The sequence below is a fragment of the Physcomitrium patens genome, chromosome 8 (genome assembly GCF_059467195.1).
Source record: "Physcomitrium patens ecotype Gransden chromosome 8, ASM5946719v1, whole genome shotgun sequence".
Taxonomy (NCBI): Eukaryota; Viridiplantae; Streptophyta; class Bryopsida; order Funariales; family Funariaceae; genus Physcomitrium; species Physcomitrium patens.
Window position 1 is genome coordinate 9,620,510 of NC_143417.1, and position 144,179 is coordinate 9,764,688.

The 144,179-nt window shown below is 31.1% G+C and overlaps 7 protein-coding genes and 1 long non-coding RNA gene across 11 annotated transcripts; 6 read left to right on the top strand and 2 right to left on the bottom strand.

Moving 5' to 3' along the window:
* Nucleotides 1-22,094: 22,094 nt before the first annotated feature.
* Nucleotides 22,095-22,919, top strand: LOC112286084 (ubiquitin-ribosomal protein eS31 fusion protein). The gene is made up of 2 exons (XM_024527641.3): nucleotides 22,095-22,165; nucleotides 22,366-22,919. The coding sequence occupies exons 1-2, from the start codon at nucleotides 22,144-22,146 to the stop codon at nucleotides 22,812-22,814; spliced, it is 471 nt and encodes a 156-aa protein (XP_024383409.1). The 5' UTR covers nucleotides 22,095-22,143; the 3' UTR covers nucleotides 22,815-22,919.
* Nucleotides 22,920-25,967: 3,048 nt separating this feature from the next.
* On the top strand, nucleotides 25,968-27,329 carry LOC112285563 (uncharacterized). The gene is made up of 2 exons (XM_024526488.3): nucleotides 25,968-26,523; nucleotides 26,819-27,329. The coding sequence occupies exons 1-2, from the start codon at nucleotides 25,990-25,992 to the stop codon at nucleotides 27,056-27,058; spliced, it is 774 nt and encodes a 257-aa protein (XP_024382256.1). The 5' UTR covers nucleotides 25,968-25,989; the 3' UTR covers nucleotides 27,059-27,329.
* A 14,311-nt stretch (nucleotides 27,330-41,640) lies between these two features.
* Nucleotides 41,641-45,482, bottom strand: LOC149988461 (uncharacterized). The gene is made up of 2 exons (XR_016504471.1): nucleotides 45,352-45,482; nucleotides 41,641-44,837 (listed from the first exon to the last, which is right to left on the bottom strand). It is a non-coding gene; the product is annotated as an uncharacterized LOC149988461 (long non-coding RNA).
* Nucleotides 45,449-48,291, top strand: LOC112285326 (uncharacterized). Its single transcript, XM_024526031.3, has 4 exons — nucleotides 45,449-46,249; nucleotides 46,868-47,013; nucleotides 47,250-47,368; nucleotides 47,501-48,291. The coding sequence occupies exons 1-4, from the start codon at nucleotides 46,035-46,037 to the stop codon at nucleotides 47,600-47,602; spliced, it is 582 nt and encodes a 193-aa protein (XP_024381799.1). The 5' UTR covers nucleotides 45,449-46,034; the 3' UTR covers nucleotides 47,603-48,291.
* Nucleotides 48,292-49,703: 1,412 nt separating this feature from the next.
* LOC112286069 (putative magnesium transporter NIPA4) lies at nucleotides 49,704-53,045 on the top strand. The gene is made up of 9 exons (XM_024527610.3): nucleotides 49,704-50,287; nucleotides 50,626-50,682; nucleotides 50,791-50,881; nucleotides 50,980-51,140; nucleotides 51,319-51,446; nucleotides 51,807-51,944; nucleotides 52,115-52,207; nucleotides 52,386-52,506; nucleotides 52,677-53,045. The coding sequence occupies exons 1-9, from the start codon at nucleotides 50,167-50,169 to the stop codon at nucleotides 52,829-52,831; spliced, it is 1,065 nt and encodes a 354-aa protein (XP_024383378.1). The 5' UTR covers nucleotides 49,704-50,166; the 3' UTR covers nucleotides 52,832-53,045.
* Nucleotides 53,046-53,549: 504 nt separating this feature from the next.
* LOC112286068 (microtubule-associated protein TORTIFOLIA1) lies at nucleotides 53,550-59,129 on the top strand. Of its 3 annotated transcripts, none has more exons than XM_024527608.3 (8): nucleotides 53,554-54,287; nucleotides 54,549-54,974; nucleotides 55,546-55,740; nucleotides 56,044-56,119; nucleotides 56,305-56,781; nucleotides 57,055-57,287; nucleotides 57,524-58,354; nucleotides 58,545-59,129. In XM_024527608.3, exons 1-8 carry the CDS (start codon nucleotides 54,195-54,197, stop codon nucleotides 58,743-58,745), a joined length of 2,532 nt encoding a protein of 843 aa, XP_024383376.1. In that variant the 5' UTR covers nucleotides 53,554-54,194; the 3' UTR covers nucleotides 58,746-59,129. The 3 variants fall into 3 exon arrangements, with proteins under 3 accessions (XP_024383375.1, XP_024383376.1, XP_024383377.1); XM_024527609.3 differs by having other exon boundaries at nucleotides 54,552-54,974; XM_024527607.3 differs by having other exon boundaries at nucleotides 53,550-54,974.
* Nucleotides 59,130-78,653: 19,524 nt separating this feature from the next.
* LOC112286158 (phytolongin Phyl1.2) lies at nucleotides 78,654-81,520 on the top strand. Of its 2 annotated transcripts, none has more exons than XM_024527801.3 (3): nucleotides 78,654-78,919; nucleotides 79,565-80,406; nucleotides 80,748-81,520. In XM_024527801.3, the coding sequence occupies exons 2-3, from the start codon at nucleotides 79,798-79,800 to the stop codon at nucleotides 80,961-80,963; spliced, it is 825 nt and encodes a 274-aa protein (XP_024383569.1). In that variant the 5' UTR covers nucleotides 78,654-78,919; nucleotides 79,565-79,797; the 3' UTR covers nucleotides 80,964-81,520. The 2 variants fall into 2 exon arrangements, with proteins under 2 accessions (XP_024383569.1, XP_024383567.1); XM_024527799.3 differs by having other exon boundaries at nucleotides 78,781-78,919; nucleotides 80,739-81,520.
* Nucleotides 81,521-82,147: 627 nt separating this feature from the next.
* Nucleotides 82,148-85,565, bottom strand: LOC112285415 (uncharacterized). The gene is made up of 2 exons (XM_024526232.2): nucleotides 84,799-85,565; nucleotides 82,148-84,263 (listed from the first exon to the last, which is right to left on the bottom strand). Exon 2 carries the CDS (start codon nucleotides 84,247-84,249, stop codon nucleotides 82,846-82,848), a length of 1,404 nt encoding a protein of 467 aa, XP_024382000.1. The 5' UTR covers nucleotides 84,250-84,263; nucleotides 84,799-85,565; the 3' UTR covers nucleotides 82,148-82,845.
* Nucleotides 85,566-144,179: the final 58,614 nt, after the last annotated feature.

Below are 144,179 nucleotides of genomic sequence, written 5' to 3' on the forward strand. Positions count from 1 at the left end.
AATTGGACCCAATTATGGAGACATCCAATCCAAGTCCTAACATGGGCCCTTATTCAATATAAGACCTGAATCGGTTATGTACCCTAATGAGGTACCGATTATAGAGGCTTCGGTTCCATGTTAAGCTGTTCCATTCTCTACACAATTTCAGGAAACATACTTTCTGTTGAAAGATCTTCTCAGAGGCGTGAATTCCAAAGAACTAATATCAGCCCAATTGGGAGAACAATCTTATCCATTGAAAGAACCAATTTTACAGGCTCTTTCAAATTTAGTTCTAGTAGTTTTACCAATTTCCAATATAGAGAAAATCAATTTATCTACGTCGGTGTGTAGGACTGGGAAGAAGAAACAGATATTAAAAATTATCACTAATACAGAACCATATGATATTCTAAAAGATTTGGGCACCATACACTCCACGATCTCTATGAAGCAACTATTGGCGGTAGCACCTCAGTGCTGAATTATCTTGAATTCCTCATTAATTCATCGCAAATCTCAAAATAAAGAAATCTGAGAAATAAGTTTGAATCTCGATCCAGGTGCACCAACTATTGATGTCTCAATTGATGGAGTGTTATTATTGAGAGTGCAAGTAGAGAGAGGATCTAATGTAAATCTTATGAATGTCGTTACAATGGAGGAGTTGGATTTGGATCACTTATTGCCTACTATAGTAGTTTTGAGAATGACTGACTCCAATCGAGTTAAACCTATGGGTATTTTATGAAGTATTGATACAGTAATTGGGGGGATTACCTACAAAATTGATTATATTGTTTTTCGATTGCGAAGCTCTATATTGTCATACTTAATTTTATTGGGGCAATTGTGGTTGTATCAAGCTAAAGCTCAAAATGATTGGGACCATGGTACATTGATAATTAGAAAAGGTAATGATAAAATTGTGTTTCAAATGTACCGTGTCCAACATCATGGAAAAACTCAAGTTGCCAGTTCAGAATTCACGTTGGATTGTGAAGATGAGTCTACAGAAGAAGAAATTGGTACATCTGACCCAATTTATGCTGATACAAGGTAAGTTGTCAAGCATACTAGAATGAAATACCAGTGCAAGGGACCGGAAGAGTACTTAGTTCTTCCAAATATTATTGACAATTCTGATCATATGATTGCATATTTGATGAATAGACAGGATGTTAATCATATTAATATTGTGGAACTAGAGTTGGAAAGTTCTAATGTATCGGATTTTATAAAAGATTCTATAATTGAATAAAATATTATTCAAGAGACTCCTGAAATTCCATGATGTCAACCAATTAATTTAGGTACAAGAAAGGCTCTCCAAATCATTCAAATTTACGACGGTATAAAAGGCAAGGAAAAAGAAATTTGGAATGATTACTTTTTAATGCATAAAACTACTTTTGTATGGTTGTATGCAGATTTGAAAGGAATTCCAGCTGAAGTTTGTAAACATCGAATTATATTGGAGGAGAACACTACACCAGTATGCCAAAGACAACATTGACTTAATCCAAAATACTTACTTATGGTAAAAGAAGAGTTGGATAAACTCTTGGAGGTTGGATTTATCTATCTGGTTCCTTTCAGTGAATGGATTTCACTAATTGTTATAGTACCAAAAAAAAATAGAAAAGTTTACATCTGTCAAGATTTTTGAAAATTAAATGCGGCTACGAAGAAGGATTATTTTCCATTACCATTCACGGATAGTATATTGGATGCTATCACTGGACATGAATGTTATTCGTTTCTTAATGGATTCTCCGATTATAATCAAATTAAGATTGCAAAAGAAGACTAGTTAAATACTACTTTTATTACGGATTGAGGGACCTTTTACTACGGATAAAGTTATGCCGTTTGAGCTTTGTAATACACCAGCCACATTTCAAAGGGTGATAACGCAAGCATTCCAAGATTATCTATAAATTTCAATGGAAATATTTCTAAATGATTTCTGTACATTTAGTACGATAGCCAGGTATTTAAAATATCTCGGTCAATGTTTGAATGAATGTGCCAAATATGGAATTTCTTTAAATTTGAAAAAGTACCAATTTGGTGTACTTTTTGGTAAATTATTGGGTCATATAGTTTCAATGGCAAGCATTGCTACAGATCCGGATAAAATCAGATACTATTACGGGTGTTCGAGCATTTGTCAACCATATCAATTATTATCAGTGATTTATCTATCTATTCGCAGTTATATGCCTTTCTTTGACAAATCTCTTAGAAAAACCACCAACCGATGGAATCAGTCTATTTTGGATAAAGGAATGTACAATTACATTCGAAATATTAAAACAGAAATTGGTTTCAGCACCAATATTGGTGGCACCTTGTTGGACAAAACCATTCTAAGTTTATAAGGATGCATCTAATATCGCGATTGATTCTATGCTAAGCCAGAAAGTTGATCGGGGTTTTGATCATCCTATCTATTATACAAGTCGTCAATTGGTAGTAGTTGAAAGAAATTATACAACAACTGAATGAGAAGTATTGAGGATAATTTATTCTGTACAAAAGTTTTGATATTATCTTCTTGATTATAAATTTGTTTTCCATGTCGACCATGATGCTTTAAAATATATGATTAATAAGCCTCAATTGAGTGGTTGTATTGCACAATGGATTTTACTCTTGCAGGAATTTGACTTTACTATTCATGTAAGACTAAGAAAATCACATTCCAATGCGGACCATTTATCTCAGTTATCTAATATATTGGATAATGAACCCATTAACGATGCACTACCCGATGCGGAACTGTTTGTGATAGATGTACTATTCCAGAGTATAGTGAAATAATTCAATACTTGACATTTCAAACCTTTCCATCGAATTTTAATGAAAAGCTTAAACGATGCTTAATATTAAAATATGCACGTTATACGATGATTACTCAAGCTTTATATAAACAAGGCAAGGATGGAGTTTTACAATGCTGTATTTATCAGATTGGAGTGAGTACTATATTGGAAAGTTGCCACTTGGATAATTGTGGTGGACATTTTGCGGAGGAGAGTACGGCTTGTAAAGCTTTACAAGCTAGTTATTGGTGGCCAACAATGTTTGTAGATGTCCACCAATTCGTCTGTCATTGTGACCTATGTCAAAGAATGGAATCGGAGTAGAGAGAGTTTGCCTCAAGAAAACGCTGGGCTTTTGGCTATCACTAATTATTCAATCAAGCTTGAAAATAAGGGAAGCCCTAGTTTTATATATAATTTTTCTCTTTTGAGTAATTACACCAAATACACAATCTTCAAGTAACCCACAACTTCCAAAATATGATAAAATCTTCTAAAACCATGTTTATTCTTATGTGGAGATTTTTCCGAACTTCAACACCTCATATCTCCTAATCCGACTGTGCAAACAAACTCAAATTTTACATGAGGTACTGATATATTCTTATTAACTTCTACAACAAATTTCAACCACAAATTCGTTGCAAATCTTGAGATATCTTGAAAACTCTAATAGTCACTTCAAATCCTTGTCTTTATACATCTGCATGCAATTTTCTTCATATCTCACAAAATATAAGCTCAAATACCACGAAATTTATATGTATAGCTTCTTAACACAAAAATTTACATTTTCCAAAAGTTTGAGGTAAAAATTCATCCGAATACTTAAGTTATGTCTCCAACCATTACTACAAACAAAACCGCTTACTTACTGCCTTTGATTTGGAAGCGCCGCCTTCAACTCCTTACAACTCCTTCATATGAACTCCAAAAGCAATAATTCTTTCATGAAAGATGTAAGCCTTGAAATCGCAATTCCAATCGCACCCTTCAATCTTCAAAAGCTGATGTAAAACTCCTCGTACTCTCTAAAGAGTAACAATATGTCTTAAATAAACACCTTAACTTCAAACGGCTATAACTTTTTCACCTTAATTCCAAATCCACTAATTTTTGCACACAAATTGTATCCAAAACCCTAAACTTTACAATCCTAGCTTGTAATCTCCGAATGCCCTCTTTGAAGTCGCCAAAACCCCTCTTAAGGTCGCGGGCAGCCTCCTCAAAGCCCATTGGGCATGGTATTCGACCAATAGGGATGACGTTCTCCATTCCTTGCCTTCATCCGACCATGCCTTGCTTTCATCTCTTTCAATTAGCCTCCTACTAGTTTAGATTTTCATCCTTAGGTTTCCACCTTCTTCCAAGGCTTCATACTAAACATTTAGGTCATATATATATATATATATATATATATATATATATACATTTTAATGTCAAAATCAAAAGAAGTAAAGAAACAAAGTAAAGTTTCTTATACCAACTTCTTTTAATTTAATCTACTAGCCACTCTAACACACATCTAGATTTATCAACATATAATATGTTTTAGCTAATTTTTACATACTGTAAGCATTTACAGTACGACAATGGATCAACCTACTGGAACTTTAGGAATGCTATTAGTACCAATTCTAGCTCAAGCACCTTTTGAAAAATGAGGAATTGATTTTGTGGAACCAATTGCACCAGCCTCAAGAAATGGAAAAAAAGTATATACTAGTAGCAACGGATTACGTAACAAAATGGACTGAAGCCATAGCTACAAAAACTGATAGTGCACATATAGTAGCAACTTTTTGTATGAAAATATTATTACACGGTTTAGTTGTCTACGAGAATTGGTTAGTGATCAAGGAACTTATTTTATACATAGTACAATCAAAGCACTTACGGCTAAATACGAGATAAAATATCGAACTGGGTACACTGTATCACCCTAGAGCCAATGGACAAACAAAAAAGACTAATGGAATTTTATATAAAATCTTAACAAAAACAGTTTCAGGAGCGAAAACAGATTGGGACACTAAGCTGTTTGCAGCTTTATGGGCATACTGTATTGCATATAAAGTTACTACTAATGCTACCCCTTTTCAATTAGTTTATGGCCGAGAAGTAATATTACCTATTGAATTGGAAGTCCAAATTTTACGAATTGCTATAGATAATAGATTGGGAGATCATGATTCATTACGGCAACGTTTAGAAGAATTGGAAAAATTGGATGAAACTAGAGCCAATGCATTGATGATAATAGAAACTATACATAAATGAAGAAAGACTTATTATGATATTAAGCTTAGACCAAAGGCTTTTATGCCAAATGATTTGATACTTCTTTATGATAGTCGATTTAAAAAATTTCTAAGAAAATTTCAAGTTCGATGGCATGGGCCATATCGTGTTATTGACGGATTTCCAAATGGTTCAGTATAATTGGAAGATTTTATGGGTAGTAACTTTACGACACGGATTAATGGCAATCGGCTTAAACTTTATTATACATAAATCCGGGACGGGTTTTCTATTACAAAAGGAGAGAGTTGACTCAATTGATTGGACCATAGTAAGAAGTAGGAAGGGGGTTCTTGACAAACATCACGTTTTCTTTTATGATTAAGGAGAAGATGGCAAATATGGTATCTAACAAAGCAAGGATGGAGATCGATTGGAAGGAATGGCAAGAGCGGCTGTAAGTAGAGGTTGCGATGTTGTAGACTAAACTAGCCGCATTAGAGAAGGAGGCCAATAATTGAGTGCAGACCAATACGTCAATTTTATCGATAACTCCTTCGAAGATATACGCTACTATATCTTTATAAGTTGAGGCTAAATAATGTTTGTGAGGATGCCTTACAATTAGGAGTGGGGCTATGTAGAATACATAAATAAATTTTGTGATAAGTTCCTAGTTGGTTATTGACAACCTTGAGAATTAGACTTATGATTAGGAAGTTTAGTTGGTAACAGTAGGATGTTAGTAGAATAAATGGTTAAGAATTCAAAGGGTCATAACCTTTAGAGTCCACTGGCCAACGGATCATCTTTTTGGTAGGATAAAGAGACTAAGAGTCATAAGTCGAGAGCCAGACTGTGAGAGTTGTAAGCCAAGATATTGAATTCTATGTGATGAATTGAGAAACTGAATACAATAGATAAGTTGGAGATCAATAATTGAATATATATATATATATATATAAACTACAAAGAGAGTAAGTGGGAGATGAACAGATAAGAATATGGAAGTATTGTTGAATTGATAGTCGTAGAATGGATTATGGATTGAATTAAGATGGAAGTAGTAAGCCTTGGTATTTTATAGTTGATAATTGATTTCAGATAGTCAGAGTACAGTCAATTGTGACACTAATAGATCCAATTCATATAACCAGTCTTTTCCCGTGTTCGAACCCACCTTTGTTAGTTCAATTGCTTTGGTATCTTGAAGCTTGAACGCAATGAGAAAAATAATGCTCAAAAAAACCTTATGAGGTCTTCTTTCAATTTCTACTCTTTGATTTACCAAAGAACCTTAGAGTTGCCATAAATGTGGAGCTTTGTACGTTACAATCTTATTTCAATCCTAATTAATAATCAATCTTTTTTGAATATCAATTCTTATTTTTTTGAAATAATTTTTATTAAAATGAATTCTTTACTCTCTCGTATATATGCCTACATCTTTTATTTTTCTAATCTACTTTATTTTGCATTATTTATGGCCCTACAAAATAAATAGAAGTCCACTTTGTAAAAAAAGCAACATTTATATTTTTAGTTTTACTACCTTTTGGCTATTATTTATATTTCTAAGATAATTTTTTATGATATTTTGAAATAAGATCTTCTATAATATAATATTTTTTCACTCTTTTACCTATTAGCCATGTTACATCACAACATCCATCTCTCTTAAACTTGTATATCTTTCGATATACACCAAGTTTTTTTCTTCACATTGGTGTAGAATGTTCTTTATCTTGGTCAAATTCTTGATCTTTAATTTTTTCATGTATTTCTATCTCAATTTCTTATAATAGATTTTTTTCTTTATTAAAATAAGCATCTTTATTTCTTTATTTAAATAACTTGATTTGCTTGTTTGCTATAAATATCTTTAGTTCTATACCATCAAATTCTTGTAATGAGTATATTTTATTGTCATACATTTATTTGAAAATATAAAGTCTAAACCATCTCTTTGCAAACTTCTTTGTTGTTCTATGTTGTTTATTCAAGTTATATAACTTGTTACTAAATTATAAGTTGTGCAATTTGTTTATAGTACAAATGATAATAATCTAAATCATTCATATACTTTTTCATTGCATGCCTTTACTAATGTCTTAATAATAAGTGAATGTCCATACTCATTCTTAATATTATTTTCTAGATTATAATCTATTTTTTAAAAAAGTTCAATTTTTATTCTATTAAAGAATTCTCATGCTTTCTTTACATCCAATTCATCTTTTTTTGCTATAATCTTCTCAACATATCTATAGTGACACATAATATTTTTCAATCAAAATTAGCATATACCTTCAGTACCTTTTATTTTTAATGCTCATCCTTCAACCATATTTGATAAATCTTCTAATACAAGTACCAAATACTTCATTTTTTCAAGTTCTATAGACATTGCTACTAAAACTACTATCTATTTATAATTTAAAGCTAAAAGATATGTTAGATGTAATCCATCTTCATGCCAAATGTTTGAATATACTTGGAAAGTCACATAAGATCTTAAAAATTTTATTATGTCTTTATCCATACTCTTTTATTAATATTTTTCTTTAAATTTAGTAAATGTTATCCAAATATCTAGAAGCCTAGTCTACTAACTCTCATTGAATTCCTTAATGATATTTTCTTGAGTCTTAATTTCATTTATAACTTGTTGTGATATTTTACTTCTTTTCTTTGTATGCTTTTATAAAAAATTATTTTAAAAATATATCTATATAATTTCTTTTAAATCTTTTTAAATTTATTCTCCATCCAATAATCATGCCATATTAATGTAGTTGAGTATTTTTCTATGTACAACCATTTACCATCATATAATTCTTTTGAGATTAATTCAAGTGGTATAGCTAAATCCAATCCATCTCTTCTTATATACAAAGTTGAATAAAAATTGATACTAATATTTTTTTTCATCATCAATCATATCATCTTCATCATCGTATTGTACTTATAACAACATATGCATAATTGTATTTTTTTTCAAAATATGATTAAATTTTAAATTTATGGATTTTATATATATAATCTACCTTAATATTATAGTATCTAGTATAAAATAATTAGTAATTATACTTAATAATGATAAATAATTTTTTTCAACAACTACTATTGTATCAATTAAATATTTTTTAATTTATTATTATAGTTACTATTTTCTAAAATTCTTTTTTTATTTATGCATAAGTCTTTTGAGAAAGATTTAAGAATTTTTCTCCAAATTTAATTACATATCTATTTCTTTCTTCATTATCTTGCCCAAATATCCATTCAATTATTATTGAATTAATAACAATCAATAGTACTACTAGTCTCCTTGAATTATAATTAATTATTTTCAAAGTTGGTGGTGAAGAAAGGAGTTTTTTCAATTTTTTTATTGCCTTGCTTTCTTCAATATTCTATTAAAATCTTTGCCTCTTCTTTAATAAATAATATAACAACTTTATTATATGTACAAAATTAAGGATCCAAATGTGATAAAAAAATGCATGATTTTAAAAATCTTTGAACTTCTAATATAATTGAACATTCTTTCATCCTTTTAATTATGTCTATTTTTCCTATTGATGGCTTGTGCATGTATGGTCTACATATATGACCTACTACCAAAACTTCTTTTATCTCAAATGTTGATTATATCTCCAATAAGATTAAATGAATCTCTTCTATTCTTATCAAAATCTTTTTATAATCATCAATATGATCTGCCACAAATTTTTTACATTGTTTTGAATCCAAATTCTCATCTTTTTTTCCTTCTTTAGATTTCTTAATTGATACATCATCTAATAAAGACATTGTCATACTTGAAATAAATTTTCTTGATATCTTATGCATTCCATTCATCATGTATGCTATAAAATTTGTAGCCTTTTGTGGAAATAAGCATTCTAACCAATTTTAATGGCATCTTCAGAGTTACTAAAATTTTACTTTGTATTGCCAATTAAAATTGATCATATTTCAAATAAATATCTCTCATAGAATAAATTACTTTCTTTATAAATTTCTTTGCAAATTCATCAAGAATTGGACTTAAATCCATGTTTCTAATAGTTATCTTAGTTATTGGTTGTATATCTTGAATAAACCTCAATGTCTTATTTTTCTAAGGTACTGTGAATCATTGATTGAAATATGGTACAATAGATGGTTTTAAAACTTCCATCTTAATCTTTTCATTGAGTTATTTGATTAAATTTGGCAAATGGGCCTTTGAAACTAGAATTGGCCTTAAATTCTATGGTTCATGTAGAGTTTTTTTTTCTTTGATGTAGCCATTGAAGGTTGAATCATAGATATAGGATGGATAGTAGGCAGTTTTATCTTAGATGCTTGTAATAGTCTTTAAATATCTACCTTATCCTTTCTTTTTTCTCTTTTTGCAAGCAATCCTAATACTTCTTCCACTTTCTTTTAATTTGTTGTCAATTCTTCATCTTCTTTTTTATCTTCAAGAAAGATTTCTAAGTCTTCTTGCAACTCTCTATGACTTGCTTAAAGAAAAAACTCTATTTATTTTTGGATCCAATAATTGTTTTTTGTTCTTTGATAAATAAGAATATTATTTTTTAAACTTTTTAAATAATTTCATTACTAGAAGATCCTTCTTAGGCCTTTTAATCTATTCAAAAAATGACTTCTTTGTAACCTTATTACTACCTTCTAAAAAATATTAATTCTTTAATGCTTCAGATAATTTTTTCCATAAACCTCTAAAATATCTTATAATAGATCTTACATAATTTATTATCTCAATTATAGTAGCCAATTCAAATAATTGAACCATCTTCTTTTCTAAAACATGCTTTGATTCTATTTCTTTCACATAGCACCTTAAATACTTTCTAATATTCTTTCTTTCAAATTAATTAATCTTATCTACAACCTCTTGTAATGCTTTGTTTGCTATATACTCTTTGCAATCTTTAACTTATTGCTATTGCATAAATAAAACAAAAGCTTCAAACATGCTTGCAGAGTTAAGATCAAAATACATATCTTATCCTTTATTAGTATCTCTACTTGTAATTCCAATTGAAGCATCTTCCATAGTTCTTCTTTCAAGTATATTTCCTTCCTTCTCCATAATTCAAAAAAATCAAAGAAAACCAAATACCTTCTATCTCAAGTTTTATAAGTAGAATTCACTTAATATGTCATATTATGTGAAGTTTTGCTTGAGAATGCACCAAACATTTGGCTGTAGGTCAAAAAAGAAAATTGCAAAAATAAGTTCTAATAGCTCTAATAAAATTATATATAAATTGCAATCAAAGCTTAACAAATATAATCAAATATTGATGAAGTTCAATTAAATTTTTAAATAAAATATTAAAGAAATATAAAGAAATTTTAATTAATTTTTAATAAAATTATAAATAAATCTTAATAAAACCTTAATAAAATCCTAAAATTTTTTTAATAAAATTCTATACAAATTTAATCAAATCCTAAAAAAAATTTAATCAAAGCTTAGACAAATCTTAAAAAAATCCTAAAAAAATCCTAGACAAATCTTAAATAAATCTTAATCAAAACTTAAATAAATTTTAATTAAATTCTAAAAAAATTCTAGATAAATTCTAATCAAATCTTTTAAAAAATCTAAACAAATCTTAAACAAATCTTAAATAAATCCTAAAAAAATTCTAAATAAATCCTAATCAAATCGTATACAAATATTAAACAAAGTCTTGTCAAACTTTAATCAAATCTTAGACAAATCCTAATCAAATCTTAGAAAAATATTAATAAAATCTTACATAATTCTAGTCAAATTCCAAATAAATTCTAATCAAATTCTAAACAAATTCTAATCAAATCTTAGTCAAATCCTAAAAAAATTTTATTATCTTAAATTCTAAATTCTAAACCAATAATAAATCTTAAATAAATTCTTATTAAATCCTATGGCAAATTAAAACCTCCATAATAAATAATCATGATTGATTTTAATTAAAATTTTACACATTTCTCAAGAATTAAGTTGGCAACAAGCAAAAAAAATTTTAAGAAGATCAAATCTACCAAAAAGAAGATAAACCCTAAAATCTACTTGAGTGTTGGCTGGCCTCATTCTTCAATCTTGATACCAATCTCCTTGAGCCAAAATTTCTTAATTCTATTATTAAATACCTCTCAAAATTCACATATATATTAAAAATCAAGTCTATTATTCACAAATATATATATATATATATATATATATATATATATATTATTTCAATTCAATTGAAAAATTACTAAAGATCTTAGAAATCCTCACTGACCATTAAAACCTCATTTTTGAGAATCCAATCCACTTGAACTTCAATATCCTTTAATTTAATTAGTAGTAAAAACAACTTTTACCACAAATTTACAAATCTACTACCAAATATAAATTATTTACTCAAATATAAATCTTTTTTTATTTTATAAAATTAGATTCACCAAAAATAACCTTAACTTTACAAAGCTCTTATAAATTTATTATAATCTAAAATTCTTCAAAATTAATGCTTAAAAAAATCCTATAAATTCTTCTCTCAATTCCTACTCTTTGATTTATTAAAGAACCTTGAAATCACTATAGGTGCGTAGTTTTGTGCCTTAAAGTTTGATTTTGCCTCTAGTTGGCAATCGATCTTTTTTGAGTATCAATTCTTATTTTCTTCAGGTAATTTTTATTAAAACTAATTTCTAAATTCGTTATATATATATATTTATATATATATATATATGCTTATATTCTTTATTTTTCTAATCTAGCTTGTTTTGCCTTATTTATGGTCCTACAAAATAAATAGAAGTCTACTTTATAAAAAAGAAATATTTACACTTTTAATTTTATTATCTTTTGACTGTCATTTATATTTTAAAGATAATTTTTTATAATATTTTGAAATAAGAAATTTTATAATATAATATTTTTTTCACTCTTTTACCTTTTAGCCATATCATATCATGATAGCATCACTTATTAGAAGGCACTATACATCTTATAATTACATATAGATCACAAAATTTTAAAATATTTCATGTCAGCTTAAATTTTGAATTGTTGCTAAACTTATTAGAATATGTCATTATCTTATTTTGATTTAGTGATTACATATTGACCAAAAAAGTAATAAGAATTATTAGATACTTTATCAATGAAATCATATCTTGTTCCAAAGGTGAAAGCAGTAATATTTTTTGAAATATACTACTCTCTTGAAGCTAGAATAATTTTGTCTTTGTGCTATTTCTATGATTTTACTTATTGATTTAAGTTTTTTTGAAAAAATTTGTATAGCATCAGTTAAAAATTTATTAGTTTGTAATATCAAGAAATGCCTTGACAACCACAAGTTTAAGTTTTTAAAAAATATTTTGAATTTTAAAGATCATTTATATATTCCAAAAAGACCAACATGACTTTGTGTTCTTCAATTTCATTATGATTTCTTAGCTAAAGGGCATTTTAGGTTTAACAAAACATTCAAGCTTATCTCTTGAGATTTTTGATGGCTTAAAATATAGAAGACCATAAAGGACTTTGTCTTCTCATATGATGTCTATTTAAGATGCAAGAATTCTTGACATCATTGATATAGACTTTTACAGCCACTACTAATTTCAAAGCAACCATAGTCTTCAATATCAATGGATTTCATCACCAATCTTCTATTATTTGTTATATTTGATACTATCTATTTTGTTGTGGATTGACTTACAAAGATAGCATATTTTGTCACATGTAAAAAGATAATTTTTAGAAAAGAAACAATAAGGCTCTTTTTTTATGATATATATTGATATCATAGCCTATTTGATATCATTTCTGATCATTGACCTCAATTTATATCAAAGTTTTGAAAATTACTATTTGAGATATTGAAAGTAGATATTAAGCTTTCTTATGCCTTCTACCCTCAAATCAATGGTCAAATAAAATAAATCAATTAAGTTTTGTAGCAGTACGTATGATTTAGAATTAATTATTAAGATGATTGGACCTTAAATTTATCTTTAGCATAAATTATTTATAATAATACTCTTCATACTTTGATTCAATAATTATCATTTTAATCCAATTATAATTACCACCTAAAGCTTAATTTGTTAGATAGATCAAAGGATAAAAATTCAATAGCTGAAGATCTTGCAAAATAATTGTAATATTTTTAGCCAACTTTGAAGCTCCATTTGCAAATCAATGAAGATTCTTACAAAGCATTTTTAGATGAATTTAAAAAAGAATCTTCTATTTTTTAAATTTGAAATAAAATATGACTTCTTTGACAAAATATCAAGACTAATTGGCTTTGCGATAAGTTAGACTATCAAAGATTAGAACCATTTTATATTCAAAAGAAAATCAATCGAATAGCTTATCAATTGGAACTATTCACATCCATCAAGGTACATCCAATCTTTCATGTTTTTTTTTTAGAGGCTTATTCAGAATCAATTATTCTAAGAAGAATACAACTATCACTGCCTTATATTAAAATAAATAACCATAAGAAATATGAAGTAGAAAAGATCCTTCATTCTTAATAAAAAAGTAGTAAGTTAGAATATTTTATTGATTGGCACAACTACAATATCAATGAATATATGTAGGAACTAGTAGAAAATTTAATTAATGTATTGTAAAAGATACAAGAGTTTCATCAATGCTATCTTCAAAAATCAAAATCTATTTTAGAATGACTTTTCTATGAAGTTATTTTTAGGATATTATATATAATGAATAAAGCAGATATAAAACCAATGCTTTTCATGGAACTCGAATTTAGAAAAAGAAGTGATATTATAGACATCCAACAAGAAGATTTTTAGGAATATTTTTAGAATGCTCTATTAAATTTTGAAGAAAAATAAATTTTTTTTGAAGGTCTTTACTTCAAGTATGTCATCTTAAAAGTTAAGATAATTACAATGTCTCATCTTATAAATTAGTAAATAATGGTTTCTAAGTTAAATTTATTATTTGTTGGTTATTCATCTCCTTAGCACTAAAAATATACAAAAACTACAAATAAGAATAAATAATTGAATGCAATCTTTTTTAAACTGTAGTTCTTTTGTAGCAAAAATTTACTATCCTTCATCTTGCTTCTCATGGATGTTGTTGATGAAAAGTATGAACTATCTTCTTTACATTTCTAAGATTCTTTGCTAGCTCACATGTGTGTTCATTAATATTATATTTGTGCTAATGAACAAGATATTTCAATATATTTCGGCACCACCTTGAGTCTAAGACTTCTTTGACCTTAAACTCTTCATTATTATCCATTTCTATAAGAAGAAGTGGCATTTATTGTCTTTTTAGTATATCTATTGTCTTGTATGGCTCAAGAAAAGAAACATAAAATATTTTATAAATCTTCATTGACTTTGGTAGATATAATTGATAAACAATTAAATTGATTTATTTATAAATAAAAAAGATTTAAGAGTATAATAATTTAATTTGTCACAATAACAAATAGTCTTAATATTACAATAAAATAATCATACCTTGTCACCCATGTTGAATTGTGATTGTTTCTTATGATAGGCATCTGCATTGAACTTTTATTGTTATTGAGCTTCCTTTAATTATGTCATTATTGTTGCATGTAGCTCTGACAAATAATTTGTCAAATCTATTGTTACAAGATTATCAACTTTTAAAAAATCAAAAGTATTAAGTTATGAATGATAACCATAATTAGAAAAAAATTAAATAAAAAAATGAATTAAATTATTATATGTAAACTTTGCCAATGGCAAAAGAGTTATTTAATCATCTTAATAATAGTTATTGGTATATCTCAAATATTGCTTTAAATCTTAATTCATCTATTCTATTTATCTATTAGTTTGAGGATAAAAGACCAAAGACAATTTTATATCTATCTTCAACATCTTAAAAAATATTCTTCAAAATCTTGATATAAATTTTATCCTTCTATTAGACATAATATTCTTTGGCAATCCATAGTAGCAGTAATATTGTCAAAGAAAAATTTAGCTATTTTTTCATCTAAAATAAATTTTATATATGATACAAAATATACCATTTTGGTAAAATAGTCTACTATCACAAATATACAATCATATAAATTTGAACTTAGAAGATTTGTAATAAAATCTATGGATACAAAGGAAAATGGTTATTTTAGAATAGGCAACGGTTGGAGAAATTCATAAGATCAATAATAAAGAGTTTATAACTTCAAGAAAATATCACATGATTATATAAAGTCTTTTATAATCTTTCACATTTGGGACAACCAAAAATCTCTAGATATTAGCTCCAAAGTCTTATTGTATTCAAAATACCTTGTTGCTAAAAAGTCATGATATGTTTGAAGAATATATAAACTTACTTCTCCTTTAGAACATATAGGTGAGTTTTAAAATAAAGTAAGTTGTTCTTAAACTTGAACTTGAAAGTATCATGAGACTTAAAAGAAGTATTCTTAATATCATGAACAAGAAGATCAAAGGACATATTTGATTGAATTTATTTGACAAAGATTGAATCAACATTCAATGTTGATTTTATTGCTCAAAGATGAAATTATTTGGACTTTAAGATGATTGTTTTTTATTAATCAAAAGTTGTATCTTCTTCTTTTGGTTTAAGATAAGAACATCTAAAAAGTACGTCTAATAAATCTTATTGTTTATTAAATCAATATACTATCTTAAAATCAAATCTTAATAATAACTTATTCCAAAAATCTTGGCAACAAATCAATATACATATTGATATAAAATACTCAAGGTTCTTGTGATTTATATATACAATGATTAGACTAAAAGCACCTTTTTAATAGTGATGTCTTTTCTAAATAAAATCCATAATTATAAAAAATTCTTTATTATGGATTTTATAGTTAATTTTTATTATTAAAATTTTTTTAAAATAGAAATTTATTAAAAAGAATATATTATTAATATCCATTTATGATAATATTGTACTCAAGGCAAAGTTTGATGTATTTTTTTCATAAAAACCAACTTAAAAATATTGATGGAATAGAAATTTGATGCAAAAATAAATTATTTTTTTAAACCATCAAATGATATTTTGGTTTTTTTTACTCTACTCAAGTTTGTCTTTATAAGTTAAATATGTAAGTAGAGTTATAACTTAAAAAAAGTTCTTGATGAAGATTTGGTAGTAATTAGCAAAGCCAAAAAGTGTTGCACATCTCTTACTATTTTGGAGATCTTTTAATCTATAATAGTTTAGACCTTCTTGGAATCTATTAAAAGGCCTTTATTGAAAATGATATATCCTAAAAAGTCAATTTGAGTAGTATAGAATACATAATTTTCTATCTTAGCATATAATTTTGCATCTCTAAGTTTTTATAATATACAAAAAATATGAAATTCATATTAATTTATGTTCTTAGAATAGATTAGAATTTCATTTGAATAGTAGATAAGAAAATTATCAAGAAACTAACAAAAAATATCATTTAAAAAATATTAAAAAGTGATTGATGTGTTTATTAATCCAACATGTATGATATTATATTTCAAATGTCTATATCTAATTTGAAAAGCATTCTTCCATTCATTTCGTTCTTTAATATGGATCAAATTGTATGTTAATTATAGATCTATTTTTGTATAGATCTTTGCTTGATTTAATTAGTCAAGAAGTTCTAATATCAAAGATAAAGGATATTTATTCTTAATAGTGATCTTATTAAGTTTTCAATAGTCTATGTACATCCATAGAGATATGATAGGAGCTTCTATTGGAGTTTTTAAATAGTATATAAAATTCTTAGACAAGTTCTTATTAATATTTTCTTTTAGTATAGCCTACTTATTCAGCAATAAGCTATAGATTGGTCCAAATGGTAGTTGAGCTCCTTCTTGAAGTTTAATCAAACAATCATAGGATTGATGCTCTAAAAGAATATATGCATTTTTCTTTTCAAAAAAATCTTAAAAATCTTGGTATAAGCTAAAGATATCATTTAATGTCTTTTTACCATCAAAAATAGATATGGCACATATAAAAAAAAAGATAATTTTTTTTTTGCCACATGCATAAAAGCTCTCTCATCTACTAATAAGAATTTAAATGTAATAGACTTATGTATTTCTATTTGATTAACAAAATTTTGGATTAAACTACAAAAAAATTAAGATTATAAGAAATCTAATCAAATTGAGGATTATAATTTTTTAATCAAAATAATCCTAAAATAATCGGATTGAAAGAAGATCTTATCACATTAAATATTATTATATTATTATGATCATTAATTGTTATATCTAAATGAACAATCTTCTAGATAACATCTCTGAAAGACAACAAACAACCATCTATGACTTCTACATATATGGATTTAATTTTTTTGACTAATAATATTTCTTATTTTTAGATAAAGTCTTTAATTATAAAACAAGTTGAGGCTTTTAAATCTAATAAGGCAAAGACCTTATAATTTTTAAGTCCTAAATACATATCTATTATAAAATAAAGTGAAGGATTTGAAGAAAAAATATGATCTTTATAAGTTGTTGCAAATGATTTCAGCCACACAGTCTCTATTATAGCTGAAAAAACTTATTTTTTAACACATTGTCTTCTTTTAGCAACCATGCTTCTCATTTTGTGATTGCATTTTTTTTTGGATAATTTTAAATAATGTGCTTAGCTTTTCCATAATATAGGTATAAATCTTCTTAACATTAATTTTTTTTTTAATAAGAAGTTTAAAACATATCATATCAATTTGAATTAATTCCAATCTTGATGAATAAGTTTTTTAAAACTTAGAAGCTACTGTCATTACTTGATTTACTCATTTCCAATCAAAACTTTGTTCTTGATACCTTTTAAATAATTAATTATCACATCCAATGGCTTGAGTAATAAATTATTAATAAAATAATCTTCTTTTAATATTGTCAACAACAAATCTTTGATGTTATTCTTCAACCCATATCAAAATTGATTGATAAGGGCTTTGTTATTCTAATCCACGTCACAAGCAAGATTTTGGAATTTAGTAGTATATATAGTAGTTAGCCATGACTTGTATTGTAAAGATAAGAGTTTGATCTTTGCTACTCTTTCTTCATCACTTTTTTCAAATGTGGCCATAAATACTTCTAAGAATGAATTCAGATCATAAACAAATCATGAATATTTTTCTTTCAAATGTACAAACCAAAAGAAAGCACTACCACATAGAAGTGTGCCTATAAATCTAACTTGAATAAATCCATTAGGATATTAGAAAAGATATAATCTTAAATAAGACTTAACATGTTACAAAAATCCTCAAAATTTTGATCTTCTTCTATCAAACTTCTTAAGCATACTAATCTTTGGCTCTCTTATACTTATAAAAATAAGTCTATTTACATGTGATTATAAGGTTGATCTATTTGCTTCCTTCAATTGTACAATTTCTTAGTGTAGATTCTAAACATATTCTATAGGATTAGAAATAGTCCTTCTATGGTTGCTATTAGTGATATGTGAAATATTCACTTTAAGAGTGTTAACAAGCTAGTAAAGATCTATAATAGTTGCAAATCTATTTCACTTCTACCAAGTATAGCATCTATATTTTTTCTTTCTATTTCAAATAATTTAGTTAATCCACATATCAAATTAGAGGAAGATAATCTGTAATCTTTAATATCAAATGGAATTTTTTATAAAGAAGAATAATCTACTATCTTGAAAGAAAAAATTAGTGTTAGAAAAATAAATATTAGTTTAAGATAGATAGTTTATAACATTCAAAATATAACAATATAAGTAATATAGTCCACTCACTTCTAAAAATTAGACTTGAATAATTAATTGGCACTTTTATCAATCTATCAAAAATAAGAATACAAAAAATGATACATAAATAAATGAGATAAGTATTATAATAAAATAATAAAATAACATATATATATATATATATATATATATATATATAAGAAGAAATTCGAATGACTATTCCTAAAGATTAGAAATCTAGAGACTCTTTAAACTTAGAGTAGAAGCCAAAACAAAATTGGGAGAAGTGAAGAAGGCTTTACTTTTGCTTCTATATATACTATCTACTTAAGAGCTATATGACAATGTATCAAGAACAAGAACTTGATGAAAGTAAATAAACAAGTATAACAAAATAGAAATAAAGAAGTATGTATATTAAAAAGAAACTGAAATGACTATTACAAAAAAAAAAAAAAAAAAAAAAAAAAAAAAAAAACGAGAGATTCTTAAATCTAGACTAGAAGCAAGAAAAGAGTTGACAAGAGTGAAAAGAGCTTTACTCTTGCCTCTATATATATTATCTAATTAGGAGCTACATGGTGATATTCTATATGACTTCTAATATGTGTCGACTTTGCAAGACACATGCTTTAGTTTACAAGGCAAGTTTTTTATGTGTGTGCTACATAATTAGCTTATTCTTTAAACTACCAACATATGTGACACATGGCTAATTTATTGACCACTTTTCTAACCTTAAAAATCAATTATTGACACTTATAAAGTCAAAACAATGTCTATGAAGCTTCTAGAAAGCTTCTATAGAAGATATTTTGGAATTAATCTACTTTCAACTAATTTTATCTTATCATATAGGTAATTATTGGTTTACATGTATATATTCGTGACACAATATTTAATAAGATCTCCAACATGTGTCCAATTTACAAGACATATGTCTTAATTTTTAAGATAAGTTTCTTATATATGCACCACATTGTTAGGTTGTACCACAAGTTATCAATATGTGTGATATGTGGCCAACTTTTTGGTTAAGTTTCTAACCTATCAATTACCTTTAGACATGTATAAAGGTGAAATTGCATCTATAAAGCTTCTAGGAAGCTTTTCTATAAGATATTATCAAATTAATCTATTTTTATTTATTTCTACCTATTCATATTACTTAAATAATTATTAAAATAAATATGTTTGTGTTACTATATTATGCAGATTTTGGAGATGTTTTTCTAGTATCAAAGAATGGAGTTAGGAAATTCAAATCCTTATGCTCATTAACTTAAGCCCCAATCAAGTAGCAAGTTAGAAAGAGGTAGTTCATAATAATACCATTCTTGTACAAGGCCTTAAGGATCAAACCAAGCTACTGATGATTTTAAAGAATATGTCTAAAAATTGTACTAATTCCATATGTATTTCTTTGTTTTAGAAATAATGTTTATTTATACATCATAGGCACCAAAGGTTCAAGAAAGTAAGCCATATTTGGTTACTACTTCATAATATCATTACTTGGGCCTTGCAGATTGAGACGAATGACTCAACATTTATAAGTGTACATTCTTCGTCAAAGAAATTATATTGCTAGATGTGGCTACAGCTTGTGGACTACAGTAGGAATGTGTGGCTCAAATCACAACACAATATGCAACATACATCCTTACAAGTGGAAGAACACACTCAAAAGTTCCACCAACAGTGGTGTGGAAATGACACTTTGGCACCCTGGCAGCAGCACAAACTTGTGTAAAAACTTGTGGATCCTAGTTGGAGTCTTGTATTTTGTAACTCTTAATTTACCTGGCAGGACCTGATTGAGGCTTGTTGGCCGCACAATCTAATGAATGAACTCTTTACCAAAGGCACACAGCAAGTGGAGGATTGTGTGTTTCTGGTTTTACCTTCACTTGCATTTGTCACCACTGGAAGTATCACAAAGAGTGAGCTGATGAGGGTATATTCTACAACAATCGCCAGCTATTAATTTTTTTTTTTACATGTCCACAACCTCAACGTAGAAACCTCGAACTGACAATCCTCCGATTGATCCACTTCATTGGAGTGGATGTCGGAAATGGTTTGAGATTTTTTCACTATATTTTTCAATTGGGTTAATCCACCATAGTGTTGTGATATTACATGAGTTCATTCTCCCTCGCTTCATTCTACTTGAAGAGAAAGCTAAGACTGTGACGTGTTTGGCTCCTTCTAGACTCCTCGGGAAGACTTCAATTATCATTTATTAAAGCCTCCAAGCTGATTGTAAACCGAGTGTTATTCCACTAATTGAGAAAGAAATCAACACTGCACTCTCAGCTCATCCTCCCCGAACTCAAGCCCGGAAAACAACTAAAAATCAGATTGACCATCTCAGGAGCTTTAAATGATCAATCTCCTTCTTCTTATTTTACCGATTTCTTTAAATATGAGCAGTTTGTATATCCAATACAGTCTTCAACATTTTTGTAGTGCAAAGCTGTAAAATGCATTTGAATTTTCTTACAATTTTTTTCCATGTGATCTTTTTAACTAGTTTTTAATTATTTATTTATTGATGTTACAGCTATTATGTGTTTAACAAAGTAGTATATCAAGTTTGCTATTTTTCTCTTAGCTTTTCCCAAATGAAGTTGCACACTAATACGTATTACTGTTAAATGAAGTTGCATACTAATACGTATTACTGTTAAATGAAGTGGTAGTTATTTTGCAACCGATCTGCATCTTTGATTGATGCTTGTTCTTGTTGTTGGTTCCTCCTAAAGTCATCTATCTATCATCACATGATAACAAGTTGTCATTTTTTGCAGAACAATTTGTCACTAAGATTTCCTAACATTCATGACCATTTCATTTTGGTAATATGTTCCACAAGCAAAAATGTTATATATATATACATATATATCCGATCTATAAAAATCATTTACATGTACATGTTCTTTTCATAGTGTTATAATAACCTCTTTCCATACCATTAGTGCACAACTGCGCAAAATGTCACAATAATTCCTTTCTACAGATCAATCAATGAGGTTTTCATCTCTGGATTAAACAAGTGCATTTAGTAGGTGCCCATGATCCAGCTGGAGACCTCAACGTTTGCGATTGGAAACTAAGACCGACAGATGAAGATGTTCCGAAGACGAATAAAAGACACTGCATTTCATCAATTCGAGCCAGAAACTGAACGAATGAATGAAGAAGACTTGACCTAATTCTTCAGGAGCCTCCGATCGGAGACTTATAAGGCGGCGATCGCCTCCGAGAGAGTCTTCTCAATTAGCACCACGGTGACGACGCAAAGTTTTGCTGAGCCCGAGTGCAGCCTCCAAGATGCAGATCTTCGTAAAGACCTGTAAGTATTTTGTTTCTGTACAGTTTGACAATGATTTGGCGTAAAATTTGGGTTAGTGTGTTGGGTTACTCGTTTCTTTTTTCTTTTTTCTCTCTAGGGTTGTGGCTAGATCGGCTGTGTCTATTGTGTTTTAAGTCGTTGGGGGGAGGAGTTGTTTTGCGTTTCGCTGAGTTGGGTTTGTTGCTGTTGATGATTTGCAGTAACGGGGAAGACTATTACCCTTGAGGTGGAGTCTTCGGATACCATCGACAATGTAAAGACGAAAATTCAGGATAAGGAAGGAATCCCGCCCGACCAGCAGCGGCTCATCTTTGCAGGCAAGCAGCTGGAGGATGGGCGCACCCTTGCTGACTATAACATCCAGAAGGAGTCTACTCTTCATCTGGTGCTCCGCCTGCGCGGTGGTGCCAAGAAGAGGAAGAAAAAAACCTACACCAAGCCCAAGAAGCTGAAACATAAGAAGAAGAAAGTCAAGCTCGCGGTGCTGCAGTTCTACAAGGTGGACGACTCTGGGAAGGTGCAGCGCCTCCGCAAGGAGTGCCCCAACCCGGAATGCGGAGCCGGAACCTTCATGGCCAATCACTTCGACCGTCACTATTGCGGCAAGTGTGGTCTGACTTATGTTTACCAGAAGGCTGGTGCAGAGTAGAGCTCTTTACTATATGTATCAGGCTGGTTGTCCGTAGGTTTGAGCTCGCATGTGCTGGTGTCATTCGAGGCAGTTTATTTCAATCGAATTTTAACGTTTCAGGCAGCGTGATCATCTATCATTTCGAACAATGAATGATTATTGTGTGAGTGGCGTTTCAAGACCCTGTCATATAGTTGTTCATTGCCATCATGCTTCGCATTACCGAGGATTTGGCCTGCTTTGTTCTCTCGTTCCTCACCCGCACAATTGTTTTACATCGTTCCCGGACGGAAAACAATTTCAACATAGTCATATTTAGAGCCTTGACCCACCACAATATTTCTGTACTCAGCTTGGTACGAAATAACTACAATATCCGGTGTTATCAGTTTTACCTTCATTAGTTACTAATTAGGTCAAGTTGAAGGTCATTGTATTGGTAATTTTGTTCCGAGTCTGACAAGCTCTTTACATCGTACAGCAGTGGAGTATGTGTGCACTATGGTTACTTGGCTAACTTGCTGTATATTATGTCTTGATGTGTCCACCTAGTGCCGTATACACCGTGGACTAAACTTCTGTGGCGTGCTCTTCATCATTCCCCAGTATTCAATTTCTGTAGTAACATCTGAAATGCCTTTCATTTCTGATTGGAGAAAGTGATTGATCTAGAAAAATTAAATTGCTCTCGGTAAATCATGCTGGTGCGTTTACTTTGAAATGGTACTGGTGAATGGCTTACTTAGATTGAGGTAGAAACAATATCAGCATTTGCGCTCACAGTTCATCCATGACGACCAAGGCATTTAAATCATGGGCAGTGTTAAATACGCTACTGTGTACGATGAGCTCTAACGACACTATTTCACTGACATTAGAACCGCAATACGCATCAGGATGGTATTTGTGACAATTTCGCTTGGAACAAAGCTGAATGAGACAGAACCGATCTCCAAAGTGAAAGTTTCGGACTGGATATCTATGCATCTTGTCCGTGAGGAAAGCCAACCAGCCTACGAAATAATGAATGAAGCAGTGCCTAGTTACCGTATAGACATGTACTTTGTCGAGAAGGTTCAGGAGTCTACTTAATCATTTTGCTGGGAAATCCGTGATTTGTTCTAAGATAATCTGATGCTAGTTCTAATTGAGTTCGATGTATATAATACGAAAATGTAGTTGTGAATAGAGCAAGGTTGGAGGAGCTGAATTCTTTGGAGATGAAATGTGCCTGGCTTATACATCGTTCGTTGGATAGGAATACCGGTCGTCATTCTTCACGTTGATTATTTCCCCGAAATTCTCTATTTATCGATCACAAGCCAAGTTGAATACGAACAAAGATGAAAGAGAAAGGAAAAAGCACAACAGACAAAGACATACCATCATAAGCATAAGTTTGGAGTACATCAAATTCTACATGACTCACTCTTCTTCCAAAATGAAATCATAGCATCTGTTGCACTAGACATTACTGAGAACTAGGTACTCATTGTTTGTGTTGAAGGTCAGCAAGTACTTGCTTAGTTACAACCACATAGAGATTAAGCATAGTATGTTGCTAATAGTCAAAAGACAGCAAAGAGTTAAAGCAAGTTATTGTGGTGGCACCAAGGGTTTGTAGGTGGTGGCTAGGTTAAGAAAGAACCTAGGATTTAGATAGATGAAATAGAAATGTATGTGATTTCAAAAAGATGGAAGTTGCCTAGTTGGTAAGTAAACCACCATCTATAAGTAAAGAGTGTTGGAAGTAAGAATTATCTTTCTCCACACTTCTCTTAGACTATAATCCTTGCTGATGCTAAATGTTCGTAGCTTTTAGACTTCTTTTCTTCAATAGTTTTCAGCCGCTTTTTCCAAAGTGGGAAAACAACTTGTCTATTTAGTACGGCTCTTTTTCAGTTCAAATCAATGTTCTAAATGCAGTGCCAGCACATGTGCAGTTCTATGAGAAGAGCTGTGTGGTAGGAAGGACCATTTCACATTCTCAAGCGTTGAGGTTGAGCAAACTTGAAGTTAAGAACAGTGAACCCTTCGTATTTCTCAGACTAAGATGATTCACCATTTACACATACCCAAGGAGAATTGATGACGAAATCTCGATGGCTTGGAACGATGTCAGAAGTAGTCTTTGTGGCTTTAAAAATCATTGAGAATATACTGGAATACTTAAACGCCTTTGAGCTAGAAAAAGTCGTGTTAGGTAAAGCGGATAATCGTGAAATCGAGCGCCCATCCTAGACGACAACAAACACACCTAAGATGACTAAGAATTATGATTATCACGCTGTAATCCGTTTATTGTAAAACATCTACTAATCCATCATGTCTTTTCTGGCATGATTGAACTGCCGAAGTTAATCGTGCGAGATTCAGTTCCTACTTCGAAAACCTCATGATCGAGTACTTCCATCTGTACTACCTTTTATCCAATTCCGTGGAATGGATCGGATGAGTCGGATGCTATGGAAATTCTCGAATCGTGGTTTCATCCAACAATAGGGCCAAACCCTGCAATGCGATGTTGTGGTTCTGGAGGAGTCCAAATGGGGACGGATAGATGTCGACTTGTCAAGCCACTACAATGAAATAAAAGAATATATGGAGATTTTTTTTCAATCTCTTGGGCTTTTTTCCGCATAACAATTTGGTTTATTAGCATAGGATCATTATTATTATTTCTTTTCTAGTTTATTCTCTTCTTATTTTTCGACATACCTTGAATTTAAGTAAGTGATGCCTCGGGATAATCGTGGTCAATGGCAGAACGATCGATGAAAGCAGCAGCAGCAGCAGAAGGAGGACCCCACAGTTTTTGATAGGACAGATATTGTCTGCACACCGGCACAAGGTCAATTAATCATCAGTGAATCTAACCGTGGAACCAGTCAGTACTCGGAGTTGTCGAAGTGCAGCGTGACAAATATAATAGTATCCCTAGATGGACTACCACGTCGGTCCTCCACCATGGTATCGTCGGTAAGAAAACACAGGCAAGATTCCAGTCTTTCTTGCACATGCTCGCTATTTTATGCTCCTCTTAGGCCTAGTCGTGAAGATGCTGTTGTAAGGTAGAAAACCGCCTCCGGTATGTGTCTGCACAGGCCGAGAAAGCGTGTTGGAGCGAGCTTGAAAGACTAGTTTGGGCAGGAGGGGTTGTCTAGATTCCTGGCTGGAATTGTCTCTAAGAAAGATGAATAACGTGATACCGTTAGGTCGTCCTCCATCAGGTTTGAGTGAGCACGGTTCACGCAGCGCACGGGTCAGTACTTCGGCAGGAACTAGTTCATCTTCACCTAGTGGGTCGTTAAGTATGACCGAAGTGAGCATTGATATTTCAGATCCGGGCCCGGATCCTCTCCCTTCGGGTTCGAATGAAACCGAAGCAATTAATCTGCAGTACATTCATGGTAACACCCGACTGAGACTAATTTTGCAAGAATGGGAGAGCAAGTTAAGGGATTCGCAAGATATAATTCTGCGGAAGCAGACTCTCAGTCTGAACGTGAAGAACGAAATCTATCACCTTATCGGATTCTTCAGTGTGTTCCAAGGTGTGGTGCTCACGACTGTCTCGCAGGCTAGCTTGCTATCTTGTCACAACTGGTGGGGGCCGTTCGCTTTGTCACTGTTGGCATCGCTCACAACCCTAGTCGGAGTCTGCCACAAGTTCTGGAACTTCATCTCGTGGAAACGTGCGGCCGAGGAGGAAATCGCAAACGCTAAGGTAATCTAACGACACATGCTAGCTTCCCTCATTCTTCCGACCAGTTTCTTCCTTGTTCTACACATGAACGCCTCATCAAACCCATTGACAGTACATTTCGTGCCACGGTAATGCTGCTTTTCGAGCTTCTGTTGCGATTCTTACAGTAACGGAACCGCTCTTGCGGTCAGAGCTCCTGGCAGCTCAAGACGCGCTCTGTGCGTCACTAGAAACCTCCATGTCAACAGCTCATTGAAAGCAACGAAAAAGCTGAGTTTGTAAAATAAAGATGCTGATAATGGTGTGGCAAATTCAGGTGTTGAAGTCGCAGATAGATAACCTGAAGCTACTTGGCAAGCGATTCACGTTCGCGAAGCACGCACCGGACGTGGAGCCCAAGCAGGACGAGGAAAAGACCTGTTCGAACTGGCTGTGTGCAGTCAATTCCTACTACTACTACATCGCACTCTTGGTGGTGGTGTCCATGCTGGGATTCTCGGCGATCATTCTCATCTCTTGTAGGAAAATTCTTTGTGATTCTGGATCCACTGCCTAGACGCCGAAGCCGAGTTCGCCTTGACAATGAATGTCTGGCACAGTTAGGCACTGCTCCGGAAGAATGTGATTGAATCCTTTTCTGTCTAGACAAGGAAACTGTTTCCTCTGCTTCATTGTCATCTTGTGTGTTCCGCTTCTACCCATTTTTTTGTACTTCGGAAACTAGCTAGCACAGCATTGAGAAGTATTTGAGAAGCGGAGCTACATGATTATTATCATTACTACCACGATTTTTACTTTTAATCGTATCTTTATTGAGTGATTAGGTATATACGTTGCGCTTCTGAAGAATTCCTTTGCTATCTGTTGTAATGTGTTGTTTGTTTGTTCTTGTTTGTTTACCTGGCAGAATGTTTCAGGAATGTGGGTGAAATGTGTGGTGCAGTGTAGGTCTCTATGTGGTATCGATTCTGTTTCCGTTGTTGTGTATTAAGCAAGTGTGTGTTGATGCAGGAACTTGGCTGTGTGTGTGTGTGTGTTCGTTTGTTCGAAGACAAAAACAAAGTCTCCTGTTTAATTTAAAATAAAAACTATTTGAAAAAGTATTGAGATTTAACAAAAAAATTGAATGATGAAGTAGTTAATTGTAATGGTAACTCAAAGAGCTATTCATATGTTGCTTGTAATTTATCATACAAAGAACTTAATCACATGTTTGTTGGTGTTACGAAAGTGTAATAAAAAATAGTTTAACTCCGGTTCTCATTATGACTTCATAAAAACTAGAGGAAAGAAAATCTATTGTTTCATACATCCAAGTATATACAATCCAATAGCCACAAAAATTTCATCTACTATCCACATAATTAAAATGTGTTATGCAAACTATGACACAGTAATCAAAACAATATCATTGGCTGACCATACTCCTTAGAAACTATTTTCTAACTCAAGATAGAACAAACAAAGCTCAAAATATTATTTTTTAAAAAAATAGATATTTGAATGCATAATTTTTTTCCAAAAATCAAAACAATCCTTCACAACTTGGAAACAGGTGTAAAAAACATTTACTTCTTGTGAAATCTAAAGCAAATCTGAGAATCAAACCATGAAGTATTAAAAAAAAAATAGTTCAAAAGCATCCTCAATTGCAACTCTTATAAGATGAGAAACAACTAGATATTGAATTAGTGAGAAAAAGACAAAAGAAATTAAAAACTAATCAACAAAAATATCTAAGAAATAATCAACAAATCACATATAATTTTCTTCTTATTTTAGCAATCTCAAAACATTGTTGCAAAGCAGACATTGATGCATGCATGGATTCATGAGTTCTTCTACATTGCTACTTTGAGATTTTGTCAATGCATTGATAATAGTTTTTCTTGTACTGATTACAAGCACATAATCTAGGTGCCAATTTTCAAGGCCTAAGATTCATGGTTGTGCCCAAGTGACACCATTCAATTCTCTTAAGATTTGTTATTTATACCACATTTATTTTTTATGAAATAAAGTTGATTTTTTATAGAAACAAATGCATTAGACTTTGCTATAGATGTAGTATAAAACATAGTTGGAAGTAGATAACAAACTTCATTTAATAGTTTTTTGTTTAAAAATAATTTTATCAATCAAGATTAATTACAAGATCCACAACAAAATACTTCTTGCAATTCTGAACTCTTTTCAAGAATAGCACCATTATCTAGTATCATGAACATATATATTTATCTGAATAAGAAGTGATAGGTAGAAGATAAATGTAGATAGATTTAATAATATCTTTTGGCAAAGTTTCTTAAAAACTTCATAACTACAGCTTTAACTTCATATGTGATTGTAGTTGATTGGTAGCTTAGAAACTTAGCCAACAAATTAGCCATATATTGCACATATTGGTAGCTTGTAGTACAGGCTTAGAATGTAACATTATCGTATTGTAACATGACTATATGGTGAAAATATGAACAAAAATGATATTATGATTTATACTCTATCATCTTGGTTCAATAATAATTCTAGACATTTAAATAAGACTTTTATGAAAGCCTTTTAGTTTATTTTTTGGTTTTAATTGCTAGTAGTTTAAAGTTGGTTAATAAATTTACCATTTAGGTTGTAAAAAATTCTTCTAGTGCCTTAGAAAGGTAATAAATTAGTAAAAATAAAGTAGATTAGATAAATATTTTATATAATCAACTCTAAAATGAAGTTAAGAATAGGATCATGCTAAAAAATTCCTAAAAAAGGTTAAATTGATATCTTGGAGATGACCATTTGTGGATCAGGGTCAAAATCAAACCTCTAGTTACTAAAACAATTGCTTAGGACAAATTAGGAGAGATTTTGGAGATTAAGAGTTAAATCAAAGAATTGACTTTAGACTCATTTTAGAATTATAAAGCTTGTTTTTATAGGTTTTGAGGTGGCTTCACAATTGTTGTGTAAAGTTAAGGTTTGTATTGGTGATTTTGAATTTATGCAATAAAATTAGGGTTAATACTATCAGTTGGTTTGTGAGATGCATATGACATATGTAGTTCAAATTTTGTTATTGGATAGTTGAATGGATGTGCTAATTATGTGTAAAAATTTGTATTATTCTAATGATGCAATTGAAAGATATTTATTTATTAATGAAAGGAGGTATCAAAAGTTGGCAATTTAGAATTGTGTAGGATTTTTGCAATATCTAAAGATCTTCTTATTGGAATAAGGAGAAATTTGGCATGGTTTTAGTTAACTAACATATTAAGCTGCACACCAATTTGGAGCTGAAGTTAATTGTTGGAGACAGAGAAATTATTGCTCAAATTTCATCATCAATCTTCAAATAGGCAATTGAAGGATACTAGAGTGGTTCTTTTGCATTTTTCTCATAATTTATAAGTTGAATTGGATTGAATTTTTTTGAGGATACAGAAGATGTATTTTTCACTAGTGTGCAAAATTTTGTACCAATTGGATGATTAAATGAAGAATTACGACTAATTGAAGTTCACTGCTTAAGATTAGGATTTGGAGAAAAAATGAGAAGTTACAAAAAAAAAGACAAATAATAAGACAATTAGGATTTGTATTTGCTTGAGGTAATTAAGAAGAGTGGTTTTGAGTACTTTTGGCTTTAAATCCTTTTGAATTCAAATTTCTTTGTTCTTAATAGTTGAAACCTATTATGATTTCTTAGGTAATTGCAACATATGACTTTACCTTCTACAATCAAGTGCCTAGTACATTTCCAAATAAGAAGATATGTAATACAATAATATGCATATAAAAAACTTGTCTTATAAGTTAGATACATATTTTATATATCAGACATGTGTCTTGTAAGTTACAACAAAGATCATATTTGGCCACCATATATGCTGTAGAATTTCAAAACCTTGCTTACAACATGGACTAAAATGACAAAGCTCTTGTTAATCAATTTTGATATAGATTGAAAGATAATATCAAAGATATATTATTAACAATACAAAGAACAAACTTATTTATATAATTTATTATTTAAGCCATTGCATGCAAGAATCCACTCTTACAAAGACATCAAGTATAAAGTTTTGATTGGAGAGGTACAAGTCAAGTCATAGCGGTAACTTCTAAGTTTTAAGAAGCTTATTCATCAAAGTTGGAACCTATATAAATTGACACAATATGTTTTGAACCTCTTAGTAATGAAGAAAAGATAACATTATTAAGAAGATTTGTGCTTATATTATGAAAAACCTAAGCATATTTCTCAACATTGTCCAAAGAAGCAATACAACCATAAAATAAGGAGCATGTTTGCCAAAGAAAATGTTGTGTTAGAAAAGAATTTTTTATTTGCTATAATAGAAACCAAGCGATTGAAATCTTGTACAACATCTAATAAAGATCATATTTTCTCCTTAAATCCCTCACTTTGTTTTACAATAGAAATTTGTGTAGGATCAAAAAATCACAAAGTTTTTAACTTATTAGATTTAGAAGCTTCAAATTATTTTAAAAACAAAGCCTTTGTTAAAAAATAAGAAATATTCTTAGTTAAGAAAAATAAATCCATACTTTTAAAAAAAAGTATAATTTCTTGAAGACTTCTTTATTGATTTGATCGCCTTTTGATATATACACCACATCCATTTTCAATGGTAGAAAGACTTTAAGTGCCATTCCAAGCTAGTACCAAGATTATTAAGATATTTTTTTAAAAAAGAATTTAAATATCCTTTCAAAAAATCATCAATATAATTATTGAATTGATCTTCTAGAAAGAATTCAACTACCATTCAGATCAATCTAGAGCTAATTATAAAATAAATTAGTTGTACTCAAAAGATACATTGAAAACTAAAATTTTAACTTTATAGATAAAAATTCATTTGTAGATGAAAATTTATTTTTAGATGATATATTATACTTGAATGAATATTAATTAATAGATAAAAAATTTTAGATAAAAATTAAATAAAAAATATCAAAAAATTGTTAAAAATTTGAGAACTTAAGATTTATTTATATTTTATGCATGATTGATTGTGAGTTGTTTTAGTAACCTTAAAAATGGTTTAAAGAACTTAAAAAGAGTTTCTTAATAAAAAATTAAAATATTATTTTTATATAATTAAATTATAATATAAGAATTATTATGGATTGAAATAGACTTCCAATTAATGGAAGTTTATTTTAATTCATAATGTGTGCAAACTATTAATGACTTAATAATATTACCATAAAAATAGGTATCTTTTAGCTTTGATTTCAAAACTTCTTGATAAATTCAATCAAGCCAATATCTTTACAAAAATAGATCTATAAAGAGTTTATAATTTGATATGCATCAAAAAAAGAAATGAATTAATTGTCATGCAATGGCTTCAGCATTAAATTATTCTATTAAATTATTTTTTGGCATTCTCAATGATAAGTCTTTGATAATAGTTTTTTATCATATCAAAATTGATTAGTAAGAGGTTATAGAAGATTTTTAAAATATTCTAATAGAAGATTGTAGAAAGAATTTAAAAATATTTTAGAAGATTTTAGAAGATTCTTAAAATATTTTGTAAAATTCTAGAAAGTTCTAAGAAATTTAAGAAATTTATCTAAAAAGCTTCATAGGGTTGCTTTGTCGTCAAGCAATATGGAAACTTCTCAAAAAGCTTCCTAATATCTAATATATATTAGAATTGAGGCTAGAAGGATCTTTAGTCATGATAACACATTTCTTAGAGCTCTAATTCATCTCTTTTTTGTTGATCTTGTACTTATTTGGTTTAATCAAATTCTTGCAAGCTTTTTGATTGAAATTCTTCTATTCAACTTCTTATTAAGTCTTTATATAATGTATCCATGGCAGTTTCTCAAGGCTACTCTCTTATCAATATTGAAGCATGATCATTCTTAATAAAGAATAGATTACTCTTCTTTTTAAAGGCATTTGAGTACTTTAGAAGTTGTAGATTATCCTCTTTTAAATTGATATTGTTTAGAAATTCTCTTTTTTTCTTTCAAGATAGCTAGAGGTAAAGATGTTAATATGGTTGAATCTCTGTTAGGGACATAATCCTTAGAACCTTCTAGAGACAAGTTTCTAGAACCTTCTAGAAGCAAGTCTCTGGAACCTTCTAGAAGCTTCTTAGTTGGTAGAAGATATTAGGGACATAGTCTTTAGAACCTTCTAGAGATAAGTTTCTAGAACCTTCTAGAAGCAAGTCTCTGGAACCTTCTAGAAGCTTCCTAGTTGGTAGAAGTTGCTTGAGAAGCTTCCTAAATAGAAGTATATATTAGAATCGAGGCTGAAGAGTTCTTGAGTTTCGACAACACATCTCTTGGAGCTCTAGCTCACCTCTCTGGTGTTGTTCTCATCTGATTAATCTAGCTCTTGCCAGTTCTTCTCGAACTTCTTCTTAGATCTCGAGTCTGTATTTCTGTGTCCATGATAGTTTGTCGAGACTGCACTCACCTCAGATATCAGAGCTAGTTTCTTCTTTGTTAGAGTGTGGATTACCCCTCTACTTGGAAGTGTACTAGCATTTTAGAGGTTGTGGATTACCCTCCTCTAAACTGATACTTCTTTTGTTACAATATTGGAGTCTTATTCTTCTTGGAGAGAGTAGATTATCCCTTTTCTTGAAGCTCTTAAGGCATTTTAGAGGTTGCGGAGTACCCTCCTCTAAACCAATATTGTCTTCTTGTAGAGTCATTTCTGTCCTTCTCTTAGAATGGCCGGGGGCCAAGACATTAGTATGACGGAAAGTTCACAGTCCAAGTTGGATGCTATCATGAATGCCCTTGCTATGTTATCGCAAAGAACTGTAGAGATTGAAGGAATCGTGGCAAGGCTTCACAATGATGGAGCATCTGGGATGGCACAATCTAGGTTGCACTAGCCTCAAACTTTTGCACTTGGAGAAGCAACTTTACCTCAGGTTCGATAAGCACCACTGGTTCTACAACATAAAGAGCCCCGAGTTAGCCTTCTGGATAAGTTCGATGGTACGTGTTCCAAGTTTCGAGGATTCGTCAACCAAATCATGTTGATAACAATTTTACAGCCCGAATGCTATCCAACGGAGGAGACACGTGTTGAACTTGTTGAAACCTTACTTACAAGACAAGCTCTATCATAGTTTCCTCTTTTATTTGAGAAACGATTGTCATTACTAAACAACTTTGAAACCTTTTTGGAGGCATTTGCGGAAGCATTTGATGAACACGACAAGGTTCGATGGGCTACAACAAAGATCCGGTCACTATGACAAAGGATGCACTCTATATCAGTCTATGCATCGGACTTCAGGCAATTAGCATGCGACATCAATTGGGACAAAGAAGCATTGATGAGTCAATTCTATTGGGGTTTAAGGGACGATGTGAAGGATTTGCCGTTAACTCTTCCTGATCCACAAATGCTCAACGAAGCTATTAGCCAAGCTGTGAAGTGCGATAACCGCCTATTCCAATGCCGCCAAGACCAACGTTCAAGACAACATACGGTTTTCCACATCCCAACTATGTCGGCAAGCAGCATGAATTCATATTTACAGATAGGAGACATGTAAATTGATGCGATACGTATCAAATCCCTTACTCTAGAACAAAAAAAGCGGCGTATGGAGGAAGGTCTATGCTTGTATTGCGGTGAAGAAGGCCTCAAAGTTGGAAACTACCCGAAGAAGTAAAATCAACGTATTGTCAAGACTAGGGGTGTGTTTATTCAAGAAAACGAGGATGCCCAGCCACAATAGGAACCGTACGACTGGACAGTGAAATATCACAACAACAACCAAGTTCCTTTCTTTCTGCTCAACGTGCCCTTTGCTTTACAATCCTTTTGCTTATTAGCCCTCAAAAATTGACAACCTTAGCATTATTAGATTCAAGAGCATCTGCTTGTTTCTTAGACGAAGAATTTGTGAAGCATCATAAGATCCCTTTAGTACAAAAATCCAAACCTGTTCACGTTGAGGTCATAGATGGGCGACCTTTATTGTCTGGTAGTGTCACCCATGAATCAGAACCTATAGAAGTGACGTTTAAGGGCCATAATAGTCATATTATTTTCAATATTATTAGAATTCCATCAAATCTTGTTATTCTTGGTCTTTCTTGGTTGGAAAAGCATAACCCATCCATAGATTGGAGGTTGCGGAAGATGACCTTTCCCACAAAACTACCCAAGAGCAAGCCTAGTAGAAAATCCCGAATAGAGAAATCCTTATTTATTGGAGCAAGAGCGTTTATAAGATCGTCTAAGGAAGGCACACCGTTTGTCATTTATGTGGCTCCAACTACGGGGAGAAGATCTCGACAACAAGTATACCAAAGTAATATAAGGATTTTAAAGACGTGTTTGAAAAGAAAAATACCGACATGCTACCGGAACACAGACCATATGATTGCGCCATAGACTTGCAGGAAGGAGCACAACCGCCTTTTGGTCCAATCTACAATCTATCGCAGACGGAGTTGACGGAGTTGCTGAAGTACATCGACAAGAATCTAGCCAAGAACTTTATCCATCATTCAAAATCGTCAGCTTGAGCACCCATCTTATTTGTGAAGAAGAAAGATGGCTCATTGCGGATGTGCATGGATTATCGAGGCCTCAACAAGGTAACAAAGAAGAATTGTTACCCGTTATCCTTGATTTCTGGTCTCTTAAAACAACTTGGATGTGCAAGGGTTTTTACAAAAATTGATCTAAGGGGAGCTTACAACCTCGTACGAATCAAAGAAGGAGATGAGTGGAAGACAGCGTTCCGTACAAGGTATGGCCATTTTGAGTATAATGTCATGTCCTTTGGTCTTATCAATGCTCCAGCGGTCTTTCAACATTTGATGAATGACATTTTTCGAGAGTACCTTATTGATTTTGTTTTCATCTATTTGGATGATATTTTGATATTCTCCAAAAATGAGGAAGAGCATGAAAAGCACGTTCGTTTGGTCTTGGAGAAACTATGAGAGCGAGGACTATATGCCAAGTTGGAGAAGTGTTTATTTCACCAAATAAAGATGGAGTTTTTGAGGTTCGTTGCGACTACAAAAGGCTTGAAGATGGATCCCAAGAAGGTGGAAGCAATTGTGTCTTGGGAGGTTCCGAAGACGGTGAGAGACATACAATGCTTTCTTGGCTTTGCCAACTTCTATCGGATCTTCATCAATAATTACTCTCAAGTTGCTGCTCCTCTCACTCGGTTGGCATGCAAGGAGAAGCTGGAATGGGGACCTTTAGCGGAGAAGGCATTTCAAGACTTGAAGACCACATTTACTACGGCTCCAATCTTGGTACATCCAGACTTTACAAAGGCCTTTTATTTGAAAATTGATGCTTCGGATTTTCCTTTGGGAGCTGTACTTTCACAAATGGGAGAAGACAAGAAGCTGCATCTGTTTGCATTCTATTCTCGAAAGTTCTCTATTGCTGAAATCAATTATGAGATCCACGATAAGGAACTTCTTGTTATAGTGGATTCTTTCCAAGAATGGCGTCATTTTCTTGAAGGAGCTGCACACCCAGTGACCGTATACACAGATCACAAGAATTTGGAATATTTCATGTCGGCTCGAGTTCTAAATCGACGTCAAGCTCGATGGCATATGTTGCTATCTAGGTTCGATTTTATTATCACTTATCAACCTAGAAAGCAGCAAGGACTATCTGATGCCTTATCGAGGAGATCGTATCTTGTATCAAAGGCTGGAGAAGCAGCGTTTGATCAACGATGTATGACGTTGTTGAAGCCAGAGCAATTTTGGCTTTGCGCTACTATTGTACCAATTGATACTGACTTCTTGAATTAGGTACGTGCCGCGACTATTAAAGATTCAGTAGCCATTGATATCAAGCAGCGTGCCAATGACGACAAATTCAAGGTAGAGGGAGATCTTTTATACTTTGAGGAGCGGTTGTATATCCCAAAAAGACTAGCACGACTTCGAGTTCTTCAATCTCGCCACGATTTTCCAGCTGCGGGACATTTTGGATTCAACAAGACCTTGGAGCTTATTTCTCGAGATTTTTGGTGGCTCCAAATGTGGAAGGATGTGAAAGATTTTGTCCTCTCCTGCGATATTTGTTCAAGATCCAAGAATCCTCGGCATCGCCCTTATGGACTCTTATAGCTATTGTCGATTCCACATCGACCATGCTCTTCAGTTTCCGTGGACTTCATTAAAGACCTGCCATCATCGAACTCATTTGACAGCATCTTTGTCGTTTTAGATCGGCTTACAAAGATGGCGCACTTTGTCCCTTGCAAGAAGACATCATCCAGTGAAGTCTCAGCAAGACTCTTTCTCGATAATGTGTATCGATATCATGGACTACCAGATGATATAGTATTAGATCGAGGAACCCAGTTCGTATCAAAGTTTTGGAGATCTCTCTTTGAGATACTGAAGGTGGATATCAAGCTTTCTTCGGCTTTTCATCCTCAAACTGACAGCCAAATGGAACGGGTGAATCAAGTCTTAGAACAATACTTACGATATAGCATCAACTATTAGCAAGACGATTGGACCACATATCTAGCGCTAGCCGAGTTTGCATATAACAACACCCTCCATGTGTCGACTCAATACACACCATTCTTTTTCAACTATGGGTATCATCCGAAGCTTGATTTATTGAGTCCGTCAATAAATAACAATCCAAGAGCTAAAGGATTTGCGAAACAACAATCAGAGCTTCAAAATATATTGAAGCTTCAATTACAATTCGTTGAAGAATCCTACAAGGCATCTGCAGATAGATTTCAGAATCAAGCACCTACTTTCAAAATTGGTGATAAAGCATGGCTTCTTTGATGGAATATCAAGACCAAGCCACTATATGATAAGTTGGACTATCGAAGATTGGGACCATTTATCATCTAGAACCAAATCAATCCAATGGCGTACCGTTTGGAATTATCGGCTTCTATAAAGGTACATTCAGTCTTTCATGTTTCTCTGTTAGAGCCTTATCGAGAGTCATCTTTTCTTGGAAGAGTACAATGTCCGCCACCTAGTATTGAGATCGAGAACCACGAAGAATACGAGGTTGAAAAGGTGTTGGATTCATGGCGAAAGTGGGACAAGTTGGAGTATCTTGTTCATTGGTGTGGCTACGACATTAATGAGCAAACGTGGGAGCGAGCTGAAAATCTCGCCAATGCGCCACAAAAAGTACAAGAGTTTCATCAACAACATGCTCATAAACTTAAGCCGGTTTGACAATAGCTTCTTTCTGAAGCTTGCTCACCCAAGAATATAAGAAAGGGGGAGAGCACCACCAAAATTTGTAGTTGATGTAGTTATTTTCTCCAAGTTAAAATAGAATTTTTTCAGTAGCCATAGTTTGGTCTTCTGATATGAATAGCCAAGAGATAGATACTATGCCAATCAGATTATCTCATCCGACTAGCTCACGAAGGCGTCCCCGAGATGAAGAACTGCCTACACCATAGCGACGACAGAGGATACCGAGTAATCGATCACTGGTGATTGTATTTGAATCCGAGCCTGCATACGATGGTCAGCCAAAAGGCGTGTTTGCAGGAAAATTTCATAATGAGGACATGGAAGTTCATGCTTGGTCAGAAGTTGAAGGAGTGGGCCACTACCGTTGGCTTCAAGGGCCGATGAACCACTTGCCTCGTGAACAACAGTTGGAGTTCATAGCAGATGTTATGCGACAGATCTTCATTTTTTTGCGTTGGTACTGATCAACAACATTGCTTCTCAGAGACCTCAAAGCTAAAGGAGGGGGTGATGTTAGGGACATAATCTTTAGAACCTTCTAGAGACAAGTTTCTAGAACCTTCTAGAAGCAAGTCTCTGGAACCTTCTAGAAGCTTCCTAGTTGGTAGAAGTTGCTTGAAAAGCTTCCTAAATAGAAGTATATATTGAAATCGAGGCTGAAGAGTTCTTGAGTTTCGACAACACATCTCTTGGAGCTCTAGCTCACCTCTCTGGTGTTGTTCTCATCTGATTAATCTAGTTCTTGCCAGTTCTTCTTGAACTTCTTGTTAGATCTCGAGTCTGTATTTCTGTGTCCGTGACAATCTGTTAAGTTCAAGTTAAATGTTATTATGAAGACATTGAATACTTTATTTATTGGAATTTTTGAAATTCATAGATTTTTTGTAAGATTTCATGGTGATGTAAGACATGAAATAATTGAGCTTGTGATTCAATTACTTTCTTAAGCTTCTACATTTAAGAAAGTAATGTTGTAATATATGTATTCTTTCTTTAAAATGCATTAGGCACCTAACTATGGAAGATAAGTAGAAAGACAAAAATAATCCTATTAAGTTTAATAGACTCTTAAATAATTATTTAAGTAATATTTAATAATTTTAATTAAACTTTAATTAATTCAAATAAATCTAAAAAAATATTATAAAAAAAATACAAAAATTCATAAATTAATCTCAAAAAAATATAATAAAGAAATCTTAAAGAAATATAGAAATAAAACTTTAAAGAAATAATAAAGAAGCCTAAATAAATAATAAGAATAATTTTTAAAAAATATTAAATAAATCCTAATAATTTTATTATTATTTTTAATTAAATTTTTAATTAATTTTTATTAAATCCTAGATTAAATCCTAGATAAAATTTTATTTAAATTTCAATCAAAATCCTAACAAATCTTAACCAATTTTAGGTGAAATTCTAATTATATCCTAATTAAAACTATAATTAAAATTCTAATGAATCTTAATCAAATTCTAAGTTAGATCCTAATGAAATTCTAATAAAATCCTAAATCTCAAGTAAATCCTAATTAAATCCGAAATTCTAACCAAATTCTAATAAAAATTCCAAATAAATCTTAATTAATTACTATAGCTATTTGAAACCTCAATAAATATTAATTGAATCATAGAACTTGACTAAAATTTTATTAAATAATTCAATTAATAAGAAATTAATAAGCACAAAAAATTTAAAAAGAATCGAACTTATCAATTGCAAAAAAAACTTTTAAAATATCTTAGTTGTTGGTTGCCTTCCTTTTCCAACTTGAATGTTGATCTTTCAACAAAGATTGCTCCTTACTAAATCATTCAATGTCTCCAAATTTTTTTATTTTATATAGATATTTAAGTCTTAATTTCTCTTATTAAACTTTTTTTAAAGAAAATTAGCACATATTGCTAGATTTTGAAATCTTTTATTGACCGTAAATCTCAATTATCTAAGACCATAATCCACAAAAACTCTTGTATTCTTTAATCTTATAACTTAATTGATCTCAAATTTCTCATACACATTTCTAATAAGCACAACAAAAAACTTTCAAATTTTCATCCATAGATATGTAAAGAAACTCATAAAATCTTTAGATTTATAAACTTGTTTTTATTTTTTAAAATCTAATCCTACCAACTACATCATTAATTTTTAAAATCTCTCAAAACCTAAATATTAATCCAAATGATATGAAATTAAATAATTTTTTTTTTAAGAGTCTATTCTCAAAATTTATTTTTTATTATGCAAAAAAATCTTTGAAGCAATATTGATACTTGGTTATGTGCCTTGTGATTTGATTTTGATGTTGATTAGTAATTGATCCTCTTGGAATCAATTCTTGTTTTTTTGAGATAATTTTTGCTAAAATCAACTTCTAATTCTCTCCTACATATGTTTATATGCTTTATTCATCTTATCTTTTTATTTTGCCTTATTTATGGCCATACAAAGTAAGTAGAATCTATTTGTATAAAAAACAATTTTAATACTATAAGATATTATTATTTGCATATCTTTTATTTATATTTTTATATTATATCTCTTTAATTAAGGTCTTCTATAATAAAATATTTTCTTTCTTCTTTCACCTAATAGCTATGTTACTACATGATAGTGGTGGTGCTTATATCTCAATAAGGAAATTTATCCATTTAATAATATAAGAAGCCTTGGATTAGTCTTCTAAAAAAGTTTGATGGTACACCTTCCAAGTTTCAAGGATTTATTAACTAAATTTGATTGGTAACTTTTCTAAAACTTGAGTGTTATTCAACAAAGGGATCATAAGTTGGTTTAATAGAAACCTTGCTGATAAGACAAGCCTTATCTTCGATTTTTTCTTTATTTGAAAAGAGATCTTCAATCTTGAGCAACTTTGAAGCTTTCTTGGAAGCATTTGTAGAGGCATTTGGAGAACATGATAAGGCTCGATAGGCAATAAGAAAGATTTGCTAATTATGTCAAGGATCATGGTCTATATTAATTTATACATCTAATTTTAGGTAATTGATTTGTGACATCAATTGAGATGAATAAGCTTTTTTAAGCTAATTCTATTGAAAACTAAAGGATGATGTGAAAGACCTATTATTATTATCACTTGATCTTTAAATATTCAATGAAATTATCAACTGAGTTGTAAAGTATAATAATTGATTATTTCAACACCATCAAGATTAACGCTTGTGGATTTTGACAAAACAATACATTAGAAATTTGTACTTTATTGCTTCAACAAATATATTATTTTTAAATTTTGGAGCTAAGGATATGTAAATTAATATAGTATAATTCAAATATTTTATATCAAAGAAAAAAAGCATTGATTTAAATAACGTTTATGCTTGTATTGTGTTGAAAGAAACTACAAATCTAGAAATTGTCCAAGGAAGCAATATACAACTAAGACTAGGAATACTATTATTCAAGAAAATACAAAAGCCAAGCTATAATAAATACCATGTAGGTGGATATCCTAATACCTCAAATACATTAAGGTCCCTCTTTCTCTCTACTCAACCTACTCATTGTTTTTCTGTAACTTTATTTTTAGGCCTACAAAACTATAGCTCCAGCTCATTTATGCAATTCCAGCTTGTGAAGAAGCAAGTTCTTTAGTAGATATTCCAAAGTAGTATAAAAAAATTCAAGATGTTTTTTTAAAAAAGAATACTAATATATTGCCAAAACATTGGCCATATGATTGTACAATTGATATTCAAGATTATATATCAAATTAAAAAAATGTGCATTCCATCAATCAAAAAGTGGAATTTTTTGGATATATTATATTCAATGAAAGCCTATCGATGGACCCAAAGAAAGTTTAAGCTATAATAGAGTAGGCAACTCAAAAGATAGTACATAATGTACATGTTTTTTTTTATTTGTTAATTTCTATCAAATATTTATGAAGAATTATTTCTAAGTTGCTGCTCTTTTCACTCAATTGATATCCAAAGATAAATTAGACTAGGATCCTCAAGCACAAAAGGCTTTTCAAGATTTAAAGGTAGCTTTTATTACAATTCTAAACTTAGTGCATCCAGATTTTTTAAAGACTTTTTTTTTAGAATTTCATGCCTTTGACTTTGTATTAGGAGCTATACTATCATAAATAGAAAAATATAGAAAGTCATACCAAGTTGCATTCTATTCTAGAAAGTTTTTAGCTGCAAAGATCAATTATGAGATTCACGATAAAAAAACTTCTTATAATTGTAGGTTTTTTTTATGAATGGTATCAATTATTAGAAGGTACTATACATCTTTTGGTTATATATACAAATCACAAAAACTTGAAGTATTTTATATCAACTTGGATTCTAAACACTGTTAAGCTTGTTGAAATATGTCATTATCTCATTTTGATTTTATGATTACATATTGACAAAGAAAGTAGCAAGGAGTATTAGACTTTTTATTAAGGAGATCATATCTTGCTCCAAAGGCCAAAAAAGTAGCATTTGATTAGTAATATACTACTCTCTTAAAGCTAGAATAATTTTATTTTTGTACTATTTTTAGGATTATTTCTATTGATTCATATAGTATCAACTAAAAATTGATTAATTTTTAATATCAAGCAATGTCCTGACAACAACAAGTTCAAGTTTTTGGAAGTTCTTTTGTATTTTGAAGATCATTTATATATTCCACAAGGATCAACATGACTTTGTGTTCTTCAATCTTTTCATGATTTTCCAACTATAAGATATTTTAGATTTAAAAAAATATTTAAGCTTATTTCTAGAGATTTTTTATGGCCTCAAATGTAAAAGACTGTAAAAGCCTTTGTTTTCTTGTATGACATTCATTCAAGATCCAAGACTTTTCAACATTACTCTTATGGACTTCTACAACCATTATCAATTTTAAAGCAACTATAGTCTTCCATATCAATGGATTTCATCATTGATTTGCTACCATTAGCTATATTTGATGTTATCTTTGTTGTTGTGGATTGACTTCTAAAAATGATATATTTTGTCTTATCCAAAAATTCAATTTTTGGAAAAGAAACATTAAGGCTCATTCTTGACAATATATATATCAATATCATGGCCTACTTGATGACATCATTTTTTATCAAGAACTTCAATTTATATCAAAATTTTAGGAGTTTCTATTTAAAATATTAAAGGTGGATATCAAAATTTTCTATGCCTTCAATCTTCAAATCAATGATCAAATAGAATGAGTTAATTAAATTTTGGAGTAATATTTGCAGTATACCATCAACTACTAATAAGATGATTAGACCTTGTATTTATCTTTGGCAAAGTTTGCTTATAATAATAATTTTTATGCTTTAATTCAGCAAACACTACTTTATTCCAATTATGGTTATCATCCAAAGCTTGATTTATTAAATATATTAAAGGATTAAAAACCGAGCAATTGAAGATCTTACAAAATAATTATCAGAGCTTTGAAGATTTATTTTATAAGCAACTAAAGATTCTTACAAAAATTCTTTAGATGAATTTAGAAAAGAATCCATGCTTCTTAAGTTGAGGATAAACTACGGCTTCTTTAACAAAATATCAAGACTAATCGACCTTGTCATAAGTTAGACTACCAAAGATTAGAGCCATTTTATATTTAAAAGTAAATTGATCTAGTGGCTTATTAATAGAAACCATCTACATCCATGAAAGTACATCTACTCTTTTATATTTTTTTTTAGATGCTTATTTAGAATCAACTATTTCAAAAAGAATACAACCATCACCACCTTGCATTGAAATAGATAATTATGTAGAATATGAAGTAGAAAGGATCCTTGATTCTTAGCAAATGAGAGGCATGTTGGAGTATTTTATTCATTGGTATGGTTACAATATGAATGAGTGTATGTAGAAACTAGCAAAAAATATAGTTAATATGCTACAAAAAGTATAGGAGTTTCATTGATGCTATCTTCAAAAATCTAAACCTATTTTAGAATGACTTCTCTATAGAGCTACAACTAGGATATTATATATAACAAAGAAAACAAGTATTGCTTACAACAACCTCAGAGTTTAGTGTATCTAGTTTATGTTCCAATATACTGAATTGAAAAGTATTTAAAGAGTCTTTAAATCATGAATTTCAAAGTAGAACTAGAGTTGGAGCATTCCTTATTACTACTACAAGATCAACCTTTTCAACTCTCACAACTTTTGTAGGATCATCCTTAAGATGAAGCTGGACCTTCTTAAAGAAAGAAACATCTACACTATAGTCAACTCAAAAAAAAATCTTAAAGATAATGCTCGAGCTTTGATCATTCTATTACAAAGATGAAACCAAATCTCGTTGTGAAACTAGGAGTTGAAAGAAGAGGTGATCTAAGATATATTCAAGAAGAAGATTTTTAAAATATTCTTAAAATATTTTATCAAGTTCTAAAAGGTTCTAGAAGATTTTTATAATATTTTTATATAAGGTTTTAAAATATTTTTAAAATATTTTAATAAAAGATTTTAGAAAGATTTTTATTATACTCTAAAAAGTTTTTAGAAGGTTTTTAAAATATTTTAGCAAATTTTAGAAAGTTCTAGGAAGATTAATAAAGTCCAAAAAGCTTCCTAGAGTTTTTTTGACTTTAAATAATATGGAACTTTTTGACAAGATTTTTAAAGTTTTTTCATCTTCAAGCAATCTTATGAATTCAACTTGAGTAAATCCATTGAAGTATTGGGAAGGATACAATTTTAGATAAAGCTTGAAGTGTTGTAGAAGCCTTCAAAATATTGATCTTATTCAATGAAACTTTTGTAACATATTAAACTTTGTCTCTCTTATATTTGTAGTAGTAAGACTTTTTGGATTCAATTATAAAATTAATCTAATTGTTTTTTTTTTTTTTTTTTTTTTTTAACTATACAACTTTTTGGCATAAACATCGGATCTCATTGTTGACTTCATTTATATATGTGATAATTGTACCACCATGATTGATGTTGGAAATAAATGAAATTTTTATACTAATTGTATTAACAAACTTATAAAAATGCATAATAGTTTTAAATCTATTGTCATTTTTGCCAAGTATAGCATCCATATTTTTACTTCCATTTCTATAATAATTGACCTTGAAAAATCTACAAGTTAAATTAGAAGAGAATAATTTGTAACCTTCAATATTAAATGGAATTTATTACCAAGAAGGATAGTCCACTTTGTTTTTAACAATGTTAGAAAATGAAAATTGTTAGTTTATAAGTAGATAGTCTACAATCTTTAAAATAGAATAAATGAAGTGGAATAATTTATTCACTTCAATAACAAAATAAAAATAGTGAATTAGCATTTTTGTCAAATTGTCAAAGATATAAATCACAAACAATCAAAATATCAATACACTCTTGTGCTATTCAAAGATAATAGATATTCATTCAAAGATAATATAATTTTAAACTAGAATGAATATTGTTTAAAAATCATATTATAGAACTTCTAACCACTTTGGCAAAAATACAAGAAACAATATCCAGCCAAAAGTTGAAAATTGTTGGGCCAAAAATGCATGAAATAATGATAATATTGATCATCATCACTGTCATGGAAAAAGAAAGCGTTGAAAATAGACAAGAAATAGGCATAAGAGATTCTTACACAATAGCTGAACCACCGCTAAATGGCCGATTATTCTTTTTGGCATGCTCGGTTGATTGATTGATATAGTGGGATAGATGGATAGATACATAAGAAAGAGGGCTTACTCCTTGCTGAGCATGCTTGCTTGTTTGTTCGCTGGCTTGCGTGCTCATCCAAGCACTGTGTCGGAGTGCGTGCGTGGGTGGCTGCAACTCAATCGAAGCTGAACGCTTGGCATCGGAAGCTGATTAGCTGAGTTTTTTTTTTTTTTTTTTTTTTTTTGTTTGTTTTGTTTTGTTTTATCGTCTCTGCCAGTTCCACGCCCCATTCCATTTCCCTCTATCTGGCTGCCTGGCTCTCACATCAGTCGCACAGGATGTCTCGCCCACTCTAACACAGAACTCATCTTCTTATTTCTTCTTCTGATTCTTCTTCTGTGTCCTCATTCTTGCATTGCGTTATGCGTCTTGCCGCGAGCGTGTTGTGCGTTCAACTCCATTGCCATCTTTGCTAACCAAGAATTTGGGTTGGGTTTCAAATTGGGTAGAGAGTGATGCAGTGGGTGAAGGTTTGAGAGAGTTGAGTATTGTTCTATTTTTGGTGGGGTTGTTTGTTCAGTAAGGAGAGGAGTTGAGGAGGAGGAGGAGGAAGGAGAGGAGGAGTTAGTGGGTTGGTGAAGAGGTTTCTGTGATCGGGGGTTGATGAAGCTGCGCCATGCGATGGTGTGCGCGAGCAACCAGAATCGCAGCATGGAGGCGCATGCTCTGCTGCAGAGGCAGGGGCTGAATGTTAGCTCCTACGGGACTGGGTCGCACGTGAAATTGCCCGGGCCCTCGGCGAGGGAGCCGAATGTGTATTCGTTCGGGACGCCGTACCGGGTCATGCTTGAGGACTTGATGAAGAAAGATCCGGAATTGTATCCTCTGTTGCGTTTGATTTTTGTTTTTCTCTGTTTGGGCTGAATGGGCGCGGTGAGTTGAGGCTGTTGTTCCGAGGGGTTGTCGGGTTGATTTTGCCTGCCGAATCCGCTCAATCGAACATGTCGTGACTCTGATTGTGCCGTTTGAAGATGCGCGTATTCAGAGATACTGCCCGTGTGTGTGTGTGTGTGTATACATATATATATATATATATATATATATTTATTCAGAGTTAAGTAGTATCATCTGAACCTCCGCTTTAATTCACTGCGCATAGCGCACTGTCTGTCTAGGGTTTAGAAACGGGCTCTACAGCTTCCACCAATCGAAATCTTTCAGAATTGAAAACAATTCAGACAGGACTTCAGAATGGCATGCAATTAACTTGTTGCGGATAGGTAGTTATGTTGCAAGCTAGCCTGGCTCCTTTGGGGGAGTTTAGTTTTATTTTGTTTTAATTTATTTTTTCTTTTCATCCTTGGTTTGTCAATCAAATTAATTACTTTACGTAGGCCGCGAAGTTGCATAAGATAAATTATTCAGTAATGGTTCCTCCACGTGTAAATTGGTCTATGTTGTTATTGGAGTTCTGCCTTGACTTTGGTGATGAACAGGTACAAGCGAAATGGTTTACTGCAAATGTTGAAACGCAATTTAGGCGTGAAAGAGGCACCCCAGCGGTGGCAAGACAACGCAGCAGACGGCACTTTCGATGTTGTGTTCACCTTTGAAGAGAGAGTTTTTGACACGGTGATCGACGGTACGTCCGTTTTCATCAGCTTTCAAAACATTTCACCTACAACACATCTGATGTGCCTCAAGTCATACGTTAACATGTGCTAGTAAATGAATGGTTAGTTTGGAGTTTCAAACTCTTTTCTTCTTATATGAACTTGTATCTGTGCTGCAAAATGGTTGCAAATGGTAACAGTCAATATTCCATGTTTTTTCGGAGGTGGGCACTCATTGTGATTTGATTTTCCTATTGGACTACAGATCTTGAGAACAGAGAGACGAATTTGATGAAGTTAGCATTAATAATCAACATGGACGTGAAAGACAATCACGACGAGGCTGCAATTGGCGGCAAACTTGCGCTTGACCTGTGCCAAAGGGTAAGGACTCGGCCTCTACATGGCTCATGAAACGCAAGGTGGGTGTTCAAAGCACATGATTTTCCAAGTAGGTCTTGTCTTATGGAACGTCCCAGTCCCGATTAGTGAAAGATTTCCTCTTGTGCCGTGCAGCTGGAACAAGCAGATGCTTGGGAAGACGAAATCGACGACATCGTCTCTCGGTTTGAAAAGCAACATAGGAGAAGGCTTATGTACACAATCCGCTTTTACTGAAGCCATAATATGCATTTCCAGGAGCTTCTCACATGCTTGCAATTCTTGACACACATCTTGTAGGAGTTTGGGTGTTTAGTTACGCAGTACCAAAACCACGTCCAGCTCTCTTCATCGGTTGAAATCAACTCCTCTTTGGCATATATTTAACTCTATTGCTAAGCCACTTTACCTTAGAGATATGACATAGCGACACTAACACGTGTGGGTCGTGTGAATGCATATGAAGTAAATGGCTACCCTAATCGCAAAAACGATCAAAGCGGCAAGTTTGTGTCGGAAGATGAGGAGATCTCTCCTTGAGGCTGAAGTAGTTAGTATGAGCTGCTAATTTGTTCGTCAATGATGGGAAGAATCCTCTCCCTGGAGCTCTTTGTAGACTGGCTTTCTCTTTACAAGGTCTTATTAACCCAGTTAGAGCAGACCATAAGCATTGTTTAGGGGGCTGAGTGGATTTCTTGTGTTAAGCTTGGGCTATTGAATGCAAAACTGCCAACCCTGAGATGGCTTGTGGTCTGTTTAGAATCCTGAAGCGCAGGGTAGGTTCTTCGTGAGTGAGGATGCCTTTCTATGATAGTTAAATCAGTGTTTGAGAAGAACTGACTAATTTCCCTCTATTTTTACTTTTTTACTTTTTGAGTGAATAGATGTTTCTATTCTACTTCGGTTAGAATGATTCTTTCATTATCTATTTTTTTCCTGAAAATGCAGTGGAACATTTCCTGGAAATTGCATCGGGAGATGGAGCATTACATAAAATATTATAGAAAAACATGAAGTTTTCAAGTAAAAGAATTTAGTGGAAAACTAATACACAGAAAGAATGGAAAATTTATTCAAAATTTTTACTTGAAAAATAAGTGAAAATATAATAACTTTTGAATTGGAAAGAAATGTTTTGTATATGATGAACTTAAGCATAAATGGCTTGCTATTCTTTTCTGACAGCATAAATTATTAGTTTTAGTTTTTTAATATAAAACTAAAATACTTTTGTTTATATTAGTTTCCATTCATCTGAACATCTATCCATGCATCTACTTACATATCCATATATTTAGCCAAAGTGTTGCATTTTAACATGTCTTTGTTATTTACTTCATAATATTATTTTTAGAGAAAATTCATGGTTCTTTGTGCTAATTAGATTCAGATATATAACAACTTCGACTTTTTTTTTTTAAGGTTATGTTTTTTTTTTTGTAAAAAAATAGTATATACAAAATATCAAGATTCATAATTTTATTAAAAAGTCTTGATGAAAAATAAATTTGATAGTTTTTCGAATAAGTGAATTTAAAATTTACTTAAAATATAATATGTTTGCATGTTTCAACTCATGACATGTGTTCACATTCTTTTTAAAAAATTTAATATATAAGACTTAACTTGAAGATTACATACCAAAAGTTAATAAGCATGTAATTATTTATTTTATATATTAATTTAACCTACTAACATCTAATCTTATTGCACTGTAAAATTTTTACAACCATTGTCAAATAACATGGTAATCTAAATATCACTCAGTAATGTGGAACATAAATATACTTTATGTGACTTTAATCACTTTATTCATTTACATGTATCGAAATTGTACACTCATGGCAAAGAGCCCAAAACAATCTTGATAAAGCCCCTTCTGATTTTCAGCTCTTTTGATGAAAGAGACCCAAGTGGTTCAAAAGCTCAATAACTGCAAGTTTTGTGATGGAGAAAGTTGAAGTTAAAATAATAACAGAATTCCTAACGCACACTTATTATTGGTCACATGGGTATCAAAAGCAGTCAATGAAATAGAAAAAAACCCAAGGTTTGACCGGGGGGGGGGGGAGAAACACGCAACAATGCTGGAGAGCTTTGATTCCATGACGGATATCTATTCAATTTCAGCCCCACTGAGGTGCAGTGCAGAAGGATGGAATAAGGGGCCTTCATGACTAATGGCCCCTCAGACAGACAGACAGACTCACTCACTCAGTTAGGCATGCAGTCACTAGTGAGTTCAAGTGGTGAAGGAGAGGGTAGGGCCAGCAGGGTGGGGGGGGGGGGGGGGGAGTCAGAGCTTGGGGGCAGCTGGTGCTCGTGGTGTTACTATTTTCGGATCCCCCTTCTGCAGGAATGCACGCCATCGCCACAGTCTCCGCGTCCATCGCGACTATCGTCACCCTCGTCCCTGCTTTGTCGGCATTCCTTTGCTACCGTCGTTGACCTGCTGGATCCGTTATTGGGCGGAGTCTCGGAGTCGAAGTCACCGGGCGCATTGATGAGGTGGGGGGCTGTTGATTGAGGTTGGGGAGGGATTGCGCGAGGGAGCGAGAGAGAGAGAGAGAGAGAGAGCGATGCAGGTCAAAGGGCAGATGAGAGTGTGGTAGGGTTTGCGTGTGTCGGTGTCGTGGGAATTGCGGGGTGGATGAGGGCGAAGAGACGGGGCAGGTATGAGAGAAGGAAGGGGATGCAGATGGGGATTGCGGCAATTGCTGGCGTAACAGAAGGCAGCGGAGTTGACGCGGGCGTGGTGGTGAACGAGAAGGTGTGGGGCAGTGTGAGAATAACGGTTTCCCATGTCATCCGACAATCAGAGAGGGTTGGCCCTGGCCGTTAGTTCGAGTCTCTTCATTGGGGCTAGCTTCATCATCAAGAAGAAGGGCTTGAAGCGTGCCGGGGCTTCGGGAGTGAGGGCAGGTGAGTTGCTGCTCGCTGTTGTTTGCGCTTGTCTTTGCGTGTTTGTTTGTTTGGTTACTTTTGTGGAAGGGTTTTTAGGCTAATGCTGTGGCCTTGGGAATTATGTTTAGACTGGAGCTGCGGATTTATGGATGGATTTTGCACATGTAGGAAAATTAGGGTTTGGGTTTAGCTCGAATGTGGAAGTGGGATTTTTTGTTTTGTTTTGTTTTGTTTTTTTTTTTTTTTTTGTTTTGTTTTTTTTTGTTTTTTGTTATTTGTTTTTGTTTTGTTTTTTTTTTCATTTTTTTGTTTCTGTTCCCCGTGCCCTGACGTGGTGTCCTACTTATGTGTGATAGGAAGTGGAGGTTACTCGTATCTATACGAGCCGCTATGGTGGGCGGGCATGATCACAAGTAAGGACATTTCAGCTTACAGTCATGAGTTGAGAGTGTTGCAATGTTGAGATTGATTTTATTGAGATGAAGCTCTCAGTATCTAACCTGAAGGAAGTGGAGTGGCAGTGATTGTGGGAGAAGTGGCCAACTTCACTGCGTATGCGTTTGCTCCAGCGGTCTTGGTTACTCCCCTTGGCGCGCTGAGCATCATAGTCAGGTATTTCTTCGAACTCTCAAAGTGGTAGTTTGTTCGATATTAGGTTTGCAAGGATTCGTCTGATTTACTTACTCTGGATGTTGGCACTCTGTATGCAGTGCGGCTCTGGCACATGTGGTTCTCAAGGAGCGATTGCATTTGCTGGGTATAGTAGGTTGCGTGCTTTGTATAGTCGGTTCCACCACCATTGTGCTACATGCTCCACAAGAACGTGCCATAGAATCAGTCAAAGAGGTCTGGCTGCTGGCAACTGAGCCTGGTGAGTCAAAACCACGTCCAAGCAGCTATAAATTATGAGTTTAATTACATGCAGTGATGTACAATTGAAGTATTTCAATGTGAGCCTCAATATGACTGATTGACTTCCGCTCACGAGTTACAGGAAGAAAACTGATGAGGACTTTGTTCGTTGGATTGTATTGATTGTTTTGGTGCAGCCTTTTTGATGTATGCAACTTTCGTGGTTGCCTTGGTGCTGGTACTTATATTTCATTATGTGCCTCAATTTGGGCACACACATGTCCTAGTGTACATCGCCATCTGCTCATTGATGGGCTCCTTATCTGTATTGTCCTTATACCTCACTCTTTCTTTCTTATCAGGTTTCTTAGTCTGTCTGCTTCCAAATTTATCTCCTATTTACACGGATCATTGAAGTCTAGCTCTGCATCTTTTATATTCAGCAGTTTAATCTGTGATATTACTTCTGTGATTTTTGAGCTTGTCTTCGGTGTCGTGCATGGAACGATTCCCAAATCCAGTGGACCGCTGAGTGTAGAGGTTGCTTAGTGGAAGTATTGTCAGATGACTGAACTTGCAGATCGATGTTATGAACACCCTTCCAATTTGCATAAGTTTTCTACTTGAAGAATTTTATATTTATACAGGTGCTTGTCTTAATGAGTTACTGCTCTGTTGTTACCAGGTCATGAGTGTGAAAGCACTGGGCATTGCTATGAAGTTGACGTTGCAAGGGCAAAATCAGTTAATCTATCCCCAGACATCGATATTTGCAATTGTGGTTCTTATTTGCATATTGACCCAAATGAACTACCTTAACAAGGTACCAATTTTGACGTGGTTTGAATCAATTTGCACTTATTAGTGCAGCACAAGCAGTAGCATGAGGTTCTTGACTGGGCTTTAGCTAGTTTTCTAGGAACATCATTTCTATCATCTTCTACGATGCTGTTCAGTGTATGAAGATTTTAATGTGGATGCTCATCTGTGCAGGCCCTCGACACCTTTAATACAGCAATTGTTTCTCCTATATATTACGTCATGTTTACCTCGTTGACCATTCTGGCTAGTTCTATCATGTTCAAGGTTTGTATTGGCACAACCTCTAGTATGCCACAGTTCTCTGTATTGCCAGTTTGCAAGTATCTGTCGGTAAAGAAATTTTTGTATCTTTTTGGAGCAGTGGCTTTTCATGGTTGCGTCCGTATCGGGATTAAATTAGCGGGTGAACCAATCGCTGACAAGTAGGCGGTAATTGATGCAGGATTGGCACAATCAAAGTACACCTCAAATCATAACAGAGCTATGTGGGTTTGTGACCATTTTGGCTGGCACGTTTTTACTCCATGCAACCAAGGATATGGGGGACGCAACGGCTGCATTAAGTGAGTATACCATGAACAATTTTGCACCTAGTTTGTGGTTGCCGAACTGTAGAGGTGTGGCAATGGACGCTTGCAGTGAGTTGAGTCTGGTTGATTTCCATTGTTATGATGGTCCGTGAAGCACATTTGTTGACTGGGGCTTATTATATGTGGGGTTTGGAATGACACAGGTACGAATTGGGGCCCAGGACCGAATATGTCGCATCGCCTATCTATGGGCGGAGGAGCCAATAGTAAGCGTCCAGAGGATCCAGAAAGTGAAGAAATTCCTCTGCGGCGGCAGGATTCTTTGTCAAATAATTTTCATCCATCGAGTCGAGTGTAGTTACCGATTCAAAGAGATTGGTTCAACTAGGATAGCTTGGAACAGACCCAGCGCCGCCATAGGAAAGCGATTCCCTTGATTTTCTGTCTTCACTTCGCTGAATCTTGTAAAGCAGTTAGAAGATTTTCTGGACGCAGTGAGCAATGCGGAACTCCATGTGATTTGGGCACAACTCACTATCATTAATTGAGTCGTTTATGGTTGTCGCCATGTACATCAGCTTCATCAATTGGATAGGATGGATCTCACTGAATAGTCTTTTTGATGATCTACTCAAAACCTGAAGACAGCATGTCCACCTTCTTGTCATGACGTGCATGAATTACGCTTTTCAATGAGCTGCGAAGATGAGACATAAACATGCGCTTTATATATATCTCTTCTCAACAATCAATATTTGCGTTATCTATTACACGTTTTCTTGAGTTTCAGAACCTACAATTCTACATTCGAGTTACTTTACGGAGGTTAACCAGGCACAGGACTACCCGCTAATAACACAGCTTGGCGCTGTCCACCGTCACAACATCCTTCAACGCTTCACACGATCCCTTCCTATATACCCGTGAGCTGACAAGGGAGTTGTCGAGAAACCCGACGAACTGAATTAGCACACAACCACTCAATGGGTTTCGAGTGTTTCTTGAACCCACCACGTACAGCATGAAACCAGTGGGACCTCTGTAAGAAGCCTTGACGCTTTCAACTCGATTCATTTGACGTTGTAAATGACAATACAGAGACAAAAGTAGGATTTTCTTTTTACCTCTTTCCGTGACAAAGACGGCCCCCACAACGCCCCCCAGAAGGTTCGGAGGAGCAAGACGATGATGAAGGTGCAATGAGTGAGGTCGAATCTGAGAATGGATCATCAATAATCCAGCTGGGAGATTAATCGACGAGACTCAGGAGGAATATTTTTCACGACCACGCCGATTCCAAACAAAATGGCAGTGCATCTGACACAGCTTCGGACACGCTCATTTATCACCCTGGACCGCAGTGCCTTTTTGTGTATGAAGTACCAGTGAGGACACTGAGTTTTTCGAACTTTTGGGATATTTTGATTACCATGGCGGTGCATCATATTCTTCGAGGCATCTTCAAGCGTGAAACTGTTCAATCTCTTCGTCATTTTGTGATTGCTGTGGGGCCTCATTAATTGGCGTTAATGATTTCATGATGTTGTAGGCCTTCTTGTTTTTGCTGCTATGATGTCGTTCGCTGTCGTTTCTTTGTTGGTAGTTGATGAGGGGGTTCAGCGGTCCCAAAAGGTTTTCATTTTAATATTTTATGTTGATGTTGATGATTTAGCGATGATTTGAGGGGTATATGTGTGAAGGAGTTGGGCAGGAGTTTCACAATGCGTGATTCGGTGGGAGTTTGGAACAATGTGGGGATGGAGCTCAGGCATGTTGGTTGGGTCGGATTAGACATTTTGATTGCCGCTGTGGAGGTGAGAATTTTTGCGTTTGGTTAGTTTTGTGTCATGGCGATGTGTGGAGGGCCGAGAGGGAGGAAAAGAGGGGGAGGGCCTATCCCAGGGAAGGGCGTGTTGTTGCTGGAGCTTAAGAGTCGCATTTTGGCGACGATAAATAAGCTATCAGATCGAGATACGCAGCAGCTGGCGGTGGAGGAGCTAGAGCGCATTGCCCAGAATTTGACTTTGGATGGAATTTCGCTCTTTCTGGCCTGCTTACACGACACTGATGCGCAGCAGAAGAGCTTGGTGAGACGGAACTGCATCAGGCTGGTTGGGACGCTTGCCAGCCTCCATGGAGACTTAATGGCCTGCCACCTGCCGAAGATGGTGGGAAATATTGTGAAGAGGTTGAAGGATCCAGATTCCAATATTCGTGATGCCTGCGTTGATACCATCGGAATTTTGGCTTCACAAATTGGAGGAAGTGATGGTGGCTTTACCATTAATGTATTCATGAAACCTTTGTTGGAGGCTTTGGCGGAGCAGCACAAGACCTTGCAGACTGGAGCTTCCATGTGTCTGGCGCGCGTCATTGAAAATACCAGGGATCAGGACCTTCACACTCTGCATCGTCTTAGTCCTCGAATTTTGAAAATGCTTGGTAGCCCTAACTTTCTGGCCAAGGCGCCTCTTCTCAACGCTGTGGGAGCCATCTTCCAGGTAATCAACCTTTCATTTGTCACTCATATTCTTCTCCAATCTATTCACCACCCATGAATTGTAACACGTCTTGGATAGTATTTGTGGCGTTTCAGTATGTTGTGTTCATATTTTGTCGTGTTTTCCGCTTCGGTTATTTGAATTCCACCTTCTGGTCAAACGCGCGCCATTTGTAGGCTCACTCGTTTTTTCAAGAAGTCATTTTCATTCCATCATCGGAATTGTGTATTCACATGCATAAAGGGTACTGGCTTGGTAACTGTTGGTCAGATTTCAGGGACTAATCGAACGGATGATTTTTGAAAAACGGCAAAAGTTGCAGATTAACTTAAACGGTGCTAACTGCCAGCTTCATGTTTTGCGTCTTTCCAGTTTTCAATATTTGGCGAATTAGGTCCAAATCAAGTTAACACCTCAGGACTTTGCAAGTTGGTTAAACCTCATCTGTCTTGTCCCATTCTCACCGACTTGATTTGCCACATATGAACTCCAATATAACGTTGCATTTACTGGTACTATCCAACATTCTTGTTATCTCCTTTCCCAGTTTTTGATGTTGGGAATGATGTAGGTTCCTGGAGTGGTTTCCATATCTCAACTACCCCTGTTGCTTGGCTCCGTCCAAGACGAACTTGATAGTAGTGAGTGGATGGTGCGGAAAGCAGCAGCTGATGCACTCTCTAGCATGGCCACGGCAGCGGGAGGCTCATTGGGATCCTACAGGGGAAGTGTGCTCGCTGCTTTAGAGAATAGCCGGTTTGATAAGGTGAATGTCACTCTTCTCTTGGATTGAATAGAATTTTCAGAGGTGTATGTGTCTCCTACTGTGTTCGTTGTATATCTTCATTGAAAGTGCCGCTTTAATGATCCTGTTTAAGTTCATGGGTTTAATGTAAAGAAAGGGAAATTTAAGTTCAGGTTGGCTGATCTGACTTTCTGACAGTATTACACCAGTGGCACTATGGTTTAGATTGTAGGCTTCCTTTGTTGCTGAGACTATTTTTTTCATTCAATAAGATCACTTTTTAAGTATATCGATGTGATGGTAGCCGTTATTTGTGTGTTTCAGGTCAAGCCTGTTCGAGACAGTGTTATTGAAGCATTGCAGCTTTGGAAATCTGTCAATGACCCAAATAAACTACCAAGTTTGTTCCAATTTTCAGATGCTGTTCAATAGTTGAAATTTGTCAAGAGTGCTGAAAAAGATCATCATTGCCGTGGATAAGGGTAGTAAACAAGGAGCTCCAAAAGAATTGTCAGCATGAATGATAATCACAGGAATTTCATCTAAGTTCTCCACTCACTGATAGTCTGTGCTGCACTGTTGCAGGTAACACACCAGCTGGAAGCCATGATTCAGCCTCTTCAACGAGTATTTTCGAAGGAGGTGCTACACCTCCTAATTCAGATCGCAAAAACAGTTTACGGGGCTCAGTAAATTCTTCATCATCTGATATAATCGGAAGACCTAGATCCGTCTGCGACAAACGAGCAGTTGCTGTGAAGAAAAGAACGCCACTTTTAGGCGATAAGAAACCCAATCCTGTTTTTTCGCGGAAGTTGGATAATGCGAAAGATTCGATCGACTCAAATCATGTTGCTTTTCCACGTGACTTACCTCAGGTAGTGAGTCCAAGAGGTGGAGCTGCAAGCAATGAGCAGCTCGTTTATTACGATAATTGCGCGGAGACTGCACCTACTAGTGCATATGGTGCAGATGGTTGGTTCACCCCTGAGGAGGGTAATGGTGTGGATCAAAATTTTGACCAGGAAGAAGGCAGGGAACTCAATCCGCTAACAGAAAATGGTGAATTTCCAACTGAGGATTTGTTTTTCAGCATTTCTCACCTGCATCTCCTTTGTATTGATCCATCATTGATACAAGAGCATGAATTCTTTGTTTGTTCAAAAGCTCTGCTCTCTGAGAAAAACTGCTCCTGAATAAGGCCGTTTTTGAGAACAGCGTCATCTGCCAACAGTCGCATGGTTACCAGGCAGCAGGAGATGTTGTACTTCGACAATGTTGATTGTTGCTTCTGCTACTTCTGGTGCCTTGATTGACTGGTATGATAAATTGCAGGTAACTGTTACGAACATCCCAATCCATCAGTACATCAGGATAGATCGGAGACAGAGAATCATGAGAGATGGAGAAATCCACTTGCGAATGGGAATCAGATTTGTGAGGATGAATCAACTTGTATCGTCTCTTCAACGAATGATGGTTACAAGGCTACCGCCGACACGGGAGCCACTCAGCGCCACTCTCATAGCTTGGAACATCAACATCTGTCTATGATGAAAATGCTGCAGGTAAAATTCTCAACCTTTTGCCTTGTTTTTATTTTTATGTTATTTTTATTTTATGATTCATGATTGATCTTGACATATTAACTTTGAACACGTATTTGGAGTCCAGTGATTGATTTGCATGAGCTGCACGACAGGTTAGTGAAAACTGTGTGCGAGATAGCGGTAGGGCTTGATGATCATGATATTCTCAAAATTCTCATCAGTTCGTGTTCCTACATTGGCACCTTGGGTAGCAGGACTCGATGGCACGTATACATGATAGTATACATGATTTAGAAGGACGAGTAGCTAGGCTGGAGCAGATCGTGGAGGATTTAGCTCAAAGTTCCGTCACTACAGATGGGAGGTCTCAGGTTGCTGAATCACCCAGATTTCAAGGTAGTCATCAACTCGGCAAATACCTCCTTGGTAATGGGTTCTTGAACTCCAAGGGTGGAAAGGGGAACGAGGATACTCTAGTGCCTGTATGTTCGCGGAGTCGAGTTTCCTCAGAGAAGATGGCTGAGTCTCGGTATGGACGTTCAAAAGAGTTTTCTGTGCACTGTGGTCATCAAACCCCATCAGTGGCAGAAATTTTGAGTCGGCCCAATGTCCTGGGATTAAGTTCATTGCATAGAGGCAACAGAGCCGATGGAGAGAGCAAGGAGGGAAATAGGAGGGTAGGCGTCCTCCCACAAGGAGAAGGTCCATCTGCCCGAAGTGTTTGGCATGCATCCAAAGATGAAGCTATAGCGGCCATTCGTGGTGCTTCTGCACCAAGCAAACCGCATGGAAAGCATGCCGGTTGGGATTCTAGCGCTGATCAGAAGCCGATTAGGATGGCGTCTGGACCGTTTTGGATGTTGTGGAGCCAAGCTATGGAGAGTGTTCGGTCAGGCGACCTGGATGTGGCTTACATAGAGATTCTTGGCTGCAGTGATGAGCTGTTATTGGTACGCTTGATGAGCCGAACTGGCCCAGTCTTGCATCAACTCAATGCTGGTACCGTCTCACAGCTTCTGGGTTATATCAAACGATTTCTTCAACAGCAGAGCTTTATGGATTGCATTATTCCCTGGCTTCAGCAGGTACCTGAACGATACTCCTGGAGTATCAACTGCTCGTGGTTTCAAGCTTTGGTTACTTCTTGTGCTCCGACCTAGTACCTTCGAATCTTTCTCCATCCATGGATTTCTCAAGGACAGGATCTTTGCACTTTGTATTAGGTGAAAATATTGTCTTTTTATACTATTCATGGTGTGAGGATGGTTTGTACAGGTATCGGACTTGGTCTCAACTAATGGTCCCGACACGCTTGGGCTTACTGGGGACGCGAAGAAGGACCTTGTTTTTACCATGCAGGAGGCCTCTAGTATGGAATATGCACAGAGCTGGATGGGGACCAAAATTGCTGAACTTGCTGAGACTGTGGGGAATGTCTTGTCATCAAGTGGAAGCAATAGCACTGTGGATAGCTGATGTAAATTACAACCTACAGTTCAGGTGGCTGCAAAGATTGAAAGCCTGAAATTGTGGTTCAGACCCAAGACATCTCAAAGCTTCACCAGAATGGTATGTTGCTATTACAATTCATTGTAGGTATCTGTATTTTTAGAAAATACCAGAAAATTTATTTTCTTGATTGGATGGAGTATAGCCTATTCAAAAATATTTTACTCGAAGGTTTGCGGATCCATGTTCACACAGTGTTTCACTGGTTTTCATTCCTTCATATTACAGTAGCAGTCAATTCTTCAACAAATATGACTCCCTCAGAGTTGGCAAAATATTAAAAGATCATTTTTCCATGTATCTATTTATTTTATTTTTCAAGAATATTAATTCTTCGTTTTTGAATCTGAATTTTATGTGCATAGTTTGAACTATTTCTTATTGAAAAACTAGCAATAAAATACTATTTTATGCTTTTGCCACTAGGGAGGATTAAAATGTATGATCAATACTTTAGTTTAAAACAGAAAGAGAAGTCAATATTGGTGAGTATCAAGATTAATGCGTACATCTCAGAATTTTGACCATAAAATTTAGTTCTCATTTAGAAATTGGATACACGTATAACTATAATAAATTATCAAACTATTACAATCAAATCTTTAAGTAATTTGTTAATTTGGATTGTATTGAGAGTTAGGATCTTAGTACATTAGTTGTCATTTTGGGCCTTGGAACATGTTGCAAGTTTAGCCATTTAGGCATTACCAAATAGAGAGCAATATTTAAACAAACAATATAAGATAATTTAACATTTAAAAAAAAAAATAGATATAGAAATTTTTATATAAAATAAATTCTAAGGATGCATCTTTAAGAATTCTAGTATAATCACCTTAAAATTTTAATTTTGGTTTGTAAAACTTTCAAGCCTAAGATCTAGGTTTTGATCCTTGAGCTATTTGTAACTTGAATTACAATGGAAATATAGAATCTTTAATTTTTTTAAAGTAGTATTACTTTCAAAGGCTTTTTAGAGGGATATTTTAAAAGTTTCATACATGTAGGAGGTCAAATTAGAAATCAAAGAGATGAATTATTTCACAAATTAGAAGAAATTAATATATAGACTATATTAATTTATTAATTAGGTATTGTTTCTAATAAAAAATAAATAATTAAACTAAAAAATATATTTTATTTTATTTAAATCTAAAATATTGCAAAGAAATTTTGGTCTAAAAAGTCAAAATAAATATCACCAAAGACTTAAAAAATACTTAATTAAAGAAAAAATTGAGCTTATGAACCATAGATAGATTAATATTAATATCTACAAATCTAGGAGCATAATCTAATGAGGAGTTTGTCTAAAGTTTTTTATTTTTTATTTTTTATTTTTTTTTAATTAATAATTCAATAATTGCTTAAAAAACTCTTCTATAAAATTTGGTTATTGATACAATAGTATGTCACATTACTTGGATGAGATTTATAAATAAAATAATATTTTTTCTATTATAGATATCTAAATTGTATCTAACTTTTGTTGATATTATATATAAAAATTGTCAGATATTAATTCATGATTTGTAACAATATATAATAAAACATAAGTATAAGATTTTATTAATAAGAAGTTGAAAGATCATGATCACTATTGATTTTAATAAAACACTACAATAAAGATTCAGCTTGGATCAAAAAAAAAAAATTCTTTCTTTTTTGTGTAGTTTTCCTTGTTAACTACAAAAGCTCTGTAAGGTGTGTATTATTGATATTAGATGGTAGTTATGTGCTGCTAATGCAATATTGTTTCAATTGTGGTAAAGTTGCGACATGGTCAAACTTCCCTTCTTTGATTGGGTGGCAAGACATTGTGCCTTCTTCAAGTTTTTTTTTTTTTTTTTTTTTTTTTTCTAATGCAATTGTAATATTTAATGTAACTTTGTTGTTGGTAGCTAGGAGTAGGAGCTTAGCAATGGTGTTTTCTTATTCAAATGATATGCATATTGAAGTGATTTATAAATTAGATATTATTTTAGTTCTTCTAATATTTAGATACTGATAGCGACATTGAATGGCTAATAGCTCTTTATATATATATATATATATATATATATATATTATTTTTGGAAAGCCACTCAATTTATGGAAGTTATACTTCATACAAGTATTAGTATATTAATCTTGATCTTGCAGAAGGATTATTGTAATAAAAAAAGAAGACATCTAGCAAGGTTAGATAGTATTGCAACCTATCATGAATCTTATTTTAATTGAATTTCATGTATTTTGGTACTAAGTAGTCATTAACATGTAACTAGTTTTGATTAAAAAGGCTATTAATTGCTTAATCTGTTGATTAAATTTAATTCTTAAGTTTTTTTTTCTTGTAAAAAGTTACAATAGTGTCTTGTGATATTATGCTTCTAGTCTTAATTTTGCAATAATGGTAGAGCAATGTAATTCAAGTTAGGTAGAGGTCTTCTTGAGTTGGTGAAAAAATGATGTTTTTAGCTAATTGATCAAGATTGTCAATATTTCTTTCTTAAGTTTGTTAAAATAAAAGTAGAAAATGTTATTTTGTATAAGATATTACCTTAGGTAAGTTGCTAGTGGTCAAAGGTTTGACTCTTGGTATATGGTAAGGGCATCCAATGGATATAGGATGAAGTCATGGACCAAGAGTCAAAGTCAAAAGGATAAAGTATTAACAAGAGAATATTCAAAGACTAAGTATGAGTCATTAGTGTGTGTCATAGGATACCCTCATAGTTCGTGAGATGCCAAAGGATCCTAAAAGCATGTGTGTAAGATGTAAGAGTAATTAGTATTGGACATAGGATATTCTTGGGACTCGTGAGATGCCAAAAGGATCCTAGGGCCATGTGTGTAAAAGTCAAAGAGTGGATGTTGTTTTTTAGGGCAACAACTACCACCTATAAGTAATGGATGTTGGAAGTGAGAGACATCTTACTCCATACTCTCTTTGTGTGCAACCTTGCTGATGCTAAGTGTTGTGTCTTCTAAGTATTTGTTTTCTTAATAGGTTATGGGCCCACTCACCTTTACTTGTGAGTTTTGAAGTACTTTGAAGTCTTTCTTATTGTAAGGAATAGATCTTATAGTTATTGTTGAAGTTTGAGTTTGTTATCTTCTAATCCTTCTTATGCATCTAGTTGTTGATGTAATTTTGCTCTTATTTATTGTTAAGTGCACTTATAGTCTTTGTTGATGTTAGATTCCATATAATGATGTTTTAGAAATCTAGTGTTATATTTCTTTGCTGAAATTTATCATTGATGTTCTAACTTTGTGGTTTCATGTACTTAACTTCTTAAATAGATTGTTTTATTTTTTACAAGAAGTATTTTTTGTGAGATTAGAAGTATTTTGTGAGAAAAAAGGGGTGATTGAAGAGTGGCAAAGCTTATACAAGAGGTTCAAATAGAGTGTAAGACTTGTGAGAAGTCTTATATGTGAAGTTGAGAGTGATACAAGAGTGAAATCACTTGTTTACTTACAAAGAGGGCATTCTGGGTTTCTAAGGCAGTAACACCTTCTTGTTGATTTTGAGAGTTCTATATCTTCTTTTCTTGATTTTCTTTCTTACATCCCTTCCTTAGACATGGCTTCAAGTGAGGGTGAAAGCTTGAGAGTAATTGAGAAGTTTAGGGGTGACAACTTTTACCATTGGAAGAAAAAAATGGAACTTTTGTTGGCTTCATTGGACCTTTGGAACATTGTTGATGAAAGTGAAGACCCTCTAAGTGACAATGCTGATATCAAAGTGAAGAAGGAGTACAAACGTCATGAAAGGAAGGCTTTTGGGATGATTGCAATAAACCTTGATGATGCCAACTTTTCACATATTATAGCTTGCAATGGACCAGCGGAAGCATGGAAGACTATTTGCAACATCTATGAGAGTAGAAACCTTGCCAACATCCTTTGGACAAGAAGGAAGTTCTTGACGGTAAAGATGGAAGAAAGAGATGACCTCATGGCTCATGTTAACAAGGTAAAAGCACTTGCTAATCAACTAGCAGTTGTTGACAAACCAGTTGATGATAAGGACATTGTATTGACATTGCTCATGAGCCTTCCCGAATCCTACAACTACCTCATTGTGGCATTGGAGTCTATCAACATGAAGGAGCTTACCATGAACTATGTCACGTCAAGACTTGCCCATGAAGTGACCAAGAGAAAAGAAAAGGAGCTTACAAGTAATGATTTGGCTCTATTTTCAAGACAAGGCAAAGATAGCTATTTTTACCAACGTGATAATTTAAAAAGCAATATGAGGAATTACTATATTTGTAGAAAATCAGGTCATTTTGCTAGAAATTGCTACAAGGCCAAGAAAGGAGATAGGGAGAATGCAAACAATGCTAGTGATAGTTTTGGTGGAGATGAGTATGCTTTCATGGCAAAAGAAGGAGCCTCCATAGCTGCCATATCAAAGTGGATTATAGATTCAGGTACTACTAAGCACATGACACCATATAAGTGTTCATTTGACACTTATGAAGAAATTCCAGCAACAAAAGTGTGGTTGGGAGACAATGGCATGGTACAAGCTATTGGAATTGGCTCCATTGTAGTAGAGATTGTTGTAAAGGACCAAATGAAGAGGATTAGATTGAAAGAAGTCCTACATGTGCCAAAAATGAAGAAGAACCTCCTTTCGGTGAGCAAACTTGTATCACATGGTTGTAAGATTCAATTTGACATGAATGGATGTTTTGTCAAGACATTGGATGGCCAACATGTTGCCAAAGGCCTTAGAGATGGAAATCTCTACTTCATCAATTGCAAAAAGGTGAATGGAGTTGAAGTGGTGGCATTTGTTGATTTTCCACAAGATCAAGACAAGTTTGGAATTTGGCATCAACGACTTCGTCATTTGAATGCCAAATGCATGAAGGAGCTCCAATCCATGGTAAGTTGCTTGGATCTTGGTCAATTCAGCCACAATGCCATGACACTTGCTTGTGAAGGATGTATACAAGGCAAACAACAAAGAACTTCATTTCTAAGTGGAGTTGCAACACGTGCAACAAAATTGTTAGAGATTGTGCACTCAGACGTTTGTGGACCAATGAAGACACCATCAATTGGAGGAGCAAGGTACTTTGTTACATTCATTGATGATTTCTCAAGAAAGGTGTGGATTTACATCATGAAAGCTAAGAGTGAATGTTTCTCAAAGTTTAAGGAGTTTAAGGCTCTTGTAGAGAAACAATGTGAGTGTAAGATCAAAGTGTTGAGAACGGACAATGGAGGTGAATACATGTCAAAGCATTTTGATGACTTCATGAAGATTCAAGGTATTGCAAGACAAACCTCTACTCTTTACACTCCACAACAAAATAGACTTGCTGAAAGAGCAAATTGTACCATTGTGGAGATGGCAAGGAGTATGCTTTATACACAAAACTTTGGGCATGAATATTGGGTGGAAGCTGTGGTAAATGCGGTGTACAAAAAGAATAGGTGCCCTACAAGTGCACTTACATCAATGACTCCACAAGAAGCTTGGAGTGGAAAAAAACCTTGTATTTCACACATGAGGATTTTTGGATGCATTGCTTATGCAAAGGTACCAGATTGTATGAGGTCCAAATTTGATGCAAAAGGTACAAAATGTGTATTTGTTGGATATTGTGAAGGTACCAAAGCATATAAGCTAATGTATTTAGAAACCAGGAAGATCATCAAAAGTCGTGATGTAGAGTTTTTGGAGCATAAGAGTGCTTTTGAGCACTTAGAAGAGTGTCAAAGTGGGAGTAAAGGTGTGTTTGTGGACACATCTTCAAGTTTAGCAAAGAAAGAAGAAAAAAAAGATGATGATGACAATAAGGGTGGAGGAAATAGAAATCAAGATCAAGAGCCAAAGAAGGTAAATGATAGTGTGCCTTTAATTAGTAGAACCAACAATGAAGACAATGAAGATATTGAAGGTGATGATGATGATGAAGAATATCAACCTTTGAGTGAGAAAAGACAAGCATTGAGGAAGAAGAAGGATAGAATGCAAGAAGAAGGGTCTTCTTCAAATGAAAGGAGATATCCTTTGAGAGAAAGAAAACCACGTGGTGAATGGTGGAAGGACCACATCTTTTCTCAAATAAGTGAAGAACATGCCAATATTGCACTTCTTGCTGATCTGTTGAGTTTATATGATGCAATGAAGTCCACAGATGCATTGAAGTGGAAGAATGCTATGGAAGAAGAATACAAATCACTCATGGACAATGGAACATGGAAATTGATTCAACTTCCACCAAATCGATCTTCAATTGGTTGTAAGTGGGTGTTTAGAATCAAAAGGGATGCAATGGATAATATTGTGAGATACAAGTCTAGATTGGTTGCCAAAGGCTACTCACAAGTTGTTGGTGTAGATTTCAATGAGACATTTGCTCCCATGGCCAAATTCACCACTATTAGAACCATTGTGGCAATTGGGGCAGTAATGGATTTGGAAATGCATCAAATGGATGTGAAGACGGCTTTCTTGAATGGAAGTTTGAAAGAAGACATCTACATAGATCAACCTCAAGGATTTGTTGAAGAAGGCAAACAACACCTTGTTTGTAAGTTGAAGAAATCTTTGTATGGGCTAAAGCAATCACCAAGGGCATGGTACCAATGTATTGATACATTCTTTGTGAGTGAAGGATTTAGAAGGAGTGAGGCTGATCATTCCTTGTATGTGATGCAATCAAATGAGTTCATATTGATTGTCATCTTCTATGTTGATGATTTGATCATCTTAACCAATACATTGAAGATGATGGATTGGTTGAAGGCAAAGTTAGAAAAGGAGAATGAAATTAGTGATTTGGAAGAGCTTCACTATTGTTTAGGAGTGGAGTTTGTAAGAGATCGTGCTAAGAAGACCATTACAATGAGCCAAAGCAAGTACATTGAAGAAATATTGAAACGATTCAATATGGAGGAGTATAAGCCTATTGGAACACCATTGGAGGCAAACTTGAAGTTGATGAAGCTCACAGATGAAGAGTTTGCTGAATTTAAAGATCAAATGCAAGGTGTTCCATACAAGGCAGCAGTAGGCTCACTTATGTATGCAATGGTTGGCACAAGGGTGGATCTTGCATATGCGGTGAGTGTTGTGAGTCAACACATGTCAAAGGCTGGACCAATCCATTGGACAACCATCAAAAGGATCATGAGGTACTTAAAAGGTACTTTGAACTTCAAATTATGCCTTGGAGGTGATAACATTAGTTTACATGGTTATTGTGATGCGGATTGGGCTGGAGATGCAAATGATAGAAGGTCAACAATGGGGTATGTATTCTTTGTTGGAATGGGAGTAATTTCATGGAATTGCAAGAGACAACCAACAATTGCAAGGTCAACAATGGAGGCGGAGTATATGACAACAAGCCATGGTGCAATGGAGGCAATATGGTTAAGACAACTTTTGAAGGACATTGGAGATGTGCAAATGGAAGCAACTCCAATGAAGTTTGACAATCAAGGATGTCTTGCATTTGTAAAGAATCCAAAGCATCATTCAAAGACCAAACACATTGATATTCAACATCACTTTATAAGAAAGAAGATTGAAATGGGAGTGATTGATATGAAGTATTGTGCAACGGAGGACATGCTTGCTGATTTGTTGACAAAGGCATTAGTAAAGGATAGACACCACATGTTGACAAAGGCATTAGGCATAAAAGGCATTTGACCAATAGCAAAGTGGGAGTGTTAAAATAAAAGTAGAAAATATTACCTTGTATAGGATATAACCTTAGATAAGTTACTAGTGGTCAAAGGTTTGACTCTTGGTATATGGTAAGGGCATCCAATGGATATAGGACGAAGTCATGGACCAAGAGTCAAAGTCAAAAGGATAAAGTATTAACAAGAGAATATTCAAAGACTAAGTATGAGTCATTAATGTGTGTCATAGGATACCCTCATAGTTCGTGAGATGCCAAAAGATCCTAAGAGCATGTGTGTAAGACGTAAGAGTAATTAGTATTGGACATAGGATACTCTTAGGACTCGTGAGATGCCAAAAGGATCTTAGGGCCATGTGTATAAAAGTCAAAGAGTGGATGTTGTCTTTTAGGGCAACAACTACCACCTATAAGTAATGGATGTTGGAAGTGAGAGACATCTTACTCCATACTCTCTTTGTGTGCAACCTTGCTGATGCTAAGTGTTGTGTCTTCTAAGTATTTGTTTTTCTTAATAGAGTTGATACTGCACTTGAAACCTTATAATTGACCTTAATTATTTTCATTTTTTTTTCTAAAAAATCTATGTCTTAGTAAACTAGAAGTCCGCCAAAATAAAGACTATTGATTGATTGTAGAAATTGTGCAAAGGTAGTAGAAAATCTCTAGCAATCATATTGTACAAGGATTTCTAAATTTTGGAAATTAAAGAAGTATTGATTTTGATCTTTGGTTTCTAGTTTTTTTTCTTTTCTTGTAACTTTATAGTTGATATTTCTAGCATCAATAGTTGTTTGTATTGTATTATTTTATTATGCTCTAGGTTGACTACCAATAATGTTGAATTCTTGACCTACTCAGTCATAGAGAGACAATCAAAGACTATCTTGGTAAAGTGATCAATTAGTAATTTACGGCTCATAATAAAAATTATAGCACAATTAATATAAACTTGTACACATATTAATCAAGCAACAACATTGGATTCAAAGAATGTTACAAATAGGACAAAAATTGATTACTTCTTTGAGGTAATTGAATGGAAGGTATTATATAGGTAGATGTAGTGAGTGGAAGCTAATAGCTTAATTGATTGCTATTTGCAATTTGTTGCAATATCTTTTTTTAAATAATTAAGATCCAATTGTGATTTCTTATGAGTTGGGACCTTTGACAAATTGATTGAGTATAAAGTCAACTTTGGAATTAAAATCAAAGCCAATTGTAAGTTGAAGAGTATATTTGATGCAATGAGAACGAGAAGCAAGCATGCTCACCTTTCAATACATCAATTTTGACACTTATTATTGGATGGCAGTTGGAATAGAGATCCTTAAAGACTTATAGAATCATTTGGATCCTAAAAACCATAATTATTGAGTTAAATCAAAATTTCATTCTCATTATCAAATTATCTTGGCATTTTTCAACACATACATGATGTGAATGAATTTTTCTTAAATTGAACAAACTGGATTAAATTGAATGAATTAAGATTGAAGTAGATGATAAATTATGGTTGAAACTTAATTAAATAGATGATTTTTTAATTATAGATAAAAAATCATTTATAGATAAAATTTTATTTATGGAAGAAAAATTATCATTGAACAAATTTTTAATTTTAGATGATAATTAATATTATATAAAAAAATTAAATAAAAATAATTTAAAAAACTAAATAACCTCATATAAAAAATTCATTGTGTTGTAGAGGTGAGTATATGGATTTTAATTAATTAAAAAAAATAAGTTCTTAATAAGAAGAAAAAAATTATTTAATTGATTTATAAGTTAATTGGTAGTTGTGAACTAGAATAATTCACCTATTAGAGGGCTTTATCTAGCTTAAAATTGGAAAAGTTATTAGACTTGTTGAATAGAAATCTATTACTAATTAAAAATTACTAGAATTATTAAATAATTAAATTATTATAAACTAAGATAGACCTTCAATTAGTGGAGGTTTATTTTAATTCATAATGGCTAAGTCCATTGGATCATGTCTTTGTCAAGATTTAAATTCAAGATCACATACTAGCTAAGAAAATAACAAGATTTGTTAGATGCTCTTCATAGATGATTTGAACTTATATCAAAAGAAGGATATGCAATTTTGATCATCAATGAACAATTTTCTTAAAGATGAAATAATTTTATCTTAAAATAATGAAATCATTACTAACTATTGTTTCAAGTTTTTTTAAACAAGTTCAATTAAGTATGTCCTCTCATACTCTTGTTCATGATATTAACAAAAATTCTTCAAAATTTCATGATATTTTAAAGTTTGAATTCAAGAAGAATCTATTCTATTTTGATGATCACTTATATATTCCAAAAAGTGAAGGATGATTACATATTTTTTAAGTTGATTATAACTTTTTAATTATAAGATATTTTGATTACAACAAGATTTTAGAATTAATATCTAAGGATTTCAAGTGGCCTCAAATGTAGAAAAAAATCAAATATTTTGTATAATTATGTCACATTTATTTAAGATCAAAAATTCTTTATCATTGACCATAAATACTTTTTCAACCATTAACTATTTATAAACAATAATGGTCTTCTATTTCTATAGATTTTATTATAGATCTTCCAATCTCAAGTTCCTATGACTTTATATTTGTGATAGTAGATTATTTCATCAAGATGGCATATTTTGTACCATGTATAAAATCTATCACAAATAAAGAAATAATTAAGTTTTTTCTTAACAACATTTATTACTATCATGGATTGTCCAAGTATATTATATTAGATAAGAGGTCTCAATTTGTATTAATATTTTTTAAAACAACTTTTTAAAATATTAAAAATAGATATAAAAATATTTTTAGATTTAATTTTTAAATTAATAGTCAAATAGAATGTATAAATTAGATTTTGAAGAAATACTTGAAGTATATCATCAATTATCAATAAGATGATTGGACAACTCTTTTATTATTTATAAAACTTACTTATAATAACACAATATATTCTTCTACTTAATAAATTTTTTTTTGCTAATCATGGTTATCATCCATGGCTTAATACTTTTGACTTTTCAAAAATTGATAATCTTACAACAAAAGATTTGACAAATTATTTATCTAAGCTATTATCAAGGACATAAATTTCAAAGAAAGTAAATCTCAATATACTCTTTCATTACCCAAAAAGACCAAAAAATCACTCAAAGATGATAATATATTCAACTAGAATGGCTATTTTGAAAGACAAGAAGACTAGAAAGACTTGAAACAAGACTAAAGACTACAAAGGCATTGACAAGAATGAAGAAGACTACACTCTTGTCTCTATATATACTATCCAATTAAAAGCTATATAACAACATCCCAAAGGACCTCCAGTATATGTCCAATTTGTAAGATATGTATCTTTACTTACAAGGCAAGTTTTTTATATGCATTCTGTATTGTTAGCTTGTATCATAAGCTATTCACACATGTAATACATGTCTAAGTTTTTGCCAAGTTTATATCCTAACAATCAACTATAAATATGTATAAAGTCAAATATTTGTCTATGAAGCTTCTAAAAATATAAATCTATATAGCTTACAAGATAATATCAAATCTACTTATATTTATCTTTAATATAGCACTTTTTATTTAGATAAATATATATATATGTCCATAATAGCTACATACAACAATATAGGTACATTTAAAAGAAGTTCAAGAAGAATAAAAGGTCATCATAGATGCCTATTACAAGGAATAACTTTAATTTCATATTGGCAATAAAATATGATTATTTTATCATGATATCAAGATTATTTGCCTTTTTGATAAATTAAATTATCATAGACTTGAATTATTTCTTATATATAAACAAGTCAATTTAATTGCTTATTGATTATATCCATTGAAGTCTATGAAGATTCATCTCCTATTTTATATGTCTTTTATCAAGCCATGTAAGATACTGAATATCTCAAAAAGAAGATAAATGTCATCGGATCCTGTATAAATAGATAATAATTAAGAATTCAAGGTGGAAAAGTCTTAGATTGAAAGTGGTATCAAAATAGGTTGGAATATTTTATTTATTGGTACTGATATAATATTAATGAATGCACATAGGAGTCAACAAAGAATCTTACAAATATAACAAAGAAGATTTATACTTTTCATCAACGATATCCATCAAAATTAAGATGAAGATTCAAGCAATTTTTTGTTATAAAATAAAGAATATTCAATAAAAATTACATTTTATCTTTTATCTTTTATTATTAATTCTTTATATTTTGTGATGCTAATAAGATGGAAAATTTATAATTGGAAAATTCAATGTAAGATCCAACATTTATTAAATTATCAAATAAGATATTATGATTGTCATAGCTTTAAAGATAACGTAATAAAGATGAAGATCCTCAAGTATAGCAAATTCTTCTTCAAATAGGTGTTAAGATATAAAAATTTTGGTATCACGACCTTAAAAGAGATTCTTGATGTTTGGTGATTTTATTAAAGATAGAAATGTCTTTTGATAGTATAACAAATATTTTATTTGAAAAAAGTTATGAAGGCCTCAACAATGATAAAATATCAAGGTAGTCTTCTTGCCTTAGAATAGGACATTATTGTTAGCTAAGAAGATTTATCAACTATCTTTAAAAGAAACAATGATCAAAATATGTAGCAAATACAATTTGTAGCATTTTAGACTTTATCAATATGTGATTACCACTCCTCATGGATCTTGTCTATAGATGGAGGAGGTAATTTCATATATATATATATATATATATATATATACTCTAATAATTACTTAAATAATAGAAATAGATAAAAGTAAATAAAAATAGATTAATTTAATAATATTTTTAAAAAAGCTTTTTAAAAGCTTTATAGATGAAATTTTATTTTTTTACATGTCTATAGGTGATTGATAGATTAAAAAATTAACCAAAAAGTTAGCCACATGTTGTACATATTAATAGCTTATGGTACAAGCAAACAATGTGGAACATATAAAGAAAACTCACCTTACAAGTTAAGATATGTGTCTCAAAAATTAAACATGTATTGGAGATCCTATAGAATGTTGTCACATAGCTTTTAGATAGATAGTATATATAGAAGCAAGAATGAAGCATTTTTCACTTTTATCAATTCCTTTCTTACTTTTAGTATAGTTTCAAAGATCTTTATTTTTTTATTTTTTAATAATAGCCATTCGATTTTTTTAATATGTATATTTCTTTATTTCTAGTTGTCATCTTTCTTTAAAAAAAGTCTAACTTATTTATATGCCTTCATTGAATTCTTTTCCTTGATATGAGCTAATCTTCTTAATTCAAATGGATGACTAATTTCTTATTGGTGGCAACTTCAATATGGTTGAAAAATAAAAAGTCAACCTTCCAATTACAATCTTTTCTTTGTAGAAAGAAAAAAAATAAATTATATGAGAGCAATTTAAAACAAGCTTCTTTCTTAAAGGTCCTTTTCAATACATCAATTTACTTAAATATTTATAAAATAATAAAAAAAAGATAGGACATAAGTAAAGAAGTATTTAAATAGATTCTAAGCATTTGGCTTATATGGTAGTAGCATATATGATGCAATCCAAAAATATCAAATGCTCATAAGGTAGTAGCCTCTATGATGCAATCCAAAAATATAGGATATGAAGAGATTCCATAATACCCAATCACCTCCTAATATCCATTATATTGATATTGTAGGAACAAAGATCTCAAAAATCTACGTATAAAATGAACATCCATCATTTATAAGACAAAAAAGTTAAAGAAATTATAAAGATGATATGAAAAGGGCCAAAATCTACAACTTCTTTGTTCCTCTCACATCTTTGTAAATTCATAGAATTGTATAAGATGTATTATCAATGAATAACAAATGCTAGAAGGTTGTGTAAAATTTTGATTTTATATTTCTTTGAAATATAATAATAATCATTTTTTTATCAATTTTTTTAAAATAAAATATTATATTTAATATATTCCTTGATTTTAATATTATTTTTTAACTTGAGCTTCTAAAACTTAGATCTATAATTAGATTTAAATTATTTATTTAGATCTAATATAAATTAATATATATAATTATTTCATCTATAATATCTTCAAATTAAATTATCCATACAACACAAAATCTAAAAAAATATGATTATGCCCTTTTAATATCAAAGGTCTCAATACTTATCATATGTTATTATAAAATTATATAAATTTATCCTAAATTAGTCTTTTTAGCCCTCTTTTTAGTCCTTCTAGTCATATCTCTAACCTCCTATATCTTCTTAATACTCTCTAATTATATTTAAAATATAATTTATAATATAATGTAATAAGAGTCATGTTATTAGATTTTAGTTGCTTATAAAATGTGATTAAATTACTACTTTGAAGTAGTTAATTTAAAAAGTCTATTATTGACGTTGATTTTACATTGATAATAGTTTTTACATATTTAGAGCTATCTTTATAAGACATTAGCGAGTCTTGAAATCTTATTATATTTCTTTTATTTAATGATTAAGACACATACTATGTAAAACTTATTAGAAAAATAATTAGAGAAAGTTTCTTGTATAAAAAAGAATAGTTAGGCCAATCATATGGATGAATAGAGATGGATGATGAAAATCTTCATTCTTGTTGGCCAAAATTCATGCCCAATGGACTTTAAATAGATTATTCAAGGCCTTATTAGGGATTAGGATTATTTTTTTAAGGATATTTGAACTTAAGAGGCTAAAGTGAAGAAGTTTAGATTTTTGGCTATGGTTATGGTATAAATTCTGAGTAAATTGGAATTTTTATGAAAGAGTTATAGGTGCTTAAAATTAAGATGTAGATTTTGTACCTATTGTTATTTTTTTGGACATAATGCATGCATCAAGAAAGCAATGAAGGATTGATAATTGAAGTAAAATATATATATATATATATATATATATATATATATATATATTACTATATATTTTACATAGTACTCAATGAATTCTAATTTGAAATGAAGGAGATATACGAAGTTGAAGTCAATGCTTACAATCCAAAAGCAATAAATGACCTGATTTACTAGTGGTTGTATTTTAAACTATATCTTTAGTAATTTGATAAGATTTTGGCTAAATTTTTTGAAGAATGTATATTATCATGTTACTAAATTTTATGTATAAATTTTGTGGCATTTAAAATTTTGATATTTGAGATATAAAAAAAATAGTATTTGGATGCTTATAAATTAGGATTTAGAGCACTTGTTAGGATTTCTACAATATCAAACAATCTATAGTAGATTTATAATTTATTATTTTTGTAGTAAAGCTTAAGGATAAATGTTATATTTTCTAGAAATTTGAAAAAAATTGAATAGTTGAATTAATAGATATGATATTCTAAAATTTGAGGAAAAAAAAATTATGGGAGAAAAATATTTTGAAAGGATTTTGAAATAATTTGGACATTTTGTGCAAAGTAAAAAAAATTTTGGAAGCCAAGACTTTATATATATGTTAAAGATAGAGATATAGAGCTATGGCAAAATTATGATATAAAGATGGATTTTTGTAAGAAGATTATGGATTTTCTTTAAGTTTATGAAAAATCTAACTTACTAGCAAATAGTTAGTTATGACCTTATATATCAAAGGATATTAAGATATTTTTAGATGTTATAAAAAGTCTTATATATAAACTTTCTAAATTTTTTTTTTTATTATTAGAGTACTTTTTTTATATTGCTGCATTTATTTATCTTCTATAATAGAGATAAATCACTTATTGGAGTTTAGTCAATAATTTAAAGCTAAATTTTCTATAGCTAGGTATTTAATGTATTCCCAAATAGATAATCAAGTTATACAATAGGAGCTAAAAGTCCTTCTATCCTTGAATCTTTAGCCACTATCTTCTATCAAAATTAATCTTTATTCATCTTAGTCTTTATCTATTTTGGTTTTAATCCATCCAAGTGATCATCTGACTAATTAAATAGAATTATTGAAAATAAGATAATAATTTCTTAAGATTTATCCAAAAATAATAGAATTTTTTGGTGTCAATTATTGGTGCACTAATTATCTAATTAATAGTGGCAACAAAAAAAGAAGCTAGAATTGCCCTTACAAAAGCTCAAGACAATTTACAAGAACTTCAAAAACATAAAATTTTAAATTTATATTAATAAATATTGTAATATTTTATTCATAAAAGAGATCCAAAAACTAAAAGTATGACTCATAAAATCAACTCACTAGTGTTTTAGGATAAAAAGATGTATTTAGATTGCTTAGAACTACAATATAAGGTGAATAGAATAGAAATCTTTAGACAAATAGAAAATTAGAATTTTAGTTGTAGGATTGGAATCTTAATAAGTCTTGGAGGCAATTATCTTAGTTGGTTTAGTATTTTTTACTTATTATTGAATATTAAGGATTATTTATTAAGGTCAGTATTTATATTGATATTCTATATATAAATATTACTTATAAAAAAACTATAAATATTAGTTAATAATCAAAAGAAGCATGAGAAAGAATCTAATGTCTTTTTAGTTATTATATAGAGAGTAAAATTTAAGTAGATTTAAATTGATTTTATTACTATAAAATATCATGAAGATAGGAAATTATATTATTAAACTGATATTAGCATTATAAAACCATTCAAGTAATTTTTAGAATTTATTTAGAATTTATTTAAAATATTTTATGAATTTTTAGAGCAATTTCCAACACTTTGGTAAAAATGAGTTTCACCACTTTGGGAGCTATTATGAAGAAATGGAGCAAGATTTGAAGGCCAAACAAGGTTCCTAGGCTAATTAAGTGCTTTTAAATATTATAATGAAGTCAAAAATATAAAATTATTGATTTTACTAGTAAAAAATAGAAGGACCAGTAGCTAATATAACCCTTATAAGAAATGAGGTGTTCCAGTCCTACATGGATTGTAGCACCTTGAAGATAGTTAAGAAAATAAGACTAAGGTCTTATAGCCTCTCTTAGAGACTCATATACACTACTTGTGAGCCTTGGTGAGGCTCAAACTCTTGATCTCTTAAGCAAGTTATCCTTGAGGTAAAAATTATTTACTTTTCATTTATTTACTTGTTATTTTTAAACCTTCATAACTTACTCATAGTAACTTGGATTTACATATTTCTTATACCATTGAAAAGATAAAGAATTTTTCTTTATAAAAATTTATTTTTATTTTTATTTTTTATTTTATTAGGTGAAAACTCAATGAATAGATTGTAATTAGTTTTGTAGTGTACAATTGCTTGATTGCACTTATTTCACTAGTTTATATATTGTACTTCTTTTGTTCTTATTCTTACTACTTCCACTTCACACCACCAATTATAAGCAATCCTTAATTGAGGCCATCTTGTAATTTTCATTGAAAAGTAAATTTTACACTCATAAAAGAATTAAATAATTTATACTTATATTAGATGGAGAGTAAAAAATGATCACATGACAAAAGAATTTTTTTTCATAATAAGAAAAAAATTTAAAAAAAAATATAGTCATTAAATTCATTAATTTCATAAGATTCAAAGTCATCAATAATCAAGCTATTGAAGATATTTATATAGAGCTTTTTAAGTAAATTCTATGACAAATAAGATAAAGGTAAAAAAATAATATAGCCAAAATAGAAATCTTTGATGCTATCTCAACCACCGTCTCAAATTGAATAACTCAAATTTTAAATAATTTATTTTCAAACAAGGAATTTTTTTGTAGTAGCATACTATATAAAAAAATAATAGACTTCTAGGTCAAATGGCATTGCGGTGAATTTCTTCACCACATATTAAAATATTATTAACTTAGATTATAGATTGATTGTAGAAGTTGTTATAGAAAGAACATTTTTAAGAGAGGTAATCAAAAGCGTCATTATACTAATCTTTAAGAACAACAATTGAACAAGCAAATGCTGCCCATCTCCAATGTAGATAAGAAACTTTGGCTAAGTGTGGATACTAGAGGGCCAACTTGTCAAGCTATTGGAAATTCCTTTCAACTTATCTGTTACCACATCAAATATTTATAGGTTCTTATTAGAGAAGATTAAGCTAAAACTTACATTCTAATGTTCCACCAAACTTTCACTTATGAGTCAAAGATTAATTGTTAATCAATTGCTTATTTCTACCCTATGGTACTTTAGAAGTGTGGACCGGATCTAAGAAAGCTATCAAATAAATTAAAACACTCCTTTGCAACTACCTCTAGATTGGTTGGAAATACCAAGCACCTACAAGAATAACATGGACAACATATGCAATAAAAAATTGAGTTGGATGGCTTAGCTTCACCAACCCCAATGACACATTAAATTTTTTTTTTGAGCTAATCGCTGATCAAAGCATATAAACCAAATCACTCCAACCTTATCTTTCTCCAATACAAAAAAATATTTCTATTATTTAACTTGTTAAATAATTCAACCGTTTTTCTTTAATTTTTCTATAGTAGTATTTAACACATTAAAGTACATTTTGATTCATTTTCAATCAGCATTTGTTTATTAATTTATATTTTTGGAACAGAAAAAACTTTACTGCTTTCTTTTTAAAATGAGGGAATACACAGTGATTGTAGGGCCTAACTCAAGTCCCAAGGTTTGGGTGAGACATTAACAAGTACAACGTGACCATGTCTTTTTCTTTTTCTTTTGATTTTGACAAATACGGGGTTCAGCTGTCGCATTGGATTTGATCATGTCTTTGAATCATTCATCAAAAGAAACTTGATTGCTACGTTCATATTTGATGGGGGGTGTGTTCGAATGTGAGAATCTACGTGACTAGCATTGACCCCAAACTCATCACCCTCTATAAAAACGGCTACCTTTATTCACGCAGCGCCGCCACGCCAGAGCAAACATCCAACATTCCAGAGCGTGTGGGTGTTGAAACAACAAACAATGCTATCCACCATATTTTCACCCAACAGAGTTTGATCAAATGTGTCGGTAGGTCAGGGAGGTTCTGGCATTTAAATAGAAACAGCCAAGATCCTATTCTTTCCATGATTAGCCTTGAGTCTGCTGCTGCTTTTTCCCGGTTATTGCCTCAATATTGACTGTGAGCAAACACCTCTTATGCAATCTTCACTGGTTTTTTTTATCCCCGTCCCCAAGGACTCATGTTTGATTCGGCAGTTGGCTTGATCTGGCGGTCTCCTTCTGCCGAGGACAGCTCCCGAGATTCTATCTTCGGTATTATATATCTTGCGTGGGTCACCGATGGCTCTGACAGAGATTGCCCAATTTGCACATCGTGTGTTACTGGATCAGTGCTGCGCCAAATTTGGGAGTGCGCCGCAATGCAAGAGGGCCTGGTGTCAAGCTAACATGTTATGTAATTTACTCACCCCTCATGGCAGGAACAGAGTCGTTGTGCTATCGACTGGAAAGCCAGCGACCCTCGCTAAGTCTCCCATTTCTAAGTCGGGGCTCTTTAAACAGACTCGCGGGGATCGCCTTCGCAAGTTCATGGATAAAGCGCACGGCAAAGGGACTCCATTAAGAGAGCTGATCATAGAGCATCCCCACCGATGCCCCTCTAAATGGGAGTGCCACTGAGCCCCTGAGGCATGGGTGTGTGCGACGTAGTGAATGGTGCCTGTGGGTTCATTTTTTCAGTAAGTATTTTTGATGAGACAAAATCGATGTTCAAGGGAAATGGGTTAGCTCACCGTGCTTCGCCAAATATGACGTGGCCGAGCCTATATATGACGATCTTTGTTCCTGTCTTGCAGTGGACGGGGCATGGGCTAGGCAAATGGCTACGCCAATATTGGTACGTCCACGCCGTAGTTCCGGTTCGAGTCTTTTGAAGTGGCACGGTGGGGAATCTGTCACCAGGGCGGTAAAACCGATGACCGTGACTGACGAGCTTGGAGAGGAATAGTTCTCGCGATGGGTGAACAATTGTTGAGGAGTTGGGATCGGTCAAAAATTCGACGCTGTTCGCCTGACATCACGGATCCCAATTCCTGAAAATTGAAGAGGAAATTTCGGGTTTAGATTTCGAACCTCCGCGAACTCGAAACAGTGAAATACGGAATAGGCTAACGGAAGTGCTCCGTGAGATGGCTTCTACCTCATCTGCCTGTTCCACGAAGTTCCATACTTTTGGACATGCAGTAATCCACCCCTACATCGCAGTTTAATACCTACGGGCTTCGTCCCTGGTCACCTTTGAAGAGGTTTGCGAAGGGTTGCCAGAGATGGACCAGTCGTGGGAAATATGGTTGTAGTTTGTGAGGACATTTCCTTAGTCAACAAATGCAGGAACTGTGGGAGCCGAAGCCTTTTTGTAGGGTGAACTTTGGGACCAAGGCTTGGATCAAGACCCATCCCCCACGTCAAAGCTAACGTTCGCCTTGCAGCTCCAAACGAAACCCAAGATTGTCGTCGCCACGGGGCCACCTTCCCCTTGCCTCTCTTGCCAGGTGCAATTTTAGCCCCGCCAAGCCTACCATTCCCTTTCATGATTCAGCCAAAACTTTGAAAAGAAACTCCAGATAGTCTGGCATCTGTTTAACAATAGCTCATTTGATCTCGCAACTCGTCTTTCAAGTGCAGTATTGTAGACCCCAGTACCCTACATTTCTACTTCTTAATCTCCAGAATTCGAGGCCTCTGTGGCCTCGTGGGCCCGGTCTAAATCGTCGCACCTAACTTGTAGGTAGCGCTTCACCTTCCGTGTGTTCTTTTGGTTTCGGTCCCTGCCTGCACCTATGTCCGACATCGCACTGTGTTTTGTTAGGGTTTTGAGGGATATAACTCTGTTTCTCAGCCTCGATGAATAAGAAAGTAGTAGCAGAGACGTAGACGGATCCTTGTAAGAACTATTTTTGAAGTTGGGTTAGTTGTTTTGACGTTTTTGGCTGTGGAGAGAAAGGTGAAGACCAAGATCGATCGATTGTATTGATATTGACGATGCTTAATTGGTGTCGAAGTTCGTGTTGAAGTTCATGTTTGATGCCGTGTTTTGGAGAAGAGGTAGTGGAAGAATGCTGTGTTGTGGGTTTCGGGGGCGGTGAGGAGTGGGCGACCGATTGATCTGTCGGTCTGACTACGATGAATTGTTTCAGGTGTCAGGGTAGTTTGTTCAGTGGGTGGTAGTATGGATTGGGTGGTGCTCTGTTTCGACGAAGGGGGTGATTATTGGGTGAGGAAGGAAAGCTTTGAAGTCTCAGAACTGTGGTGAATTACGGACATTTTGCGCAAGGTCTTTGAGGTGGAAGACTCTATGGTACCGCGGTTGTTAGGGTAATCTGGCGAATGATATAGCAAATTAGGTTTACAGGGACGGAGTTTGCTGGATATGGTGTACAGAAACTCGCGTGACAAGGAGAGTCGCATCATGGGTTCAATCGTTAATCTTGTATATTATGCAGCGGTGGCTAGGGGGAACATCGTACTTGCGGAGCACATAAATCCTAAGGAAAACCTAGCAGATGTTGGGGAGGAATGTCTGGAGAAAGTTCCGCCCTACCACAACCAATTCACCTATACCATTAAGCAACGAATGTTCATGTTCTTGATAGATGGCCCGTTCACGTACTGTGCAGTTGTGGACGAGGCGTTGGGGAAAGGAAAATCCATCTGGTTTCTAGAACGGGTCAGGGATGAGTTCAAGCTGCTGATTCGATCTCGCGGCCTGGATGGCATGGGACTGGAAAAAATGTCCTTGGCCTATGACTTTGCGGGTGTTTTCAATCAGTTAGTAAAACCACTTGTGGGCATACCTCAGAAGGAGGTCGATTTAAACTACGATTGTCCTGATTCTAGAGATGGCTTTGTCCTGAGTTCGTCTGCTTCTGCTCGGGCGGAGAATTCCCACGGAGGAACAAACGTGGGTAGACCGTCTCTTCTCACCGCCAATGGTCATCGAGATTACAAGGCTGGCAAGAAACACAGCAAAGACCAGCAGGTGCCTGTGCTGTTCCACCTTCTAATACTATGCATGGTTTTTTCTTTCAATTGCTCACTGGCGATGCCTTTCTAATTTGATCAGGGAACTATAAGCATTTCCTACTTCAATCGTCCAGTATATCTTTTCTGAAAACTGTATGATTTAGAATTATTTTGGTAGGGGAAACCTAATCTGATTGTTCGATTTAACCTGCTGACTAGTAAATCGGTTGAATTATTTCATGAAGTTGGATATTTTGCATATCTTTCGAGCTTGAAGATGTATTGGTTGCATATTTAAAGCTTTGTGGGAAGGTCATGGTGCTAATGGCTCAAGGGTGTGCTACCCAGGTCATCCAGGTTAAAGAAATTATGATGACTAACAGTGGGAAGGCACTCGATACATGCAATTCCTCCGACATGGATCCTAGCGTGAGAAGGCGGATGGGTCGGCAAATGGCGGCTCAAATGTGGTGGAAGAATGTGAAGCTTGTGTTCATTCTGGACCTCGTTGTGTGTTGTGTCCTGTTCGCTATCTGGCTGGGTATCTGCGGTGGTTTCCGCTGTGTAAATTGAATAATTTAGGGGAGGGTTCTCTGTAGGTATGTCATAATTTTTTTGGGCTTTCTGCAACTTTTCAATGGCTTATTCTGTATGATCTAGGTTTCTTCTGACCTACACTGACACTAACTTACGTTCACTATATCACTTGCCACGTAGCAGCCCTCAGTTGCAAACAATATACCTTGAAATGAGATAGGAACCAAGGATGGCAGACTTTTGAAGTCACTGCTGTTGCGAACACCAGGCTCTTGAGAACTTATTGGCAGTTGAGGAGTTATGTGACCCTTAGAACTGTTTGAATAAACTAGGCAGAGAAAGAGTGTGTACAAAGATGACTCAAGCTCGGGTAACGAAGATGACGAAGATGAAATTAGTTCTTTTTAAACTTAAAATCCCTTTGCTGAAGTTTTAATTGATAGTTGTAGGCACTGCGTGTTTCGGTGTTCACGCCTAGCCTAAAAAATGTGTATCTGGCTATAAAGCACAATTGTGCCTATTCAGTAGTTTTCTTTTTCCCCGCTTCTTTTTTGTCTCCAGCGTACTTCGCAGTAAAGCTCACCAAGTTAACACTTGAGTTTGCATCCGAGATAGTGCTCGGCGATCTCTGCTCTGGAAATCTTTTCCACTGTATATCTTTGTCTCAGGTTGGATGTCCCGTGAGCAAGTTGCTCACAAATGAAAAAAAAAAAATGATTAGACAGAAAAAGCTACATTGTTATCGATTCTGCATGTCATTAAATGGATACTTGTCATGAGCACCGCTTTTGAGTAGTAAATACTGAGCCATTATTTGTCCAGATTATCATCAAAAAGTGTCTATAGGCTTGACCAAGTAGACGACCAGCTAGAAGAAATGACACCTTAAGAGTGCCTAGCAAGGGAAAATGATTAAACAACATGTGGACGTCAGACCGTTTCTGGGGGTGACAAGGTGCACTTATTACTGTCAGTGATTTCATGATATCGTCAGAGTTGGAGGGTATCTACTAGAGTAATGTGCCCACAAATCAAATACTAATGCTTAATTCACATCGATTTGGGGAATTTGATTGGGGCTGGGGGACTGCGTACAATCGATGAATGAATTGTATGCACGCAAGTGCAACGAGCACCATCACCGTTCGTTCTGAAGATTCATTTGATAGAAATAGAAGAAATTTAAAACTCTTCGTCCAAATTCCAGAGTGGTCAACATATGAAATTTCGTGAAATACTTTCTCGATTAATGATTTGTTTTTGCAAGTACTCGGTATGCTCACTGAAGTCAGTGTTAGCAAGCAGGAACTCCATACTTGAAAATACAACATAGTCGGTGCTTTATGTCGGTCTAAAAATTTGCCATACGTTTCCAAGTAAGAACAAAAGAGTCTGTTACGGTTTCAAGTAGTGATACCTATTCTCCCAACACATACACAACAGCCCCTCTAACAGTAAGCTAATCAAAAGCTGCAGCTGACAGAATATTTTCAGCATCTCGGCAAATTACTAGTGCTCACCCTCTCTTGCTGCAGAAGCATGTCCGCAGCATGCAATTAAGGCGAAGTATGAATGGTCGTCAAAAACCCAATTGAACTTGCGACAAATATATAGCAATGACATAGCCTCTGCGGGAGTATCAGTTCGACTTGCAACTTATCCACGTTCGCATTGTTCTGGAAGTTTTGCTCTTCACAATGACGGTGGATCTTGAGCTGGGCACACGCTTACACGTTTCCTCCCTACTTGTGCTCTTGAATTACAAATTAATCAAACTCCTTATAATGGACCTCCTCACCACGCATTTGCATGTGGAGTATTTGCGGAGTTTATAAACATTTTATCTAGTAATCACCTCCACCTTTGCCTACATCACAGAATGGTTGCTGCATGTTACAAAATTCATGGAAACAATATTTCAAAACCAAATGAGAAAAATTGATATCAGCGTCATCAAGCTCCACGGAACGCGAGAAGACGAGCGATTGCATGTAGCTGTATTCGGAGATATAGCCGTAGAAGAAGCTTTCGGAGCTTTGGTTTGCAATGCCGGCACTTCAGCGCATCGGCTCAAACTCTGATCAGGGACCTTGATGGCGGCCTGCTGCGGGGTGAAGCAGAGCCCAGGATTGCCCTCTAGCCGCATGTTGCGCCCCATCTTCTTCACAAAAGTCGGAGGGAATGGCACTGGTCCAGTGAGCTTGTTCCCGTCCAGGTTCAGGGTGAAGATCTTCGGCAACGAAGCTAAAGAAGCTGGAATGAATCCAGAGAGCTTGTTGTTGCTCATGGAGAGAAACCTGAGATTCTCCAGGTTTTTCAAGGAGTCGGGAATGATGCTGCTCAACAGGCAGGAGGACAGGTCCAGCCTGACGAGGCTCCTCATCGAGCCCAGAGATGGTGGAATGTTTCCGTCAAGAGGATTAGAATTCAGGAAGAGATCTTCAAGATTCCGCAAACGCCCTAGCGAAGGCGGCAATGGGCCCGTGAGCTCGTTGTGGCTCAAGTCAAGAAAGGTGAGGGAGCTCAGCCCTGTGAAAGTGTCCGGCAAGCTGCCAGAAAGATGGTTGTGGCTCACGGCGAGGCGCTGCAGCTGTGGCATCCCCTGTATGATCGATGCGGGAAGCGTACCCTCAAGGTGGTTGTACCGGAGGTCCATATTCACGATGCTGCTCATCGCACCAAAAGTCGCAGGCACTGACCCAGAGAAGTTGTTGTGACTGAAGTCCAACTGGATGAGGCGTTGGAGATTGCTTAGATCCTCGGGAATGCTCCCCTGCAATCGGTTCTGCGACAGAACCAGCCGTTGCAGCCTAGTGAGCTTGCCAAACCCTGCCGGAATGGCGCCCGTTAACCCTGCATTCCCGCTGAAGGAGAGGAGCCGCAGAGTCGGACCTAGAAGAGAGATCTCTTTGGGTATGGTGATGGTCGAGTTCATAAAGCAGTTGTAGAAGGACAGTGTGTCGAGCCGCTTTAGGTTGGCGATAGACGTCGGAATGGTAGCGTTCCAGCTGCAGGGAATGAGGTTGGCGATAGGGGAGATGAAGCCGAACTGCATCTGCGTGACGAAGTAGAGGTTCGTCACCGGGTCGACTTCACAAACGATTCCCTGGGGGCCGGAGACACATGGGTCGGGGTAGTAACTGTCCCAATCGTATTCGAAGTTCATAGAATACATCATCTCGTGCAGAACATGCAAATCCACTGGATTGGTAGACTGCGCCGATACCACCCCTAAAATGCTTACCACTGCTAAAATCCGCCCGAAACACCTGAGCGTGGGGTCGAGACATGAGCGACTTCGTGATCTTTCACACCTACCCATCTTCCCAACGATTGCTGAATGCGAGATCCAAAGACAAGTGTCAACTCAGTGGGAGATAAGATAAGTTTGTTACTCAGTATCAGAGAATTCGTCACATCTCTACATTGTGCTCGTAGTGAACTTGACGCAGTCCACCAGGATTACAGTGACAACCTACCTGACAGTCATTGTGATTGTGACAGGAGAAGAGGTTTGGAATAAGAGCAAGTGAAACCTAGAAAGCTCAGCCCGAATGAAGTCTAACATTTTCTGAACGGAGATCAAATTTCCTGAAGGGATGACAGTGATCAAAATGAGAGGCATCGCCCGGAGTAAAATGCGACGAGATTCACAGTGAGAATATATGTAGTGTCTTAACTATGCACGCAAAAATTGAAGCAATCAGTTTCTTACTACAACTCTCCCTCCCACTCTTGTTATCCATCATAGTGACTCCAACTTCTTCAGAGTCTATTAGAAAATGTAGACATCTCACAAAATCACCTCCGAATATCGTGTAATGCCCATCCCACAACTGATCACTAGAAACGATCTCCATCCATCTCTTACCATGTTGCCGGCTGCAAACTCAATATCAATCGTGGAATCACAAAGACTTCATCGAAGCGGTGCATGCAAAAAACACGAAACTTTGCATCATCAACGAGAAATCATGAGCGTTAGTACACCGAAACCTGCATTCTCCATTCTCTGCAGTGTGATGCCGCTCAGCCAGCTGAGTGGTACTACTCTGCAGCTCGAGAAGGTTCACTACAAACCTGACATAACTAACTACACCGTATCTTCCCACCGACCCCCTCACCCTCGTTATCCCGTATAGCTAATGTCCGTCGCACAATGTACAGCAACAATATCTCAGTTGCTTGAACGATGACGTTGTGCCCCCAGCTCACTGCGACCTGCAAAACTCACACCTTGCACGCATGCCCCTGCTAAAGGCTTTAGTATCCCAAGTTGATTGCCACACCAGAGAAAAGCTGAAAAGGTCATCGAAGGATCGACGACGCTGCAGAACACTGCAGACATGACTCCTCGGCTTCACAGTACTTATGCCTTGGCATGTAAAAAGTAATCTATTGGAAGCCAGCTCTGGTTTGCTTGGTACCAACAAAGCCACTTACAGGGTTTGTGGTTAATAATCCCTGAGCTAATTACTGGCGGCGCAACGACTCGAGGGGAAACAACAACTCTTTACTCGTGTCTCGTGGCTTCAGCTTCCGGAGTTCGAAACACCAGACCGATTTCGTGAACTGGTCTGATGCTCTCAACGCCGCCCTGTCTGAAAAAGTGAGTTAGATAAGTCTCCAAGCGTGACTGTAGAAAAAAAAATCCTCGTTATAATTTTCTAATCTCTATTTGTTCTTGAACGAATTGATGATTGCTTCATGCACTGCACGACGTAGTGAAATTTTTATTGCCGTTTCAGACAGATTAAATGAATGCTCCCTGAACACAGTTAATGCTGGCCCCCCACACTGCAGCTGGTGAATCGCCCACAGTTATGATCAATGCTGGTTTTGCAAATCTATTGCCAAGCTGCGCTTGTGCGAGCGTAATGGAGCCTTTGCATGGACTTTACCGATGTCAGGCCGCGGGGGAAGCAAGCAATTAATTTCCAGAACACTCCTGGCACTGGTTTCCAATGAGCTCTACTGCCCCTTCCTCTTCATCGGCAACCAATACCAACAGTTAAATCACTTAAAATGCCTGGTTTATGGCATCAGTTTCAACTGAGCAACGCTTAATTACTACAATCTCAGGGTCTTCGCAAGCTGCTGAACTTTGACCAAAGTCAAAGCCTGGTTAAGTGTCAGGCCACGGTGTGGTTTTCACTGCTTCAATGACTCGATTAAGAGCCATTCAGATGTGATTCCTGCACAAGATCATGGCTTTCAGGTGATTGGCCTGGTTGGTGATTTTCATTAGCTCTAACAAATTGGTGAATAAGGTGGGTTTTATATCTAGAAGTCTACTTCAAAAGATCATGGTTCAAAAAGTTTATCAATTTTTAATGCTTGTGAACAAAAGCCCTCCTTAGGAAGTCTAGGCTGTTGAATATGATATTGTATAAATTTATTCATTAAATACTTTTTTCTTTTCAAAAAAATTAGATTTTTTAGCAATATTCAATACAACTTTTCAAATTTTTCTAAAAACCAATTCTTCAGATAGACCCAATAGAAATTTTAAAGAACAACATTGTTCATTTTATGTTGAAAATAAAAGAAAATAAAAACATTTCTCTTTATTTTTTTCTTTATAGGGCTTTTAAACTAATTTCTTAAAGTATAAAGCCAACTTACTGAGGCTTCAGAAATTCAATCAATCAAAAGATATAAAAAATTTAGTCTATTATCTTGTCTCCTAAATATAAAGACATTCTTATTTCAAGATAAAAATATTTAAAAACCTAAAGATATCAATTTTATGTGTTATGTAAATGTAATTTAATCTACTAAACTAAATTATGCAGCATGAATTAGAATGTTAACCTTAGCCTATCTTTGCTGTTATTGATTTTTTTTTTCTTTGATTAAGTATAATTTCAAATAATGCACATAAAACTTGTGCCTCATTCCTGTGGTCTTTGGTTTGTTGCTTTGTTGATTCTACAATATTTTGTTTATTATGTTATTTTCTACGCATAAATGTGATAATAATAATATTTATTAGTTATTAGATTAAAAAATAAATAAATAAATAAATAACCTGGTTTATTTTTTTCTAATAAAAAAGATCAAGATATGGTGATTGGATTTTATTCTAATACTTTTAATATTCAGCAATTGCAAATAAGTGAAATTATAAATAGAAATATTAAAGAATAATAATAAAAAAAAAGTGTTAAAGTGCATGGCTTGATGTTTACTCTTAGATTTAATGGCTTATCTCTTTCATCTTTATTCATGTTTTTTTGACTTTTATTTCTACGTTTTACTTGTAATATATTTCATTTTTAATATATGTATTTTAGATATGTATCATTAAAAAATAATAAGCATATATAAATATATATATATATATATATATATATATAATATTAAAGTAATCTACAATCATATATATATATATATATATATACATACACTCAGACAAATATAATATAGATATACAAAAAATGATATTTTTAATATGTTAAATAAGATTTATTAGTCTTAATAGATTTTATTTAAGAACATGGTTTTTTTAGAAAATTATTATTTTTTTACTTAATTTTTATTATTAATTATCTAATAAAAATATAAATATTGAGTGTGTATATATATATATATATATATGATGTTAGATAATTTTTTCTTTTATTGCTTATTTTCAATCATAACAACAAAAAGTAGATATTATTTTTTAATAAAGTATATATATATATATATATATATATATATATATATATATAGTATCTAAATATTTTAAAAATATATAAATTATTATTTCTATCATTAAACTAAATAATTTTTATTATTATCTTTGAAAATAAAAAATGTATCATAAGGTGAAACTACATCTTAAATAAATAATATCTACTTTTTATTGTTTATAACTTTTTAATATAATTTAAAGAAATTTTTTAGTATTTTAAAAATATACTCATCATTTCATATAAAAAAAAAAAAAAAAAAAAAATCTTAAACAAAAAACGACTACTTTAGAATATATCTAAGTATCTAAATATTTAATTTTGAATAATAAAAAATAACATCTTTTTATTATTCAGATGTTTCATAATATTAAGAATGTTATAAAAAATAACATCTTTTTATTTTTCAGATGTTTCATAATATTAAGAATGTTATAAAAAATATCTATAGATTTATTTTTGATATACTTTACTAAGTATTTTATTAATCTCATATATATATATATTTACATCCTTCTATTAAAAATGTCATGAAATCTTGATATCTTCAAAATAAAATTTTATTATTTTATCAAATCATTAAAAATAAATAAAAAAAATTAATTCAAAACTATAATTTATTTTTATCATCATATTGTTATTTTTTGCATAATAGAAATAACATAGTATCAAGAACAAGAACTTGAAGAATATAATTAAACATGTGGTATGTGTCTCAAAGAAAGATGATATAAAGATAATGAAAAAGTGTGTATTTTCAAGAACAAATTAAAATAGCTATTGCCAAAGACAAGCGTGCTATTGATTCTTTAAACTAGACTATAATCGAGAAAGAATTAATAAGAGTGAAGGTCTCACTCTTGTCTCCATATATATTATATAACTAAGGAAGTATATGGCAACATTATGTAAGTCATCCAATACATGTCTAACTTACAAGGAAAGTTTCTAGCATATGTGCTATATGGTCAACTCATACAATTAGGCAGCATGTGTAATATATTGCCAATTTGTATAATAAGTGGTCAATATATGCAACATATGGCCAACTTCTTGGCTAAGTTTTTTAGCTACTAATCACCTACAAACTTCTAAAAAACAAATCTACATTCATAAAGTTTTTAAGAAGCTATTCCATAAGAAATTATAAACTTTATTTACTTCTATTTAATTCATTTAATCTAAGTAAATATTAGTATTAATTTATATATATGTAATATTATCTCTTCTTTTAGAGACGAGTTTTGTGGGAAACAATGATCACCTGTTAAAAAAATTCAAAATATGGAAAATTATATTTGTTACATTTTTTAATGTTCTTACCTATTAAAGATAGTTGAAAGGTGATTTCAACTATCAATTGTATCATATACTAAGGTGCAAAATAATACCTTTTTATTTTTTTATTATTGAGGCCTTCATAATTTCTTTCAAAATTTTTATTTAAAATACTATAATTAGTGAATTCTATATTTAATAATATCACCAAATATTAAGAGGCTTTTTTTAAGATTGTGATATCAAAGGCATTGTATCTTATCAATTATTTAAGAAAGGAGATGTCATTTTTAAAAATCTTCATGTCTATAATGATGCCTTAAAGATTGTGACTATCTCAATAGCTTTTTTGATAAACCAACAATAGCTTATTTGATAGTTGTTAAGTTGAATTTATTGGATGTTGATTTTTTATCTTTTTAATATCTCAATTATAAATAAAAATACAAATAAAAATAAAAAATAGAATACAATCTTTGTTGAAGCTTTTTTGATTTATAACAAAGAATTTATTGACTCTTCATCTTAATTTTGATGGATGTTGTTGATAAAAAGTATCAACATTCTTTGTTGTATTTGTCAAATTTCTATATGGCTTCTATGTATGCTTACTAATATCATATTTTTGCCAATGTACAAGTTATTCCAACCTATTTTAGCTCAGCTTTAAGTCTAAGACCTCTTCCATCTCAAATTTATGATAATTATTTATTTTTATAAGACAAGGTGGCATCTATCTTTTTTTCAATATATTTATTATCTTGTATGATTTAAGAAAAAATAGAAATAATATAAGATGGACCTTCATAGATTCCAATAAGTATAAGTAATATCTAATTGAATTAATTTATGTACAAATAAGAAATAGTCGAAGCTTACTATAATCCAACTTGTCATATGTACAAATAGTGATGATATTATAACAAAGTAATCATATCTTGTTACCAATATAAAATTGAGGTTTTTCCTTGCCATAAACATTTGCATTGATTATTTTTGTTCTTGTGCTTTTTTTAATAATACCTTTATTATCAAATGTAGCTTTGATAAATAATTTTTTAAATCTTTTATTATAAGATTATCAACTTTTGAGATATTAAAAATATCAAGTTATAGATAATAATTATAAATAATATAAAAAGAAGATTATTGAATAAAATAATATATCTTCTAATTATAAAAAAACTTTATCAATGAAAAAAGAGTTGTCTAAGAATTTTAATAATAATTAATGGAACATCTAAAATACTAATCTAAAATTTAATTCACCTACTTTAGTTATCTATAAATATATTTTTAGATTTATTTTCAAAATTTTAAAAAATATTCTTCAAAATCTTAATACACATTGAATCCCTCTATCTAATATATATTTTAAATCCATAATAGCAATAATTATTTTCAAGAAAGAGTTTAAATATTTGTTAACCTAAGATAGTTTTTGTATATGGTACAAAATGGACCATCTTAGTAAAATAATTTATAAGAGCTGAAGATTCAAAAATCTATTATAAAATCCATAAAAACATATGACTGACTATTTTGATATAAGTAAAGATTAGAGAAGTTGTAGAATTGATGATGATGATTTTTTATTTTAAATAAATATCACATAATTAAACAAAGTCTTTAATTAAATTCTACATTTTATGCTACCAATTTTTTTTTTAAATTAATTCTAAGGTCTTATTATATCTAAAATACTCTATAGTTTAAGAATATATAATTATACTTCATCTTTTAGAGTATATAATTATTTTTTAAAAATAAAAGAAATTATCTTTAAATTTAAATCTAAAAATATCATAAAAATTTAAAATTTTATTACTAATATCATATACAAAGAAATTTTAATATATAATTCATTAAATTTAATAAAAAAATATTGAATCAAATATTAATATTGATTTTATTTCTCAAAGATAAATTTGATATAGCTTCAAAAGAATTTTCTGTTGTTGATCAAAGATTGTAATTTTTTTTCTTTAGATATAAGATAAAAATATCTAAAAAGAAAATCCAATAGACCTTATTGGTTTTTTGGCTCATAAGTGATATTGAATACAAATCTTGACAATGACATAGGCCAACAAGCTTTGTAATGATTCAAAATTAGTGATGACATAAATTAATCTATATTTTTATGATCTATATTAATAATTATTAGATTAAAAGTCTTTTTAAAATAATAGCACTATTCTTTAAATAAATCCATTATTACAAAAGCTCTTTTTTATAGATCTTGGATATGATTTTGGCTTCTAAATACTTATTGAATAAAAATCTATAGGATGAAGTTTTTTATTAAGTCCCATTTATGCCAATACCTCATTGAAGATAAAGTCCAATGCATCTATTTTTATATAAAATGCCTTAAAAAAGTTAAAATTATATAATATTGATATAGCAATATAAAAAGCTTTTAAAGCTTTAAATATTCCTTCAACTTCTTTATTCTATTCAAATTTTTCTTTACAAGTTAAATGTATATATGGAGCTACAACTTAGAAAAGTTAATATTTTTTTTATAATAATTAAAAAAAATTTAAAATTATTAGGTATTTTTTATTCTTAAAATATAATAATTTAAATATATGTATATATTTTAATGATCTATCAAAAGAACATAATTTGAAATAATATTTTCTAAGAAATCAACTTAAATTATATAAAATATATGCTTTTCTATTTTAAGATATATGACAACATCTTTAAATTTTTATAATATATAATAAATATAAAATTTATGGTTATATGAATTCTTAGAATAGATTAAAATATTATTTAGATATTAAATAAAAAAATCATCTAAAAACTCTCAAAAAAATCATTTATTAGATGTTAAAAAATACGTACCACATTTGTAAGTTTAAAAGGCATGAAATTGTATTTAAAATCACCATGCTAGGTTTGAAACCTACTCTTTTATTCATCTCTTTCTTTGATGCATATCATATTGTATGTTTTTTGTATATTTATTTTTATATTTATAGTTTTTTATTTAATAGATTAAAATAACTTAATATCAAAGATAAAAGGTACCTATTTTTAATGGTAATCTAATTCACTTCTCAATAATCTATACATATTTGTATTAATTTATTTTTTTCTTTACAAATAAGATAGAAGCTCTTGCTAAATATTTTGAATGATGTATAAAGTTCTTAGCCATGTTCTCATTAATATAATCTTTTAGTAAAGCCAACCTATTTTATAATCAATTATAGATTAGTACAAATGGAAGTTGAGCTCTTTCTTGAAGGTCAATTGAGTCATCATAAGGTTAATGCTCTAAAAGAATATTTGCATTCTTCTAAAAAAGAAATCTTGATAATTTTAAGATTAAAATGTTTCCTAAAGTATTTTTATCATTAGAAATAGATATGGCATAAATAATAAAAAGTTGTATTTTTCTTATAATATACATGAAAGTTTTAACACCTAAAAGTAAGGATTTGGTTATACTAAGGTTATGACTTTTTACTTGCTTAGCAAAAGTATTAGATATGCTTTAGAAAAAATTAAGATTATAAAAAATTCAATCTATTTAAGGATTATAATTTTTTAATATATATAATTTAAGATTAATAAATCTAAAATAATTAGATTGAAAGAAGATTTAATAATATTTAATAATTCTAAGCTATTATAACCATTTATTACTATATCTACAAAAATAGTGTAATAAGTAATACCTTTAAAAGATAAAAGACAAACATCTATGATTTCTATATGTACAAGTTTAATTTTTTTTAAAGAATATTCCTTACTTATTAAAAAAATCTTCTTTTAAAATTAAAAAATATATATACATATATAAATCTAACTAGGTAGAGGCTTTGTAACTTTTAGATCCTAAACAAATATCTACTATAAATAAAGATGATTTTTCTAAATATATATATATATATATAATCTTTATTAGATACACTATTATAATTGGACTAACTTATTTTTTGAGATATTATCTTTTTCAATAACCATGGTCTTTATTATATGATTATATTACTTTTTTTGAAAATATTCAATAGTATGCTTAAATTCTCCACAATATAAGTACAATCCTTTTCAACAACATCAAATTCTTTCTTAGTTAATGAAAAGTTTAAAATGTATTACATCAATTTATATATTTTTTATTTTCAAATATATGTATTAAGAAGATATTAGTGTTGCCATTAAGTTCATGTATATTATAAGAAAAAACATAGAACAAAATTAAAAAAGACAATTGTTATACTTTTCATCAAAATAAATTACTAAACTCAATGTTTAAAAATTAAGTTAATTCATTATTAAATTTTTTACCTCATATTATAATCCGTAGAAAATTTGGTTGATATGTGCAACATCATTCTACATAATATTAACTCCAAGTTGTTGTAATTGTAAAATCAATAATATTATTAATTAATTATCTTGATATAAAGTACAAATTTTATACATTGTAATATAAATTACATCACATTTTTTATATATAGATCAAAATTTTACTTTAAAAAATTCTAAATTATTTAGTATTAAATAAAAAAAATTCAAAAAAAAAAAATCATAATGAAATAGAATATAAAAATAATATTTTAATAAATTTGACTTATGATTTTAAAACTAGATAATTTTTAATTTTGAAGCTGAATCACTTATTATACTTAATTATTGAATCTTTGAAACTTTGATCTTGTACCATCAAACTTGTCAAATAAGATAATTTTTGGTTCTTTAACACTTGAATAATGATCAACTATAGTAAAATAATATAATTTGGTATACATGATGAAGAAAATCTAATAATCTCTATATCTTCATTTCTTATAAATTTTATTTTTTTATTATAGTAATGAATTGAGTTGATACATTGTAAGTAATAACTCTCTTATTTGTTTCCGCATTTTTGTTATTACATCTTTAATTTTTTTTTAAAATTCATAACATCACAATAAATAAAAAATATTTAATATTATTTGGAAGAAGTTGAAGAAAAGATTCAAAAATATAAAAAATCTAAAAATAATATTATTTAAAAATAGATAATTTAGATTTTTTAATATAATTATAAATTATCAAAAATAAATAAATAATTTTCTTGTAATCAAGGAATTGATAAGAGTGATGAAGGCATCACTCTTGCTTCTATATATATTATCTAATTAAAGAACTATATGGCAACTTTTTATGGGTCATTTGACATGTGTCCAAGATGTGTACTATATAACCAACTTATACGACAAGTAGGCGACATGTACAATATGTCACCAACTTATAAAGCAAAAGGTTAATATGTGTAACATGTATAATATATGGCCAACTTGTTGGCCAATTTTACAACCTATTAATTACCTACAAATACCTAAAAAGTCAAAGTTACATTTACATTGCTTCTAAAAAGCTTTTCTATAAGATATTATAAACTTTACCTACTTCTTCTTAATTCCACTTATCTAAGTAAATACTAGTATTAATATGTATATCCATGATACTTAGCATATCTAAAAAATCTACCAAAATTAATATATTATTTAATATAATTTAATGATATTTTAAATATATTAATTATTATGATAATTGAGATTTATATGCAAAGTAGAATTATTATACTAAACAATTTTTATATCACATTACTTTAAAATTAGTTATTTTTCTATCTCGCTAAAATAATAAAAAAAATCTTATAATTTAAAAAATATACATTATTTTATTTTATTAAATTGAATTTCATTTCAAAAATATATATTTCTTGAAATCATTTATTTCAATTATTTTTATGTTATTAATAATATTTTATATAATATTTAATAAATATTGCTAAAAATAATTATTTTTTTATTTTATATGTTTATAAATTATTTTTTAGTATAATATAAAAGCTAACTTTATATTGATTGATAAGAAAAAAATACATTCAGATGTAAATTCATTGAGATTTATAGATGATGTTTCATTAAATAAAAAAATTACTTTATGTAAATTTTAATATATTTCAATATAATCTTATTAATAATGAGAATTACAATTATATGAAGATCAGTACTATAATCCATCCTATCTTTTTGAAATATTATTATAAAATATTCTTATTATAAATCTTAGGTAGTAATAATGGCAATTAAATTGGTTCTTATAAATATAATTATATAAATTATATTTAAATAATATTATTATATTTTTATTTAACATTAAATAATATAAAAATAAATATTATATTCAATAATATAAAAATAAATATTATATTATTAATATAATAATAATAAATAATTATAATTTTTTAGTTAAATACCTAATATTTTATGTACTATGATCTTTGTATTTATCTATATATCAAATTGCATAAATCAATTACAATTTTTTATCAATAACATTAATTATAAGATATTAATATTCAAAGAAGCAATAAAATCAAAAAATAAAGAATATGGTTGTCAAAGAAGACAATGTGTTAGAAAACAAATTTATCTAAGTACAATAGGAACCATGCAACTAGAATTTTATGCAACACCTAGTAAAGGTCTAATTATCTTTTTAAATCTCTCAGCTTGCTTTACAATACATATTAATTTATGACCAAATAATTGCAAAGCCTCTCTCTTGTTGGATTCAAATCCTCAACTTATATAAAAATACTTTATTAAAAAACAAAAACTTTTAGTTAAGAAAACTAAGCATGTACATGTAAAATCATAGATAGTTGTTTGTTGTCTTCTAGAAATGTTATCTATAAAACTATTCTTTTAATTGTAGTAACTAATATTTATAATAGCTTAGTAATATTTAATCTTATTAGGTATCATTTTTATATAATTATTTTAGATTTATCGTACCTATAAAATTATAATCTTTAAATAGATTAGATTTCTTGTAACCTTAAATTTTTTAATAGCCTAATCCAAACTTATGTTATTTAAGTAAGAAGTCATAAGTCCAAATCTTTACTATTATTTATATAATATTTCATGCATGGTACAAATAAAGAGTCACCTTTTGTTATTTATGCCATATATATTTTACTAATAAAAAGACTTTAAATAGCATTCAAAATCAATATTAAGTTTATTGAGATAATTTTTTAAAATAAAAATACTAATAATCTTTAAAAGAATTTTCTTTATGATTGATCAATTGACTTTAAAGAGAGAAATCAATTGCCATTTGGACCAATCTATAGTTCATTACAAAATAAGTTGGTAAAATTCAAGAAGTATATTGATGAAAATTTTGCCAAAAATTTTATATGCTATTCAAAATCTCCAATATGAACTCTCATCTTATTTGTGAAGAAAAAAGATGGATAAATATAGATGTGTGTAGATTATCAAAGACTCAAGAAGATTACAATTAAGAATAAGTATCTTCTATTTTTGATATTAAAACTTCTTAATCAACTAAATTAAGCAAAGATTTATACAAAAATAGATTTATAAGGAACATATAACTTAGTACGCATCAAAAAAGAGATAAATAAAATATTTTATTTTGAATAAGATATAGGTATTTTAAATATAACGTCATATTATTTGGACTTACAAATTCACTAACCACTTTTTAACATCTTATGAATAATTTTTTTAAAGAATTTTTAGAAGATTTTATTTTTTATTATCTAGACTATATTTTAATCTATTTTAAGAAGACAAAGAATATGAATTTTGTATTTTTTGTATAATACAAAAAATTAGAGATGTAAGATTATATGCTAAGCTAAAAAAAGGTACATTTTAAACTACTCAAATTGAATTCTTAGGATACATTATTTGAAGTAATGCCCTTAAGATAGATCCTAAAACAATTTAGACTAACATGGATTCAAAGATTCCAAAAATAATAAGAGATGATCAATATTTTTAAAGATTTTTAATTATTATTAAATATTATTTTTTAAAATAAATAAATAAACACCTCAAGTTATAGCTCCATTGTATGTTTAACTTGTGAAGACAAATTTAAATAGAATAAAGAAGCAAAAGCATCTCTTGAATCTTTAAAGTTAATTTTTACTTTAAAACAAAGCTTGTATTGAATTAGCTTTTTGAAGGTATTTTTTATGAAAATAAGTACATCAAATTTTACTTTGAAAGGAATATTATTGCAAATAGGAATACATGAAAAAATTTATCTAGTAGATTTTCATTTAAAAAAATTTTAGCAATTGAGATCAACTACAAGATTTACAACAAAGAAATTTTTGTAATTACAAATTTCTTTTAAGAATGACATTATTATTTGGAAGATGCTTCAAATTTAGTTATCATCTATATAAATCAAAAGAACATCAAGTATTTTATATTAGCATGTATTTTAAATTATTGATACATTTATTAGAGCATGTTTTTATGAATATTTGAATTTAAAATTATTTATTGATGAAAAAAATAAGAGTATTTATTAAATGTCATTTCTAGATGTTCTTATCTTGCATCAAAAGAAATAGATGCAAGGTTTGATTAATAACAAATAATGCTTTTGAAGCTAGTACAATTTTATCTTTGAATAATAAAATCAACATTGATTATTAATTCAACTTTTTTTAAGCAAGTTTAATCAAATATGTCCTCACATGCTCTTCTTTATGATATTAAAAAAAACTCTTCTAAATCTCATGATACTTATAAGTTTGAGTTTACAAAAATCTACTCTATTTGAAGAAATGCTTATATGTTTTTAAAGGTGAAGCTTGATTACGTTTTTTTCAAGCTCATCACAATTTTTCAATTGCAAGATATTTTGAATACTCCAAGGGCTTAGTCTTAATATCAAGAGAGTTTTGGTGGCCTCAAATGTAGAAGGCAATTAAAGACTGTGTACAAATATGTGATAATTGTTCTAAATCAAAAACTCCCTATTATAAATCTTATGGACTTTTCAAACTACTACTTATACTAGTACAAACATGGTCTTTTATTTCTATGGATTTTATTATAGATCTTTTAATTTCAAGATCTTATTGCTCTATATTTATAATAGTATATTATTTCATTAAGATGGCATATTTAGTATTATTTATAATAACCATTATAAGTGAAGAAACAACTAATTTGTTTTTGATAATATTAATTGCTATCATGGATTTTCAAAAGATATTAATTAGATAGAGAGACTCAATTTTTATCACATATTTGAAGAATATTTCTTAAGATATTAAAAGTAAATATAAAACTATCTTTAATCTTTTATCTTCAAATTGATAAATAAATAAAATAGATGAATCAAGTTTTGAAGTAGTATATGAGATTTACCATCAACTACCATTAAGATGATTAAACGATTACTTTGCCATTGGCAAAGTTTACCTATAATAACATTGTATATTTTTTTATTTAATAATTTTTTTTATTAATAATAATTATTATCTATTACTTGATACTTTTGACTATTCAAAAATTTACAAATTCATGGCAAAAGATTTAAAAAATTATTTATTAGAACTATATGCAATAATGAAGGCATAATTAAAAGAAATTTTAAAATAATAAAAAATAAAATAAATTCATATTATAAGAAACAACCTTAGTTATATATTAAAAAATAAGATATGATTATTTTTTCATAATATTAAGGCTATTTGCCCATGTGACAAGTTGAATTATCATAGACTTAGATCATTTCTTATATGTAGTCAAATCAATCGAAGTGCTTAATGATTATGTCTGTTTAAGTTGATAAAGATCTATTCTATATTCCATGTATTTATTCTTAAGCCACACAAGATTGTAGATTTATCGAAAAGAAGACAAATGCCACTACTTTCAATAAAAGTTTCAAAGTAGTCTCAAATTAAATTAGAATATTTTATGTATTAGGAAAGATATGATATTAATAAATATGTATAGTTCTAGTCAAGAATCTTATAATTTTAGTAATAAAGATTGATATTTTTTATTAATAATATCTATCAAAATAAAAATAAAAATTAAGCATTTTTTTTTTAAAAGAAATGAGGTTTAGTATAAATTGAATTCTATTTTCTATCATAGTTTGTGATTTTTGTATATTTGTGGTACTAATGAGATAAAAAAATCAACAACTAATACATTCAACTCAAGAGCTCTTATTTATTGAATTATTGTATAAGATATTAAAATTATTATAATCTTTAAAATAAAATAATAGAAATAAAGTCCCTAAAAAATGACATATTTTCTTTCAAATAGATGGTGAGATACAATATATTTGATATTACAACCTTCGAAGAAACATTCAATATTTGGTAATATTATTAGAAATAAGAATAATCTATGATGGTATTCCAAATGTTTTATTTGAAAGAAGTTACAAAGACTTCTACAATGATTAAATAACATGATATCTATTTGATCTTAATATAAAATATTATTAATAGTTGAAAAGACTTATCACTACTTTTAAAAAAAATATAGATCAATGTGTGTGATAAATATAATTTGTCGCATCTTAGAATTTAACATGTGATTATCATTCTTTGTGGAAATTACATGCAAAAAATGAGAGTAATATTATGGACATATATATTTTTTTAGATTAAAAGAATTAAATAGAAGTAAGTAGATTTGATAATATTTTATAGACAAGCTTCTTCAAAACTTTATAGATGTAGATTTGACTTTTTATATGGTTGTAAGTAATTAGTAGATTAAAAATTTTGCCAACAAGTTGGCTACGTGTCACACATGTTAGTGATTTGTGGTACAAGTTGGCCATATATAGCACATGTAGAAAACTTCTCTTCTAAGTTAGATACATGTCAAAGATCCTATAAAATATTGCTATGTAGCTCCTAATTAAATAGTATTTATAAAGACAAGAGTGAAACCTTCTTCACTCTTGTCAACAACTTTTTTGTTTTCAATCTTGTTTTAAAAATCTTTGATCTTCTTGTCTTTAGTAATAGTCATTCTAGACTTAATATTATACCATCTTTGAGTGATTATCTACTCTTTTCAAGTGATACAATAGTGTATTGATCTTTTGGTTCTTTGTGATTCATGTCTTTAAAATATTCTTATGTCTATATGAAAACATATTTTGTATAATTTAATACATTACACAAGATCAAATTCAAAGAACAAAATTAAATATTTAATTATGTTAATGTCTAAAATCTTTTTCTAAGCCAATATATTCTATAGTACAATCAAATATAGAAAAATGGATGTAAATTATGTAATAATAATATTATAATTATTATTTTCTAAGTAAGTTACTTTATTTTTAAATTGATCCATTATTCTTAATATATTTAATCAATAAATATTATGTATGTATAAGTATAGATTTAATTAATTCTTATGTTAAGTACAAACTTAAAATGATCTATAATGACACTAGATTTTCTTGCATAATTGTAGAAGTAACAATCTATAGAAATTTTAATTAATTTTGAATGTAACTTCTTTCAACTTCTAAATAAACTTAGCTTTATTAACCTACCTTTGTTACAAATACTAACATACTTATATTTAATGCTTATAGTGAATAAACTAAATGTTTTAAAATACACCTTTTAATAATAACATATATATATATATATATATATATATATATATGTATATATATGTATATATCTTATATTAGTTATAATATAAAATAAAACCTCAATACATATACATATTCAAAATTTATGATTATAAATAATAAAAATATATATATTTAATTTAAGTATACTATTTTTTTAAACTATTTTATATGTATTTAGTTAATTGATTATAATGTCATGAAATCTATATTTTGCAATAAATTAAATAGTTCATATTATCAAGGTTTTATATAATTTTTATTTTTTATTAGTAATAACATTATTATATGTGAGTCTAAAAAATACAATATCTGTGCGTCTAAAATTAGAAATGTTTTTTCAAAAAGAAAAAAGTAAAACTAGTATTGATCCAAAACTTATGTCAATAAAACTAAGGTGCTCTTTGTTTTTACTGTTGTTTATACCATTACAACAAAGTGTTATAGAAACTTTTACATGAGTTCTAGAAGAATCATACTATTTAAGCAGTGTAAAAATCATCTACACAAACTTTGGTAGACAATAAAAGATTATGTCATATATAGAAAAAGATTACATGAGTTATAGAAAATATCAAAAGACTTGCAATATTTTTTTTATATCTAAAATATCCTTGACTTTTTATCTCAAATCTCTTGAAAATAAAATAATATAGAGAGGAAAATGATATTTTTTGTAGAAAGAAATAAAGACATGTAAATGAGACAGGGCGATAATGTATGAATGTACTACCATGGGAAGTGGGTTTTAATGGATGATACTGAGAGGCATTAATGCAGAAAGAGCCAAAACAACAAACAAGAATAGCTAATGAAGACTTGCTAGAAGCCCCTCACCAAAGTCTAGAAAATCCTCAGAAGGACCCATAAAACCCAAGAGGACTGGAGTCCTCGTATCCAAGTCCTCCCTCTTTCGCTTATGTAGGCTTAGCTGGACTTGGTGGGTGGGGGTGAGCAGGGGCACAGTTGGCGCCACATTCCATCAATCAACGTCATCCACTCTCAAACCCAATACTCGCCCTAACAGATCTCAAACCCAATACTCGCCCTAACAGATCTCAAACCCAATACTCACCTTAATAGATGAATGGCCATGTGACAGAGTGATTCCAATTCCGATGGGAAATTCCAAAAAATATTGATAATCCACGTAATATGAAAATAATATATATATATATATATATATATATTTACACACACACACATACACACAAACATATTCATGATATGGTAACATGAGCATATTCATGAAAGGGTTGCAAATTATATCTCAAATACTGAACAAAAATAGAAAAAATAAGAAAAGGTATTTCTTGAATAGTTTTTTTTATCTCCACTTTTTTTTTCACTTGTAAACAAATAGATATGTATGACTAGTGTGGAGATAAGTTTAAGGATGATGTTCTCATGTTTTGAGTAAATGTGTATTGTTCACCTCTAAAGCAACACATCCATTCACTTCACTCATCTTAAACAGTGTTCCAGGCAGTCACCAACTAAAACTGTGATTTTGTTGAATCAATCAGAATGATTTTTATAACAATACCCCACTTCGACTAAATCTGTTCACATTCGTTCATGCACGTGGATGCAGAACTGCATAAAGTTAAGAGGATGGTATGAAATCCCACCAAGCCAATAGGACAAAGGAATAGAGGTGGGGAAGGAGTGATTTCGAAGTAGGGAAACAGTAGGTTTGTGCTGCCTATCATCATCCTTCCAACCCCCAAATCCAAATCCACCAGTTGGTGCCAGGACTTTTATCCTTTCCTGTCACTGCTGTTCCGCCCTAATCACTCCCTATTCATTACATACATATTTTGAATAAAAGTAAGAGGAGAATAAGGAGAGGGAAACAGAGGAAGAGGAATTCAAAATTGAAGGCAACATTTCACCAGCACTGGCACACAACGAAGGGCTCACTACCAACCAGCCATCTACATTAATGACTGACCCAGATTCATTCATTCCTGGCACCTCTCTGTTGGATGGAGTGAATGAATGAATGACAGCAGGAATGGGTGGAGAATGAAAACACCCACATTCTGTTCATTCTACCACCATCCCAGTTCAATCATTATGTAATCAGTCCCTTGACTCGGTGCAGGGATTCATACCCACTCACTCACTCACTCATTTACACTCATTTAGGTGACAAACGATACCCGTGCAGGAGGAGAAGAAGCACTGAGCCAGATAGCCCCAAAGTGAAGGGCCAAGGAAAGGGTCAGCAGTGGGACCTGGTTCATCTTCAAGCTTGGATGCCAGGGTGTCCACGTTGGGCCCCAAAGCCCATGCCAGAGGAAACCATCCATTCACTCTCCTGTACAGCAACCCAACAAACAACAACTAAAACTTCAAACCCCCTTTCTTCTGACAGGGCCCTCTGCAGTCCAGGTGGTAAGTGGCGACAACTCCAATTCAATCCCCCTGGACAAAACTCACCCCCTCACTCCATTGTGCTCCGTAGCTCACCAAGCATGGCACTCTCCTCTCATAGCTTTTTGGAGGCTCCCAGAATGTTTTCCTTTTTGAGTGCAGGGAAACAGCCTTAGGGGAGGTGCAGTGGCTAGCTCCTTTGTTAGCTTTAGTTGCAAATGATGAAGTGGGTGGGGTGGCATGCATGGGCAGAGAGAGGCCAAGGTTTTCCTCTGCCCATGGGACTTGCCTGGTTGCCCCAGCCTTGGCAGAGAATGGGTACGGGTGAAATATGGGAGCAAGGACCTTGAATGTTGAGTTATTCTCATCTATGACAGGCATCCTTTCTAAGCCTGTGACAGAGGCCCTAGATTCTGTGATTTGGAACTTACAATGACTCTACCTCTTTCGCAAATAAAATTTGTATGAGGTGGTTCTCTTTTTGGACAAAATGGGGTGTTTCCACATGGGATGGCTTTGGTTGCAGGAAGGGTCAGCTGAAGGAGCTCTTGGAAGATCTTATTGCTTTCACAGTAGTACCCTAAACCATGTGACCCAAGTCCAGATTGGGGTAAAATGTTGTGGAAAGTTATGCAAGCTTTAAGATAGTCACAATAGGTGCACCAAGCATGACAATTAACCATATGTTGTGTTTATTGAACCACTAAAGAGACTCCAAGGAATGAATTAAGTTGTATTGTATTGCTCTGATTTTGGAGGTTATATATTCAAAAAAATCAATAAAATGAAGGTTGATGAAGAAATAGCTAAATAAGAAACATTTAATTTTAATTTTTTGTAGTTTTTTTGTGGCAAATGTATCTCCTAATCTACTCCTAATCTAGTGCTTGAGCATTGGTTTTGATTCCAAAAGAAGATAGGATAGACCATGATTATAAAAAATCATCATGGCAAGGATATTTTATTAATAAAATCAACTCACTTGATGTAACTAAAATACTTCAACCACTAAATCTATAAACAAATTCAATTAGAATATGAAAAAAATATAATTATATATAAAATATTACTTTGTATAGAAGATACATTAGAACTTATGATAAATATTATTTATCAACTTGCATAATAACCTTGTAAAAACTTTCTTTACAAGAATAAATTATGATAGGAAAAAGAGATTCTTTAAATAAGAAAAAAAATATAATGGAAAGAAATTAAAGAAATGTTGTTGGCAAGATTTGTGCCAAGATATCAACACTTCGTAGATGGCATTGCTATAGTCCACTTAAATCAGGGCATGGAAAAAGGGTCCCTTAAAAATTATGATCGTAAATTTCAAGCTAAGATGGTGTCTTGTAAAAAAATGAATGAGTATTCAAAGCTAGTGATCTTCTATGCAGGGCTAGAAGAAGCCACAAGATAAAAATACTTTGAAAGAAAAAGCGTTCCTAAAACATTGGATGAAGCATTGGCCTTAGCTGATCAACTAATGGTGGAAAGCTCCTCAAGTGGAATGAGCCATAGTACATGGAAGGAGAAAAGCTCCAACCAAAGCAAAGGCAAGCCAAACAAAAACAAAACTTTCGAAAGGAAATTTGAAACAGAAGACCATAAGGTCAAGAAAGATCAAGGTGATAGAGTTAAGAAATCTTGCCATGATAATGATACTTATTATAGATGTCAACAAAGTGGTCATATGGCCAAAGATTGGACTAATGAGCCCAAGTCTAATTCTTCAAAGGACAAGAAGGTATTGAATATCATAAGAGAGGTTATACATATAAACCTTGTTTTGCCTATAAGGCCTAAGGACATGTTTGAGGAATCACATGTGCAATCGTCTTTAAAGCAAGGTGTAAAGATTAAAAAGAGTCTTCATCTTTGAACTAGGGCGCTTGAAGGAGGATTCGAAGCAAAGTTAAATATATTAAGTCATCAAAAAGGATTAGTCTACTTAAAATATAAGTAGAAGGATACTAACATTTTACATTTGCTTGATTCACGAGCCACAAACTTGTTTATAAGTTTGAGATGTGCTGCACGCTTAAGGTTGAAGATAGAGCTAACCAAAGAAGTGGTGAAGGTGGCGTTTGTACAAGGAAGTAGTTTGACAACACAAGTAGTTGCAGGCTTAAGTTTTGAAGTAGGTGACATCCAAATAGTGGAGGATTTTATAGTATGTGACCTCAATGGTGTTGATTTTATGTTAGGCAATATGTTTCTTGACTTTTATGGAGTTGAGCTTAGGAGAAGACTTAAACTGGAAGTTATGATAGTTAGGATAGATGGAAAGCCAACTATCCTACCTCATACAAGAGAACCTAGTTTAGAAGGCCTAGGCATCAACTTGATTAGTCAAGGACAATTAAGTGGTGATATGTTCTGTTTATTGCTTCAAGCATATGCAATGAATAAAGAAGGTTTAACACAAAATTTAAAGTACCTACCTCAAAATATTTTGAGTGTACTTGAAAAGTTCAAGGATGTGGTGACTAATGACTTGCCAAAGGAACTACCACCAAGAAAGGTGGTAGATCATAAGATAGACTTGGTACCAGGCTCAACACCGCCTAATAAAGCCCCTTACAGACTCAATCAAAGAGAGTTGGAAGAGTTGAAGAGACAATTCATGAAGTTGTTGGCAAAAAGATATATTAGACCAAGCAAGTCACTATTTGGAGCTCCAGTTCTGTTTGTAATAAAAAAGGATGGAAAGTTTCGAATGTGTGTAGACTACAAAGCCATCAACAAGATCATTGTAAAAAACAACTATCCTCTGCCAAGGACAAACGACTTAATGGATAGGTTGACAATAGCCCAATTCTTTACAAGGATAGACCTTAAATCAAGTTACTATCAAATAAGAGTGGCTAGTGAAGATGTTGAGAAAACAGCTTGTAGAACAAGGTATGGATCATATGAGTTCGTGGTAATGCCTTTCGGATTGTGCAATGTACCTACTACATTTATCATAATGATGAACTCAATATTCCATAAAGAAATAGATGAGTATGTAATCATCTATATTGATGATATTTTGATATACTCTAAGATTGAGGAGGAACATGTGAAGCATATAAAAATTATGCTTGGTAAGCCAAGAGACAACCGGTTTTATGCTAATAAAGAGAAAAGTGAATTTGCACTCTGAGAAATTGAGTTCTTGGTCATATTTGCAACAATAAAGGGATTAAAGCTGATCTTAGAAAGTTGAAGGCAATCAAAGAGTGGAAAGTGCTTCTAACTCAAAGGGAAGTGAGAGCCTTCTTAGGACTAACAAACTACTATAGAAAGTTTATAAAGAACTTCTTTGAGATTGTTGGACCCCTCTCTGATTTATTGATCAAAGACAACAAGAGATTTCAATAGAATAACAAATTTCAGGAAGCATTTGATACACTCAAAAAGGCCTTAAGTACTTTTGGAGTACTCAAGTATCCAGAATTCGATAAGAAATTTGAGGTGCATATGGATGCAAGTGGATTTGCCATAGGAAGAGTGTTAATGCAAGAGGAAAGGTCCATTGCATTTGAAAGCAGAAAATTCATGGAAAGCCAGTTGAGATGGCCTACCCATGAAAAACAACTCTTTGCAGTTATCCACTGCCTCAAGACTTGGAGACATTATTTGGGAAGTTTAGAAATAAAGGTTTTTAGTGATAGTATGTCATTAAAGTATCTTGAGACCAAGGCACAAGCCACTCCTAAAGAATTGAAGTGGTATGATGTAATCGCTTCCATGAATGTAACCCTCATCCATAAGTCTGGACGTGAAAACTCAGTGCCAGATGCATTAAGTAGAAGAGAGGAACTCATGACTATATTGACCATAGTGATGAACCAAAACGATACACCGTTAGAGGTGGAAGTTAAGGAAGGTTACAAAAAAAATAAAAAAGCTAAGAAATTGAATTAGATGTTTGACTACAAACCGATTTCAAAGAAAGGCTTATCTTCAAAGTTCCCTAGACTTAAGATTGTTAAGAGAGTCAATGGATTAATCTACTATAAGCAAAGTAGACTCTATTTGCCAAAAGGGCATTTGAAAAAGAAAATTATGTATGATTTCTACGACACGCCAGAAGCGAGACACCACGGAGTATTAGTGACAATGAAAGAATTATCCAAGAAATACTATTGGCATAATCTCAAAGGATATGTAGAAAAGTATGTGGCTTCTTGTGCCAAATGTCAAATGAATAAGGTAAGTACTCAAAAGACAATGGGTTTGCTAAACCCCTTGTCCATACCAAAGGCACCATATAAATGTTTGTCAATGGATTTCATGACATCTTTGCTCGTGGTACAAGATTATGATTCCATCTTTGTAGTGGTGGACAGGTTTAGTAAACATGCAAAGTTCATTCCAACTAAGTGAGGTGATGGTGTTGAAAGAACAACACAACTCTTCTATGATCACTGGATTTGCCAAAAAGGGTATCCAAAGAATATAGTAAGTGATAGAGATGCACAATTTTTAACGACCTTTTGGCAATACTTGATGAGAAGGTCAGGAATCAAACTCATCTTCACTATTGCATTTCACCCTAAAGGAGATGGTCAAACCAAAAAGATCAATGCAATCTTTAATATATATTTGAGAAATCATATAGCAATTGACCATAGTGATTAGATACAGATGTTACTACAAGCTCAATTTTGTTATAATATCACTCGTTCCACAAGTATTGGAATGAGCCCATTCAAGGTAGCTCATGGCTTTGATGTATTAAGACCTACTGACCTAGTGTTAGCAAAAAAAAGATGAGGATTCTCCATCCATATTTTTTTCTGAAGAAGCAACAATGTGGGTCTCTAAAAGAGAGCACATTTGGAAAATGGCCATCTATTTTCTGGAGCAAGCTCAGAAGAAATACAAAAACTATGGCTGATAAGCATCGCCATGAAGTTGTGCATCAAGTTGGAGAGTTGGTTTGGTTAGACACCACCAACTTGTCCATTTTCAATTCATTGTCATACAAGTGGGTGCAAAGATGGGCTAGACCTTACAAAGTTTTAAAGGTAATACATAAAGATGTATACCTCATTGATATTGTGAAGAAAGGCAGGTTTCACCCTGTATTCCATGTCTTAGTGTTGAAGAAATTTATTCCAGTTGAAAAGAGATTTCACCTTGAACAAATATTGAGGCCAAAGCCTTCATATGGTGTGTGGGATAAGAGACTAAGAGAAGTAAATGGAATAGTAGGGAAGAAAAGACTAAGCCAGGGCTTAGTGTATCAATGTACTTTTGAAGGGTTCCTAGTAATAGAATACTAATGGATTTCTGCAAATTATCTAAGGCACGTTAAACCACTCATTGATGCTTATAAAACAAGAATAGAAAGTGTGGACAAAGAAAAGAGGAGTATCAAGAGAAAGACTCCAAAACGATGAAGACATCATTCCGTCAAAAGTGAGGGAGGGAACTTGAAATCAGATACAAAAAGAAAAAAAATAAAAAAATAAAATAATAATAATAATAATAATAATGCGAAACTAAAATCCCAGATAGAGATGAAGTTAAGTGAAAGAGTTAAGTAGTGGAGTTACTAGAAAGAGGGGTGCCGCTAAGCTAGCTCTCGAAGCAAAGTAAGAGAAGCTCACTTCAGACGGGGGTGAGGCCATCAATCCGGCCTTATAAAGATTGCTTTGTATTTTTTACAAAAGCAAAACATGAGAATTGCTCCTTATGTCCAAAAAAAGATACAAAGGCTAAGGTAGGGCGAGTCTTAGAACGAATCTAGCGGTCAAGCAATCATCCATTGCACACCTGGTTGAAATGGGGCTTTAAAAAGGAAACAAAACTATGGAAACTAAGATGAAGGGGAGAGGGGTGACAAAGAAAAATCCTCCCAAAATAAGTAATGAGCGCTAGTTAAGGAGTAACGACCTTACCATCTTAAGAAGAAAAGAAGTCCAATGGGAAGGATTATATAAGAAGGCACATGACACGAAGGTTAATGCGGATATTAATGCACAAAGTGGGGGAGAATGTCACCTCCCTAAAATATACAAAGAAGAGGTGACTTGCATGGGGATTCCACCATGAAGGATGGAAGTAAGAAGCAAGTACTAAAAGGGAGAGGTCTCTTAGGTAATGCAAGGGCGACACTTGGAGATGATGACTTCCTAGTGAGGTCGCCAAGGACTAAGCCTCTAGGAACTCCCTCGGCTTCATCATGTTGCCATAATGGCATAGGATAGTACATTGGCATGGACTATGAAGGAGGACGCCAACCTGAGACAAAGGCCACAGGACTGCCTGGCATTGAGAATGTAACGGACGGAGTCACTTCTCACCAAAAAGAGGGGAACCGGTCCCGGGTGACTAAATCCCGGCGCCCTGAAATTCCTGCCACAAGTCTGGACAAGAGTCGAAGCCTGGATCGGACAAAGTAAGGGTTGGCTGATAACTAACCAGAGAGCTGGTTGGGTGCAGGTAGCGAGTGCTGCTGATTCTCAGTGAAGAAAGAGATTCTTTAAATAAGAAAAAAATATATATATATATATATATATATATATATATAAGGTAAAAAAATCTTTAAAAAAAAATTTAAAAATCTTTTTACAAGCATATTGGATTTATAGATGCACTATGTGGTTATGGTATTTTTTTCTAAAAATATTTTTATTTTTTAAGAATATAATATAATTTCTTTTGTAATATAGATATTTGGATTAAAAAACTTGTAATATTTAATATAATACATAAATAAGGATTTTTATACAGAAAAAATTAAATGCCAAAAACCAACATTATGTTTCTAATCTTAACCAAATGAAATTACATAAGTAACACATTTTCAAAAAAAGATAGAAAATCCAAACTCAATTAATTCAAGCTGTCTCTTATATTATAAACCAAGAATCTAAGAATCCAAGTGTATATAGAAAATATCCTAAAACTTTATTCAATGGCCAATTTTTATAGTTAAGTAAAATCTCATAATTTGGATTTATATTATAAGATTTTTCTAAGAGATATTTTAAAAAAGGTCCTAAATGAAACCACTTATAATATAAGCAAATCTTAATTTAAACTAATAAAATCATCAAACAAAAAATACTAAATAGATAAAAATATACTAAATTAAATTAGATTAAATTTATATAATAAAATTTAGCATCTAATGCTATATTATGTAATAATTATTGTACAAATAAATATTATTATATACAACAAATTGAGTGCCAAAAATTAATATTAAAAATTTAATTTAAACCAAATAAGAATGCATATGCAGCATATTTTTTTAGTGCTTTTTCTACCTAATTAGGAGTCCTATTAACCAACCATGATAACAATACATATGCAGATAGCAATGAATACTTCAATGATATCATTGCAAAATTGTATAAAATCAAGCCAATATTATTACAATTAGATCATCAAAACATATAGAAAATATAACAAAAAGAAATATTTAACATTTATCAACAAACAAGATATGATTAAAAGATTTTCTGCAACAAAGGTAATGCCAATCTCCTAAAAGAAGAATTAAAAGAGGTAGTATTAATCATATCATATACTACCTTTGTTGGCATTGATCATACAACATGGTAGTAGCTTGTTTTTATTACAAAAAAAAATAAAAGAATCCATTTGGTAAAACTACAAATTTATAAAAAGATACTTGAGAAACATATGTGGTATAAAACATAAGTATAAATGATTAAGAAGAAAAGAAATGGATAAAATTACATGAAGATTGGTACAATGATATAGTGTCTATAAAACCAAGAGATCAATTGCCTAAATATGTAGAAAAATAATAGCACTTATATTCTTTTAATCTTATGACATCTTTTATCCAAAGACATATGTTGTGTCTTAACACTTATTGTCTTTTAAAACTTGTTGTTTTTTGGCCAAGGTCTCGCTTTTTCTTACATTTATTCATCTTCCCTTATATACTATTTTTTTAGCATATTTTTTTTACAAGAACTTTAATGTTATTATATTTTAAAATTCAAAGATGTAATATAGTTAGGCTTGTGATTTTTTAAATTTGAGTATAATCTCTTATCTTATTGTTTGTTTCATATCACATTGTTTCAATATCTCTTAAGAAGATGTTCCATTTTTGTTTGTTGTATGCTTTGGTTCTTGTCTTATTATAAGGCTTTTTTTATTTCTCATCTATTGGTATATATTATATTGATGATATTAATATTGATACTAATGAAGTGGTGTCAAAGGCAAAAGAGACTTCTACTACAACTTTGGCAATGACGTAGGGATCTCTAGGTAATTACATTCAAAATAAATCACTCCAAAAATTCTATGCTATCCAATAAGACTTTCAACGTAGAATCTATATTATTTAAGAAGATTATAAGAAATAAATTAAGAGATACAATGGAATAAAATGTAAGAATTTTTAAACTCTTGAAGAAGCAAATAATAGCTATAGACTAATTTAGATAGGATTAATTTCTTTGAGTGCCTTAAGACTGAGCCTTGATCTATAATTTTTGAATTTGGTTTTACTTAAGGTCTTTTTTAAAATATCTATTGCTTAATCCAAAGTTTTCATAAATTTTATTTTTACTCTATTGTCTTCAATTTTTTGTTGCATAAAATATTAGTATATTTTGATTTTAATTTTGATTTGATTTTTTTTTTTGTAAAAAATTAGATTATAATGCTATTATGATTTTACTTTGATTGTTACACTAAATTATCATTTTTTTTCCAAGTCTTAGTTTGTCTTCTAGTTGTATTATCCAAATTGCTTAACATGTGCATCTTATCAAAGTTCAATATTTTAATTTACTATATTTTAATTCGATCTTAAGTTTTATTTTTTAGAATATATATGTATATATATATATGTATATATATATATGTATATATATATATGTATATATATATATGTATATATATATATGTATATATATATATATCATTACACATAAAAATACATGTACTAGTAGAAATTTGGTTGTCTAAATCACCTCTATAGTTTGCATCCAAAAATCCTTGAAGTAAATTCTCTTTTCTTTAAGGAAATCAAAGATTGAGAGATGAATTCTTATTGAAGTAGTCCACAATTTGTTGTCCAACATTACTACAAAGTTGTGCATTATGAATGTATCAACTTATAAGAGATGTTGCAAAATAAATATCTAGTGTTATTTTGGTAAGTTAGAGAAGTTTTCTAATAAGTCTTTAATATTCTTTTGTATCCAATAGAGGAGTTTTAGTTTTTTTGTAAAGTTTAAGGTGAGGTAGAAACAAGACATCTTTTGAGAAATAAATAAGGTGACTATATTTTTGAAGAATTGAATAAAGATAATCAATTTTTTGTAAAAATATATTATATAGAAGTTGTAGTATTTGAACACTAAAGAACTTACATATAAAGTTGAGATTTTTCATTTCAAATTTCTTGTATATATATGCTTTAGGAGAAGTAATGTGAACAATATTTGATCTAATGAGGAGCAAGTAATTTACATAAAAAATTAATATAATAACAAGAGATTCAATATAAAAGTAAATATTTGAATCAGCATGGATTTTGATTATACTACAATAACAAAGATATGCATCAATGCAGACATACTATACATAGGGGCTTTAGAAAATGCTATAAAGAAATTGTAAAAGATGACATATTAAGTATTCTTTGCTAGGAATGATAAAGCATAGAAATTGTAGCATATAGATAGTGTTAGCAAGGTCTCTATTCAAAAAGATAATAAAATATTAAGGTTATAAATGGGCCAGCTATAATAAACAACAATCACTATGATAAATCATATAAACTTGGAAGAAACAATAGAAGCAAATATTTCTTGAAAAACAATATTGTAGATCTATTTGTTGCCTCTCACTACAATTCTTGCTTTGAATATTAATTTTGTTACAAGATGACTATTAAAGCCAAGTTATACTTGAAAATCTAATAATTGATGATAGATTATATGCTTAATAGTTGAAGTATTAATGTACAAGTATTGTTTTATTTTTTAATAGAAAAAAATTTTAAGACAATTATTTTGATCTAATATTATTAGAATATTGAAAAACAAGAGACCTTCGTTGGAAGACAACAAAAGTTGAAAGATGATGAACAACCTTGGTTGAAGACATCAAAGATATAAAGACAACAATCGATGTCATGTTGTAATTTATTCATAGTGTAAAAATAATAGTTATTATATTAATGTTATTTAATAATGACTTTAGAAAATAATGAGTTATTTTCTATAAAAGTTCATAGTTTATAGAAATCTTAAATAAATTGTGTAAGTTTTATAAGTAAAAGTAGAAATATTAGGATATTTAATATGGAAGATGTAGAAAGATATGGATATTGATATTATAGTATTGTGGCCTTAGGCCATCTACATGGATAGATAAGGCAAGGATAAGAGGATCTTCACTCTCATTGGCTATAGGTCATGACCAATGAGCTTCAAGGGGCTGTCCGAGAGAAAAACGAAGGAGAGGCCACTTCTTTAGGGGCATTTGAGGGTTTAGAGGAGTGATTCAGAAAGCTTGTGTTTCGGGCTATAATTTTGATGTATAAAGTTTGTTATTTGAGTTTTTTATGAAGAAGTTAAGGTTGTTTGAAGTTAGGGTGTGAATTGTTTACCGACTGTCACTCTTTTAAGCGTACAGAAAGTTGTAGAAGGTTTTCTAGAAAATGAAAGGTGTTGTTGGAAAGCTAACTTAAAGGACTACAATTTTTGTGAAAGGGTTGATAACTTTGAGTCTGTAATGAGAGAGTTATGGCTATTTAAAGTCTGGATATGAAATTTGTACCTACTATCACTCTTTCAAGTATACAAAGAGTTGTAGAAAGGCATTTAACAATTGGAAGGTGGAGTTGGAAAGTTGACTTGAAGGGCTTCAACTATTGTACAAGATTTGATGAAATCAGATCTAAAGTGAGGAAGAAATAGTTGGTCGAAGTCAAAGCTTGCAAATTAAGGAAGTAAGTGAACCGAATTGTTGATGGTTATGTTTTGAGTCATTTTTTTTTGAGCATTTTGAATGAATTTTGGCTCAAACTTGCCAAAGGTGTAGTTATAATATTGAGAAGCTACACAAAAAAAAATTCATGTCATTTGAGTGTTGGGTTTGTAAGAAATCGCAAAATCAGTATATAGGTGTTTGTAAGTCAATATGTAAAGGCCGTGCTACTGAAATTGTGTTATCTAGAGTTTTATTAAGAATCGACGGTTGAAATTTGGATATAAAGGAGTTAAGGGTACTGCCTTACTTCTCAAAAAAATTTAACTCAATCTAACGGTTGGATTGAGAATTATCAAATTTTAAAGATCAGTGCATCAAAGGGATTCGGTATTGAAGGAATTTTGGTATTACAAGGATTTTACTACCACAAAAAGGGTTTTGGAAATTACTGATTGATTTTACTATTACTGGAGGTTTGGTAATTATTATTTATTTCTACAACTTTTACTATTACTGGAGGTCTGGTAATTATTATTTATTGCTACAACTTTTACTATTACTAGAGGTTTGGTAATTATTATTTACTACTATAACTTTTACTATTATTGGAGGTTTGATAATTTTTATTTACTGCTACATCTTTTAATATTATTAGAAGCTTGGCATTTGATGTTTATTGCTACTATGTTTGATATCATGGAAAAGAATTAAAAAAAAAAAAATTATATATAATCTTGCAGTATTTTTTATCTTATGATTAATTGAGAATTTAGTGTCAGTCAAAAGCCCAGCGCTTTCTCAAGGCAAACTCTCTTTTCTCTAACAACGACCTTAAATAAAAAGAGTTATAGGATTGAAAATAACAAGTGCCCTCACTCATCTATAAAATTAGGTAATTTAACCTCTTAGTCCTTATAGGGGCTATATTATTGTAATACTCAGCAAATAATTTTATTATTTTTTTTAAATTTATTTTTCTTTCCTTCTTGACTACAATGTACTTGTTTTATACTACATACTTCTCATCAATATCTTTCTACATGATATCAAAGTATATATTAATAGAAAATTTGTAACTTGATTGTAAAAATGATAGATGACAAGTTTGAGCATATAAAACAAAATCTTTGAGAGTATTGGTACAATCCCAAACTTTGACAATGATTAAGTGAATAAAAATAAAATAAAATATGTATGTGAATAAAAATAATAAATTTGATAATCAATGTTTGAATATAGTTTTTATTTTTATTTATGTAAATATAGTAGATTGATATCCATATTTAAGTATAATTTTTAATTTTTTATATAGTAGTTTTAATAATTATTAATAATATTTTTTTATAAGTAAATAATTATAATAGAAAAGAAGATTATATAAATTATAAAATTTCTATCACCACATTTTATACTATATTAATAAAATATAAATAAAAAATATATGATCTATTATTATTATTATTATTATTATTATATTTTTAAAATAGATAAATAAAAAATAATATATATTCCCTCAAAAGAAATATTGTATCAAAATTTATTAAAATATCATCACATTAAATGAAAAAAATTTACAAATAATTTGATTGTAAAAAAAAATTTAAGTTGTTATAATTATTTTATAATTCCAAAACTATAGTGCATGAAATGTTTTTTTTAAACAACCTCAATTCTTCTAACCAAATTTAATTCTAATTAGTAAAATACAATAAGATATGATTTTTAATTATATTTTTTGATCAATTCTATTATTTTTAAAATTTTGCTTCTTTTAATTACTCAAATAGTTAAAAATTATTTTTTCAAAAAAAACTTATAAATTGAAAAAAAAACTTGCAATAAAACTTGTGTATTTTATTATGCATCTGCTACAATACTCACAAATTCTTCAAATATGTAAACCTCTTTTTATTTCTCTAAAAATCCCCAAATCACCAAAAATATTTTTTACTTTGAAACAATCTCTAAAATGCAATAGCCATCCAAATTACTTGAAAGTAATGCTAAAATAACCCTTCTATAGTTTGATCTTTAACCTTGCTCTCCAATCAACAAAAAAACCTTAAAATTGTTAAAAGTGCACGGTTTTGTATTTTGGAATCTAATTTCAATCCTTGTTTACAACTACTCCTCTTCAAGTTTCAATTTTTAATTTCTTAAGGTAGTTTTTGCAATAAACCACTCTCAATTCTCTTCTAAAGATGCCTAGATCATTTATTTTTCTAATCTACTTTGATTTGCCTTATTTATGGCTATACAAAGTAAGTAGAAGCCTTATTATTGACAGGAGGTAATATTAATACTAAAAACATTTACTACCTCTATATCTTTTATCTATGTTTATAATTACGTTTTTGAATTAGGCTCTCTGATTAAAGAACTTGTATTTTTATCTTTCACCATATAATTGTATTATATCATGATACTATATTATAACATGCCATTGTATAAAAGCTTTTTAATAATCATGAGGCTTGTAAATCAAGTATCTAAGTTTGTAGGTGACTTCTATTATAGCTTCTTGGGAATTTGTAAAAAAAAAAAAATCTATTTTTTTTTTAAAGCTACATTGAAAATTTACAAATCTAATCTATATATTAAGAGTTTCATCAATGTTTTGAAGTGGAAACTTTTATCTACTTGATCTATTTCTATATGTTTTTATACATTTTATATAATTTTTTATATCCTTAGTAAATTATATAGTATAAATAATTATGATAATAAATACTTTTTTTAGAAAAATTTCATATAACGTTATTAGATTCTAATTTTGATATGCTAGTAATATATTAATTTTAGTAAATAATATTTGTAATAGGTTTTGATTTAATTTTTTCTAAAATTAATTGATGGATACATGAGCCAATAAAAATGACTTATATTTAAGTAGAAAGATCACTTAATTATTTAATTATCATTTAGGCTTTTATAAATATTTTTAAATAATAAATTTAAAATATTTTTGAATATAATATTGATTTATAATACTATTATTAAGTATATAGTCTTTCTTATAAAGTTGTGGTGTCAAGGTCATTAAGTCTGTTATTTTTTAAAATAAATTAAAGATCTGAATGTTTTTCTTTTGTTATATAATAAAGATTTTATTCAAATCTATGTGATTAATTTAGTTAGTTTACAAATCACAGTTTTTACAATGAATATATTTTCATATTATGTGAAAATTAACTTAGAAATAAACCAAGCATATGGTTTGAAAAGAAAATTATTTAAAGTAAAAAATGTTTTTAAAATCCAAAGGAAAATGGGAAACTTTAAAATAAATAAATAAATAAATAAAACCTTCTTAGAAATCCTAAATCTAAAATACCTTGAATTTAATCATTTCTAAATCCTTAATGCTATCAAATCCTTAATAAAACTTGAATAAATCTTAACAAAAATTATTGAGAAATCCCAAAAAGTCTTAAATAAATTTTAAAGATTTCTATTAAAATTCTAAATGATATCTAAAACAATTCTAAAAAATCTCAAATAAATTCTAAATAAATTATGGTAAAACCTAAAAATAATCTTAAGAAATAAAAATCCTAATATGTAATATAAAAATTTATCTTATAATTTTTTTTAAAGAAATATCTTTAATTATACTAAGTATTTCAAAATAAAAATAGTCTTTAATTTTAATGATGCAAATTTTATATATTATTTTTTAATTATATAAATATTACATAAAAAAAATTACATAAGAAATTTAATAATATAACTTCTATAAAGTTTGATCAATTTTTAAAGATTGAAGTAATATAAAAAAACATATTAAACCATCAAAGAATAAATAGTTGAAAATTTTATTTTAATATTACTTATTTAGGATTAAATATATTGAATTTATATAAATAAAACTTTAAGTGCCTTAATTGTGAAAAAACATTAAAAATTAATTGATCTACATAAAACTTTATCAAAAATTAAATTTTTCTTTAAAAATATTTATTTAAGTCATTATTTTTTATTTTTTAAAAATATTGAATTTATATATATATATATATATATATATATATATATATATATATATATATATGTATATGTATAAGTGTGTGTATATGATTTTATATGAATTTTATACATATTTTTAATGGAATTAAAGCTACATAGCTGCAATCAAAATAAAATTATTTTAAATATTATAAAATTATATTGTATCATATTATTTTAGCATTACAACATAAAAATAAATTTATATATTTTTATTTTTATTTTTTGGAAAAATACAATTACTTTCCAAAAAAACTAACAATAATATATTATGTAAATGCAAATATCAATAAATATCATAGAAATTATATATTAAAAATTTAATTATATATTCGTTCAAAAGTTTTATATTTATTACCTATATTTATACATCAAATTAGTACGAGATTATTTTTAACAAAAAAATGATGTATCTTGTTGATGTATTTTTTTATTCTTATAAAATCCTTTATTAAAGAGTATCTTTTTTAAAAAATAACCTTGATTTTGAAGGTTAATTAATTATATATTATAAAGGTTTTTTATTTTTATTTTTATAAATATCATATAAATATTATGTATATATTTATATATTTATATATTTTTATAAATTCTAAAAGCATAAGTATATGCTTTTTAATAATTTTTTAAAGTATAAAATATTTTTAAAAAATAATCATCAATAAATAATCCTCAAATTTAATATTTTTTTATTAAAGAATTATTTTCTTATTTTCATATTTTAATAAAAAAAATATAAGCTTCCATATATAATTTTTTATTTATTAGAATACTTGGTACTTTTCTCAACTAAAAATTATAATATGATTCTACTTGTGAGATTTATTATTTTTTTAATATAAACTTCTACTTAAATATATATATATATATATATATATATTTTTTTTTTTTTTTATATTAATTGAAATGATGTTGTTTGCAGTTTTTTTAATTATTTTCTTAGAAGTATATCATTGAAAAGAAATAAGTTCACAACCTTATAGTACCATTTTTTTAATAATATATTATAATTCATAAAATAATCCCAAAAGCTTGTTTTAACAATAAATTTAATTACTTTTGTCTTTCTACTTATAAAACTTTATTAGTCATTATCTAACACTAAATTATATAATTGATATATATATATATATATATATATATATATATATATATATATATATATATGTATATAAATATATATATATCTATATCTATTTGATATATCTTTAAATATTTTTTAAAAACTTAGATTTGAAATTTTTTATACATAAATAAATATATATGTACATATATATATTTAAGATTTATTAAAAATAATTTTAGAATAATATTTAATATTTTGATACAAATAATCAATTTATACAACTTATGAAATCTTTATGATAAACATCTATTAGACTTAATGTTGTTCAAAGTGCATACAATGTAAAAATTCACTTTAGTATTATATATCAACTTTCAAACCAAAATAATGTTATGATAGTGTGTTTCTATATAAGATTGTATTATGCAATCTTTGAACTTATTCTAACAATCTGCACAAGAGCAAGGCATTTGTGGTTCTTTTATAAACATATTTTGATCAAATTTAGAATTTATTCTTATCTCTTATATAATAATTGTAAATTAATAAAACCTAAAAGTATTAAGTTATATTTTTCAAGCTAAATCCTAAATTATAATCTTTACTATAATTGTAAGTTAACACGATCTATTTAGTAATAATGTCAAGCTTCAATATCTTTTAAAGTTGAGTATAGTCCAAGATATAAAATTACCAATTATTTTTGGCATTAATATGAAGGTTGAATGTTATTATAAGTAAAGTATAGTAGAAATATATAATTGCCTACTCTATTTAGCAATGATGTTAATTTCAAGTAATTATCTAATTTAAATATAAATAAAGTTTGAAGATGTTATAAACATAAATTAAAATAGAACCTTAAAGAAATAATACAATAATATATTATCAAAAAATAAAAAATAGATAAATAAGGAATATAAAAAAAATGAAAAGAAACTAGAAGTATAAAAAACTTAGATAGTCTTTAATCAAGACTTAAATATTAAAAAGGTGTGTATAAGATGAAAAATGATCTTAATTTTTCTTCTATATATATTAGCTATCAAGAAGGTCTTGTAAAAACTTCATAGAAATTAAAATACTTGTGGTCCGAGTATCAAGTTTTAGATTGCTTCTAATAGAATTTTTCAAAAGTATAAAACCTATAGAATAAGTTTCAATAACCTCATGGCATATCTACAAGATTCAAAATATCTAATCTCTATCTCATAAACTCTTCTCAAGCTTCTTAAGAAGATATAATATTTTTAATATATTTCTATCTATTTCTATATATTTTTATTTATTTAAATATTATCGATATTTGTTACATAAGATTACTAAATACATTTGATAATGGCATTAAATTTAAGCACATGTATAAATCAAGTATAGTCAAAGATATAAAGTTGTTTCATTAATTTGGAATTGGTGTTATGCTTGAACATCTTTTAAAATTCAGTGTAATAAAATATGTAAAATTATCTAATTAATTTGATAATGATATCGACTTTGAATATTCATTTAGATCAAGTATAATCAAAGATATAACATTGCCTAATTCATTTGGTAATGATGTCAAGCTTGAGCAATCATTTAGATCATATATAATAAAAAGATATAAGGTGTTATAATCTACTTTGCTATAATATCTACTTTAAATAATGTTGAAAATCAATGATTTTTCAAGATTATTTGATCTATTTTCTATTGAAGTCAAGTTTGAATATCCTTCTAAATTAAATGTGGTTAAAGATATAAGGTTTTCTAATCCATTTAGCAATTATGTCAAGCTCAAGCACCTCTTTATATTAAAGGTAGTCAAAGATGTTAGATTGGCTAATTCATTTGGCAATGATGTCAAACTTGAGCAATTGAATATATAAAATTTAGTTAAAGATGTAAGGTTGTTCAATCCATTTGGCAATAATATCAAGCTTGAACACTCTTCTAAATCAAGTGTAGTGAAAAATGTAAGGTTATCCAATCTATTTGGCAAAAATATCATACTTTTATAAATTTTTAATTTGAAAGTAATTAATGAAGTAAATTTCTTTAATACTTTTTTAAAAAAATTTGAATTGTCACAATGATGAAAATTTAGAGTTTTTAAGGATAAAATATATTTTATTTCTTTAGATAAAGTGATAAAATTTACACAATTTTTTAAATATAATTCTAATAATGTAGAATTTAGAATATTTTATATAAATTAATAATTTTTTAATTATATTATATTTAATTTTTTTTATTTTTTTCAAATATCCTTTCTATCAAAGATTTGTAATAATTTACCTAATGATGGTTTGTCAAATCTATAATCATTAGAAAAATCCAATGAAATATATTTTAATTTATAAAAATATTTTACTAATGTAATAAAAGTGTTTAGTAATTTTTTGACTCCTTCAAATGATATAACATCAAATTTGAAAATTAATAAATTCAAAGAAATAAAAGAAGTCATTCCAACTTTCTTCAATATGTTGTTGATTTGGGAGCTATAAAAAAATTAAATATTTGTAACTACAAAGCAACTCAATATATAAAAATATAAGTTCAAGATTACTAAAATTAAATTAAATTAAACATACATGTAATTATTTTTAGAAATACTGCATTAAAAAATAATTACAACAATCATATCTAATTGATATTTAATATTTTAATTCTGAATTTTAATTTAATTTATTTTTAATTTTATATATGCTATTTAAACAAAAATAAAGCACAATACCTTAATTTAAAATCTATATTTTTTTTATTTGAATTCTAAATTTGTAAACCTTTGTATTTTATATCAACTTCAATAATCTTTCGACCCATGTCTTGTAGTTGATCATGCATCTTAATGAATCCATTTTTATCTATTTTTATTAAGTACTTATCAATCAAAGTATCTAGTCTAAGCTTCAAATCATTGTTTAAATTTGCTTCTTTTTATTTGGCCCATCTTTATAATGCTCTTTTTTTTGACATGCCTTATGGATACATATCTTTATAAAAAGAAAACAACATATATCTAAGAACATGTTTTTTTCTTTAACTTTTATTAAGCTATCAAAGATTATTTTTAAAATCTTTCAAATCTTATAAATACTATTATTTTCATCTCCATCCAAATCACTTTTTCTATTCAACTTTTATAAAGCTTGCTTCCAACATCTCAATCTTTTTGTCTTCTTAAAAAAACATCTATTATTTTTAAGCACAATGATAGGCCATTGTAAGCTTTTAAAATTTTGACATGCACTAGCATATCTATCTTTAATATTGTCAAATGTAGCTTTTGTAATTATTGTCTTGTATATTCTACCTATGCTAATAAGACATATTGTCTTTACTTTCATTAAGTCTAGCTGTCTTAGTTTACAAAAGTAATTTTTTCTACCAAATATTTTTTTTATAATTATTATAATATAAAAAGAAAGAAATTTATAGTATTAGGTAATATCACAAAGTAAGTACTTTCCATTTTCATCTACTTTCATGTCACAATTTTATATTCTAACATTTAACCATTATCATAAAAACTAAATAAATCAATTTAAATTAAAATATAAGTAGTATAGTTATCAATAGAAGCTTTATCCTTTGTGATTGATTATTTATCTTCTTTGGATGTGTGTCATGGTCAATGTTGTTTATTGGTGCACCAAATTTTGTTGCACTTCCTTCCAATAAAATCTTCTTATTTAATAACATCAATCTTTCACAAGTATTTACAAAATTTGGTCATTAGAAGAAATTCAAATTCCAATAGTCTTTGATGAATCTTATCAATTCATTGTAATTTGAAGGTAAGTTTAATCTCTCACCATTTTCTGTTCTTTTTAAGATATTTTTGAGAGAGTCAATACTATGAAATAGATCTTTCTTTGTAAGAATTTTAGAACACAATATTACAAATGAAAAAATTTCTAATTTAAAATAACATATTTTTATTAATTTAAAACCTTTTTTTATAACTTCTAAAGCCATGTATCTTGGAATACCATACTTGAAATTATTTCTTCTTGCCTTTGGATTTCTTCCAACATTGACTTTAGACTCACTAAAATCAATTATTTTTACTATAACATGATGAATAATAATATTCATTATTTTATTTTTTTGATATATTCATCAAAATATTGCTTGGTTTTATATTTCAATATACAACTTATAGGTCATATAAATAACACATGCATTTTGCAATTTGATAAATGATATCAATCATAAATTTATAAGACATTGATCTCTTTTCTTTCAATACATCATCAAGGCTTTTTTGCATCAATTTTATTCCAAATAATTCTTTTTTTTTCCATCAATATTATGTTCAATTATAAAATAATATTTAATGAGGTTGAAGTGGCTTATACTTACCAAAATGCTCTCTTCTATGTTCAAAGATTTATCAGAGCTAACAACTATCTTTTTGATTGTACATAAAAGTCTTCACCATTTGGATTCATGTCCATCTCTAAAACCTCCTTTGCCTTTAGATTGCATAATATGTACATTTTTTATATTTATTAAAAATTCCAAAGTATCCAAATCTTGATCTTTATTTTGGTGCAAGTCTTTATATCTTTACAGTCGATATTTAACTAATCCTAATTGTTGAAAATTATTATTACCACTTGCATTGATGAAACAAGACTGGATACTCTAAGGTCTAAAATCTTATCAAATTCATAACTACAAAGATTTTGACACAATATGAGACCAAATATACTAAAACAAAACTAAAAATAACTAAACAGAACAAAACATGAAAAACAAGACTGCGTTAAAGAGAATAGAACCAAATAGAATCAAACAAAAGCAAATAGAATAGAATATGAAGACCAAACTATACCAAGAAAAAGAGTGAAACCATACCTAACCAAATGCCCCAAATGGCCTCAATCAATCCTATTTATATTTTGTTCATCTATCTTGGAATTTTTTAGAGTGTCTCTAATGGTGAATCCTACCAAAAAAAATATCCTTTTAAAGATTCTATAAATGGATCCTACCATAATAATCGCCCTAAACCTTTTTAGAAGGTTCTATGGTAGATCCCACATGAACCACTATCCTAACTTCATTTCTAAAAGCTTTCCGAAAACGATTACAACTACATATTTTTATCTGCAAATAATAAAACCATCTTCTCCATATCTTGTTACAATCAATCGATCTTTTATATAAACTCTTATCATCATCCTCCACTTCATGAAATGATGCATATTCAAAATCAATTGATGAAATCTCTTCGTATTTTTTTTTGAGATTTTTTTTAAAAACATGTTGCTTGCAACATCACAACAATGCTTTAAATTCCAATCTAACTTTTTAAAGGCTTTATTTTCCATTTGATATATTGCTACTTCACACCAATTTGATTTTCCACTCTTTTATTAATATATATCTTTTACTCTCAATAAGAAGTAATTTACTTAATATATACCCATATTCCAAACCACTATTATTGCAAGTAATTAGTTCATAAAATACCTTCATAACATAATCCAACTACTTACAAAGATTTATACATTGGTTTCTATTTAATATATTTCTCTCCTTCAATGAATCCTTTGATTCTTCAATATGCACTTTGCATTTATTCTAAATTTCTCTTCTCACATCTTGCATATTTGTCCAAATGTCAATCCTTTGAATACAACAATCATATTGTTTCAAGGTGTTTGAGCATAATCACATCCAAAAATCCACTACAAGGTTAAAAATTATTGATAAATATCTTATAAATGTTCCTAAATGAATAGCCGTAATAAATAAGTAACAAATATAAAAAGTTTTATTTATTTACAACATAAACAAGTACATCTATTAGCTTTAATTTATATCTTTTCATTGTTTATTAAAATAGATCTAATGAATACAAAAAATCATATTATTATTGTTTGTAATATTCTTTTTCAATATTTATGTTTTGATATTATAAATAAGACTTCCATTAGAGTTAACAATAATAGAACATTAATTCGTACTTCTTATATAAACAAATCTGCCAACAATTAAATTAATGAATATTTAAGTATATAAAATATGAAATATGTGAAGTAACAAATTAAATATATATTTTTAAATTCAATAATTTTACAATTTTTATAAGTTAGACATTATACAACTTTTACTAATAACTTGTGTGCAACAAATTTATTAGATAATTCTTGTTCTATTATGAACAAATCTCTTAGTTAATACATCTCTTAATGTAATAAGTTTTTTATAATCCTACATAATTTGTAAATTTTGTGAGTACTTGATAACCTTTAGTAAATTGCCATGTGATTTTTAAATAGCAATCACAATACCTACAAAAAGAGTTAACAACTAGTACTTCCCAATCATTTAGATGCAACTAATACATTACAATCAAATACAAAACCACATTAAATAAGCACTTCTTCAAAATTTGCACATTCCTTTCGACTTTGAAATAATTAATATAGATGTACATTTATATATATTTGATGTAAAACATAATAATTTTTTTCTTACTTTTTTTCTTTTTTGTTTTTCTCTCTCCTTTTATTCTTCTTAATATGATTTTATGGCTTAACTTCTTCTTTTTATATTATTCAGCGTATCTTTTATTCAAATTTTTGAATCTACAACAAGCAATCAAAACCAAGAAAGGAAAAAAAAAAAAAAAAAAAAAAAAAATGAAACCCGAACTAAGATAAAAGTATGTTAAGTCAAAGGCTTGGATTGAATGTGAATACAACCAATTGATATTGGTTATGATAAGCCTGATCTGCCCTTTATTGAACCAGTTCTGAGAAACTAGATTACTTCCTGTAAACAAGGTAGTCGAGAGATTCATGCAACAAGGGAAAGGAAAGTAGAAGTGCTCTTGCCTTAGACCAAGCTCCTCACTCGAGGACGTTCCTTCACTCAAACAGCCGCTCTCATCTCCTCGGTGCTCCGATTTGGACCATTCTGGACTTGTTGCAACCAAACATCATGCGGCTTTGGCACCACCAACAGCGGTAGCAACCCGATGGTTGAGAATCGAGATTTGCTTTTCCCAAGTTGAGAGATCCAACCTGTCAACGCAGCGGACAACTCTTCATTTGAATAGTTGCCACAACTCCGTCCTGGCTTCAATCTCAATAACTCTTGGTTCGTCGGAAAGCTAACACTGAGATCTTCTGAAACACAAACTTCACCAATCCAAGAGCCGGGTTGAAGGATATCCGAGGTCTTCCAACAATGAGCCAACTAACGAAAAACGATATATTCTAACTGGATCCAGCACTACAAACACCGCGTTAACAAGGTCCAGCCGAAATTAGCACCAGAATCAAGACAGAACAAAAACAAACAAACAAGGAGGGATTCGTCAGGCTATGTCTACCAACGGCAAGTGATAAAAAGGTGAGAAAGAGGAAGCGAGAAACCAGGGAAGGGAGTAGAGAGAGACAAACAAGAGGATGAGAGAGCCAGGGCTGAGAGAAAGCGCACAGAACTAACTAGTGGTGAGGGCCAGCGTCGCAAAGAGGCTAAGGAGAGAGCGCGAGAGAGAGCACAGAACTTTGTGGTAAGGGCCAGCCGTGGCCACCCGTCCTCCCTTCCTTCCCCATGCCCACTCTGTCCATACTCCGCACCTGGTCAGTCCTTCCTTTCCATCCGCACTGCTCCATTGCCTGCCCTCATTCCCTCGCCATGTGCACCACGGGTATGGGTGGCGGGCCCTCATCCAAGCGCCTATTGTTTATGTTCGTAATACTAGTATCATAAGCTATTGTATCTTACCATTATTTCTTTCATACGTAAATATTGATGTTTCCTATTAAAACATGATGTGCTTTAAACGTTGCCTATTTGCATCGACATCTTATCATGGATAGGAGCGTTTAAAGTAACAGCAATATTGGCACTAAGCTAATTTCTTGTTTAACATGAATCGATGCAAATGTGTCTAACAATTCACTTGTGAGTTCATTCCATGTGTATGACCTTTAAGTTCGCTAGTTGGATGGAGGTGGTCTAGAATTCCAACCTAATATTGCACCACATTTACCTTTCACATCCATGAACTCAATAATCAAGCAAATATAATCTCATTGGACACTGCATTTTTGGCTCTAGTAAATGTGAACTCATGTATGAGGGCCTAGTAAGAGGACCTAGTACTAAGTCTCTCTTTTTCATGACTTCTTTGCCACACATTACCTTGTTGGAGTTTTATTCCAGAATAAACACATTCTTTTTTTATGATAGTTGTAGGGAGTTGTTTTTGAAAAGCATCTATTGACTACAACCTCTTTTAATTAGCTGATTACTTCACAACTATTCCAGTTGCAACCTTACCTTACATTCAGTATTATGAGATGCTTCCATACTAATTCAAAAGTTGCACGAGGTGTGTTCTTTGCTATAATCGCTCATAGCACTAAATGATTTGTGTTGAGAGCATTAAATGTAGCCGACATTCTCCACAATATTTACTATAGTCTACAGTAAATTTTATAGGTATAGTATTTGGAATGTAGTGGAGAAGAATTGTTTATCTTCTCTCCTTCTTCTCTTGCATACGAGACACAACCAAATCAATAGACTTTAGTGTGAAGCTCTCTCTCTCTCCTTAAAAACTCTCTCATATGTGTATTACTTATTACTACTCTTGTGACTTTCTAAACATTCTCAACACGTTATCAATACGATTCTCTTCTACATACTATCATTTTTATTTTTATTTTTATTTTATTTTTTGCTCTAGTCTTGACTCTTCAAACCTATTGCTACTCCTACTCTTTGTATGACTCATAATCTTGGTGCACTTCTTGCTGACTCCTCACACATTAGTTCCTTGCTTAGAGAACTTGCTCTACTTTGTGCCTTGCTTGCTTAGATTATTTGCTCCAGCTCAGCCTCTCTGTTGCGCCATGTGCCTGCTCCCAACCTTGTCACTGATCATGTCGCTGATATTGACCTACTACCGTCATTGACCGCCAATTGCTACTGCCGTCTTGCTATTGCTCTGCTGCCACAATCCACAACCTTTTTAAAATAATAATAATAATAAATTAATTAATTAATTAATATTTTTGATTTCAAATTTAAGTTTATCATTTTATTTGACTTTATATTTTAAGGTACATTTTATTCAACTTTTCTACTTGATCTTGTATTTTCTTTATAATTTTATTTATAATGAATGCTTCAACATCTTTAACTATGGTTCTAACTATTACCAATGCATCCCAATATTTTCAAGCTCTTTTATTTCCAACATAGACTGTGGATGAAAATAATTATCTATTATGGGCAAAAATAGAAAAAAATATTATTTATAAAATAATTCTCGAATACCAGTATGTTTGAAGAATCTCCTATAATAAGTATTTCTATTCCTCCTGCTATCTATTGGAAAGTACTTCTTTTCCTTCGTCATCATCTTGTACCTATATTACAACATCAGTATTTGGAAATGGAAGATCCTACAGAACTTTGGAAGAATCTTAAATCCATGTTTGATCATCAAAAGACCATTTTTCTTCTACATGCATGTCATAATTGGACACATTTACATGTCTTGGATTTTCCAAATTTAAATACTTTCAATAGTGAAATGTATAGTATTGTCTCATAGTTATAATTATGTGGACAAAGCATCTTTAAAGAAGAAATAATTAAAAAAATTCTCTCTATATTTCCTCTTGAATCTGTTGTGCTTGCATAAGAATACAAGAACATGAAATTTCAAAGTCATTCTGATTTCATGTCCTATCTATTTCTTTCAAAGAAGCAAAATGAGCTACTTTTGCTCAATGCGGAAGCTTGTCCTATTGAAACCATAGTTTCAGAATCTCATGCACTTAATATTTCAAAGTCTAAGAAAAAATTATATAAACATGGAAAATGTGCTCATAAGTATCAGAGTAGTCATAATCATGACCATTTCTACTCATATGAAAAGAATAAACACTCTAATATTAATTATAATAAAAAAACAAAAATTAGAGATGCATTCTTGTCATAAATGTGGAATTATTGGACATTTAACACATACGTGTCGTACTTCAAAATGTTTTATTAAAATATTCTAAGAAAATAAGAAATTATAAGCTAAGGCTCGTGAAGTTTATACCATAGATACATCCATGGATTCAATTGGTGATGATGACTTAAAAGCTTATATGAATAACAAAACCTCTAATGATGAATCAAATGATGTACTCATTGATTCTGCAATAATACATACTATCCTATAAGATAGATGATTTTTTATTGAAAAATCTTCAACCTTGCAAACTAAAAATATGATGACCATGGTTGGAACAAATGTATTTTGTTTCCAAGAGGGTATAGCAATGGTAAAATTACATGCGATTTCCATCATAAAATATAAACATACAATATTTGCACCCTCAACACCTCAAAGTCTGATTAGCTATTGAGATGTGTGTATCAATGGTTATCACAACTTGACCACCATTTTAAATAAAAAAGAGGTTTTGATTCTTGCAAAGAACCATAAAGTTGTTGAAGAAGCTTTTGTTATAGAAAATGGTTTATACCAAATTACGATTCGACCTTCCATTATATTTAGTTTTGTATCATCTATCAGAGAGAGTTGTGCTTCTTTCTAGCATGGATGATTGAAACATCCAAGATCTATATTATTTAAAAAGATCATTCCATGTATAACTGGGCACAATTTAAAGCCTGCAGATATAGACTCTATGGAATTATGTTGTGCATGTGTACAACGTAAGATGATTACTCAGCCTTCAATTTGAAAACTCCCACAAGAATTACCACCAATGCTTAAAAGATTGCATGGTGATATTTGTGGTCCTATTAATCCAATATTGGGACCATTTCATTATTTTTTAGTCCTTCTTGATGCATCAAGTAAACAATCACATGTTTCATTGTTATTAATTAAAAATATGATATTTGTCAATCTTATATCTATGCTTATTTATTTTTGGTCATATTATCTTGATCATCCTATAAAAATATTATGTATAGATAATGCAAAAGAATTTACATGAAAATCTTTTGAAGATTATTGTATTGCAACAAGAATTGAGTTGGCATATTGTGTTTCATATGAACATGCTCAAAATGGACTTGCAAAGTCATTTATAAAGCGTATATAACTCATTACCTAGCCACTCTTTCTTCATGCAAATTTACTTGCATTTATGTGGAGTCATGCAATTTTACATACTGCAGCATTAATACACTTTTGTCTTTCTTCTCTTGAAATTGTTTCACCACATGAGCTCATTTCAGGTCATGTTCCAAATATATCTCACTTATGAGTATTTGGTTGCCGTGCTTGGATTCTAGTATCAGAACTTCAATGACGTACCATTAGAGTTCATCGACAAGAAAGTATATATATTGGTTTTGATTCACCAAGTATTATTTGTATTGTTGATCCATCAACTAGCACATCATTACGTGCACATTTGCAAAATTACCATTTTGAAGAGAATGTATTTTCATCTCTTCAAGGAGGAGTATCCAATCAACAAAGAAATAAAGTACTTGTATTTGAAATACTGAAAACATTTACAATGAATTCCGATCCTAAGACATCTTTGGCTCAAACTGAAGTTACTAAGATTTTATATCTAAAACGGATCCCAAATGAAATACTTGATGGCTTCAATGATGCACCTAGGATTACAAGAGTTCTTATTAATGAGGCTTAGAATGTACATGCTCAAATTATAATGCCATTGACTACAATACGTTAAATTATAACAACAACTAAAAGAACTTGTCGACCAGATAAACAACCATATAAGAAGAAAGCTATAATATTGACTAATTCTGATATTATTTTTCAAGAAATTGCCACTCATCCTATAGGACCATTAATTCATGATGATATATCTATGCATAATGTACCTTCAATTCTTGTGAAAAAAAATCTTGGAATTAAAAGGATTAAGAACAAGTTGAGTGAAGAATTATCTATTCTGTATTGTGCTAGAAATGATATTTAGAACAAACTATCTATTACGATAGATGAATCATTTATATGTATGATTATAGAAGCTCTTTTTTACAAGGAAGATAATCTTGAATCTCAAACCATCAAAGAAGTGATGCATCGCTCTAATTGATCAAAATAGAAAACTACTATTAAAGAAGAGTATGCATCTTTGCGTAAGAAGAGAGTCTTTGATCTAATTGTAGATATTCTTACATCTCGCTTTATGGGATATAAGATGGTATTAATATGCAATCAAGATACTCAAGATCAAATAATCCGCTATAAAGCTCATCTTGTTGCTCAAGGATTTATTCAAAAATTTGGCATTGATTATGAATCCACATATTATCCAATCATAGATTCAATTATATTTTGATATATTATTAAAATGGCAATTCATGCCATCCTTGAGATGCATCTGATGGATGTAGTAACTGTATATCTATATGGTTCTCTTGATGCAAATATTTATATGAAAGTTCCACTTGGCTTAAAAATAAGAACTCCAAATGGACATGCTCCAGGAAAATATCATGGTATTAAATTATGTAAGGCCTTGTATAGTTTAAAACAATCCAGACATATGCAGTATCAACGTCTTTGAGATTATTTAATTACACATAAGTTTGTAACTCATCCACTAATCCCTTCTTTTTTTATCAAACATGATAAAACTGGTTTTATTATCATCGCTGTATATGTTGATGATCTTAAACTAATAGGTACTAAATCTGCATGTGTTGTAGCTATTAACCTACTTATACGTGAATTAGAGATGAAAATACTAGAAAAAATAACTTTTTGCGTTGGTCTTCAGATTATGCATCTTACAAATAGTAGCATTTTTCTCTACCAACTAATGTATATTTGACAAATCTTGCAGAGATTCAATATGATTGATGCTTATCTATTATCCATACTAATGGTTGGATGTGGTCATGATCGTCATGATCCATATCGTTCATACAAAGAAGAGGAAGAAATATTGAGAGATCAATATCTATACCTCTCAACAATTAGAACACTTTTATATTTGGCTACATCTATAAGATCAGATATTACATTTGCAATTAGTGTTCTTATAAGACATAGTACACATCCAATACTATGACATTGAAATGGCATCAAACATTTATTACGTTATTTAAAAGGTACTGAAGACTTGGGATTATACTATACATAATCTATAGATCCAAAATTAGTTGGATATTATGATACAGGATATAAATCTGATATTGCAATAGCTAAATCAAAAATAATATATGTATTTTTAAGATATAGAGCTACAATATCATGGAAATCAATGAAACAAACAATAATTGCAACTTCATCCAACCATGCAAAAATTATTACCTTACATGAAGCATCTTGAAAATATATTTGGTTGCGATTAATTGATAAATTCATTCAAATAATCTGTAGATTTTTATATGATGGTTCTCTAACTATCTTGCGTGAAGACAATAGTGTTTGTATTGCATAGATATAAGTTGGTTTCATTAAAGGCGAAAGGACAAAGCATATTAATCCAAAGTATTTTAGTTATATCCATAACCAGATTATTAATTAAGTAATTATAATTAAAAAAATTAAATCTATAAATAAACTTGTTGATCTCTTCACCAAAGTTCTCCCATTGTGCAACCATTTTCAACTTACTTATGGCATTAGTATGTGACGACTTACTTTTCTTGAATAAGAAAGTTAATGAATTCTTTAAATAATTAAAAAAAATGATATTATACTCTTTTTCCTTCATCTATGATTTTGTCCTTAAATACAATAAGATTTTTTTAGATAAGATTTTAATGAGGCAATGATTGTTGATCTTACGAGATTACAAAAATGTATAGATGTTAGGGACATAGTACTTAGAACCTTCTAAAGACAAGTTTCTAGAACCTTTTAGAAGTAAGTCTTTGGAACCTTCTGAGAAGCTTCCTAATTAGTGAAAGTTGTTTGAAAAGCTTCTTAGTTGGTGAAAGTTGCTTGAAAAGCTTTCTAATTGGTAGAAGTTGCTTGAGAAGCTTTCTAGTTGGTGAAAGTTGCTTAAGAAGCTTCCTAAATAGGAGTATATATATTAGAATCGAGGCTGAAGAGTTCTTCAGTCTCGACAACACATCTCTTGGAGCTCTAGCTCACCTCTTTGGTGTTGTTCTTGTATTCATCTGATTAATCTAATTCTTGTCAGTTCTTATTGAACTTCTTGTTAGATCTCGAGCCTATATTTCTGTGTCCTTGATAGTTTGTCGAGACTGAACTCACTTCTAATATCAGAGCTAGTTTCTTCCTCATTAGAGTGTGGATTACCACTCTGCTTGAAGGTGTACTAGCGTTTTAGAGGTTGCAGATTATCCTCCTCTAAATTGATACTTCTTTTGTTATAATATTGGAGTCTTATTCTTCTTGGAGAGAGCGGATTACTCCTTTTCTTGAAGCTCTTAAGGCGTTTTAGAGGTTGCGGAGTACCCTCTTCTAAACCAATATTGTCTTCTTGTAGAGTCATTTCTGTCCTTCTCTTAGAATAGCCGGAGGCCAAGTTGGATGCTATCATGAATGCCCTCGCTACGTTATCGCAAAGAACTGCAGAGATTGAAGGAGTTGTGGCAAGGCTTCATAATGATGGAGCATCTGAGATGGCACAATCTAGGTTGCACCAGCTTCAAACTTCTACACTTGGAGAAACAACTTTGCCTCAGGTTCGACAAGCACCGCTAGTTCTACAACATAAGGAGCCCCGAGTTAGCCTTCCGAACAAGTTTGATGGTACGCGTTCCAAGTTTCAAAGATTCGTCAATCAAATCAGGTTGATAACAGTTTTACAGCCCGAACGCTATCCAACGGAGGAGTCATGTGTTGGACTTGTTGGAACCTTACTTACAGGGCAAGCTCTATCATGGTTTGCTCCTTTGTATGAGAAATGATCATCCATACTAAACAACTTTGAAACCTTTTTGGAGGCGTTTGTGGAAGCATTTGATGAACATGACAAGGTTTGATGGATTACAATAAAGATCCGATCACTACGACAAGGGATGCGCTTTACATCAATCTATGCATCAGATTTCAGGCAACTAGCATGCGACATCAATTGGGATGAAGAAGCATTGATGAGTCAATTCTATTGGGATTTAAAGGATGATGTGAAGGATTTGCTGCTAATTCTTTCTGATCTGCAAACGCTCAATGAAGCTATTAGCCAAGCTATGAAGTACGATAATCACTTATTCCAACATCGCCAAAATCAATGCTCAAGACAACATATGGTTTGCTATGCCCCAACTATATCGGCAAGCAGCAGGAATTCACATTCAGAGCTAGAAGATATGCAAATTGATGCGGTACGTGTCAAATCCCTTACTCTAGAAGAAAAAAAGTGGCGTATGGAGGAAGGTCTATACTTATATTGCGGTGACAAAGGCCACAAAGTTGGAAACTATCCCAAGAAGCAAAATCAATGCATTGTCAGGACTAAGGGTGCGTTTGTTCAGAAAAATGAGGATGCCCAACCACAATAGGAACCGTGTGGCTGGACAGTGAAATATCGCAACAACAATCAGGTTCCTTTCTTTCCGCTCAACCTACCCTTTGTTTTACAATCCCTTTGTTTATTGGCCCTCAAAAATTGAGAACCTTAGCATTATTAGATTCAGGAGCATTTGCTTGTTTCTTAGACGAAGAATTTGTGAAGCGTCATAAGATCCCTTTAGTACAAAAATCCAAACTTGTTCACGTTGAGGTCATAGATGGACGACCTTTATTGTTTGGTAGTGTCACCTATGAATCAGAACCTATAGAAGTGATGTTTAAGGGCCATAGTAGCCATATTATTTTCAATATTATTAGAATCCCATCAAATCTTATTATTCTTGGTCTTTTCTGGTTGAAAAAGTCAAACCCATCCATAGATTGGAGGTTGCGAAAGATGACCTTTTCCACAAAACCATCCAAGAGCAAGCCTAGTAGAAAAACTCCGAATAGAGAAATCCTTATTTATTGGATCAAGAGCGTTTGTAAGGTCATTCAAGGAAGGTACACCGTTTGTCATTTATGCGGCTCCAACTACCGGAGAGATGATCTCGACAGCAAATATATCTGAGTAATATAAGGATTTTAAAGACGTGTTTCAAAAGAAGAATGCCAAAATGCTACCAACACACCGACCATATGATTGCGCTATAGACTTGCAGGAAGGAGCACAACCGCCATTTGGCCCAATCTACAATCTATCACAGACGGAGTTGGCGGAGTTGCAGAAGTACATCGATGAGAATCTAGTCAAGAACTTCATTCGTCATTCAAAATCGTCAGCAGGAGCACCCATCTTATTTGTGAAGAAGAAAGATGGCTCGTTGCGGATGTGCATGGACTATCGAGGCCTCAACAAGATAACAAAGAAGAATCATTACCCGTTATCCTTGATTTCTGGTCTCTTAGAACAACTTGGACGTGCAAGGATCTTTACAAAAATTGATCTAAGGGGAGCTTACAACCTTGTACGAATCAAGGAAGGAGATGAGTGGAAGACAGCGTTACGTACAAGATATGGCCATTTTGAGTATAATGTCATGCCCTTTGGTCTTAGCAATGCTCCAGCAGTCTTCCAACATATGATGAATGATATTTTTTAGGAGCACCTTGATGATTTTGTTGTCATCTACTTGGATGATATTTTGATATTTTCCAAAAACGAGGAAGAGCATGAAAAGCATGTTCGTTTGGTCTTGGAGAAACTACACAAGCGAGGACTATATGCCAAGTTGGAGAAGTGTTTATTTCACCAAATAGAGATGGAGTTTTTGAGGTTCGTTGCGACTACGGAAGGCTTGAAGATGGACCCTAAGAAGGTGGAAGCAATTGTGTCCTGGGAGGTTCCAAAGACGATGAGAGACGTACAATGCTTTCTTAGTTTTGCTAACTTCTATCGAATCTTCATCAAGAATTACTCTCAAGTTGCTGCTCCTCTCACTCGATTGACATGCAAGGATAAGCTGGAATGGAGACCTCTAGTGGAGAAGGCATTTCAAGACCTAAAGACGGCATTTACTACGGCTCCAATCTTGGTACATCCAGACTTTATAAAGGCCTTCTATTTAGAAACTGATGCTTCGGATTTTGCTTTGGGAGCTATACTTTCACAAATGGGAGACAACAAGAAGCTCCATCTGGTTGCATTCTATTTTCGAAAGTTCTCTGTTGTTGAAATTAATTATGAGATCCACGATAAGGAACTTCTTGCTATAGTGGATTCTTTCCAAGAATGGCGTCACTTTCTTGAAGGAGCTGCACACCCAGTGACCGTATATACAGATTACAAGAATTTGGTGTATTTTATGTCGGCTCGAGTTCTAAATCGACGTCAAGCTTGGTGGAGTATATTACTATTTAGATTCAATTTTGTTATCACTTATTGACCTGAAAAGCAGCAAGGACTATCCGATGCCTTATCAAGGAGATCGTATCTTGTACCAAAGGCAGGAGAAGCAATATTTGATCAACAATGTACTACGTTATTGAAGCCAGAGCAATTTTGGCTTTGCGCTACTATTGTGCCAATTGATGCTCACTTCCTGAACCAGGTATGTGCCATAACCATTGAAGATCCAGTAGCCATTGATATCAAGAAGCATACTAATGACAACAAGTTCAAGATGGAGGGAGATATTTTATACTTTGAGGAGTGGTTGTATATTCCAAAAGGACTAACACGACTTCGAGTTTTTCAATCTCGCCATGATTTTCCAACTGCGGGACATTTTGGATTCAACAAGACCCTGGAGCTTATTTCTCGAGATTTTTGGTGGCCCCAAATGTGGAAGGATGTGAAAGATTTTGTCCTCTCCTGCGATATTTGTTCAAGATCCAAGAATCCTCGGCATCGCCCTTATGGACTTCTACAGCCATTGTCGATTTTACGTCGATCATGGTCTTCAGTTTCCATGGACTTCGTTACGGACCTGCCATCATCGAATTCATTTGACATCATCTTTGTCATAGTAGATCGCCTTACAAAGATGGCACACTTTGTCCCTTGCAAGAAGACATCATCTAGTGAAGTCATAGCCACGCTCTTTCTCGATAATGTGTATCGATATCATGGACTATCAGATGATATCCGATTAGATCGAGGAACCCAATTTGTATCAAAGTTTTAGAGATCTCTTTTTGAGATACTGAAGGTAGATATCAAGCTTTCTTCGACTTTTCATCCTCAAACTGAGGACCAAACGGAACGGGTGAACCAAGTCTTGGAACAATACTTACGATGCAGCATCAACTATCAGCAAGACAATTGGACTACATATTTGTCGCTAGCTGAGTTTACATATAACAACACCTTCCATGCTTCGACTCAATACACACCATTCTTTTTCAACTATGGATATCATCCAAAGCTTGATTTATTGAGTCCGTCAACAAATAACAATCCAGTAGCTGAAGGCTTTGCGAAGCAACTATCAAAGCTTCAAACTACGTTGAAGCTTCAATTACAATCCGCTCAAGAATCCTACAAGGCGTCTGCAGATAGATTTTGAAATCAAGCACCTACTTTCAAAATTGGAGATAAAGCATGGCTTCTTCGAAGGAATATCAAGACCAAGCGACTATGTAATAAGTTGGACTATCGAAGATTGGGACTATTTATCATCAAGAAGCAAATCAATCCAGTGGCGTACCATCTGGAATTACCAACTTCTATGAAGGTACATCCAGTCTTTCATGTTTCTCTATTGGAGCCTTATCGAGAGTCGTCTTTTTCTAAAAGAGTGCAATGTCCACCACCTAGTATTGAAATCGAGAACCACGAGGAATACGAGGTTGAAAAGGTGTTGGATTCACGACAAAAGTGGAGCAAGTTAGAGTATCTTGTTCATTGGTGCAGCTACGACACTAATGAGCGAATATGGGAACCAGTTAAAAATCTTGCCAATGCGCTGCAAAAGGTATAGGAGTTTCATCAACAACATCCTTATAAACCTAAGTCGATTCGACGATAGCTTCTTTCTGAAGCTTGCTCACCCAAGAATATAAGAAAGTGAGAGAGCACCACCAAAATTCGTAGTTGATGTAGTTATTTTCTCCAAGATAAAGTAGATTTTTTTGAGTAGCCATAGTTTGGTCTTTTGATATGGATAACCAAGAGATAGATACTATGCTAGTCAAATTATCTCAACCAACTAGCTCACGAAGGCGACCCCGAGATGAAAAACTGCCTACACCACAACGACGACGGAGGATACCGACTAATCGATCATTGGTGATTGTATTTGACTTCGAGTCTGCTTACGATGGTCAGCGAGAAGGCATGTTTGTAGGATAATTTCACAATGAGGACACGGAAGTTCATGCTTGGTCAGAAGTCGAAAGCGTGGACAACTATCGTTGGCTTCAAGGGCCGATGAACCACTTGCCTTGTGAACAACAGTTGGAGTTCATAGCAGACGTTATGCGACAGATCTTCATTTTCTTGCATTGGTACTGATTAACAACAATATTACTTCTCAAAGACCTCGAAGCTAAAAGAGGGGGTGATGTTAGGGACATAATACTCAGAACCTTCTAGAGACAAGTTTCTAGAATCTTCTAGAAATAAGTCTCTGGAACCTTCTGAGAAGCTTTTTAGTTGGTGGAAGTTACTTGAGAAGCTTCTTAGTTGGTGAAAGTTGCTTGAAAAGCTTTCTAATTGGTAGAAGTTGCTTGAGAAGCTTCCTAGTTGGTGGAAGTTGCTTAAAAAGCTTCCTAAATAGGAGTATATATTAGAATCGAGGTTGAAGAGTTCTTCAGTCTCGACAACACATCTCTTGGAGCTCTAGCTCACCTCTTTGGTGTTGTTCTTGTATTCATCTGATTAATCTAGTTCTTGTCAGTTCTTCTTGAACTTCTTCTTAGATCTCGAGCCTATATTTCTGTGTCTGTGACAATAGATCATAATTCTATACAAATTTTATATTATGTAAATATTATGATGAATAAGGAGGAGTGTTGAGAGCATAAAATATAACAGATGCTCTCCATAAAATTTATTGTAATTTATAGTAAATACTATAGCTATATTATTTGGAATGTAGTGGAGAAGAATGGTTTATCCTCTCTCCTTCTCCTCTTGTATACGAAACACAACAAGATCAATAGACTTTGGTGTGAAGCTCTCTCTCTCTCCTTAGAAACTCTCTTGTGTGTGTATTACTTACTACTACTCTTGTGTCTTTTTAAACATTCTCAACAATCTGGAAGCAAAATGGTTCCTCTACCTTCACCAATTTAACTTATTCTCATCACAAGAACAAAGGATTATAAAGATGGATGATTTCTTCTGTTCCTATCCACTGCCTTCAAGGGAAGACCTGCAATCGTACAATATCAAACATGAATCCACTATTAACAGGTTGTGAACCTACATCGAGCCAAGCTCCTCCGTAAAGCGAAAGAAGTGGAAGGATGTTCCAAAATTTGAATAGAAAGTTTTTTCAACTAAAGTCAAACTACATTGAATAAAATTTATTGAAGGTTGGCATTGAATTGAAGTTCTCAAATCTAATGCACCCACCCGTTGTTGACCACTCCCTATTTTGATATGTAGGGTGTCCTATTTCGGCTAGGTCGGCGACCTATTGTCCACCAGGTCTGACACTTTGTGGTCGACAATAGGTCGGGGGCTAGCCGAAATAGGACACCCGCTGATTAGAATGGATTTTTGGCCACTGGCAAGATTCAGTTGGATATGGACAAATGTGGCACTGTTTATGGATCGGCAGCTGGTTGGTGTACGAGTTTCTGATCTTCAGAACTGCATCGACCACATGGCAAAAATCCATACAGAACTGGTTTTAAATAAAACGAAGGAGGTTCGTGGTGCTTCTCTACAGTCATGGTTTGCGACCATTGTGAGGCAAAAGCGGGGGAGTTTAGAGTGTGATTTCTTGGTTTCGAAGTACTCCAGAGCTGCGATGCAAATCCCATGTTCTTCGTTATTTCAAGCTTAGCTTTCTATTGTTCTGTGTGCTGACTTCGTGCTGCTCATTTCTAATTTGTAAACAACACTACGTTTGTTCACAGATTACATGTAGCAGCGGTGGATTAAGGTGGATGAAAGGGCATTTCTACACTCAGTGGTATTCCGATGTAGAGACTGAAAGATGTTTGAGTTCGCTAAAACCAGTAAGCAATGAGCGTCTACTGTGATGCAAATTCTCCCAATAACAAAGAGGTCATTTTATTTTTTTAATGCCTAATTAATTGATGTATTTGGGATTTAGTTATTTTACTTGTGGCATGCCTAAATAATTGACTTGTGTAATGCATAAATATTTTATTAGTGTAATACCTAAGTAATTGACTTATTTAATGCACAATTAGTTTACTTGCATAATGCCTAAGTAATTGATTTGTTTAATATATAATTATTTTATTTGTATAATGCCTAAGTAATTGACTTATTAAATATGTAATTATTTTATTTATATAATGCATGCTTATTCGATTATTTTAGATGATCTTAATTCAAAGTATATGGTTTTTCTAAGTTAAAATTAATAATATGGTAGGAGTAAATAATGAATTGGCAAGTCAAAGTGAATTATTAGAAATCAACTCCATTACTAATGAATATAATCAATATAATAGTGTAAGTGAACCAAACTCTTCTGTTGGAACTCAAGTTGATAATTACAAAGGTCTTGATATGTTACATTCACAAGCTAAAAGAATTTTGAGGGATGGTGAAGTTGGTAGAAAAGGTTTAGATAGTGTGATTAGGGAGGAACAAAGAAGAGGCTATTGAGGCAAGAAGAGAGCCAACTTAAGTGGAGTTGTGGACAAGACAAGAGTGAGGATGGATAGTAGGGTATTACTTTTCAACAACCTTAATGTGGGGGACATCACAAATAACTAAATGACTTTGTGACATATGAACAATCAACGTTTGCAACCACCATCATCTAGACAACATCTAAGTGACATTATCAATGTAAATAAATAAATAAATAAATAAATAACTTTATGAAATAATGATAAAAAGAAAGAGCTACATTAGTTAAGTATGAAAAGTATGGAAGCATTAGAAAAGCAGTAATAAACCATGGTATTCTATATACAACTTTCAAAGAATGGTATTATAGAATGTAAATTTTTAAAAAAAGAAGAGTTAAAGGGATTCTAACTACAAAAGAAGAAAGTAAACTTGTAAAGCATATTTTAGTCATGTATAATAAGGACTTAGGTCTTTTGACAAAAGCTTTAAAATGAAGGTTTTTGAAATAAATTCGAACCTAAAAAATTTGTTTAAAAATAAAAATTTTGATGACGGATGATTAAGGTAGTTTAAAAAATATTATATAGAGCTTATGCTGAGAGTGACACAAGTTCTTGCATCTTTTAGAACAATAATACTATGCAAAAAAATGTACCAAGCTTCTATAATAATCTAAGTAGATTGTATATATCATATAGATATTCTCCAAAAAGAGTGTGGAATTGCAAGATTAGTATATAACACACAATTAGACATTGTAATCCTACCATCTCACATGTTGCATGCTATGTAGCCTCATATATTTAGATCCTTCAAGACATATTTTAAAAAATATCAAAATTATTGGACCTCTAAAAATCTAAATCAGCTTGTCTAGAAATAAATTCTTGCACATTCGGTGTCCTAAAGCTTGAAACATGCTTTGACAGCCAACACTATCATCAAGGGTTTTAGCTTTATTGGTATCTCTTTACTTGACAAAATGACAATAGATAATTACATGAGTTGAAGCCAAACTTATAGAAAACATGTAAAAAAAGTTGAATAAGACAAAAATAATATAATATAAAATTTTGCACAAAATGAAGTTGAACATGGAATTAGTTGGTGAAGAATTACTTGCCTTGTAGATTCATGACATTGCAAGAGACTTAAATTTGGCTCTAAATTCAACCACTAAATATTTTGTTGTTAATACAATTATGTCAAATTTGGCAGAAGAAGTTGGCGGATTAGATCCTAAATGCACTAATCCAAAATCTACAACTTACTTTATAATGCTACCTACCATCATAATTATACATAATCCAAGGAGACGCAATGTGGATCTTATAGTGGATTTTTTAAAATCATTAATGCTAAACTTGGAGGCATATATGAGTACTATGTAATAAATAGAAGATCAAAATCTTGAATAACAAAGAAAAAAAGATAGAATACAAATTTGATGTAAAGAATCAAAATATAGAAGATTATTGAATTTGAAAGAGATGAGGATTTTAAGAAAGCTCACTAAGTTGCAATGGCAAAAGAACAACCTTACAAGGCTATATAGCAAGAAATTATTGCAGAAGAGTACACCTGCAAGGTGGTTGAGTGGCGCCCTATGGCAAAGAATATGCTCAAAAGGTGCTTGAGCAAGAATCCTTATACTTTGTTGGACACAAAGCAGCTGTACGCACAAAAGATGCTATATTAGAAAAAAAAATTATGATTAATTTTAACTTCTTTAATTATAAACTCTTATATTATGTTTAACTAATCTATATATGTTCCATTTTCAATATTATAGTTGGCAAAATTATAGGTATAGTAATAAAATTTTATTAGCAATTAGATACATCTATACAATAATTTAGATAAAATTTAAGAATTTAGTTCTCTATTAATAACAAAGTAAAAATATTAATTTGATATTTTAAACTTAAACAAGATAAATTTTAATTTGTTTAAATTATTTATAATTTTTAAATACTTAAATAAAATAATAAAAAATCGATTTATTTAGTATGAATTGCTAATTTTAAAGTTTTAAAATATATAAAAATAAAATCTAAATAATTTTTTATGCAAAATTATAACTTAATTAGACGTTTCATATATTACATTATTTTATTTTATATATGGAAATTTTTTATTAAAATTTATTCAAGTTTTAGTTTAAGGCCTTATTTTTACATTAATAATATTTAAAAATAGATTTTTTTTAAAATAATATATCTATATATATATATATATATACATATATATACATAAATTTATAATTTGATATTAAAATTTAATAGATTTTTTGAATAATAAATAATTATAAAATATACTTAGTTGATAAATTTTTAAAATTGAAACTTGATACCATTAAAGAATTAATGAAATAATTTTTATTTTTTAAAAAATATAGGTTTATTTTAATAATAATTCATAATAGAAAAATATATTTGATATAATATGATTGATAAAATGATAAAATATATTTGATATAATATGATTATATCAAGTGTACCATGCTACAGTCTCTCAACTATTGTAATTGCACTTTTTCATGTCTACAGAGACACATAAAATTATTGTATTTCAAGTTTTATCTAGATTTAAGTTTTAAAATAAAAAAATGAATAAATAAATAATTATTTTTGTATATTGTATATATATCATAAATTAAGATTATTTATAAGATAATTGTGATATATCTTTTTATAATATATATAAAAATATTATTTATAAAAAGATTATTTATAAGACTATTTTATGATTAAAAATTAAGATTAAAAAGATCTATAAAATTAACTTAAAAATATGTATAAATAATATTTATAGACTTAAATTTCTTTTTTATTTATTCTAATTTAATAGTCAAACATTTATAAAGAAAAATTCAGCATTCAAAATATTTTTACTATTAAGTTTTAAAAAAATATTAATATTATACATCCAAATTTTTAATAGGTAGAAACAAAATACTATATTTATTATAATATTTTATTAAAATTTTTTATTTAAAAACATGCAAAGGTATATATCAATCAAATCTCACCAAAAAAAAAAAAAGCCTTTGTTTATTTTATTTCATAAGTAATTATCCATATTCTTTATTAAAAACAAATCTGTAAAAACAAGATATTTTTTTAGGTCTTTTTAGGATAATTTTTATATTAAAAATTTTATAAAATTAAAAATAAAAGAAAAAAAAAAACTTCTTATCTATTGTTTTTAGAAGTTTGTTGTATTCAATTAGTAGATGGATTTGTATACACAGTAAAACAAGAATAAATTGTGTTACATTTTGAGACTTAGTAAACGTTAATAAGTTATAAATATAGAATTTAAATAAAAAATGAATTCAATATGAATAAATATAAATTATAAAATTTTAATTTAAATAATATATATATATATTATAATTTTTGATACATATCAATTATAAAAAATAACATCTTTTTAATTTAATTTAAAAATTTTAATTAAAAAACCATTATTATCTACCAATATTTTGAAAAATACTTAAATATACATAAATTTAAAATAAATAGTAATAACTTATAATACTCAATTGAATTTTAAGCACGACCACTCAATTGTAAGTATCTTATATAATCCATTGATTCAAATCATAAAAATTTAAAGTATAAAATAAATTTGAATTATTTCAAAAATATTGAATAAATTATGTTATCAAGAAAATTTAAATAACTATATCAAAAAATAAGAAGTTTCAATAATTAACATTAACAAAGTTGATATCAAAAAAAAT

Bases quoted from the DNA above. Each gene is read 5' to 3' on its own strand.
- LOC112286069 (XM_024527610.3), top strand. From the start codon at position 50,167: ATGTCATCCGACAATCAGAGAGGGTTGGCCCTGGCCGTTAGTTCGAGT. The intron at 51,945-52,114 runs GTACCAATTTTG...TCATCTGTGCAG, and splicing joins AAATGAACTACCTTAACAAG to GCCCTCGACACCTTTAATAC. The intron at 52,208-52,385 runs GTTTGTATTGGC...TAATTGATGCAG, and splicing joins CTAGTTCTATCATGTTCAAG to GATTGGCACAATCAAAGTAC.
- LOC112286084 (XM_024527641.3), top strand. From the start codon at position 22,144: ATGCAGATCTTCGTAAAGACCT. The intron at 22,166-22,365 runs GTAAGTATTTTG...GATGATTTGCAG, and splicing joins GCAGATCTTCGTAAAGACCT to TAACGGGGAAGACTATTACC.
- LOC112285326 (XM_024526031.3), top strand. From the start codon at position 46,035: ATGAAGCTGCGCCATGCGATGGTGTGCGCGAGCAACCAGAATCGCAGC. The intron at 46,250-46,867 runs GTATCCTCTGTT...GGTGATGAACAG, and splicing joins ATGAAGAAAGATCCGGAATT to GTACAAGCGAAATGGTTTAC. The intron at 47,369-47,500 runs GTAAGGACTCGG...TGTGCCGTGCAG, and splicing joins CGCTTGACCTGTGCCAAAGG to CTGGAACAAGCAGATGCTTG.
- LOC112285415 (XM_024526232.2), bottom strand. From the start codon at position 84,249: ATGGGTAGGTGTGAAAGATCACGAAGTCGCTCATGTCTCGACCCCACG.
- LOC112286158 (XM_024527799.3), top strand. From the start codon at position 79,798: ATGGTGTACAGAAACTCGCGTGACAAGGAGAGTCGCATCATGGGTTCA. The intron at 80,407-80,738 runs GTGCCTGTGCTG...TGTGCTACCCAG, and splicing joins AACACAGCAAAGACCAGCAG to GTCATCCAGGTTAAAGAAAT.
- LOC112286068 (XM_024527607.3), top strand. From the start codon at position 54,321: ATGGCGATGTGTGGAGGGCCGAGAGGGAGGAAAAGAGGGGGAGGGCCT. The intron at 56,782-57,054 runs GTGAATTTCCAA...GATAAATTGCAG, and splicing joins CAATCCGCTAACAGAAAATG to GTAACTGTTACGAACATCCC. The intron at 57,288-57,523 runs GTAAAATTCTCA...CTTGGGTAGCAG, and splicing joins CTATGATGAAAATGCTGCAG to GACTCGATGGCACGTATACA.
- LOC112285563 (XM_024526488.3), top strand. From the start codon at position 25,990: ATGAATAACGTGATACCGTTAGGTCGTCCTCCATCAGGTTTGAGTGAG. The intron at 26,524-26,818 runs GTAATCTAACGA...TGGCAAATTCAG, and splicing joins AGGAAATCGCAAACGCTAAG to GTGTTGAAGTCGCAGATAGA.